A 144179-nucleotide genomic window follows, 5' to 3' on the forward strand; every position below is an offset into this window, starting at 1 on the left:
GTCAAACATAATTGCACTCCCTTTATGTCACGATAACCGGGTTTTGTCAGTTTTTCTCATTGTCGTTAAAAACTGAATGGCGACTCCTATATTACTAGTCAATTGGGTGTATACTCACAGGAAATCCAATTACACTTGATTGAATAAAAAGAATCGTCACACCCACGAGGGACAAGGTCACGCATTAGCCTCGCGCTTTTTCGACCCCCTCACAGTGGCGACTCCACTGGGGATAGTGAAGGAAATACTCGTGCTTGTAGGTAATCAAAATAGCCGAAGGGTTAAACGATCCTACCCCGCGTTTATTTCCCCATCAAGTTGGGACGACCTGAAAATCAGCATATTAATGTGAACGGGCAGAACCGCATAACGAATCTCGGCTCCCTCGGGAGTTGGGACTAAGGATACCTTTTTTCGCCAATAGGGGGGTGCATACGCTGCGCATGTTGCCCACTCGGTACTTGTGCAGGTAGTACACCTATCCCGAACCCAATCGCTCGCTCATTAGGTCCCTCTCGCCTGCATGCCCCCTTGGCTTGCACTTGCGGGTTGGCCTCTTGAGCGAAATTCGTCTGCTGAAGACACTACCTCGACCGGGGCATGTGTTGGATCATTGATAGAAGCGGTACCAAGCCAATCGCAAATACTAACCATAGAAGCCTATCATAAACTACGTGACATATTTAATTTTCAAATCCATGTTTGTAATGTAGTTATGTGTAGCGAACTATGTGACTATGTTATGATTGTGCGTACGAATAATGCTAGACAAATAATGCTAGAAAACCAATGACCTTAAAAATTGCCCAAACATTCATGAACCAATTGGCCAAAGAGTTATACCAACATACGTGTTCCGCAAGCCCGAACGATCGCCACAAAAATAAGCGACGCTCGGGATGGCCTGTAACGAATCCCACAAACGCTGCACAACGCGTAAAGGACGTTATAAGGCAAGCACGCAAAACTAAAGTCGCAAAAACAAAAGTAGACGAAAACTGAAAACGAGTACCAGTCAGGGACGCATTTTCAGCGCCCCTGGCTGGGCGCCAAAATTTCTCACGCCCACTTCTGGGCGCCGAAGTTGCTGCCTGGCCTTTTGGTCAGGCACAGCAGCCTCGGTGCACGCGCATAAAAAAAACATATACGTAGCAAAAAAAAGACTTTTCAAAAAAATTGCTACGAGGGCGTAAGAAAAGCACTCGATTTCAAAAGCGACTCGTAAAAAATTAATAACTCTTTGCGTCGTTGTTAGGCCTCCTACGACGACAATGCTCGGCACTAAAAATCGAACATGCTAATAATTATGAATGTCACATGGGCGAAGTATTCAAAAAAAAAAAAATGTTCAAATAAATCCGAGTCTAGACTAGGCTATGCCAAAATACAATCTAAATCCTAAGTCTTAGTTGTCTTATCCATAGAATCGGTCCTAATGCTTGGTGTCGTTCTGCAAGTTAAAAGGTTAAACCATATTGAGTCTCCCCTCCTAACATTTAAATCAATAAGCACCCATATGTAATTGTCATCCCTTACTAAGAGTCTACGACCTCAATACTCTCTCTCACCAATAAAAAGAATATGTAATAGTATTTGCAAAATGGAAATGGTCACATTCTGAAAATCATTCCCCCATAGTCGCACAACCCCTAAAGTGAACCTAAGGTGTCAATACCATTGGCAAGGAAAATTAATGGCCTCAAGGCTTATAATCACATTGGGTCACGACTATCATAGTCCTCTCGAGTCACTCACTCCTTGAAATACTATTAAGTACGGACTAAAAGATTTTCCATGAATGCAACATGACCAACCATGAAAATACCCAAATCGGCATACCAATAGGGCTACCATTGAGGTAAAGCAATACACACTAAGAGAGAAGCCGCACTAATGATTCTAGTCTTGCAAAAATAAAAATTCGATCTCCCCAATTAACTACCTTGCCAACATTAAGTAAAATGGCGCATGACAAATGAACACCCAAGGGTTAAAATCTAAAGCGTCAACCAACGAAAGTTATGGTCCAATTAGCCTAAGTCTGAGAGTCGCTTGGTCAAGTATTATAGGCTTACGCCACGCCATTATTTTGAGTCTAGGCCACCTGCTTGTATTCATACACGGGTTATAATCAGAAAGATTAATGAAAATTTGAGTCTAAATCACAACTTCCAATTAAATCCCAGAAACTGGAATCTGAAAAGAAGCAAAAATTATCTTCGATGTAATTCTTTCGTTAAATTTCAATAAGGTAAAAATAACATTTTGAATCTACGCTATTTGCACATTTTAAGAAACGACTAAATACGCTTGCAAAGTAATACAATTTAAAGGTCCACCCTAGGCCTACTAAAATTAAAGGTCCACTATAGGCCTACCAAAATTAAAGGTCCACTATAGGCCTACCAGGCTCATTCAGTCTCGCCTCGTGACTCAAAGACCACAACCATCTACCTTTTAGCCTAAATAAAAAGGGGGAAAACCCGAGCGAAAAAGAAAAATAATAGAAAGAGAAAAGGGAGAGCGAAAAGAGCAAACCATGAAATATTAAAAAGAAAGAGAAAAGGGAGAGCGAAAAGAGCAAGCCATGGAATACTTATCCCGTAGTGCAACATTTACCTAAGTAAACGAAGGAAAAGAATTGAGTCAACCAATCCAAGTCATAAAATTCTACGATGTCTACCCTTTCCAATCCTTATTCTCTTAGACGCCTTCGCTCTGGGGTCCCTGTTCAGCTCATTTAACCTATCCATGTTCTCATTGCCATGACCCAAGAAACCATTACCTCGAATCTTGTTCTTGAACTCGTTGTCAACCGCAAACCACGCACGACCATTGACACGTGCGTCATACCCCTTATTTCCAAAACCTGCTCTTATACCACCATTAGCATAATGATCATATAACTTGTATATCCTTGAGCCGTCCCCATGCTGCTTATTGGCCTTGGTTGATGTAAACTCGTGACACTAGCACGAAGATGCAAATTGTGAGCCCTAGCAGATATAATCCTCATGCTTGACCAACACCTATACAAATTCTCCTATCTCATTCAACCCATCTTTCAAGCCGTCTTGAGTCACAAACAAAAAAAAAGGGAAACAAATGAAAGTGCAAAAAAATAATAAAATGTGAATAATAAAAAAGAAACTTTGCAAAAGCGCCTCTAAAGTTAGTCTAAAAAGGAAAAGAAGCATTTAGCGCACCAAAAAAAAAGATCCACCCAGAAATAATTTTCAGCGCCCACAGCTGGGCGCCGAAATCTTTAGCGCCCCAGCCTGGGCGCTGAATCTCTCTGCTTGCTAAAATTTGTCCAGAAGTGCTCGTCATTTTATCCGCACATGCACGGAAAAATAACGAACACTTGGGGGGTACAGCACGTATTCAGATATACGTACCACCAAAAAATACATGTACTCAAAACAAATATAAAACAAATATAAAACAAATTTTTGGCAGTAGATTTAAATAATAATAAACTTCATTTATTCTACTGTTTCAAATAATATGTTTTCACCTCAGAACATACTTATTGAATTCGGCATTCTAAGAAACCATTTTATAGGCTAAGAACTATGCAAGACCTGATTCCAAATTAAATCTATTTAAGGCAGATACGTAGGCAATCCATGATTCGGTCCAACCAATTTGCAAAAATATTAAAGCCTATAGAATAACAAGAATAAAAATAGAAGCCCCTTATTGAAATTTAATTACTTGCAACCCAAGTCGAAAGAAAGATTTAAGTCAAAAAAAGAATCCAAGTCATAAAGATGCCAAAATTATTGAGTACACATCGAAAAATAATAAGGGCACGTACCCTTGCCAGAAGGAGCACTCACACTCCTAGGCACTTAGCCAAGACTCAAAAGATCGCTTTGCCTCAATCGAATGGGGGTTAGCGCAAGCGTCCATGACCTCTAAAGTACTCGACTTGACCCCCCCTAAAGCGAACTAACTCACTTAAAGACTTTCTTTCACCACTAGACATAGTCGTTCGCTTAAAGACCTTCTTTCACCACTAAGACACAGTCATAATCGCCAACAAGTAATAAGGGCAGTAAGCTTGCAATAAAGAGGATTGTTCTACAGCGTCGCCCCATCGTTCCTTCGAGCTCAGGGCACCCGTTCATGGTAACTCAAATGCTCGCGAATCCCCTTTGAAAAAAATCAGATATTGTCAATAGGACTTGGTACTTAACCAAGGCTCACCCTACTCAGACATATGACACGGGCATCTAAAATCGAAATCTGAAAACATTATTGATGGGAAGACATAACAGTAACTGGGGGCTAAAAATTGAAATGAAATAGATAGGGAAGGAACTAAGTATACCTCGACCTTTTATACAGACATACACCAAGTAAATCTAAGTCAATTTGAAAACGGTTTATATTTCCGCAATTTTGGAAAGATGGCCCTAAAAGCCTAAAATATATACGGGCACAAGTATGTCTTGACGCCTGCACCCTGGCTTCCAGCAAATCCTTAGACAGCATTCCAAAAATCGTAACAGTATTTTGATTCACTCATGTAATCTTGTACGAACCCTTCTATAAGTCAAACTTACTTAGGACACCTCGGATTGTACATAGTAGGACTCGGATTTCAAATAATTTTCAAAGACTTCTTCGAACATAATAAAGTGTCATTGGTTTAATCTAAGTATGCATTTATCTCGATGTTGCAAGTGAGTCAAAAGATTTCCAAATATGATTATGGGAAAAGAAAGGCACCTAGTTTTTGGTCAAGGCACACTTCAACATGTGACTACCTTGACCATGGCAATGTCGCACAACACGACATTCACAAGAGAAGTAGCAGATCACTACTCGAGCGTACCTCGCACTAAACGAGTCTGGTTCAAACTATTCATGATCCATGTCACCATGAATGCGCAAAAACGTATGCAAGGCATTATAGCACCAATCCCGTAGCTACAATTGGGGGCTTGAGAAAAACACTCTAAAAATGCTCGAAATGACGATTTTATCGCAAATTCTCGACGCTAATGCTATACATATGTCATAGGGGCTCAATCCTAAACTTTAATCGTGCAAAACGAACCTTAGAATGGCTACAACCCCTCCCGAATTCTAAAGAACTACTTAGAATATATAAAGTCACCCCACTAACAAGGGTAACTGAAAATCGCGAGTCACCAAAACTCCGATCAAACCACTGCACATAACGCTCGCCCTATAAAGCGCCCATTACACAGTCTACATCGTTCCAAAGGAAAAGCGAAAGAAAAAAAAATACTGTCAAAGTTCTGCCCAGAAATCATTTTCAACGCCCAGAGCTGGGCGCCGATATCTTTAACGCCCCAGCCTGGGCGCTGAATCTTTCTGCTAGCCAAGTTTTACCCTGATATAAAAACAAGAAAGAAACACCTATGAATCCTCACATCGAACGAAGTAATAAGCCGTGCAAACCCACGCAGAAGGTGCTATACTTGTTCAAAGACCTGAACAAGGCATGATGAAATACTCCAAATAATGATATCCCAACACTTGGAGGAATGTTCTAAGACACGCCTTTAGGCCACACAAGCCTGCGTTGCACCATAATCCCACAGTACAAGTCTAAAAAAGGGTAAGGCACATTGCACTAATGCAAGCACGACCAAGAGTAAGAGGCAAAGACTACTTATCGCCCAAATGCAAGCCACACGACTTCTACATTAAGGATTAAAGGTAGTAAAACATTACCTACCACGGAAGGGATAGCTCGCACCTACACGAGCGAAACCCCAAGGCATCTTTCTCGAAAGAACCTACAAAATCGTACGCCAAAAGGAAGCATCCCAACATGCATACTTGGGGGCTCCAAGCTACGAAACAACCATAACAAAATAAAAAATCTCGAAGCAAATGTTTGAACAATCGAAAGGGCACGATGTTTGAGCCTATTTCATGAATGGACCTGACCCCTATCGAGCTTCTAAGCAAACTATTCAAAATCAGTCATTGCTCAAAAAAAAATGATTCAAGCAAACTGATTGGTGGACCGCACACAACGGCCATTCTATGAACGCTCGTTCGCACATACATATCATCATTCACGAACGCGTTCAAAAAATATAAGAGCGATCAAAGTCTTACACCTCAAGGTATGTTCCTCGGGCCATATAAACTCGCCCGACTATTGCAATAACTGAACGCCTTAAGAGCAATAGTTTCTTAAAATAATCGCCCCAAAGCGACAAGCACCGTAGTCCACCAATCGGCTACGGCTTCTCAAGAAAATCATCACGTTCTAAAAATAAAGAAAAAAACAAAAGAATACATAGAACTTCCAAGTAAAATAAACGAATGAACAAGAGGCCAACTGTGTCATCAAAAGACCAGCCCAAACAACACTTTCAACGCCCCATCTGGGCGTGAATTGTTTCAACGCCCAGGCCTGGGCGCCAAAAATGAACCCAGGCTCAAAAGGCCCTAACTTCTATTGGGCCCTGCCACATCCATTCGGCTCGAAAATTGCCAATTTCCTTATTGAAAGTTGCACCTCACGACTTTGTCGAGAGTAGCACACCACTACGAAGATCGCTCGCACTTACGAGCGTGACCCCAAACATGATTACAAGATGCAAAAAACAATCGACGAGCCCCAACGCTTGGGGGCTCGCAAAAAAATGGACTCCAACAAGGAGCGCGCAATCAAAATCACATTCCCAGACTGCGCCACACACCATATCATGTTTGGATATCTCAAAAAAAAAATATTGTTAAACAAAAGTATACACAGTGTGGACCCACTCATAGGACACGTCTAATCAAGGAATATTACGACCCACCAACAGGTTGTAATCACAAAAGCCCTCCTACATAGGCAAAATAAGAAATTCAAAATGGGCTCGCCCACCCTCAGCGGGCGGGGTCTGCGTCACTAGCCGCGCAGGTCCTCAGTTTTCGAAAAATAAAGTCTTCAGATTTAAAATAGGCTCGCCATCTTCAGCCGGCGGGGTCTACGGCGCAAACCACGTAGGTCCTTATTTTCAAAAAAAAAACAAAATAAAATTTCAAAATAGATTCGTCCACTTCTATCGGACGGGGCGTCCACCCTCAGCGGACAGGTTCGCCATCTTCAGCCGGCGGGGTCTACGTCACAAACCGCGTAGGTCCTTATTTTCAAAAACATCAAAACAGATTCGTCCACTTCTATCGGACGGGGGGGTCCACCCTCAGCGGACAGGCTCGCCCACCTTCAGCGGGCGGGGTCTGCGTCACTAACAGCGCAGGTCCTTAGTCGTTGCAGCGATAACTTTTATTGGTTTTCCCTTTTTCCAAAAATTAAAGGATTGGTTTTCCCTTTTTCCAAAAATTAAAGGATTGGTTTTTCGTTTTTCCAAAAAAGAACGATGTGTTGGATTTTCCTTCGTTTTACGTCCTATAAAAACAAGGGGGTTTTCTCGTTTAGCTAGCCCTGAAAATGAGAATCTTTAAAAACGTTTTACCTCGTGATTGGGCTTGGCCAGGCCCAATTACACTTTACAGCTTTAATTTTGAAAACATTTGTAACTACTCCCAATGACAAAGTGAGGGAGTTTCTACGCATCTTTAGATCCTTCCAATGACAAAGTGAGGAAGTTTCTATACTATCGGTTGACAAATCCCAATGACACGTGAGGGATATGTCGACACTTCAAGTGATGACCCTTAAGTCAAATGTTATCACTCGGGGGCTCGTGAGACCCTCGCAAAACAGGTCACATACACCATGACTTGTGTGACGCACTCCGTCTAATACTTTGACCATCGTCTTACTCCAAAACTCAGTCAAAGTGGGGTCTAACTATAGACACCTACTTTTGTCCCCGTTCCCGCAAGGGAAAGGTTCGATGATGAAAGCATAAAAACTCCACTTGACAACGCATCTCCTATAAAATAAACGAATCTCGATTCCCCATTTCATTTCACCCGAAACCTGCTATTTATGGAAACCTGCTAAAAATAGTAACTGCCGTAAAAGGTAGCTTTTAAAAGTGGCAAATCATAAAAGATAGAAACCTGTCAGAATTAGGTGTTGCATTCCAACATAAATCCTAAATGAGATAGAAAACTGCAAGAATCCTATTCCTAATATGATTCAGAAATAAGAGTTACGTATTAATTAAAATCCTAACGAGCCTAGAGTTCGTAACGGGCCCAGACGCATTCCGTCACAAAATTGATACGCGCTAAAAAGACTCGAATTAATCTCAAACTCTACGGATTTTAGGAATCCGAATCTGACTAAACAAAACTGCCCAGACCCTATTTTCAATGCCTGGCTCTGGGCGCCGAAATCTTCGGCGCCCAGGCCTGGGCGCTGAAATTACCTGGGTACGTCTCTTTTCCTAATTCTTTGCGGATTAGAACTCTGCAATTCTATCTTTCCACGAACTCTTCCCTATAAATAGGCCCCTAGTTTCGACGTGAAAGAACACACAACAACACATGATATATTCTGAGTATTGACTCTAAACCCCTTAGCCTAAGCCTCTCGCTGCGAAACTGTTCACGCGTTCTGTCGCAATCGATCCATAAATCGAACAGAACGTATCCTGTCCCATAATTGAGATTCGTTAAATAAAAAGGAGAAATAGCAAAGTCAAAGTGGTTAGTTTTCTGAGAACCGTGACGCACCTCTCAAGGGTGCGTCGTAATGTGTCCCTTTTTGATGATTTAACTGCTTTCCTCGCCCTTTTTATGAACTGTTAAACTAACCTAATCTGATTGTTCTATCACGCCTAACAAATATAATATTTTTGGGAAATCGGATTATCATGCTAGGTCCCTTAATGTTATTTAAATCAGATAATCACGATCGAATTAGTATTATATGTTGCATATTGCTAAAATCAATTCAGATTAGTTTAATAGTTAACGCATGTCCCTTCAATTATTTATGCTGAGCTAGTAAGGATATCCTGCCTCTGGAGTTATCGACGAGCGAATTACTCCTCTCGGTAGTTACAGTCCCCCGAACCCTCAATCTCTACCTTGCGGGTGTATATTGAGAGATCCCCACACCAGGGATCACAAGGGAACCTACGGCCGTCGTGGTCAAACATAATTGCACTCCCTTTATGTCACGATAATCGGGTTTTGTCAGTTTTTCTCATTGTCGTTAAAAACTGAATGGCGACTCCTATATTACTAGTCAATTGGGTGTATACTCACAGGAAATCCAATTACACTTGATTGAATAAAAATAATCATCACACCCACGAGGGACAAGGTCACGCATTAGCCTCGTGCTTTTTCGACCCCCTCACAGCACCAAAAAAAAAGATCCGCCCAGAAATAATTTTCAGCGCCCATAGTTGGGCGCCGAAATCTTTAGCGCCCCAGCCTGGGCGCTGAATCTCTCTGCTTGCCAAATTTTGTCCAGAAGTGCTCGTCATTTTATCCGCACATGCACGGAAAAATAACGAACACTTGGAGGGGTACAGCACGTATTCATATATACGTACCACCGAAAAATACATGTCCTCAAAAAAATATATAAAACAAATTTTTGGCTTACGGCAAGGCAGCAGATTAAAATAATAATAAACTTCACTTATTCTACCGTTTCAAATAATATGTTTCCACCTCAGGACGTACCTGTTTAAAATCGGCATTCTAAGAAACCATTTTCTAGGCTAAGAACTACGCAAGACCTGATTCCAAATTAAATATATTTAAGGCGGATACGTAGGCAATCCATGATTCGGTCCAACCAATTTGCAAAATATTAAAGCCTATAGAAAAACAAGAATAAAAAATAGAAGTCCCTTATTGAAATTTAATTACTTGCAATCCAAGTCGAAAGAAAAATTGAAAGCACGAAGAAGAATCCAAGTCATCAAGATGCCAAAATGAGCACACATCGAAAAATAATAAGGGCACGTACCCTTGCCAGAAGGAGCACTCACACTCCTAGGCACTTAGCCAAGACTCAAAAAGATCGCTTTGCCTCAATTGAATGGGGGCTAGCGCAAGCGTCCATGACCTCTAAAGTACTCGACTTAACCCTCCCTAAAGCGAACTAACTCACTTAAAGACTTTCTTTAACCACTAGACATAGTCGTTCGCTTAAAGACCTTCTTTTACCACTAGACACAGTCATAACCGCCAACAAGTAGTAAAGGCAGTAAGCTTGCAATAAAGAGGATTGTTCCACGGCGTCGCCCCATCGTTCCTTCGAGCTCAGGGCACCCATTCATGGTAACTCAAATGCTCGCGAATCCCCTTATAAAAAAAATTAGACATTGTCAATAGGACTTGGCACTTAACCAAGGCTCACCCTACTCAGACATATGACACGGGCATCTAAAATCGAAATCTGAAACATCATTAACGGGAAGACATAACAGCAACTGGGGGCTAAAAAATTTAAATGAAAGAGCTAGGGAAAGAACTAAGTATACCTTGACCTTTTGTGCAGACATACACCAAGTAAATCTAAAGTCAGTTTGAAAACGGTTTATATTCCCGCAATTCTGGAAAAGATGGCCCTAAAAGCCTAAAGCATATGCCAAACGGGCACAAGTATATCTTGACACCTGCACCCTGCCTTCCAGCAAATCCTTAGACGGCATTCCAAAAATCGTAACAGTATTTTGATTCACTCATGTAATCCTGTACGAACCCTTCTATAAGTCAACCTACTTAGGACACCTCGGATTGTACACAGTAGAACTCGGATTTCAAATAATTTTCAAAGGCTTCTTCGGACATAATAAAGTGTCATTGGTTTAATCTAAGTATGCGTTTATCCCGATGTTGCAAGTGAGTCAAAAAGATTTCTAAATATGATTATGGGTAAAGAAAAGCACCTAACTTTTGGTCAAGGCACACTTCCACATGTTACTACCTTGACCATGGCGATGTCGCATAATACGACATTTACAAGAGAAGTAGCAGGTCACTACTCGAATGTATCTCACACTAAACGAGTCTGGTTCAAACTATTCATGATCCATGTCACCATGAATGCATAAAGACGTATGCAAAGCATTATAGCACCAAGCCAATCCCGTAGCTACAATTGGGGGCTTGAGAAAAACACCTAAAAATGCTCGAAATGACGATTTTATCGCAAATTCTCGACGCTAATGCTATACATACATCACAGGGGCACAATCCTAAGCTTTAATCGTGTAAAACGAACCTTAGAATGGCTACAACCCCTCCCAAATTCTAAAGCACTACTTAGAATATATAAAGTCACCCCACTAACAAGGGTAACTGAAAATCGCGAGTCACGAAAACTCCGATCAAACTACTGCACATAAAGCTCGCCCTACAAGCGCCTGTTACACAGTCTACCTCGTTCCAAAGCAAAAGCGAAAGAAAAAAAAATCAAGGATAAGAACTGTCAAAATATACCCAGAAATCATTTTCAACGCCCAGAGCTGGGCGCCTATATCTTTAACGCCCCAGCCTGGGCGCTGAATCTTTCTGCTAGCCAAGTTTTGCCCAAATATAAAAATAAGAAAAAAAAACACATATGAATCCTCGCATCGAACGAAGTGATAAGCCGTGCAAACCCACGCGGAAGGTGCTACACTTGTTCGAGCACCTGAACGAGGCGTGATGAAAGTACTCCAATGCAAAAAATAATGATATCCCAACACCTGGAGAAATGTTCTAATACATGTTGTTAGGCCACACAAGCCTACGTCGCACCATAAGTTCAACCATCCCACGGTACAAGTCTAAAGAGAGACAGTAAGGCATATTGCACTAACACGGGCGACCAAGAGTACGTGTAAAAGAGGCAAAGAATACTTATCGCCCAAATTCAAAATGCAAGCCACACGACTTCTACATTAAGGATTAAAGGTAGCAAAACATTACCTACCACGGAAGGGATAGCTCGCACCTACACGAGCGGAACCCCAAGGCATCTTTCTCGAAAGAACCTACAAAATCGTACGCCAAAAGGAAGCATCCCAACATGCATACTTGGGGGCTCCAAGCTACGAAACAACCATGGCAAAATAAAAAATCTCGAAGCAAATGTTTGAACAATCAAAAGGGCACGATGTTTGAACCCACCTCGTGAAAGGGCATGAGCCCTATCAAGCTTCTAAGCAAACTATTCAAAATCAGTCATTGCTCAAAAAAAATTGATTCAAACAAACTGATTGATGGACCGCACACAACGGCCATTCTATGAACGCTCGTTCGCACATACATATCATCTTTTCTAAGTACCGAACATTTACGAACGCGTTCCAAAGAAAAAAAGAAAATGAACGAACAAGAGGCCAACTGTGTCATCAAAAAAAAACCTCGCCAAAAATTATTGTCAGCGCCCAGCGCTGGGCGCCGAAATCTTTAACGCCCGGGCATGGGCGCCGAAAATGATCCCAGACCCAAAACGGCCCCTGACTTCTATAGGGCCCTGCCGTATCTGTTCGACTCGAAAATTACCGATTTCTAAAAGTCGCACGTCACGGCTTTGTTAAGAGTAGCACACCACTACAAAGGTCGCTCGCACTTACGAGCATAATCCCAAACATAATCAAGGACATCACAAAATGCGTATCCCCAAGGAATCTCCTTGACAATAACTGACCGTCAAGCACGAGTGCTTGGGGGCTCGAAAGAAAAAATATATCTTAAAAGAAAGTATGCAAAGTTAAAACAATATTCCCAGACTACGCTGTACGAAGTCCCGTGTTTGGATAATCTCAAAAAATAAAACCGGATTACGACCTCAAAATAAAGGTCGCCGTTGATACTTGCACATGGTCCCCTAATCAAGGACCCAGGTAGTGGCAAAATTGAGCCGTAAAGACTAGCTCAAAACCATGGAAAGATGATGACCACAAGACAATGGTCCGTCTAAGCACGTTGTCAACCCACATTCAGGTTGCAACTAAATCCGAGCATCCCTCGAAAGAATTCGCTCCTACAAGAATGAATAAAAAGAAATTCTCAAGAGAAATCACGATGAACAAAAGAAATAGGAACTTGCTCATCTTCAGCGGGCAAGATCGCGTCACGAACCACGCGAGTTCCAAATTGAAAAAAAAGAATTCAGGGATGTCCACCCTCAGCGGACAGGGCTCACCCACCTTCAGCGGGCGGGGTCTGCGTCACTAGCCGCGCAGGTCCTCAGTTTTCGAAAATAAAAAGAAAATAAAATCTTCAAAACAAAAACAGGCTCGCCATCTTCAGTCGGCGGGGTCTGCGTCACTAACCGCGCAGGTCCTCAGTTTTCAAAAAATGAGATCTTCAAAACACAAATAGGCTCGCCATCTTCAGCCGGCGGGGTCTGCGTCACAAACCACGTAGGTCCTTATTTTAAAAAAGCACAAAGAAATTTCAAAATAGATTCGTCCACTTCTATCGGACGGGGTGTCCACCCTTAGCGGACAGGTTCGCCATCTTTAGCCGGCGGGGTCTACGTCACAAAACCGCGTAGGTCCTTATTTTCAAATTTCAAAAATAGATTCGTCCACTTCTATCGGACGGGGTGTCCACCCTTAGCGGACAGGCTCGCCATCTTTAGCCGGCGGGGTCTGCGTCACTAACCGCGCAGGTCCTTAGTCGCTGCAGCGATAACTTTTTCTGGTTTTCCCTTTTCCAAAAAATCAAAGGATTGGTTTTCCGTTTTTCCAAAAAAGAACGATGTGTTGGATTTTCCTTCGTTTTACGTCCCATAAAAACAACGGGGTTTTCTCGTTTAGCTAGCCCTGAAAATGAGAATCTTTAAAAACATTTTTACCTCGTGATTGGGCTTGGCCAGGCCCAATTACACTTTATAGCTTTGATTTCGAAAACATCTGTAGCTACTCCCAATGACAAAGTGAGGGAGTTTCTACGCACCTTTAGATCCTTCCAATGACAAAGTGAGGAAGTTTCTATACTATCCGTTGACAAATCCCAATGACACGTGAGGGATATGTCGACACTTCAAGTGATGACCCTTAAGTCAAATGTTATCACTCGGGGGCTCGTGAGACCCTCACAAAAGCATGTCACCATGGCTTGTGTTGCGCACTCCGTCTAATACTTTGACCATCATCTTACTCCAAGACTCAGTCAAAGTGGGGGCTAACTGTAGACACCTACTTTTGTCCCCATTCCCGAAAGGGAAGGTTCGATGATGAAAACGTAAATCTCCACTTGACAACGCATCTCCTATAAAATAACGAATCTCAATTCCCCTTTTCATTTCACTTGAAACCTGCTATTTATAGAAACCTTCTATTTATGGAAACCTGCTAAAAATAGTAACTGCCGTAATGGGTAGTTGTTAAAAGTGGCAAGTCATAAAAGTTAGAAACCTGTCAGAATTAGGTGTTGCACTCCAACATAAATCCTAAATGAGATAGAGATTACGAGAGAATCCTATTCCTAATATGATTCGAAAATAAGAGTCACATATTAATTAAAATCCTAACGAGCCTAGAGTTTGTAACGGGCTCAGACGCATCCCGTCATAAAATTGATACGCACTAAAAGACTCGATTAAGTCTCATACACTCCGGATTCTAAGAGTCCGAATCTGACAAAGAAACGGCCCAAACATCAATTTCAACGCCCAGCCTTGGGCGCTGAACTTGCATGGATCCTATTTTCAACGCCCAGAGCTGGGCGCCGAAATCTTCGGCGCCCAGGCCTGGGCGCTGAATATACCTGGTACGTGTTTTTTCCTAATTCCTCGTGGATTAGAGTTCTACAATTCTATCTTTCCACGAACTCTTTTCTATAAATAGGGCCTTAAGTTCGACGTGAAAAGGACAACAATACACAATTATTATTCTGAGTATTGACTCTAAACCCCTAAGCCTAAGCCTCACGCTGCAAAACTGATCACGCGTTCTGTCGCAATCGATCCATAAATCGAACAGAACGTATCCCGTCCCATAATTTGAGATTCGTTAAATAAAAGGAGAAATAGCAAAGTCAAAGTGGTAAGTTTTCTGAGAACCGTGACGCACCTCTCAAGGGTGCGTCGTAATGTGTCCCTTTTCCATGGTTTAATTGCTTTCCTCGCCCTTTTATGAATTGTTAAACTAACTAAAATCTGATTGTTCGATCACGCTTAATAAATATGATATTTTTGGGAAATTGGATTATCATGCTAGGTCCCTTAAAACAATCTAAATCAGATAATCGCGCTCGATCTAGTACTATATGTTGCATATTATTAAAATCAACTCAGATTAGTTTAACAGTTAACGCATGTCCCTTCAATTATTTATGCTGAGCTAGTAAGGATATCCTGCCTCTGGAGTTATCGAAGAGCGAGTACTCCTCTCGGTAGTTACAGTCCCCGAACCCTCAATCTCTACCCTGCGGGTGTACGTTGAGCGATCCCCACCACCAGGGATCACAAGGGAACCTAAGGTCGTCGTGGTCAAACATAATTGCACTCCCTTTATGTCACGATAACCGGGTTTTGTCAGTTTTTCTCATTGTCGTTAAAAACTGAATGGCGACTCCTATATTACTAGTCAATTGGGTGTAAACTCACAGGAAATCCAATTACACTTGATTTGACAAAAATAAGCGCCACACCCACGAGGGACGAGGTCACGCATTAGCCTCGTGCTTTTTCGACCCCCTCACAATTAGTTGTAGGGTCATCTAGCTTGTTTTAAGTCCTTTCAAGGCTGGAACTTAATGGCTATTTTGTTCCATAATCAACATACCTAAATTTCTGCTTCAGACACAGAAAGACTCACATTCAAGAAAAACAAAAACAATGTTTGTTTATTTATTTGAATGAAATGATCATTTACGGGTTGAGTCAATATGCTTGATTAAAACAAACAACTCTTTAACAATAAGAACTTTACTAGGTTCAAATCAACCTCTTGATTTGAGTTCCACTAATCTTTAGCATTGTTAGTGAGACCATATCAACAAGTTAACGTTCTAAAACTCTACTTTGATGGACTTTTGAAAGTTGATTGATTTCTAGATCAATTCAAGACAAGAAAGTCTTGCTTGTTGAAAGTAACAAAAGATATGAACTATTGTTAGAACACCTAGACAATAGGGTTCAACGCTAAAAAAAAGATTTTATGACTTTATTATTTCACCTAGATCTGAGTGAATATTGGTTTATTTACTCAATGTGATATAAGTTTGAATCTGTTTGGCTTGTTCAAAGATTCAGAAGTATAAAATCCACTTGGCAAGAAATCATAAAGATCTAGGTTAGATCATATTGATGATTACTTATACCAAGAATGATCATCAATGATTGTGTGTTGTAATTTCACAATCTAGCTCCATAAGATATGGATTATCTAAATTGGAATGATCGAAGTCAATTGGTACTTGATTCGATCAATGATTAATCATAAAGAATTTTCCTATAATTTCTAAACAAAATGCTCAACTACCACCAAACTAAACCAAATTCGTCAAAGCTATTGAAAAGTAATTTCAGAATATCTTTTCATAATATATATCTAAAGAGTTCCTAAACTCAGTGGGAGCTTAGTGTTTGTTATTCGACAAACTAAGGCCCAAGTATAGATATATGTTTCATTGTGATTTATTCAAATGAGACACAAGGGTATTGTTTCTACCACGAATTTTTGAGAATATAATGTTTGTTTGCTCGAAATAATGTCCTTTTGGATATTCGTTTCCAAAATGACAAGCGGGAGAAAATAGACCTCGAAAGTCTTCGAGGCGAGCAACAAACATAAACGGACATTCCAGAGGCTTTTAGAAGTTCTTCAGAAAATCGGAAATATTATTCTTTAATGACTTTAGAAGTGGCTTTAAAGAATAGACTTCTCTTAGAAGTCTTTACAAGTGCTTAAAGGAGAACAGAATATTCAAAGGACTTTCAAGTGGCTATTGATATTCTATTGTTTGATGTTCTATACCCATGTAAGCATACAGTTCAGGTCACTGAAACTATGAGATTCTTCTATTAGATAGTGAATAAACCTACAACTTGCAGTCAAACTATTACCATGTAGATTAATGATTTTGTGACTTGTAAGAAATCTACGACGAAACCCTGATTCCCTAAAATGGTTAGAGACCATATATAGACTCAAATGTTTTAAATGGTTAGAGGTCATAAAACATACTCAATGTTTTGATGACAAAATTGAAATTGTGTTGATTTGCAAGAATGGTTTACATCTATTGGTTGCAAATTAGTTTTAAGGATAAAAAACCATCAAACATGGAATTGTGTTCACACACAAAGCTAGATTAGTTGCTAAAGTTACAAGCAAATTCATGGCGTGGATTGTGTTAAAACCTCACGCATAATCGTAATGCTCAAGTCTATAAATCAAGCAATGATTGCATATTGGTACATATGGCAATTGGATGACAAAACGTATTCCTCAAATCAAATGTTGGAAGAAACTATGTACATGGTATGTCATAGGATTTGTGGATCCAAATAATGCTTAAAAAGGAAAGCTAGCTTATGAAATCTAAATACAGATTTAAGCAAGCAATTGGGAATTGGAACTGTATTTTAGTGAAGCTAATAAGTATTTTAGTTTCATAAAATATACATGAATCTTATGAATGTATAAGAAGTTTAGTGGGAGTACATAAAACTTAATTGGTCCTATGTGTATCACACACATATCTCTCTATTGTGAAATAACATTCAAATGCTAATGACTTAGATTTGAAATTATTCATCAATGATGGGCCAAGGAGAAACTTAGTACATACTGGGTATTAATATCTATACTCAAAAGATCTTATAATATTGTTTTAGATTAAGTAATGGCATTTACTAAATCAAACATGAAAGACTCCATTGGAGATATTCGACCCATATGAATAAATCTAAGTAATAGATGTATGAACTATGTATAAGAATTTACTAAGTTAAACATCAAAGAGTCTAAATGAGGTTTAACCTATATTATATGTCAAAGAATTTAGCTGGATTTAGTATCTACTGAAACTAGATGAGCTATAGTTACATGAATAGAATTCAATTGGGAATTATTCTGCAAAAGAATTTATCATGTATGATATAATATAAGGATCGCCAAAAACGTATCGTATGACTTTAGGCATGACGAACATATACCAATCTCTAATTGATCTAAGTGAAGATCAACTAGATTGAGATCAAGAAAAACTTATGGTACTTGAAAAGGTACATAGGAATAGTTCTTGATTCAAGGAAATAAAGATATGCTAAATATTGATGCTACACGCATGAACACTGGCAAAGGATCAAGCAAGATCCCTTTGGAGTTAACCATTGGCAAAGACGAGCTAAAGAGAATTGTGTTTTGAAATGGCAACATGGATTGAACACCATGAGTTGATGCGTGGGAAATTAAATATTAATTTCTATGTTCTAAGATACAGCTGGAAAGTCTTCCACATATCCATGAACTGCTTGGATAAGCAAATCCAAACAAAAGCATCACTAGCAACCTATACATTTAGAGTAAAAGTAATTATTGCCTAAGGAGAAATGAAACAGAGTGGTTTATGTTAAATAGTTCTTCACTAAACTTGGGTAGATCACATGTCTGATGGCTTGATGGTTCTTCATTGCGAAATGCGTAGAACCACTCTTGAAGCAAGAAAGACTAGATCACAAAATAAACATATATACTCAAAAGATCTGATCATCCTATCTCGAAAGGCATTCGATGAAAAGGATATTAAGATTGGCAAAGCATGATAACTAAACCTATGCAACAAGTGAAATACAACACTCACATTGTGGCACCGGAAGTCAAACATAGTTTTGAATTTCATTAGTTATTTTAAAGATGGGTTAGAGGCCCATGGTTGTAAAACATTGGGGTTGAACATTTATCATATATGAAATGTATTTTTCATATTCCATTTAATCTTGGTTTAGTATTAAATGATGAGTCATTTCAATGTGACAATATATTCAAGATAGACTGTCAAGACCAGACCTGTGACTAAGAAATGTCTATCTAGTAAGCTTGAATGTCAAAAGTTAAAAATGGTCCCAGGTCGGAAGTTTTCTATAAAGGTGGACGTATAAAAAATGCTAGACGACTAGAATGCAAGATGACTAGTAGTTCTGTTTCTTGAACTATGTGGACATGGCAATGTCGCAATTATTTGCATAGATACTTACTTTGAGAAGATTAGTATCGGACAGACCTATGAAACTTTACTGTAAGAGATGAAAATCTGTCATAAGTAAATTTCATTACATTATTAGACACTAATCCTCAATACCTGAGTGATTTGAGATTACTTGTTTGAGAACTGGTTACTTTGACGTTGTCAATCGTCCCACCGTAATAGGAGACTATAACGGCAACGCTCAGGTAATCACTTATCAAACGAAGTCTAACCTCAAGATCACAAGATTGGGATTGTCCTCCCATAAATCAGGATGAGATGTTGAAAGTTGTACAAGGCCACTCGGAGAGCTAGAAACTGAAAAATGCATGGTCGTGCTCAGATGAATCATAAGCTATAATTATCTTTTTATTTGATCAGTTGAACTCTGAAACCGAGAAATACCTCTGGACATAATAAGGATGACTACTCTTACCTTATGTTTGAAGGAAATAATACCCTTGGTCCAAGTATGCATTCTATGTTAAGTCTAATAAATGCGGTTCAGTATTAATTAACAAGTTAATAATTCAGTGAGATCAAGTGAGCTGAATGCCTAGCTAGAGGCCGCTTCAGTTCAAGTGGAATTAATGATATTAATCCACAGTTTACTCTTGATTGAACCCGTAGGGTCACACAAATAGTACGTAAACGGATCAAGTATTTAATGGCATTAGATACTCCATCTATGGATATTCGGAATCGACGGATCTTGGTTTCAGTGGGAGCTGAGATCGTCACAGGCAAGAAATGAATACTCCGGAAACGATGATATTGCCGGAAACGGAAATATGGATCGTATCGGAAATATAAATATTATCCAAGTCGTAGATGTTGCCGGAAACGGAAACATGGTACGTATCGGAAAATATTATCGGAAATAGAAATATTACCAGAATCGGAAATATTGCCGGAAACGGAAATATTGTCAGAATCGGAAATATTATCGGAATCGGAAAATAATTCCGGAAACGGAAATATTAAATATTTGTTCGAAACGGAAATTGATTCCGGAATCGGAAATATTAAATATTGTTCGTATCGGAAATGAATTCTGGAACCGGGAATTTAATCGGAAGTGTATCGTACGAATTAGCATCGGACGAGGCCTGCCGGACGAAGGCCCAGCACGAAGTCGGGCCATCGCCCAGCAAGCCAAACGCGCACCACAAGCCCAGCCAAGGCAGCGCCCAGGCCTACCGCAAGGCAGGCCCAGCGCGCGCCAAGGCCACGGCTGCGTGGGCTGCTGCTCGCACGCACGCGCATGGGCGGCCCTTGTGGCTGCCGTGTGTGTGTGAGTTTGTGTTCATGCACGATTCCTAAAACTATTAGAATTAGTACATGATTAAATTTCTATTCCAAAAAGGATAAATTAATTAATTAGAGTTCTTGTAGGATTCTAAGTTTAATTAATTCGTATCCTACTAGGATTCCAATTCCCTTTCCATAACTCTATAAATACGTGCCTAGGGTCACATATTTTGAGAGATTAATTCAAGTATTCAAAGTGAGTTTTGAGAGAAAAATTCAGTCATATTTCTTACCTAAGAGTGCCGGAAATTCTAGTACCTTAAGGGCGATTCTAGTTGGTCAATCTTAAGGCGGATCCGGACGTGCTGTGGACTATCTACGGAGGGACGACACTTGGAGTCCTAAAGACTTGTTCTTGTTCGGTTCGGGTGCAGCTAGGGAAGGCACGCAACAAAGAGTATGCATCTAAATTATGCTATATGATTATGTGTAAATAATATGTATTCCTGGCTAAATGGTTGTTTCCGCATGATTTATGAATTGTCATATGTATCATAACCTAACAGTGGTATCACGAGCCCCTTATTATTTTCATAATCTAAATTGCATGAACATGGTTAAATTTACAAATTTGCATGAATTAAAAGGGGTGATTAATTTTCGTAATTGTTAATTAATTGCAAATTGTGTTTATTTAATTATACGTACGCAGTTTTTCGGCAGTTTCTTCGTTACTCATCCAAATCGAGTGATTTTTGTGTCAATTCCGCATGTAAAAGGCATTCTAAAATTTTGACAAAACTAGTATTTTTCTGCCGAACCCAGAATTCTCAAATTCGAAGCCTAACTATGACTTTTCGAAGGTTTTAGTTTTTCGAATGCAAAATTTCGTAAATTTAAGATGTTAAATTAAATATTTGCGATTCTTGTTGATAAATCTTGAATTTTTTATTGACCTACTGTATATGTTTAACAAGTTTGAATGCCTAGCCTTGTTAATTATGCAATCTAATTTGTAATTATGATTAATTTGTTGAAAATTAGAATAATTTAGAATTAATTTGATTTTCATAATTAATTATAATTTAATTAGAAACTTATGATTAAAAACCACCATAAAAATTGTAAATTTATGATAAATTTTAAATTTTTATGACCTAGAATTGAATCCATAATAATCGAAAATCAATTGGATAATAAATTTTCGATTTTTCGCCCTAAAATTATGAAATTAATATTATTTATTAATTTGTCATTAATTTTAAATATAAATTTTAATTTTTTATGCGATTCGTTCATATAACTTGCACGCACAAAGCAATGGACGCTTCGTGTTACCCTTAAGGGGTGTTGTATAGTGCGGGCATGCGACGACGAGCAAGGGAGCTCGTCGCCCGTGCGGCACGAATGCAATGAGCAAAGCTAGGTGCACGAGCACAAGGCAGCAGCCCTGCCTTGTGTCGTGGGCAACGAGCTATGGACGAATGGGCATGGGCGAAAGGCAAGCCATGGCAGTCGCGTGTGGGCAGCAAGCGAGCTGCGCCACAACGCGCACTGCCTCGCGCAAGAGCGCGCAGCGAGCGCAAGCTCGCGTGCCACGAGCGCTGCGCCCAGCGTTGAACGCGCGCAATTGCTCGCGCACAGCGAGCGATGGCTCGCGCGCACAGCGAGCGATGGCTCGCGCGCTCAGCGAGCAATGGCTCGCGCGCACAGCGAGCGATGGAGCGCGCGCAGCGTGCGCTGGCGAGCGCGCACAGCGAGCGATGGCTCGCGTACGTCGAGCGCTGGCGCGCGCACAGCAAGCACCACAGCGTGCGATGGCTTGCGATGGAGATGCAGCAGCTATGCGACGAGCGCATGGGCTGCGCGCACATGGCCAGCGATGGCTGTGTGCGTGCGGCCCATGGGCGTGCGATGCGTAGGGTGTTTGCGTTACGATTAGATCGTTTTGAATGTTTAATTTGAAATTTTTCAGTTTACGTAATTTTAATTAATTTTAAAATTAATAATTTAAATTATTTTCTAGGATTTTAATTTTGAATATTGTAATTATAATAAATTTTATTTATTCTAATTATTTTACTAAAATTAAAATCATGAATTAATTAAAATACGACTGAAATTAAATTAAACTTTTGGATTCAATTATAAATTTATATGAGCTTTAAATTTTTAATTAAATTTGTATGTTTCCGGTTAGACTTGAAATACATTTTTATGTTTAAAATTAGTAAAGCATATGAATTTATTGGTTTAACTGGGAGCCCTTTTAGTCATAAAACTCTTGATTAGGTCTACGAATCCTTAAGGTTAAAACAACTTGATTAGAATTAATAAGGACTGAATAATTGGTAGATTATTGGTGCCCTTGATTAATTGCTGCAAATGTTTACGTGATGCATAATGTGTTTTACTAACCAGCTATGTGGGCCATTCATGATAATGAATGGGTGAATGGTATATATTGTATATGTACTGTTTTGCAGGTTATGAAGTGACTAGTATGGCCCAAATAGGATAGAAAATATGGTCTGCGTACCATTAATTTGAATGTAATTGGTCTAAAGTACCAAAGTTATTTTTCAATTCAAATATGGTCTGCGTACCATCAAATAGTTGTAATTAGTTATAGCTTATCCTATTTGAAGAAAATGGTGCCTCCCACGGAGATTTTCAAGACGGACTTTGAAGTCAAAGCTTCAAGATGAAGTCGGGCCATACTAGATCACATTTATCTTATGCATGTTTTAAGTTATTTATTGCTTTTAAATATGTCTTAAAATGCATGAGATCAAAAGCTTGATTATGTTGCATGATTAAGGATTTTAGTTCACTTAAAATCTAACCAACATAGTAAGAGCCTTAAGTTCCAAACTTAAAAAATTGAGTTAAAAGGTGCCATGCCAAAATATACACTTGCTTGGATATCCTTTACATCAATCTAGTAATAGTTTTCGCTCAGCGAGGTGTTACTTATTGGTCCTAAAGGGGCAAGGTACACAAATAATTGTGAGTACATGTTAGTTTTGGTGAAACTCAACGATATAAGTAAGGAGTCCTTTTATGTCGTGGCAAAATCGATAGGTTTACCTAATAAGTTCTTAGACGTACCTATCAACCAAGAATAGTTTCTAGACTATTAGCAAAAGGTTTTTGCTTACCTAAGATGTTTTAGGATTAAGTCGACAAACTGTGCTTAGTTCTTCAATGATTTTAGGGTCTTGGAATCATTTTATTCACACCTGCCGGAACAATAAATTCGAATAAAATGCTAATAACTTGTTGAAATTGCATGATTGCTTTAATTTTCAAGTTATTACTCAAGATACATGTTTAGACTTTGCATGCTTCAATGTATGTTTTAATTATTGTTTATAATTAAATATCTTGCACTGCAGTAAATCCTTTTAGAAAGGTAACAGTAAATATCCTCGATTGGTAGTGAATCCAAGAACGATTCACGGAAATGAGAGAAAGTGAGCAATTTAAAATGTACGTTTCTTATAGCGACTTTTATGGTTGTTTTCGAACATCAAAATCGAATGGCAAACCAATTGGTGCTTGTGAATTCAAAATACACTGTAGTTTTGAGATCATAAAGCATTGAGTCTAATACGCTCAGCTTTACCAATGGTTAAACAACCTAATATCTTTGTCCATTTAATTCTCGAATGAGTCTAGTCCCTAGACATTCGAATAGATCGATGCTTAGAGAACTTTAGAAGCTTCTTGTAAGATCATCTAGTTGAAACAGAATATTCAACATAAATTAAAATGGTAAAAACCTTGTTGGTGACATTGGACATGTCTAACAAAGTATAAAAGTCAACACTAAAGAAATCAATTCTTAAGACTATAAGAAAGGGTACAAGAAATAGGAAAACGAGGAACAAATGAAAGGAATTTACGATTCCGTTTCTACCTATAAGTTTATGTTTAAAGAGAAGTGACCTAGCAATCAAACTTCCTTGGTATCATATACCGCTTGAGGTTCTTACTTCGATAATAACTCAAACAATGGAAGCTAGGATACACTAATGACCTACAAGTGGGAAATGAAGCATGGCAATGCTACATTAGTTGTAGGGTCATCTAGTTTGTTTTAAGTCCTTTAAAAGGCTGGAACTTAATGGCTATTTTGTTCCATAATCAACATACCTAAATTTCTGTTTTCAAACACAGAAAGACTCACATTCAAGAAAAACAAAAACAATGTTTGTTTGTTTATTTGAATGAAATGGTCAATTACAGGTTGAGTCAATATGCTTGATTAAAACAAACAACTCTTTAAAGAACTTTACTAGGTTCAAATCAACCCCTTGATTTGAGTTCCACTAATCTTTGGCATTGTTGCTTAGACCATATCAACAAGTTAAACATTCAAAAACTCTATTTTTATGGACTTTTGAAAGTTCATTGATTTCTAGATCAATTTAAGACGACTAGTCTTACTTGTTGAAAGTAACAAAAGATATGAACTATTGTTAGAACGCCTAGACAATAGAGTTCAAAGCTAAAGAAAGATTTTATGACTTTATTATTTCACATAGATTTGAGTGAATGTAGGTTTATTTACTCAAATGCGATATAAGTTGAATCTGTTTGGCTAGTTCAAAGATTCAGAAGTATAAATCCCACTTGGTAAGAAATCACAAAGATCTAGGTTAGATCATGTTGATGATTACTTAAATCAAGAATGATCATCAATGATTGTTAGTACAATTCACAATCTAGCTCCATAAGATATGGCATATCTAAATTGGAATGATCGAAGTCGATTAGTACTTGATTCGATCAATGATGGATCATAAAGACTTTTCCTTTAATTTCTAAAACAAAATGCTCAACTACCACCAAACTAAACTAAATTCGTCAAAGCTATAGAAAAGAAATTTCAAAATATCTTTTCGATAATATATATCTAGAGAGTTGCTAGACTCAGTGGGAGCTTAGTGTTTGTTATTCAACAAACTAAGGCCCAAGTCTAGATATATGTTTCATTGTGATTTATTCAAATGAGACACAAGGGTATTGTTTCTACCACGAATTTTTGAGAACATAATGTTTGTTTGCTCGAAATAATGTCCTTTTGGAGATTCGTTTCCAAAATGACAAGTGGGAGAAAATAGACCTCGAAAGTCTTCGAGGCGAACAACAAACATAAACGGACATTCCGGAGGCTTTTCGAAGTGCTTCAGAAAAAAACCGAACTTATTCTTTAAGGACTTTAGAAGTGGCTTTAAAGAATAGACATCTCTTAGAAGACTTTACAAGTGCTTCAAGGAGAACAGAATATTCAAAGGACTTTCAAGTGGCTATTGATATTCTATTGTTTGATGTTCTATACCCAAGTAGGCATAGAATTCAAGTCACTGAAACTATGCAATTCTTCTATTAGATAGTAAAGAAACCTACAACTTGCAGTCAAACTATTAATGAGTTTGTGACCTGTAAGATAGCTATGACGAAACCCAGATTCCCTAAAATGGTTAGAGGCCATATATAGACTCAAATGTTTTAAATAGTTAGAGGCCATAAAACATACTCAATGTTTTGATGACAAAAATGAAATTTTTGTTGATTTGCAAGAATAGTTTCACACCTATTGGTTGCAAGTTTGTTTTAAGGATAAAAACCATCAAACATGGAATTGTGTTCACACACAAAGCTAGATTAGTTGCTAAAGGTTAAAAGCAAAATCATGGCATGGATTGTGTTGAAACCTCATGCAAAATCGTAATGCTTAAGTCTATAATTCAAGCAATGATTGCATATTGGTACATATGGCAATTGGATGACAAAACGTATTCCTCAATCAAATGTTGGAATATAATATGTACATGGTATGTCATAGAATTTGTGGATCCAAATAAATGCTTGAAAAGGAAAGCTAGCTTATAAAATCTAAGTACAGATTTAAGCAAGCAATTGGGAATTGGAACTGTATTTTAAGTGAAGCTAATAAGCATTTTAGTTTCATAAAATATACATGATTCTTATAGATATATAAGAAGTTTAGTGGGAGTACTTAAAACTTAATTGGTCCTATGTGTATTACACACATATCTCTCTATTGTGAAACAACATTCAAATGCTAATGACTTAGATTTGAAATTATTCATCAATGATGGACCATGGCGAAACTTAGTACATACTGGGTATTAAGATCTATTTACAAAGATCTTATGATATTGTTTTGGATTAAGTAATGGCATTTACTAAATCAAACACGAATGTCTCCATTGGAGATATTCGACCCATGTGAATAAATCTAAGTAAAGGATGTTTGAACTATGTATAAGCATTTACTAAGTTAAACATCAAAGGATCTAAATAAGATTCTTAACCTATATTATATGTGAAAGAATTTAGCTGAATTTAGTATCTACTGAAACTAGATAAGCTAAAGTTACATGAATAGAATTCAATTGGGAATTATTCTGCAAAAGAATTTATCATGTATGATATAATATGAGGATCGCCAAAAACGTATCGTATGACTTTAGCCATGACGAACATATACCAATCTCTATTGATCTAGGTAAAGATCAACTAGATTGAGATCAAGAATACTTATGGTACTTGAAAAGGTACATAGGAATAGTTCTTGATTCAAGGAAATAAAGATATGCTAAATATTGATGCTACACGCATAAACACTGGCAAAGGATCAAGCAAGACCCTTTGGAGTTAACCATTGATAAGGACGAGCTATAGAGCATCGTGTTTTGAAAATGGCAACATGGGTTGGAGACCATGAGTTGTTGCGTGGGAAATTAAAATAATAATTTCTATGTTCTAAGATATAGTTGGAGAATCTTCCACATATCTATGAACTGCCTGGATAGGTAAATCCAAACAAAGCATCACTAGCAACCTAAACAGTTGAAGTAAAAGTAATTATTGCCTAAGAAGCAATAAAACAGAGTCGTTTATATTAATGAGTTCTTCATTGAACTTGGGTAGATCACCTATCTGCTGGCTTGATGGTTTTTCATTGAAAATGCGTAGAACCACTCTTGAAGCAAGAAAAACGTCTGCTAACTTGATGGTTCTTCATTGCAAAATGAGTAAAACCACCATCGAAGTAAGAAAGACTAGATCACATAATAAACAAACTCGAAAAGATCTTATCATCATATCTCGAAGAACATTCGATGAAAAGGATATCAAGATTGGCAAAGCATGATAACTAAACCTATGCAACAAGTGAGAAGCAACACTCACGTTGTAGCACTGGAAATCAAGCATAGCTTTGAATTCCATAAATTGTTTTAGAAGATGGGTTTGAGGCCCATGGTTATAAAACATTGGGGTTGAACATTTATCATATATGAAATGTATTTTCATATTCCATTTAATCTTGGTTTAGTATTAAATGATGAGTTCCTTCAAATTTGACGATATATTCAAGATAGACTGTCAGGACCAGTCCTGTGACTAAGAAATGTCTATCAAGTGAACTTGAATGTCAAAGGTTGAAAATGGTCCCTAGTCGGAGTTTTCTATAAAATTGGACGCATAGAAAACGTTAGACGATTAGAATGCAAGATGACTAGTAGTTCTGTTTCTTGAACTATGTGGACATGGCAATGTCATAATCATTTGCATAGATACTTACTTTGGGAAGACTAGTATCGGACAAGACCTATGAAACTTTACTGTAAGAGATGAAAATCTGTCATAAGTAAATTTCATTAAAATTATTAGACACTAAATCCTCAATACCTGAGTGATTTGAGATTACTTGTTTGAGAACTGGTTGCTTTGACGTTGACCAACCGTCGCACCGTAAAAGGAGGCTATAAAGGCAACGCTCAGGTAATCACCTATCAAACGAAGTCTAATCTCAATATCGCAAGATTGGGATTGTCCTCCCATAAATCGGGATGAGATGCTTAAAAGTTGTACAAGCCCACTCGGAGAGCTAGAAACTGTGAAATGCATGGCCGTGCTCGGATGAATCATAGGCTATGATTATCTGTTTATTTGATCAGTTGAACTCTGAAACCGGGGAACACCTCTGGACATAATAAGGATGACAACTCTTACCTTATGTTCAAGAGCAAGCATCGAGCGACAAAGGAATTAGGAAATGCACACTTGTCCCTAAGGACAAGTGGGAGACTGAAGGAAATAATGCCCTTGGTCCAAGTATGCATTCTATGTTAAGTCTAATAAATGCGGTTCAGTATTAATTAACAAGTTAATAATTCAGTGAGATCAAGTGAGCTGAATGCCTAGCTAGAGGCCGCTTCAGTTCAAGTGGAATTAATGATATTAATCCACAGCTTACTCTTGACTGAACCCGTAGGGTCACACAAATAGTACGTAAACGGATCAAGTATTTAATGGCATTAGATACTCCATCTATGGATATTCGGAATCGACGGATCTTGGTTTCAGTGGGAGCTGAGATCGTCACATGCAAGAAATGAATACTCCGGAAACGATGATATTGCCGGAAACGGAAATATGGATCGTATCGGAAATATAAATATTATCCAAGTCGTAGATGTTGCCGGAAACGGAAACATGGTACGTATCGGAAAATATTATCGGAAATAGAAATATTACCAGAATCGGAAATATTGCCGGAAACGGAAATATTGTCAGAATCGGAAATATTATCGGAATCGGAAAATAATTCCGGAAACGGAAATATTAAATATTTGTTCGAAACGGAAATTGATTCCGGAATCGGAAATATTAAATATTGTTCGTATCGGAAATGAATTCCGGAACCGGGAATTTAATCGGAAGCGTATCGTACGAATTAGCATCGGACGAGGCCTGCCGGACGAAGGCCCAGCACGAAGTCGGGCCATCGCCCAGCAAGCCAAACGCGCACCACAAGCCCAGCCAAGGCAGCGCCCAGGCCTACCGCAAGGCAGGCCCAGCGCGCGCCAAGGCCACGGCTGCGTGGGCCTCGCTGCGTGGGCTGCTGCTCGCACGCACGCGCATGGGAGGCCCTTGTGGCTGCCGTGTGTGTGTAAGTTTGTGTTCATGCACGATTCCTAAAACTATTAGAATTAGTACATGATTAAATTTCTATTCCAAAAAGGATAAATTAATTAATTAGAGTTCTTGTAGGATTCTAAGTTTAATTAATTCGTATCCTACTAGGATTCCAATTCCCTTTCCATAACTCTATAAATACGTGCCTAGGGTCACATATTTTGAGAGATTAATTCAAGTATTCAAAGTGAGTTTTGAGAGAAAAATTCAGTCATATTTCTTACCTAAGAGTGCCGAAAATTCTAGTACCTTAAGGGCGATTCTAGTTGGTCAATCTTAAGGCGGATTCGGACGTGCTGTGGACTATCTACGGAGGGAAGACACTTGGAGTCCTAAAGACTTGTTCTTGTTCGGTTCGGGCCCAGCTAGGGAAGGCACGCAACAAAGAGTATGCATCTAAATTATGCTATATGATTATGTGTAAATAATATGTATTCCTGGCTAAATGGTTGTTTCCGCATGATTTATGAATTGTCATATGTATCATAACCTAACAATGTTCATGAGCAAGCATAAAGCGACAAAGAAATTAGGCAATGCACACTTGTTCCTAAGGACAAGTGGGAGACTGAAGGAAATAATTCCCTTGGTTCAAGTATGCATTCAATGCTAAGTCTAATAAATGCGGTTCAGTATTAATTAATTAAAAAAGTTAATAATTCAGTGAGATCAAGTGAGCTGAATGCCTAGCTAGAGGTCGCTTCAATTCAAGTGGAATTAATAATATTAATCCACAGCTTACTCTTGATTGAACCCGTAGGGTCACACAAATAGTACGTGAACGGATCAAGTATTTAAGTGAATTAAATACTCTATTTATGAACATTCGGAAACGGCGGATCTCCGTTCCAATGGGAGCTGAAATCGTCAAAAGGCAAAATATGAATACTCCGGAAATGATGATATTGTCGGAAACGGAAATATGGATCATAACGGAAATATAAATATTATCCAAGTCATAGATGTTGCCGGAAACGGAAACATGGTACGTATCGGAAAATATTATCGGAAATAGAAATATTGTCAGAATCGGAAATATTTCCGAAAACGGAAATATTACCGGAATCGTAAATATTGTCAGAATCGGAAATAAAATCCGGAATCAGAAATATTAAATATTTGTTCGAATCGGAAATTATTTCTGGAATCGGAAATAATTTCTGGAATCGGAAATATTAAATATTGTTCGAATCGGAAATGAATTCCGGAATCGGAAATTGAATCGGAAGCGCGATGTACGAATCGATCGACGGACGAGCTTGCCAGACGCAAGGCCCAACACGAAGCCAGGCCCAGCGCCTAGCAAAGCCCGCGCACGCAAGCGAGCAGCAAGGCAGGCCCAGCGCAGCGAGCAAAGGCAGGCCCAGCAGCAGCGCCCATCAATGGGCCGCGTGCTGCCAGCGCCCAGCCTTGGGTCGGGCCGAGCACCAGCGCCCCTTGTTGGCTGCATGGTTGCAAGGCTTCGTACGACCAAATCCTTGGTCGTTTAGGATTGCTTGCTTAAATCTCGTTTTCCTAATTCTACTCGAATATAATGTTTTTGTTAAATCTGAAACACTTAGGTGTTTGATTAAACATTAAATTCTAATGATTTAATTTAACTAGAATCCTAATGGATTTAGTTATTGGAATCTTAGTAGAATTCTAATTCCGTTATTTCCACCCTATAAATATGTGGTTCATAATCACAATTTATACAACAATTCAATAAGTATTCACATAGATTAAGTTCAAGTAAGAATTTAATAATTTTCCTAAATTAATAATTAAGCTTTCCGAATAAACATAATACCTTAGAGAATATCCTAGTTGGTTGAATCTAAGGCGGATTCGAACGTGTTGTGGACTATCTACAGAGGGGAAACATTTGGAGTCCTAAACTTGTTCTTGTTTGGTTCGGGAGCAGCTAGGGAAGGCATGCATCACATGTATGTATCCTAAATTATGATAATTGACTATGTGGCAATTAATTTGGATTCCTGGCTTTATGATTTTTCGGCATGAAATATATTATTTATATTTGTCATAACCTAACAGACTCCTCGTCAAGACTCCTCGTCAAGACTCCTCGTCAAGACTCCTCGTCAGGACTTGCAAGCTCCCATCATGACTCAATAAAGATAGTCAATCAATATCGACGCCTTCTCATTGATGGCGTCAGAAAAGACTAATCGGTTGACGGCCCGAGGAGTGGCCTAGATTAATTATCTATAAAAAGACGTAAAAATGCAAATAATTGACTCAATAAAGATAGTCAATCAATATCGACGCCTTCTCATTGATGGCGTCAGAAAAGACTAATCGGTTGACGGCCTGAGGAGTGGCCTAGATTAGCGCCCCAAATTAGACTGATCACCTAAAACACTGGGGTTACCGTCCACATATGGGCAACAAAATTCATTTCAAAAAAACCAGCATACAGCTGAAAAGGGATGAATACATAAAAAGTGCACAGAAGGCACAAAAATTCCTACATGCGCACACAGCGCGAAAACCAAATTAAAGAGTGCCAAAAAGCACTAATGTTAATACAAAGCGTCGGCGCCGCGAAAACTAACAGTCAAAGAAAATGTTAAGGACAAGGAGCGGTCGAACTACCATCCTGGACGTCCAGCCCGGCGGAGGAATTCACTTCTTCTTCCTCCACGTCTTCCCCTGCCCCATCAGAACTTGCAAGCTCCTATCATGACTTGCAAACTCCCATCATGACTCATTTCTAGCCACATGTTAGAGCCCAAGTTCCTCTCTAAACGTGCCCCAAGTTGAGTCGTAACTGACAACTAGACCTGGTTATTGGACAGGGTAATCCAATGGATATTGGGTTAGGGTCAAGTTAATAGGGCTTTTATTGGGCAGGGCTCTTATTGGACAGGGCCTTTATTGGACAGGGTCATTATAGGGTCAAACTTATACTACAATTATTTTGAAAATTAAAATAGTAATGATACAAAAATTACGTGTATAGCTTCGTATTTACTTGTACTTGCACATGGCTCTTTTGTTTTTCATTTTTCATTGCTCGTTTATTGACCCGCCCACTAATGACCCGCTATTGACCCGCGACCCGCTTTTGACCCGCCCATTATCGACCCGCTAAAAATGACCCTTTCAATACCCGATCCTCTTTTGACCCGCACCGATCCTGACCCGCCCCGCCCGATAACCAGGTCTACTGACAACATGTTGCCTCCCGCCATAAGGTACTAATTGAGTCGCTCATTACATTTTCAAGGAGATTTACCTTGTAAAAAGATAAGACCCCTTTGAGGGGCAAATGATGTGGCAAAAAATAACTGGACATCGTACCCCAATGATAGCTTGACACATGTCCTCCATAAATGCCAAAACAGCGTGACTTCGTTGGAATCCACCGTGGACCTCTCACATAATGACACGTGGCATCTCCAAACTTGCCCCAAACAAATATGCAAGATGCTCGAATGTATCTCTACTTGTTGTTTAGAGACAAAGGCCCAACTTGTTTGACAGGCCCAGTCCTAAAAAGGCACCTTAAAGCCCTTTATTTCAAAACGCACCAGCTAAGGACACATGTCTTCATCTTTAAAGGTCAGCCAGTCATATATCTAGGGTTTTTGGACACTTCCCAAAAACCCTAGCCCTATATATAGTCCGATTCCCAAGGTAAAAGGGGCATTCAATTCATTCCCACCAACCTAAAACTATATTATCTCTGCCTTCTCTCTACAAATTACTTCTCTCTCTGGCCAATACTTACTTAGGCATCGGAGGGAATATTCCTACGGGAATATTCTTGTTTTGCAGGTTGCATGAAGATCGTGTCAGCGCATACTTGATACCTCCGAGGAACGCGTGACACGTCATCACCACAAAAGATCCCACAACACATGGTGTAATATGTGGGATCATTTGGTATTTAGTAGTCCATTATGAGACCAAGTACCCACCTCATCCTTGCCATCTTGCATTCTTCTGAAATGCCTGGATGCAAGGGACTTGAATGTGGTTTGATCTGTTTTCTTTTCACCATTCTCCAAACTGTTGTTGGTCCCAAATTCAGCATATTTGCAAGATCCCTAATGCTTGTTCTGTCCCCCATGCCTATTGATGCTATAGATTCATATGTTACTTGAATTCTCTTCCTACCACATTTGTGATATTTTCTATCACGAAGATATGAATTCATGGATGCCTTTTGTGCCTTAGCTTTCTGCCATATCCCTCTAATAGTCTTCAGCCCCGGTCCTGAAAATTTAAGGGCCCTAGGCAAAAGTGAAAAAAAAGGGCCCCTAATAAAATAAAATAAAAAGACCTGAATTTTTTCTGATCAACTAATACTACATAGTAAATAAATTTAGAGTAATTAATCAATTAATCTATTAATAACATAGTACTATATAACAATACCAAGTAATAAATCAGATAATCAAACCTTCAAAGAACAATAACACGGTAAATTGAAAATTTCGATCATCCCAAACATAAAATCTTCCAAATAAAATCGGGCAAATGATTATAAATCTGTTACAAAATATATGAATAGAATAACTAAAAAGTTAGAATAATACTCTGTAATATCTAAATGCAGCTATCTGACAATACAACATCAAAATTCACAAATAATCGGTGCTTCAACTTCTAGATTAGAATTTAAATTAAAAGAATTGTAATTGATTAATTATTTAATTGGAAATTAAAAGAAACACATTTGAAAATTTGAAATTAAAAGAAAAAATAACGAAAAGAATCGGGAAGCCCGGAATTCAGATTAAAATGCCTGATTATTGATTACTTCTGCCTCTGCGTCCCGCCGCCGCCTTCAGTTCAGCATTGCGCCACCGCCTTCGGCCTCAGAGTCAAGCTGTCGCCATCAGTCTCAGAGTTGAGCCGCCGCCTTCAGCCTCCGTGTCACGCCACCGCGAGAGTGGAGTAGACAAATAGTAATTGATATAGAAACAATATTAAAAAAAATAGTGGAGAAGGACTGATGATTGATGATTCGTTGCCATTGTTTTAATTAGAGCTTGAAACTAGAGGATTGGAGAAGAAGGTAAATCAATTAATTGATTTCATTTATTATTTTAGCTGTTGAAAATATTTTACTTTCCAAATTTAGAAAAGGAAGAACATTGAGAAGAGGAATGTAAATTGTTGCCTAGATTAATTGTCTTACGTGATTTTAGCAATGGGAAATCAAAAATGATAATTGATGGTGGCGTGGTCTTTGACTGTTGATCTTTCCGTTTCTTTTTCCTTTCCCATTATCTGTATTGCTGATTTACAGGAACATAGTAACTTAAAAAAAATTTGGGCCCCTTTTTTCCTTGGGCCCTAGGCGGTGGCACTCCCCGCCTACCCCTAGGGCCGGGCCTGATAGTCTTCTTTGTGTAATCAAACTTTCTAACAACCACCTCAATTGTCCCATGAATGAGGTCATCTGAGTGCCTGAGTTTTCTTAAGAGAAGGAACAACAAGATTTCCACCCTTAATTCATTGTTAATCCTTGGGGTTTGAGGCTTATGATGATGTTGTTGTGTTTCTGTATGATGCAATGGAGATGGTGGGGACTCTTGTTGTGCTGGCATGTTCAAATCAAACAAAAATGGAACCAAATGGTTATTTGATATACCTGATGTTTGTTGTGGTCCCACTTCACATTCATGTGGAACTTCTTGTGGCACTTTATTAAGGTCTGACACTTGTTGGTTCTGCTCAAAGTCCCCATATTGATGAGCATTTACTTCACTTTCATCATTTTGTGCCACACCACCAGTTGCCTCATCATCATCAGATTCTGAATCAGAGTTCGTGCCATCACCATCATCGTCGGAATAACCGAGGAAGTCGTCCTCCTCTTGATCTGAAGCCATTTATGTCCCCTTGCTGATGAATTTTAGTGAATTTATTGCTTTTGGATTCTTTTTGTTGTTACTTCTCTAAGAGGATTTTGTATTTATGATGGTTTTTTGTTAGAAAGTCAGCTCTATTTATAAAGGGTGTGTGCTTTTTTAAGGAAAAAGTTGGAGGAAAAAGTTTTAGAAAAAAGTTTGGAGGGAAAAGTTTTGGAAGGAAGAGTTTTGAAGGGAAGTGTAAGGAGGGAAATGGACTTTTCCAAAAAGGAAAGTCCTTCCTCCGTTTTTTATTGTTGATGTAAGTTCATTGGTTGATAAAATCCACCTCATGGGTTAATGTCCCCACATGAATCAGATTTTTTTTTTCTGATTTTTGAATAATTTAATCAAATATCTCCCCTTTCCCTATTTCTTTATTATTTTCTCTCTCTTTATTTTATTCTTTACAAAAGAATATCTTACACACTCTTACACACAATCATTTCTCTTACACCCAATCATTAGTGAAGTTCATTTAAGTATGGTACTTGTCCAAAATGCTCTATGTCCCCATATTGATGAGCATTTAATTCCACATAAACATCTTCAACATCACATTCAGTATCACTTTCATTCTCATAGTCAGAATCAGTGTCGGTGTCATCACCTTCGTCGTCTGAAAATCCGAGAAATTCATCCTCGTCTTGATATGAATCCATGTCCCCTTTTTGTTTTTGGAGGGGAGTCTCCTAAAAAATTTTGGAGGGAAAAAATGATGAAAAGTTTGGAGAGAACTTTTGGTTGTCTGATCCGTGTGTAATTGAGCTTTGAATGTTCATTGGTCCATTTATTGTGTTGAGGATCCTCACCTCAGCGGTTGTGGTCCCAAATGTAACAGATTTTCTTATTTCCCCCTTTACTTTAATAAAATATCTTATTTTTTCTTATTTCTTTATTATTTTCTCTCTCTTTCATTTATTCCTAAAATAGAACCTCTTACACTCAATCATTACTCTTACATCCAATCTTTACAAGATTCAATTTTCTTAATTTTCACCCCAAACCTCAAATAGGAAGAATTTAAAGGAACGGAGGGGGTAATTAATAAGAGAAGGTAATTTCGGGGCCAATAAGAATATATGATAAAATAATAAAAAATAATATAAGTGAAATTCGGGTGAATCGAACAGTAGCTACAATTTATAGTTAAAATAGTTATGATACAAAGTAAGTTATGGCAAGTTCAGATAGGATACATTATGAAAAATAAGTTTAAACGTGTGAATACACACGCCATAAGTATTATTTAAAAAGTGTTGGAATACCAATTAAAACTTTTGCATAAAATCTTGTGATGTTTAAAGGGGTGCGACTAATCCGAGACTTAAAAATACACACCCCTGTCCCTTTTTATTCTTTACGTATTATGTTTCAGTGTCTCATATTAATCTTTATGTTTGAAAATCGTGCCAATGATTATATTACTAAATCAAACTAGTATGTACCCGTGCATTAGCACGGGATATTAATTTATTATTACTGTGTTAGCCACTCTTGATAGTAAACTTAATAATTTTTGTGATATTCTTTATTTACAATAGTGTTTATGCACGCGATGCATGCTTAGTTGAGATTTTACGTGAACACTTATAATCCTAATAGAGTAACGCGATCTTACAAAAATAAAATTATTATAATATTTTATTCATAGTGTTTATGCACGATAAGCTTACTTAAGATTTCATATGAACACCTTTAATCTTAATATAATCACATTCTTAATTATCAAGAGCAAATTTTATTTTATTTTTACAGTTTAAACCATTTAAATATGGATTAATTAGGGCCAAATTAGACTATTTATAAAAGTGAAAACATTATCAATAAACGTAATTTTCAATGTTTAAATAATAATAAAGAAAAAACTATATCCAATCCTTGCAGCGTGCATCAGGGTCGCGCACTTATCTTGGGCATCTTCAGCCTTCCCTTTGACAAAACTAAGTTGCTCATGCAGTCCTTCTCTTTCTTGCATGAGCTGGTCGACCGCATTCTCGAGTCTCTATATTTCTTTGGCTTGGCCAATCACAAGTTCCTTTAGTCGGGTCCAGTTCTCTGACTTGCCCTCTAGCCAGGCTAGTCTTTCTTCGATTGATTCCATCTTAGATTGCTTGCTTGGGTCTCTCGAAGCCTAGGTTTGAACCTTGGCTCTGATACTAACACTACAGGAAAATGATACATATGTAGGCGGAATAATTGTGACGGTGTAACAAAGGGTCGCAAGGGTTTTGGGGCGCGGAAACTACTTTGCAAATTGCGACGGTTTAGAGCGTCGCAATATATTACGACACATTAAAGCGTCGCTATTTACCATAAAAAAACACGTGAAACCCACGTGTTAATATTTCGCCAAATATTTCCCCCAAAAAGATATCCCGCCTAACTCTAATTACCCTGCTCCCACACCCTGCTCCACGAATTACTCCCTCAAACAACCGACTCAACCCTCACTCTCAACAATCAACTGCTCTCTGAAACATTCCTAGAGAATCACTCAAGCTCTCGGAATCCCCTCAATTTCGTCGGAAAATCCTCAAATTATTTCCCAGTTTGTAGCAATAATCTCATTCCTCTCAATATTTAAGGATTGAAATCCCAGCGGGTTAATTCGTCTTCATAATTGCCCAAACAAAACCATCTCAAGCATCTATAAATTAGTGTTTTTTTCCTGGCGAAATTCGTCTGAGAAATTCGTTTGTGTGTTGTAGAATTATAGCTTGTTTGGTTTGTCAGATAGATTCGCCCAATTCACTCAAGAAATTCTTGAAGGTTTGTTTATTTTTTTACTTTTGTAGCCGGAATTTGTGTGTTTGATTTTTTTTATTCATACTGATAATAATTTTCTTGCAATTTAACAGATTTATGCAAGAATTCACCATATTGTTATTATGTTTTAATTTAGGGTTAATATGTAGCTAGTTTCGATCATGGCTGTATTTTAATTACTTTTTAATTTCTATTGGTTTTCTTAGTCATTTATATTGCATATAGATCCTAGTTGTTTTATGTTTCTGCTTATTACAACAAAGATGCTGATGTTGTTGTTTAATTGTTGTTTAAATTTCAATGCTTTTACAAAATCATCAATAATAATTCACTTGCACAGTTGTGATTTGCGTTGGCCGAGTTTTTCATAGAACCGTAGCTTAAATTTCCACCCCTTTAATTTTTATTCTCTTTTTTGGGTGGGATTTTTGTTGATGGGCTTCTGGGATTACCGGTGCTTTGCACGACTACTCTTTCGCAAGCCAACTGAACCATGTGGCTTCCTCTGATAGTCAATTATCACACCGTATCGATTGCGTGTATGCTCATAACCTTCTGATGTATCAACCAAATGTTAGGTATTAGGATTGACTCGGTCTTGCTCTTCATTTTACCTGCCCTATTGGTGGTGAATCTCCATTAGTTTTCTTAAACATCATGAACTTCTTTTTTTAATGGTAGCTTGAGAACTTTGCCATACTGAAACCAGGTACAGAATGTGTTTTTCAAGCTGCCGAAATCGGCACTTCTGTCACATACTTCTTCAGAGGCATGATTTCTAAACTAAAATGAAGTTAGTAACCACAAAAGGGATTTTTTCAAAAGCCAGACCTAAGTTTCATGAAATCATACATCCGAGAATAGATTTACAGTCCACTTATCCAAACAAGTGGTTCTTTAAATTTTATTTTTGTTTGGTAAGTTGAATCTTTAGGTTCAAAAACTTATCTAGCGTCGTGAAATATGTGCTGTTAACTTTCAACAGTAGTGTTGTATGTCTTTGCAAAATTACCATGAATTTGCTCTTATAACACACACTGACACTCTTGCTGTATACTACTTTTCAGTTTTGAATCTGCTGAGCTCGGGACAGAAGAGTTAGCTTAAAAGCCCTTGAAGCATCCTCGGTCGTGTATGCTTCTTTGTGCCATTCATTTCCCTTAAAATAGGAAAACGTAAACAATACAAAAAAACACCATTATATGAATAAACTTATAATACCTTTGCTGTTTGTTTTATTTGTTACCCTGGATTGTTGTTTTATTAGTCCCTATTATGAATTTATGATAGATGACTCAACCAATGTTTGTTGAAATTTGAAAGCTTGAATTTTATGTTGGGTTGGACGTTTTCTTTTCATTAGTTTTGATACTTGGTAGCTTTAGAGTATTGGTCTTGGCTTCGGATTTTTGCGTTTTTATTAGCAAATCTGGGTGCAGGGTCCCCGACAAGTCATTTCAAGAAGCTCCAAATGCAAGCTTCTTTTTTAAGGAGCACTTTGGGCCTCTGTAAAGTCAGAAACACTTCACAAAATATGACTGTTTGGCCAAATTTCTGTTTTTTGCTCATACAAGCTGGTCTAAGAGCTTGGCCAAACGGGGTCTTATAATCATATGGTGAGATTTATTTTTCTCTTAGGCTCCGTTTGGTAAGGAATAAAACGTTTTCATGGAAAACGATTTTCCCCATTTCTATCATTTTACGTTGTTTGGTTTGGCAAAGGATGGAAAATAATTTTTCAGCAGATAGTAACTACAGACTGTTGTGCGGTATGTTGTGTTGTTGGCCGGGTTGCCTCTACATTTATGTTCTTATTGCCAATTGCATACCTGATGTTTAGGCTTTACTATCTTTCTCAATTTCAACGTTGCTAGCTACTAAAGCCAATACTATGGCCCGTGAATTTGTTTTGGGTATTCCCCCCTCCGACCTCTTATTAATCAAACCGATTAGTTTGTTGGTGGTTTCATTGGATGAGATTTTTTATATTTTACTCCTGTTTATAACATCTGATATGGTTGAATTTCCCAAGATTTTTCTTGTATTTAGTGATTTCTGACTGAATATAAATGCATATTGTTGTTTTGATAGGTTATCCTTACCCACAATAGGTAAGCTGTATATAACTAGACTTTGCAATATTTGTGAATACTGGGAAAATAAATTTACCTTAACTAGTAATACAAAACCAAAGTAATCAGTTAACAAGAGATTAGACCCTAGATATTAGGTAATTTCATTAGACTTAGATGCTACTGCTTGATGGCATTCACAGTAACAACAATTTGACTGCTATCCCTGAAATCGCCTTGCAGTGGGCTCTTGTTTTTCAATTAAGGAGCTCAAGGTACTTACCTTAGATAATGTAGAAGTTTTTGATAGATTATCAGGCTTTCTTAGCATTAGCTTTTCTCGTGTTGACATGTTTTATTCTATGTTTCAGGTTGCTTACATTCTTGAAAGTGTTGGTCTTGAAGGACTATGCTATACTTGCATTCCGAAGTAATATTTTAAGGTAATATGCCACGATGGATATTATTTATTTTTATTAATGTATGCAAGTAATTATAGTTGAAATTAGCAAGTTGTCTAAACAATTGAGTGTTCTCTTTTGGAGATTAATTTTTATCAACATCTCATTGCAGAACATCATATTGAGGGACTAGGGCTTAGGGTTCTAGAAGTAGTGCTGGTATTTTAATTACTTTGTATTAGTTGGTCATTGACTCATTGGTATGTTGGGTTGGAGATTGTTGAAGTTTGTGATAACTTAAAAGAGGATTTTGTGATTCAGCTAGCTGTTATGTTGCCTTGCGAAGTTTATCAGGATTGATCTGTGCTAAGATGATCGGTGTTAATGAAGTGCTGGCTTGTGTTATATTTGATATTAGACTTGTTTATAGTATGTGTCACCAGTGCTGCAGAAGGCAAACAGATCCTTTGGCAGTGAATTAACCTTAATTTCAGATGACTTTGCTAATTTTTATGGTTGCAGCGGCTGCTGGGTCGAACAAAGCTGCATCCAGTGGCACATCTCTAAACACCCGGAAGCTGGATGATGAAACTGAGAATCTTGCTCGTGAGTGCCTTCTTTTTTACCTTGAATTGACAATTGCAGACATAGTGAAATTTGAACTTGAGGCTTTTGCCGGTGTTGTGTTTTTGCAATAATGGATTGAAAATATGTGGATTGACAGTTTCGACACAGTTGTGCTTCACATTTATTCATCTACAAAACAATACTCCCTCTTCCTCTTAATCATAGGCCTCGTTTGATTGGGAAAAACAAATTTTCTCTATTTATTATGTTTTATTTATTTTATATAGAGGTGCTTATTTTACTTATGTCTATTTTAAAGTTTATTTAATTTTATTATCGCTTATAATATTTTTTTTCCCTATAGAGAAGGCAAACAAGATCAATATGTTTAGCTACACTTTAGGTTCTATTGTTAGAAAGAACGACATTGTATTCTTCTGTTGAATTATTTTGAACTTGCGAGTAAGGGTTTATGGTACAGAGTCGTTACCTAGCTTTTTTTAGTGCTTCTCTATGGAGTTGTTTAGAGTATTTTTGAACACACGTGAACTTTTTATCTCTCTGTTGATTTTAGAAAGTAGATAATGCTAATAACATGACAATAGATCAGTCCTAGGCTATTTATGACGTAGAAAATAGATCAGTCCTGCTCTGATCAGTCCTGATCAGCTCAGTCCTGATACAATCAGTCCTGATCAGCTCAGTCCTGATACAATCAGTCCTGATCAGCTCAGTCCTGATATGATCAGTCCTGATCAGATCAGTCCTGCTCTGCTCAGTCCTGATCAGATCAGTCCTGCTCTGCTCAGTCCTGATCAGTTTAGCTGTGCAGAAAACAAAATAAAAATCTGATGAAAAACAAAGAAATATAGATTTCTCCATTGTTTTCATTAAATTTCTCATCAAAATGCTGTTTACACTTTTTATGCATGTTACTTTTCAATAGTTCTGAAAATCCTTGCTAGAAACGCAGGATCTGAGACTTCGTTGCTATAAGCTGAGGAACTTCCCATCACCAGAATATGTATAGTCGTAATTTGTGTTTGCTGAGTAATTCATAGAATTGAGCTTAAATTTGCACGTTTTTTTACATTTTTTTTATTAATTTATGTAATTAATTGATGTGAAAATTAGCAACTTGTCTAAATCATTGAGTGCTTATATTATTCAATACCTAGGCTTAATTTTGTGTGATTCAATAGGCTTTTTTTCCGTATCATGCTGTTTAACTTCGCTTGGGTACGTGTTAGATCGATTGAGAAGGGTGCTGGTCCTGATTTGCTGGTATATATTCGAGAAATCAGCTTCTGCGAACAAATTGCTTCTAACTGTTTCAGCTGTACAGGCCGTCATCCTGCAGCCACTGGGTAACAAGGGAATTGCAGTTATATGAGGTGATACAATAAGGGGGTTTTCCACTGCTGACCAGGTGTGCTTTTCTCTGCTTCATAAGTTCTCATTTGTTGTGTATACTGAGGTTCTTGTAAGTATTTTACTATTAATTAGATACGAGTAAGCGACAGAGTACCATTTGCTTTGGTTTCTTTTGGCACAATGTAGTGGGATTTAGCATAACCCTCCTCATATTCAACAACTTTATTGTTTAAAAATATGATTGCTGTAGAATGCAACCAGAAAATACTGCCAAGAAAGGCCCTAGGTGTGAATTTCATTGGCTAGACAGACCATTTTTGTTGTTAGAGTGTATGGTTGATTTTCAAATACTGGTTTTTGTTAATATTTGTTCAGTTCCTCGACTTTTGGGTATTGGTAAACGGGTTCAAACTTGCTAAATAATATCATTGGGAGAAAGGGGAATCAAATAATTTTGAGCTTGTAACTTTAAGCATGTTCCTTAATTTCTTGAACTATTAGGGGATGCTGTTATTAATATAGTTTGTACTATGTTGTACCGGCTTACTTAACCTCTATCTAATTGTGACATTATGTTGTCTAATTTTGCATTATTTCGTTACGTAGTGGACGGAGTACAAGTTAAAACAGAAGGAGAGGGTAATTTGGTAATTTTAGTTGGCGTATTTATGCCACTGTATGCTAATATTGAACTTTGAACATTTCCACCACCATATTAAGTTATTCACATCCCTTTAAACAACTACAATTGTTATGTAACTTTGCATTTCATACCAGAAAATCCATTTTCCTCCAAACTGGGAAAGTAACAACTTTCAAGTCAAGTAAAGTGGCTCTTTTATAACCTTTTATCTATCTGTTTTATAACCTCTAACCTTTATTCAGTTATAACCTTCAATCTATTTGTTTTACCTTAAATTATACTGAAATTTTAATGTTAGAATGGTTTCTGTGATTCTGTGTTAAAGAGATAATGTGTGCTTCAATTGAAACATTGGTGCAGCTATTCAAAAGGTTACAAGAAATGGTTCTTTTAGCTAGCCCTTTTTCAGTAACTATTTGAACCTGTATTAATGACTCTAAGTCAGTTAGACAATAGAGAATACATGCTTTTTAGCTCCAACTGAATGGCAGTGAATTATGAACAGTCACGTAAAAGGCTGTAGAGCCAAAATGTTCTTTCCAAGAGCTTAATGGAACATTTGTCGCCAGGTTCAACGAAAATATGTTCAAATTTTCAGCAATTTAAGGGATACATCTAAAATCTAAAATTTTACAAGATATTCAATGTAGAATTTGTGTGTCCTTGAAAACTGTTTGTAGTTGGACCGGTTAGGATTTAGCAGTACTTTTCCCCCTCTCTATTAGACTATTTAAAATACTTTTAATACAAGATACCAACCCCGGTAAAGAGATCCTTGCCTAAGTTTCACAATGTATCATGTTTCACACCACCCACTGGCGAAGGAGGATCACTAAATTGACGTATTTTTCTGCATAATCCTCTTCTTAGTACGGTCCTCATTAGACAGATGGATAGAAAAACTATACTTCGTAAAATTTAACACCGAACTTTTATTTTGAAAAAGTGAAGCCAATCCAAAATACCCATTTCTTCAGAAAAAGTCAATCTAAGTTATAAGACTGTTCATTAGATTCTTCTATTACTGCACTCTGTAAAACCATTAAGGGGAAAAGAAACAAGAGATATTTTTCTAGGTAACTGCATATTTGATTCTGTTTTTTCTGGGTTTTTCACTGAGTTGCTGTTGCTGCTTGTTAGTAAGGGTTGTGATTGAATTAGAATGGAGGGTAGCATAGAATTTGGTGAGCAGATTTAACTGATGATGCTGTATTATCTATAGTTGTTGCTGGAGTAGCAGCTGATATGAATAAGGGAGGTGGGAGTTCTAGCTACTTAAGTACTAACCAAGAAGGGCTTGGGATTAAATCTCCTGAAATTTCAAAGACAAGTCCCATGTCAACCCCCAGTAGACCTCCCAAGATCCCTGCTGAAATTACCAAATTATTGAAAATTTTGTCTCTCTAAATTCTATCCAATGTCTTCTGCACATTCCCGTCCAATAAATTTGATATGCAAACAGGATCGCATAACGCTCCTTCTCCGTGATTACCGGCAACTGCAAGGTGCCCAATAATATGATCGAATTTTGACCTAGTATGACCTCAAAATCTACAAAATGCAGTAGCCAATAAATATATATTTCTTCCTCCTTTTTCCCCACTGTTATTTTTCTTCTGTTTTATGGTACAGTGAGATGCTAGAAATAGCTGAAAGACATGAATTAGTTATGGCCAGGGGGAGGGAAGCTGTATGCCTGTATGAAAATAATCATTTTAGTCTTATCTTATTGCTTCCATGTATGCCCTAAAGAAAGCTTTGTCATTTTCAGGGTAGTTAAGGACGACCAGCCTGTATCATACCGGACAGCCACAACAAAGGTGCTCAGATATTTTTAATTTCCAGATGTTGGTGCTATTTGATTGTAGTATGTCAAATAGCTTCGAGTTTGTGACTTTCTTAAATGATTACTAATTTTCTTAAATTTCTTTCAGCCTGTATACCAATGGATAATCAAGCCTCAGAGTGTCGCCAAAACTAATGAGATGTTTCTTCCTGGGCGAATGTCATTTATTTTTGACATGGTAAGTTGCTGGATAAGTGTTATTGTACTTTTATAAGTTTGTGTGGAATACCTCATTTAGACACCAAGCTGATGTTATATAAACTTGGATAGGACTATAAGGGGTGCTCTCTTTACCATCATCATTCTTTGACAATAGTATATGGTAAATGAAACAAGCTTTATGCTGCTGTCATAGGCTTGTTCTTTTTTAGATCTGGTGTTTATCTATGATTCTTTTGTATTAAGAAAGTTTCTAGTCTGTCAAGAAGTTTCAGTTCTTATTTATGATTCTATATCATAATATAATTAGCAGACTGATTTTTACTTAACACTTGGAAGACTATCCTCCAAGGATCTTTATTTAATCATTTCCGTATTCTTTCGGATCTTTGTTTTGTATGATCTCACTGGAAATCATATAAAACATTTTCTATTTAATATAGCTATATTTCTTTTGACTCTTATACATATTATGTATAAATTTACTATAATTTATAGTATACTAATACTCCCTTTTTTTTGCGGACTATTTGATTTTTACCTAAGAATCCACAAATGACAGATACCTCTATTTTTCATTTCTTTATCCTGTCAGGTTGGATGCAAAGCTCTTTGTGTTGACTGATAGATTGATTAATTCTTGAATGAGTCCTATGAAAGCGTGATCCAATGTAACAACTTTGACGGATCCGAAACATGATATTGTTTCATGGAGCACAATTATCACAGGATATGGAAGTCATGGAAAAGGGGAGATAGATGGCTTTAAAGCTGTATTCGGATTTTCTAATTTCATGGAATCAACCAAATCGTGTCATTTTCCTTTCTGTTCTCTTCTCTTGTAGCCACAATGGGATGGTTTCTGAAGGTCTGAGCTTATTCAATTCTATGACTCGGGATTTTGGAATTAAACCAGAACTTGAGCATCGAGCTTGCATCGTTGATCTGCTCTGTCGAGCTGGAAAGATTGGGGAGGCATATGAATTCATTTGGAAAATGTTCTCTAACCCTACAACTGATGTTTTGGGCATACTTCTCGATGCATGTCGGATGAAGGGTGATGCTAAACTTGGAGAAATTGTTGCAAGAGATATGATGATGCTGAAACCTGCATGTGCTGGAAATTATGTACAACTAGCTCATAGTTTTGCTGCTATGAATAGATGGGAGGGGGTGAATGATGCATGGACTCAAATTAAGGCTCTTGGACTTAAAAAACTCCCAGGTTGGAGTCTGAGTTAATTTGGTGACAGCAGTCTGAGTCATTCAGTCATCCTGAAGATTCATCTTCCAGCTGCTGTCTGGTACTGCAGACCTGTGTGCCAATTACCAAGGTCTGGGGTAAATTTCCCAATCAAAGTAACAATAATTGAACATATAGTTGGTTAACTTGTGCAAATATATAGGGAAGATTTTATTGTAGAAGTGATTCTTTGACAGTAAATCGGTTCACATTAGAGATGGGAAGTATGTATCTTATCTATGTTCTACCATTCCATTCACGTTTATGTGTTGACATATTGATGGTTAACTTGTGCACAGATCGATGCAGGTGTGATTGTATAGCTTCTACGGGTGATTCTTTCATCCGTAATTTCTTCTACAGGTGATTCTATGCTCCATAAAAAAAACTAGTCTAACTGATAAATTTAGTATACTTCTTGGTATAAGTTATGAAATTTGTGTTTTCTATTGCGATGCAGATCAACCATTTCTGCAGGTGTATGTTCGAGTGTCACAAGTACGTAACTGGGAGGAAAGTCATGCAGGAGACAATTGTGAAATGATCTTCATGTGATGTAAGTATCCATCATTCCATCATGATCCTGTAAGTTAGTGATTAATAGAGTATATATTCAAGTAATTATCCTTGTTTCTTGCGAGTAGTTATATAGCATCAGAATTCTGTCATCTTGAAAGTAATTTCTGGTAGTGAAAATATTTGCACAGCTACAAGTATAATAAGTTTGCAAACATATTTAGGCTAAACTTTCGACTGCCAGATTAATTATAGATATATTTAGGCTAAACTTTCGACTGCCAGATTAATTATAGATTTATTTCAAGTGAAATCATGGCAGTTATCAGATTAGCTTAAGTTATTGTTCTTGGTTATTTTTACCTCAATAAAATACCTCAAAGCATCAACTAAGTCGCTATACAACCTGACAATCTTTGCAAAGCTTAACAGTTTTGGTAATAATTAGGCTTTGACCATGACAGTGGGAGGAATGCTGAATGAAGCTATTAATAATTTTAAATGACACTAAATATGGCTTAATAGAGCTTTCAAATGACACTAAATATGGCTTAACCATGGTCATTAAAATTCCACCTAAAAAGGATTAGGCTCCAAATTCGATCGTGAGCTCAGACGACAACAAAGTACCAAATTACCATCATAATGTGTAAGCCAATTCTAGCGTAGAATTTTAAAATAGAGAGCTAGGCCACTGGTAAACTCTTGAGCACCTGTCTTTTGGTTGTGTCTACGGCAAGGCTGCTTTAGACCAGATTAAGCAGTGGCTGGGGATAAGAACTTCAAAAATTGATCTGTTATACCTACTGAAATGGCTACAGAAGGACTACAAAGGCTCTAGATTCAAGAAAAGGGTGCAGTAAACTGCTGATCCTGCCTTAGTAATACCAATATGGAGAGTTAGAAGTGATGCAATTTGGAATTTTAAAGTTATACATACTGATTCTTTTGTAAAAGTTGTAAAGGATACCATAAAGAGCAGGATAGGAAGAATCATAGGGAACTAAGTGTAAATATCACAGATCTCTAGCTGCGATATCTAGACTTTTTTTTTTCTTTGTTTCATTTTCCGCGGAGATACCTGGACCTTTTTTTAATAATGTTCATGTATGATTGAATTCGCTGAACTATAATTTATCTCATTATTCAAAGATCGTAGATTGAATAAGTGTTTGCTTGATCTACCTTGAAAAATATAATTTGAGTGATTCAAATGATATTGTTAATTTTCCTTTGATTTTAAAATGTGTTCATCATGCTTTGTATATATATATATATATATATATATATATATATATATATATATATATATATATATATATATATATATATATATATATATATATTAAATTTTCTTTGCAGATTATTGATGATTCAAGTGGTCATGGTATATGTAGATCAAGATCAAGATCAACAAGTTATCTTGAAGCTAAGCTAGCATAGCAATAGGTTTACTTGGTAATTAGTTTGTACGTAGTCAGGAGGTAGTTTTTATTTAGTTTTGGACTATCTTGTAGAAGAAATGATGATAGGAAGTTGTTTTTCTTTTAACATATTCCTTTTATTTTAGTTAACTAGACTCTGGAAACTAATTTAATGTATGGATGATTTATATGGTTATATGTCACTTTTTCTAAATTAATCAAAGCACGACGTTACGGTGTTTTATGATAATGTAGTATGTAGAGTATTTGATTACTATCCTCTATGGTCAATATATATTTTATAAATAATTTGTGATTTTAGATTAATTGATATATATATATATATATATATATATATATATATATATATATATATATATATATATATATATATATATATATATATATATATGTCTGTGTGTGTGTGATGCAAATTGTGACGCTCCAAAGGGTCTAAATTATTTTGGAGGGAATGAGGAGAACTCGCACGAAAGTAAACATATAGGGACTCTAATAAGAGTCTAAATATTTCGGGTGTCTAAAGTGTCTCTATATGGTTTATAGTGGCGGAGAAATGTGTCTATAAGCGTGCAAATAGTGACGCTTTTTGCAGTCTAAATATTGCGACTCTCTATAGAGTCCCTATATCCCAAATAGCGGCGGCGAAATTCATCGATATTTTGCAAATTGTGACGCTTTAAAGCGTCGGTAAATAGCGGCAATGAAAATAGCGACCCTCTCCCAAAGCGTCGCTATGTGAAATAGCGACACTCTTTACCGTCGCAATTTGTCCCAAAAAGCGTCACAATGTGTCGCGTTTTTTTGTAGTGTAACTATCACGGCCCGAGTGTTTTGACACTGGATCGTGCGGCGCGCTCTTGCCTATGGGGAAGCAAGGGCGCAAGCCTTGTGCGGAAAGTGAATCTCAAGGCACGGGGCACGAGCGGGTGTTTGCTTTAGAATGGGTCGAGGGTCGATCGGGGCGCTTGTGTGCGCACAACAGGCACAAGCGGGACCGACGACGAGAATGTGTATGTTTTGAGGTAGACTTTGTTGGGACTTAGAAAGCTTAAAAATATGCGACAACACAATATCTATAAAGGCTAGCAACAACGCAAGTGATTAAGCAAATACAACCTCTGATGAGAGGTATTGGTTCATACCCCTCATAGAGGTTTATTTTGAATTAGCTAAAACTTGCCAGTGAACACTGGAGTTACAGTAACATAATAATTCTCTCTAAAGCCTAGAAAACTATTATAAAGATCCTAGAAAGCAATAGAAAAGAGAAATACAAGTAAAGGAAGGTTGGATTCTAACAACTAGGAAATAACCCAACTACCAAACACACTAGCCGTCTTTACCGATTTTCATAAGACAACACTCCGTTGAATTTAAGGTGTGTTCTCTTCAACTTATAATGCATGAACTTATCTTATCTAAACTTACCTGAACTTATAGGAACTTATCTGAACTTATAGGACCTTATTTAACTTATATGACCTTATTGGAACTTACATAACCTTATTGGAACTTATATGGCCTTATTGAAACTTATACGACCTTATTGGACCTTATAGGAACTTATAGGAACTTATAAGACCTTGTAAGACCTTATAAAACCTTATTGAACCTTATTAAACTTTACTTAAAGTTTATTAGATTATTACTAAACTTTTAACCATTAGAATATTGAAAATAATTATCCAAAACGAATACTCTGATGATTGAAGCAATCAATTGATAAGATATACAAGTATCATTATTATTAAGAAACAAAACATGTTACCTCTAAATATTTACAGGCGGTGTTGCAAAATTTTGTGATTACTACTACGTACATGCTATTTGTTGTGTGCCTCGCCAAAAAGACCATCAATTGATTTGTAATGCACACGTAATGTTTAAAAGTAATATTGTCCCTTAAAGTTATATTGATAATAAATTAATAATAACATATTAAAACTTACAAATAATTGATAATTAATAACTTCAATTGGTGATGACAAATACTTTTAATATAATAACATAAATATGATGTATTTAATATAAAACCGCACGTAATTATAATATTACATATTTTATTTAAGAACTTATAGAAACTTATACGACCTTATTGGAACTTACATGACCTTATCAGAGCTTATTGAAACTTATATGACCTTGTTGGAACTTATAAGACTTATTACAACTTATCTGAATTTATAGGACTTGAAATAAGGTCTTATAAGTTGAAGAGAACAAGACCTTAATGGAATGGTGTTTGTCTTAAATCTTTGGTTGTACAAGTAAAGATGGTTGTGAGTGGTGTCGGACCGCACCTTGTGCCGAATATGTATTCTTTATCCCCGGATAGGCCAAGTCAAGCCTGACCTATTAGTTATGCCCCATGCTTTTCCGACAAAAATGATACTCAAGCACCACTCACAACTTTGACCCGTATTATGTTATTTCTTCCAAATTGCCAATACTACTACCACCAATATATTTAAAAGATCATATAAACCACTTTTTTAAGATCTATGTCCGATTGTTTTAAGTAACATCTACACTTTATTTGACATAAATTATTTTCCTAAATTGCTCCAAATCATTATCGATAGTTAGTAACTTGGTACTACATATCATGAGAAAAACAGGTAATTACAAGTTGACAAGTACCATGAAAGAGTGAATGGAAAGGTCTAACGGTCGAAAAATTGAACTTAGAAACTCAACGCAGAATCAATTCCGTTAGACAGAAGCACAAAAGAAAACACAACAAAAAAATAAAAAGAAAATTAAAAAAAAATAAAGAAGATGAGAAACAATGACAAAAAAAATCTTCTTCCCCGGAAACCAATCGAGAAGAGAGCGCACGGATCAGTGACGTGGCAAATGAACAAATAAAAATCCCGCCTAAAAATCCCCTCTTTAATGTAGCTCCTCTCTTCTCTCTCCCACTAAAGAGAGAGATATTTGGAATTCACTCGCCTTAGAATTTCAATTCAAATTCCCACTAAACCCCTCCTCTTCTCCCCTTTTATCCCCCCCTTCCCCCCCGCTCCTTTCTCTACCTTCCTATCTCTCTTCTCTTTCTCAATATCGCATTTTCTCTTCAAACCGCATATCTCTCTCTCCCCTTACTTTCTCTCTCTTCCTTCAAACCCTAACCCTAACCTCCAGGTACCTTTCTCTCTTCAGATTTCCTCGCTTTTTCGCTCGTTTCCGTTGATTTTCTGCTCATTTTTCGCTGATCCTTTTGTATTTTTGTGTTATGTTGCTGATTTTTGTTGTTGTTGTTGTAGATATGAAGGGAGGAAAAGGTAAGGCTGAAACCACCACCACCAGGAGAGGCGGCGATGCTAAGTACGTTTTCCCTCTGAGTTCGTTTTTCGCGTTTTTTCATTGTTGTTGAATTTGATGGTTGAAGCTATGTTTGATTGTTTTTGTTTATGATTCGTTCTTAATTGTTGATTTGAGATGCGAGGCATATTTTGAGGTTTTTTTTAGATTTAGGAGCATATTTGTTGTCATTGATCTTATATTTCCGAATCATATGGGTAAATTGTTGAATTTGAGAAAGAGTTGCTTTTTTTGGATTTTTTAATTCCGAATTTGCGCATATTCGTAGTAAATGATCCTTCATTATTGAATATGAGAAGTGTAGCGTTGATTTTGTAAAATTTCTTTTCATTTTTTATTTTGTTAGTTTTGTAGATTAGATGTGCGGCGTAATTGTTTTAATTTTTCAAAAATTTAGGTTTAGTTTTGTAATTTAAGTATGTGGTTATTGAACTTGAGATTCGAAGTTCTGTGAAATTTTAAATATTTTTTGCTTTCTAGATCTGAGATCTTCGTGTTATTTTGTCTTCTGTTTTGTTTGTCTGCTCAATTACAACAATTAACTTGAACATTTCCATTTCATTTAGGCTTTCTGTGAAGAAAGGAGCCCCTGCTAAGAAGGGGAAGCCAGCAAAGGACCCTAACAAGCCTAAGAGGCCCCCAAGTGCCTTCTTCGTCTTCATGTAACTCCATTTCTCATCCGTTTTCGTTTTATTGGTCAATTGATTTGCGTCTGCTTGATTTGATCCGCTGTTTGTGAATTATAGGGAGGAGTTTAGAGTGACATACAAGCAGAAGCACCCTAACAACAAATCTGTTGCTGTTGTGAGTATTGCTTTTACGATCTGCCTTTACTTTACTCGTCGATTCTTGTCATTTTTTTGATTGTTGGTCTTTTTTGCTTTTGTGATTTTAATTATTAGGTTGGGAAAGCTGGTGGTGAGAAGTGGAAGTCTTTGACTGATGCTGTAAGTTTGATATTGATTATCTTTGGTCAACTTGATTGTAGTTACTAGAAATGAGTATAAACTAATTGTTGTTTCTGAATTGATTTCAGGAGAAGGCTCCTTACATCCAGAAAGCCGAGAAAAGGAAAGCTGATTATGAAAAGAACATGACCACCTACAACAACAAATTGGTATAACCTTAGTTTTCTTTATTTAATTTTCTGTTTCAAATGTAATGTGTACTGTTTGTTTGTTGGACAATTTGAAGTGTTAGTAACTGTTATTCAAATGGAATGTAGGCTGAAGGTAAAGATGCAGAGGAGGAAGAAGAGTCAGACAAGTCTAGGTCTGAGGTGAACGATGAGGATGATGAAGATGGCAGTGGCGAGGTATATATTATTTTAGTCTTATCGTTGATATAATCTGAATTTGAAATAGTTGTGTATAGCATAAGGACTTTGCTAATTGTGTGCTGTACTTTGTGATTAAACAGGAGGATGAAGATGATGATTAGGAGGGGTTTGCAAAAGATGAAGCGGTTTGTGGTTTTGGATCACCTCATCTCGATTGGAAGTATAAACTGTTGGTAGTTCAATATAAGGAAACAATGGGGAAACAAAAATCATCAGTCTGTATCTTTAAGTCTTAACTTTGACTTGATTAGCTTTGGCCTCTCTGCCCTGTAGAGCAAGTAGTGTTTTACTTTTGTTTTAGTTAAAAATGATTAAGATCTCTTTTGGGTTAGCTGAATGGTAATCTTAAATACAGTAGTTGTTTTTCTGTGCCAATGCTCGAGTAAATTAAATATCTTCTATCCTTTTCAATTATCTGTTGCTGGGTTTGGCTTCTTGCAATTTATCAACTGCTCTCTTTGGCCTTTTGCTCTTTGCTCATGATAATTGTGTGAATGCTGAACACATGAATTTTTCGTTGGTTAAAATAGCTGTTTAGATTTTTGAACACATTAGTTCAAATTACATGATCAATTACAATAATTTCTCGGATGAAACCAGTACACACTAAAGTACTCTGTAGCCAGTACATACAACGGGGTTAGCCAGTACATTCTTTCTCGGATGAAGCCTGGGTAGTGGGCGTTTTACAAACGTTTGTTTACAAGTGCAAGAAAGCCGTTTTGTTAAGAAATTTGTCCAAATTGTTTATTTATTAATTTATTTTATGAATCACTTCAAAGAGTTCAAACACATGGACATTAGTAAATATATTCAATCCAAATCAAAGAATTAGTACTTTGTATTATTTGATCACTCTGGGTTGTAAGATAGCGATAATTTAATAGCATTAGGTGTGCTGTTAGTTGATTGAAAGTTGATTAAAATTAGAGGAAAATCTTGTTTGAACAAGTGAGTATCCGTAGTATGCGTGCTTGAATCATTACCAAAACCTTGGACAATGAGTTGTTCGGCAATTTGGTATTGCATTGATATTTACTAAATCGTTTTTCTATTGCGAGAACGGTTCCTAACTCTAACAGCTTGATGGGAGTAGTCTAGCGCAATTTAGAAGGTGGACTATGGTGCACATAGAGCATGGTGCACCTTAAGAACATTAGTATATAATTAAAAGAACATATGGTTACGTAAAAAGAACATGGACACATATTTTTTTATATTTTTAATAAATTGTGATTTTTTATAATAAAAAAGTAAAATATTATATCGCATGTTTTTTGCCGTAGTGTCATGTTCTTTTGTTTATGCACATGTGTTCTTTTGGTGCACATGGTGCACCATGCTCACTGTGCAGTCCGACGGGCGCCCAAATAACCGTTGCATCCGTTTGAAATAAACTCTAAACATTATACTACCTCCTCAACTCCTAGTATAGTACACATTCACATTTAACTCATAAATCCATTTACTCTATAAATATTCCAACAGTTCTTACTTCCACTTTTACGCACACCAAAAAAAAAAGAAAAAAAAGGAAATAGCACGACAAATTATTGCTCAATGGCGTTCTGTTTTTTTTTTTTTTTTTTTTTTTTTTAAACTTTAACATGACAAATTATTTAGGGATGGAGGTCCTTTTCTTCCTTCCCTCCGTTTTGGTTAGTTAGTTGGTTTTCCCTCCATTTTCTTGGTATTACTTTTTGTTATACGGACTTACGGAGAGCATATGTATCTTTCTCCTTAAACCCTTCGCTTATTTTCCCCACTTCTGCATTTTATTCTTGATTAACTTATTGGAATTCTTGATTTAATTCGACAAATTTTCAATCGATTGCCTCGTAATTACTCTTTGCGTATCGCAATATGATCCATGATTTCCATTCAAAACAACAGCCTGATTATTATTCTAATCAAGATTCCACTAGATTACGTGAGATGATTTTCCAATCAAAACACCGGACTGATTATTATTCTAATCAAAATTCCACGAGATTATGTGAGAACATTTTCCAATCAAAACAACAGCTTGATGATTTCATGGAATTTTTTTTATACGATATGAATTTTGAGAAAACGCATTCCAATTTGATTGTTGCAATTATTATTTTCGGAATTGTGGATGTTGAGGATGAAATAAAGTTTAGGACGGACCAATTCAAATAGCAAGAAAGGTGTTCGAAGAAATGTTTAACTTAGTGCACACAAGGTGTTCGACGGAATGTACCAGTTGCAATGAAGTGGGCTTGTTTCTGAAGCACACAGGAGGGTTTTGGTAAATTTTCTAGAACTTAAATCCCGCCTTTCGATTCTTTGTTGCTTGAAACTGATGAATTATGTGAAATTATAGTTTGTTGAATACGAAGTACTTCGTATAAAACAAAGATTGAATAGTAGAAGTATAATTGATGATTAATTTAAAATAATTAAAAATTTCCGAAATGATGTGATTTTTTATGGAAGTAAGGATTTATAAAACAAAGAACTAGTACATGATAAACACTAGTAGATACAAGAGAATCAAAATTTGGAGTAAAAGTTCTTTGCTACATTACTCCGACACTTCATCGGACGGCCCGTGTCCGTGTCGACACGACCCGACCCGCGACACGACACACGACACGTGTCTGGAGAGGTGTCGACACCGGCGTCGGAAAAGAGTCCGAAATGCAGTGTCGAAATCGGAAGGAGAAAAAAAATTGAGTAACATAATTCAAATTCGAAACCCTAGATCTAGAAATTGAAGGCCGGGGAAGACGAGAGAAGAAAAAACATATTGGGGCTTTTATTGTATATGAAAAAACGTGCGTAATGCACTTTTCAATCTTTGTTTTCACTCATGCTTCAGAATCATCCATGGTTTCCGGCAGTCTTCATCCTCTCTTTATAACTAGTACTTGAAATATTAATTTGAAGCGACTTTCGTCATCCTGTGATATGATTTACTCTTTTCATTTTTACCCTTCTTAAAAGGTTTACCTTTCCTTTCTACGTTAATATAGTTATGGCTTTGTCCGCTTTGATTCTTTTTGGGTGGGAAAATTTCTGATATTTTTTAATTACTTAATTTCTTTCATGTCTGTTACTGTGTTTATTCACTTGGTTGAGGAAGTATAGTTATTGTACAGGAAGCCCTACCGGCAAGCCGGTAGGACATCCCATATCACTAACAAAGGTGCAAAACAAGTAATACAGGCCAAGTCCCCAGTCGGCATTTGGACCTGGCTATCTACGGTCGGCATTATTCAGCCGACATTCAAGTCACGGGTCCCAAAAGGAAGATCCAGGGACCAAAGGGTGAAAACCCGTATCCTCCGTACAAACCACCCGTCTATAAATATGGACCCCCATTCAATGCCAAAGGTACGTAATCTCACCCAATCATTCTTACAAGCATTTATTACAGAGCAATCAACGTGATCTGACTTAGGCATCGGAGGGGTAATTCTCGGATCACCCCCCAGGATAATTAACCATTTCATTGCGCAGGATACAATCAGCAGTGAACACAAGAGACAAGTTGTTAGGTTATGATACATATGACATTTACATAGATCATGCGGAAACAACCATTAACCCAGGAAACATATTATTTACACATAATCATATAGCATAATTTAGATGCATACTCTTTGTTGCGTGCCCTCCCTAGCTGCGCCCGAACCGAACAAGAACAAGTCTTTTAGGACTCCAAGTGTCGTCCCTCCGTAGATAGTCCACAGCACGTCCGGATCCGCCTTAAGATTGACCAACTAGAATCGCCCTTAAGGTACTAGAAAATTTCGGCACTTTTGAGCAAGATGTGTGTTTTAATTTTCTCTCAAAAAACTCACTTTTGAATACTTTGAAACTTGTGTATAAATTATGACCCCTAGGCCTTTATTTATAGAGTTATGGAAAAGGAATCGTAATCCTAGTAGGATGCGAATTAATTGGAATTAGAATCCTACATGAATTCTATTTAATTAATTTATCCAATTAGGAATAGAAATTTAATCATACACTGACTCTTGTAGATTCAGGAATCACGCATGAGCACAAACTCACACACACACGGCAGCCACAAGGGCTGCCCATGCGCGTGCGAGCAGCAGCCCGCGCAGCACGGCCCACGCAGCCGTGGCCCTTGGCGCGCGCTGGGCCTGCCTTGCGGTAGGCCTGGGCGCTGCCTTGGCTGGGCTTGTGGCGCGCATGCTTGCTGGGCGATGGCCCCGGCTTCGTGCTGGGCCTTCGTCCGGCAAGCCTCGTCCGATGCTTATTCGTACGATACGCTTCCGATTAAATTTCCATTTCCGGAATCTATTTCCGATACGAACAATATTTAACATTTCCGATTCCGGAATTAATTTCCGTTTCGAACAAATATTTAATATTTCCGTTTCCGGAATTATTTTCCGATTCCGGCAATATTTCCGATTCTGACAATATTTCCGTTTCCGGTAATATTTCCGATTCTGGTAATATTTCCATTTCCAATAATATTTTCCGATACGTACCATGTTTCCGTTTCCGGCAACATCTACGACTTGGATAATATTCATATTTCCGATACGATCCATATTTCCATTTCTGGCAATATCATCGTTTCCGGAGTATTCATTTCTTGCCTGTGACGATCTTAGCTCCCACTGAAACCAAGATCCGTCGGTTCCGAATATTCATAGATGGAGTATTTAATGCCATTAAATACTTGATCCGTTTACGTACTATTTGTGTGACCCTACGGGTTCAGTCAAGAGTAAGCTGTGGATTAATATCATTAATTCCACTTGAACTGAAGCGGCCTCTAGCTAGGCATTCAGCTCACTTGATCTCACTGAATTATTAACTTGTTAATTAATACTGAACCGCATTTATTAGACTTAACATAGAATGCATACTTGGACCAAGGGCATTATTTCCTTCAGTCTCCCACTTGTCCTTAGGGACAAGTGTGCATTTCCTAATTCCTTTGTCGCTCGATGCTTGCTCTTGAACATAAGGTAAGAGTTGTCATCCTTATTATGTCCAGAGGTGTTCCTCGGTTTCAGAGTTCAACTGATCAAATAAACAGATAATCATAGCCTATGATTCATCCGAGCACGGCCATGCATTTCACAGTTTCTAGCTCTCCGAGTGGCCTTGTACAACTTTTAAGCATCTCTTCCCGATTTATGGGAGGACAATCCCAATCTTGCGATCTTGAGATTAGACTTCGTTTGATAGGTGATTACCTGAGCGTTGCCTTTATAGCCTCCTTTTACGGTGCGACGGTTGGTCAACGTCAAAGCAACCAGTTCTCAAACAAGTAATCTCAAATCACTCAGGTATTGAGGATTTAGTGTCTAATAATTTAATGAAATTTACTTATGACAGACTTTCATCTCTTACAGTAAAGTTTCATAGGTCTTGTCCGATACTAGTCTTCCCAAAGTAAGTATCTATGCAAATGATTATGACATTGCCATGTCCACATAGTTCAAGAAACAGAACTACTAGTCATCTTGCATTCTAATCGTCTAACGTTTTCTATGCGTCCAATTTTATAGAAAACTCCGATTAGGGACCATTTTCAACCTTTGACATTCAAGTTCACTTGATAGACATTTCTTAGTCACAGGACTGGTCCTGACAGTCTATCTTGAATATATTGTCAAGTTGAAGGGACTCATCATTTAATAAACCACAAATTAAATGGAAAAATGAATTTCTTTCATTTATTGTGAATGATTAACCAATAATGTTTTACAAAGATTTAAACTCTAAAACTTTAAAACATTAAACAGAGACATCAAAGCCATTCTCCAATATGCTTGATTCCCATAGCTGCAGTGTGCGAGTTGTGCTTCGCTTGCGGCAGAGGTTTAGTTAATGGATCTGATATGTTGTCATCAGTTCCAATTTTGCTTATCTCGACTTCTTTTCTTTCAACGAACTCTCGTAGAAGGTGAAATCTACGAAGTACATGCTTGACTCTCTGGTGGTGTCTAGGCTCTTTTGCCTGTGCAATAGCTCCGTTATTATCACAATACAGGGCTATTGGTCCTTTAATGGAGGGGACTACACCAAGTTCTCCTATGAACTTCCTTAGCCATATAGCTTCCTTTGCTGCTTCATGTGCAGCAATGTACTCCGCTTCAGTTGTAGAATCCGCAATGGTGCTTTGCTTAGCACTTTTCCAGCTTACTGCTCCTCCGTTGAGGCAGAAGACAAACCCAGACTGTGATCTGAAATCATCTTTGTCGGTTTGGAAACTTGCGTCCGTATAGCCTTTAACAATTAATTCATCATCTCCACCATAGACCAGGAAGTCATCTTTGTGCCTTTTCAGGTACTTCAGAATGTTCTTGGCAGTAGTCCAATGCGCCTCTCCTGGGTCTGACTGGTATCTGCTTGTAGTACTGAGTGCGTACGCAACATCCGGGCGTGTACATATCATAGCATACATTATTGAACCAATCAATGATGCATATGGAATCCCATTCATTCGTCTACGCTCATCAAGTGTTTTTGGGCACTGAGTCTTGCTTAGAGTCATTCCATGAGACATGGGTAGGTAGCCTCGCTTGGAGTCCGCCATCTTGAACCTATCAAGCACCTTATTGATATAAGTGCTTTGACTAAGTCCAATCATCTTTTTAGATCTATCCCTGTAAATCTTGATGCCCAATATGTACTGTGCTTCTCCTAGATTCTTCATCGAAAAACATTTCCCAAGCCAAATCTTGACAGAGTTCAACATAGGAATGTCATTTCCGATAAGCAATATGTCGTCAACATATAATACTAGGAAAGCAATTTTGCTCCCACTGACCTTCTTGTATACACAAGATTCGTCCGCGTTCTTGATGAAACCAAAGTCACTGACTGCTTCATCAAAACGTATATTCCAGCTCCTGGATGCCTGCTTCAATCCGTAGATTGACTTCTTTAGCTTGCATACCTTTTTAGCATTCTTTGGATCCTCAAAACCTTCAGGCTGTGTCATAAACACAGTTTCTGTTAAAACGCCGTTTAAGAAAGCAGTTTTGACATCCATCGTAATAGACTTTAGCATTGCAACTGGTGAAAAGGTTTCATCGTAATCCACACCGTGGACTTGCCTGTAACCTTTTGCAACCAATCTAGCTTTGAAAACTTCAAGTTTCCCATCCTTGTCCTTTTTCAGTTTGAAAACCCATTTGCTTCCAATGGCTTGGTAGCCATCTGGCAAATCGACCAAATCCCATACTTGGTTTTCAGACATGGAGTCTAATTCAGATTGCATGGCTTCTTGCCATTGCTTGGAGCTAGGGCTCGTCATAGCTTGCTTGTAAGTCGCAGGTTCATCACTTTCAAGTAATAGAACGTCATAGCTCTCGTTCGTCAAAATACCTAAGTACCTTTCCGGTTGAGATCTATATCTTTGCGATCTACGCGGGGTAACATTTCTAGATTGACCATGATTCTCACCAGATTCTTCTAAAGATCTCTGAGTTTCATCCTGAATGTCATCTTGAGCATTCTCTAGAGTTTGTTGTTCGACTCGAATTTCTTCGAGGTCTACTTTTCTCCCACTTGTCATTTTGGAAATGTGATCCTTCTCCAAAAAGACACCATCTCGAGCAACAAACACTTTGTTCTCAGATGTATTGTAGAAGTAATACCCCTTTGTTTCCTTTGGATAGCCCACAAGGATACATTTGTCAGATTTTGGATGAAGTTTGTCTGAAATTAATCGTTTGACGTATACTTCACATCCCCAAATCTTAAGAAAAGACACATTTGGAGGTTTTCCAAACCATAATTCGTATGGAGTCTTTTCGACAGCTTTAGACGGAGCTCTATTTATAGTGAGTGCAGCTGTATTTAGTGCATGTCCCCAAAATTCTAATGGAAGTTCGGCCTGACCCATCATTGACCTGACCATGTCTAGCAAGGTTCTGTTCCTCCGTTCTGACACACCGTTCCATTGTGGTGTTCCAGGAGGAGTCAATTCTGATAGAATTCCACATTCTTTCAGATGGTCATCAAATTCATAGCTCAGATATTCACCGCCTCTATCAGACCGCAGTGCCTTAATCTTCTTGCCTAATTGATTCTCTACTTCACTCTGAAATTCCTTGAATTTGACAAAGGATTCAGACTTATGCTTCATTAGGTAGACATAACCATACCTACTGAAGTCATCAGTGAAAGTGATAAAGTAGCTGAAACCACCTCTAGCATTTGTACTCATTGGTCCACATACATCTGTATGGATTAAACCCAATAGTTCATTTGCTCTTTCTCCGACTTTAGAGAAAGGTTGCTTTGTCATTTTGCCAAGTAAACATGATTCGCATTTACCATAATCCTCTAAGTCAAATGGTTCTAGAATTCCTTCCCTTTGAAGTCTTTCTAAGCGTTTCAAGTTTATATGGCCTAATCGACAATGCCACAGATAGGTGAGATCTGAATCATCCTTTTTGGCCTTTTTGGTATTTATGTTATATACTTGTTTGTCGTGATCTAATAAATAAAGTCCATTGACTAATCTAGCAGATCCATAAAACATCTCTTTAAAATAAAACGAACAACTATTGTCTTTTATTATAAAGGAAAATCCCTTAGCATCTAAGCAAGAAACTGAAATGATGTTTTTAGTAAGACTTGGAACATGGAAACATTCTTCCAGTTCCAAAACTAGCCCGGAGGGCAACGACAAATAGTAAGTTCCTACGGCTAATGCAGCAATCCGTGCTCCATTTCCCACTCGTAGGTCGACTTCACCCTTGCTTAACTTTCTACTTCTTCTTAGTCCCTGTGGATTGGAACATAAGTGTGAGCCACAACCTGTATCTAATACCCAAGAAGTTGAATTAGCAAGTATACAGTCTATAACGAAAATACCTGAAGATGGAACGACTGTTCCGTTCTTCTGATCTTCCTTTAGCTTCAAGCAATCTCTCTTCCAATGCCCCTTCTTCTTGCAGTAGAAGCATTCGGATTCAGAAGTGGGTTGACTGACCTTCCTCTTTGCAGATTTGGCGCCAGTTTGCTTAGTTGGGCTGGCCTTGTTGCCACCTTTCTTAGCATTCCTCTTCTTTCCAGATTTCTTGAACTTGCCCCCACGCACCATAAGCACATCCTGCTTATCACTTTTGAGCGTCTTTTCAGCGGTCTTCAGCATACCGTGAAGCTCAGTGAGCGTTTTGTCCAGACTATTCATACTGTAGTTCAGTTTGAACTGATCATACCCGCTATGAAGAGAATGGAGGATGGTGTCTATAGCCATTTCCTGAGAAAATTGCTGATCCAGCCGACTCATATTCTCAATGAGTCCAATCATTTTGAGAACATGTGGACTTACGGGCTCGCCTTTCTTAAGCTTGGTCTCAAGAATTTGCCTATGAGTCTCGAATCTTTCGACTCGAGCCAGATCTTGGAACATGTTCTTCAACTCACTGATGATTGTGAAAGCATCTGAGTTGATGAACGTTTTCTGCAGATCCGCACTCATGGTGGCGAGCATTAGACATTTCACATCCTTGTTGGCATCAATCCAACGATTGAGGGCAGCCTGAGTGACCCCGTCGCCAGGAGCTTCGGGCATCGCCTCATCTAGGACATACTCCTTTTCTTCCTGCATAAGAACTATTTGCAAGTTCCTTTGCCAGTCAAGGAAGTTTTTCCCGTTCAACTTCTCCTTTTCGAGAATTGATCGAATGTTGAATGAATTGTTGTTTGCCATATTAAAAACTACAATTGAAAAGAATAAACAAATAAATAACCATTCACAGTTTCTCTTAATAAACTTAAATTCTAGCATACATGCATAATTCAATGTTTATTAAGCATTTTATTCAAGTTATGTGTTCCGGCAGGTGTGAATAAAATGATTCCAAGATCCTAAAATCATTGAAGAACTAAGCACAGTTTGTCGACTTAATCCTAGAACATCTTAGGTAAGCAAAAGCCTTTTGCTAATAGTCTAGAAACTATTCTTGGTTGATAGGTACGTCTAAGAACTTATTAGGTAAACCTATCGAATTTGCCACGACATAAAAGGACTCCTTACTTATATCGTTGAGTTTCACCAAAACTAACATGTACTCACAATTATTTGTGTACCTTGCCCCTTTAGGACCAATAAGTAACACCTCGCTGAGCGAAAACTATTACTAGATTGATGTAAAGGATATCCAAGCAAGTGTATATTTTGGCATGGCACCTTTTAACTCAATTTTTTAAGTTTGGAACTTAAGGCTCTTACTATGTTGGTTAGATTTTAAGTGAACTAAAATCCTTAATCATGCAACATAATCAAGCTTTTGATCTCATGCATTTTAAGACATATTTAAAGCAATAAATAACTTAAAACATGCATAAGATATTTGTGATCTAGTATGGCCCGATTTCATCTTGAAGCTTTGACTTCAAAGTCCGTCTTGAAAATCTCCGTGGGAGGCACCATTTTCTTCAAATAGGATAAGCTATAACTAATTACAACTATTTGATGGTTCGCAGACCATATTTGAATTGAAAAATAACTTTGGTACTTTAGACCAATTACATTCAAATTAATGGTACGCAGACCATATTTTCTATCCTATTTGGGCCATACTAGTCACTTCATAACCTGCAAAACAGTACATATACAATATATACCATTCACCCATTCATTATCATGAATGGCCCACATAGCTGGTTAGTAAAACACATTATGCATCACGTAAACATTTGCAGCAATTAATCAAGGGCACCAATAATCTACCAATTATTCAGTCCTTATTAATTCTAATCGAGTTGTTTTAACCTTAAGGATTTGTAGACCTAATCAAGAGTTTATGACTAAAAAGCGCTCCCACTCAAACCAATAAATTCATATGCTTTACTAATTTTAAACATAAAATTGTATTTCTAGTCTAACCGGAAACATACAAATTTAATTAAAATTTAAAGCTCATATAAATTTATAATTGAATCCAAAAATTTAATTTAATTTCAGTCGCATTAAAATTAATTCATGATTTTAATTTTAGTAAAATAATTAGAATAAATTCCATTTATTATAATTATAATATTCAAAATTAAAATCCAAGAAATTAATTCAAATTATTAATTTTAAAATTAATTAAAATTACGTGAACTGAAATTTTCAAATTAAACATTCAAAACGATCTAATCGTAACGCAAACACCCTACGCGTTGCACGCCCATGGGCCGTACGCACACAGCCATTGCTGGCCATGTGCGCGCAGCCCATGCGCTCGTCACATAGCTGCTGCTGTCCTATCGCAAGCCTCCGCACAGCGCCCCATCGCACGCGAGCTATTGCTCGCAGTGCGCGCGCGCGAGATCGCTCGCTGGGCGCGCTGGCTCGCTCGCTGTGCGCGCGAGCCATCGCTCGCTGGGGCGCGACATCGCTCGCTGGGCGGGCGACATCGCGCGCTGCGCGCGCGAGCCATCGCTCGCTGGGGCGCGACATCGCTCGCTGGGCGAGCGACATCGCGCGCTGCGCGCGCGAGCAGTGCTGGGCGCAGCGCTCGTGGCACGCGAGCTTGCGCTCGCTGCGCGCGAGGCTGCGCGCACTTGTGCGAGGCAGCGCACGTTGTGGCGCAGCTCGCTTGCTGCCCACACGCGACTGCCTTGGCTCGCCCTTCGCCCATGCCCATTCGTTCATTGCTCGTGGCACACGACACAAGGCAGGGCTGCTGCCTTGTGCTCGTGCACTACGCCCTTGCTCATTGCATTCGTGCCGCACGGGCGACGAGCTCCCTTGCTCGTCGTCGCATGCCCGCATTATACAACACCCCTTAAGGGTAACACGAAGCGTCCATTGCTTCGTGCGTGCAAGTTATTTGAACGAATCGCATAATAAATTTAAAATTTATATTTAAAATTAATGACAAATTAATAAATATTATTAATTTCATAATTTTAGGGCGAAAAATCGAAAATTTATTATCCAATTGATTTCCGATTGTTATGGATTCAAGTCTAGGTCATAAAAATTTAAAATTTATCGTAAATTTACAATTTTTATGGTGGTTTTTAATCATAGGTTTCTAATTAAATTACAATTAATTATGAAAATCAAATTAATTCTAAATTATTCTAATTTTCAACAAATTAATCATAATTACAAATTAGATTGCATAATTAACAAGACTAGGCATTCAAACTTGTTAAACATATGCAGTAGGTCAATCAAAAATTCAAGATTTATCAACAAGAATCGCAAATATTTAATTTAACATCTTAAATTTACGAAATTTTGCATTCGAAAAACTAAAACCTTCGAAAAGTCATAGTTAGGCTTCGAATTTGAGAATTCTGGGTTCGGCAGAAAAATACTATTTTTGTCAAAATTTTAGAATGCCTTTTACATGCGGAATTGACACAAAAATCACTCAATTCGGATGAGTAATGAAGAAACTGCCGAAAAACTGCGTACGTATAATTAAATAAACGCAATTTGCAATTAATTAACAATTACGAAAATTAATCACCCCTTTTAATTCTTGCAAATTTCTAATATTTAACCATGTTCATGCAATTTAGATTATGAAAATAATAAGGGGCTCGTGATACCACTGTTAGGTTATGATACATATGACATTTACATAGATCATGCGGAAACAACCATTAACCCAGGAAACATATTATTTACACATAATCATATAGCATAATTTAGATGCATACTCTTTGTTGCGTGCCCTCCCTAGCTGCGCCCGAACCGAACAAGAACAAGTCTTTTAGGACTCCAAGTGTCGTCCCTCCGTAGATAGTCCACAACACGTCCGGATCCGCCTTAAGATTGACCAACTAGAATCGCCCTTAAGGTACTAGAAAATTTCGGCACTTTTGAGCAAGATGTGTGTTTTAATTTTCTCTCAAAAAACTCACTTTTGAATACTTTGAAACTTGTGTATAAATTATGACCCCTAGGCCTTTATTTATAGAGTTATGGAAAAGGAATCGTAATCCTAGTAGGATGCGAATTAATTGGAATTAGAATCCTACATGAATTCTATTTAATTAATTTATCCAATTAGGAATAGAAATTTAATCATACACTGACTCTTGTAGATTCAGGAATCACGCATGAGCACAAACTCACACACACACGGCAGCCACAAGGGCTGCCCATGCGCGTGCGAGCAGCAGCCCGCGCAGCACGGCCCACGCAGCCGTGGCCCTTGGCGCGCGCTGGGCCTGCCTTGCGGTAGGCCTGGGCGCTGCCTTGGCTGGGCTTGTGGCGCGCATGCTTGCTGGGCGATGGCCCCGGCTTCGTGCTGGGCCTTCGTCCGGCAAGCCTCGTCCGATGCTTATTCGTACGATACGCTTCCGATTAAATTTCCATTTCCGGAATCTATTTCCGATACGAACAATATTTAACATTTCCGATTCCGGAATTAATTTCCGTTTCGAACAAATATTTAATATTTCCGTTTCCGGAATTATTTTCCGATTCCGGCAATATTTCCGATTCTGACAATATTTCCGTTTCCGGTAATATTTCCGATTCTGGTAATATTTCCATTTCCAATAATATTTTCCGATACGTACCATGTTTCTGTTTCCGGCAACATCTACGACTTGGATAATATTCATATTTCCGATACGATCCATATTTCCATTTCTGGCAATATCATCGTTTCCGGAGTATTCATTTCTTGCCTGTGACGATCTTAGCTCCCACTGAAACCAAGATCCGTCGGTTCCGAATATTCATAGATGGAGTATTTAATGCCATTAAATACTTGATCCGTTTACGTACTATTTGTGTGACCCTACGGGTTCAGTCAAGAGTAAGCTGTGGATTAATATCATTAATTCCACTTGAACTGAAGCGGCCTCTAGCTAGGCATTCAGCTCACTTGATCTCACTGAATTATTAACTTGTTAATTAATACTGAACCGCATTTATTAGACTTAACATAGAATGCATACTTGGACCAAGGGCATTATTTCCTTCACAAGTCAACCTTACCCTGTTCTAAATCCGCAACCGGAACAATTGGCGCTAGAAGGAGGGGCAACCCCCACCTCAAAACAAACCTACAGTCGTTAAAAAAAAACCCCTCATAAACACAAACGAAACAAAAATGGAGAGTACTCAGTCGGATTCAAACAAGAAGAGCAAAAAACACGCCCCAAAAATCAACCCACAAAACATACAAGATCGCAGGAGACCCACTCATAACACCCATTGAATCACAGCCCAACCCCCATCTGAGAAGCCATTCTGACGTCAATAAAACTCCAACGACAACCGGTAACAAAAACAATGTCACACCCCTTCGGTTCCTGGGATACACAGTCGAGGACGACGACTCCGAGGTGGAACCCGAAAGCCCAATAAGAAACTCCATCCAAATACCATCACAACTCACCAGTCAGTTCTCAGAAGAACAATTGGCCACGACGCAAGCAGTGATGACAACCTTGTCGACCCTAAAATCAAGGAGGAGAACCAATACAGAACCTGCGCCCATGGAGGTGCCAACCGGTAAATAAGTAGCCGAAATCCCTGTCGGCCAAAAGAGGAAGAGATTGCCGGTAAGAAATTTGTTCGGAGGTCATGACATGGAACAACCCGAACCCCAGCACAGTAGGCACGATGTAGTCGCCTTGCGCAACCAACCTGAAAATGTAGTGATAGAAGAAACAAGGGAGGCACCCCAAAGATATGCACCGCGCTGCTACACCATTCAACCAGCGAACTCACCCTTATGTATGGAAATCCTAGAAGAGCCAATGAAAAAAGTGAAATTCCCGCTGTGCAAATACGCAAATACGACGGATCAACTGATCCCGAAGTCCATTGCACCATGTTCGAACATCATATGATGTTATACACCGATTCTGACGCCATGTGGTGCAAAGTATTCCTTTCCACGCTCCTGGGGGTAGCGTCCGGTTGGTACAAATGGCTGCCGAAGGGATCTGTGTACAACTACCGACAGTTAGAGGCAGAGTTCATGCTCCGATTCATCAGTCGGCAACAAAGAAAGAAAACATCCGGGGAGCTAATGGCGATCACACAGAAAAATGGAGAATCACTAAGGGACTACCTCACCCGATTCAATAACGAGTCAACAAGCATACCCAATTTACAACAAGAGATAGCTGTCGTGGCCCTAATGAGGGGAATGAACAACTGCAAATTCAAGAAATACCTGGGAAGGAAATCGTTCACAGACTTAGGCAGTGCGTTGGTAAATTTAAAGGCCCATGAATACATCAAAAGCGACGGTGCCATCAAAAAACAATGCTCAAAGACCTGCCCAACCAAACCAACAACCACAACATGGAGGGTACAGGAGAGACAGTCAGAGGAAAGAATACCAGGGAAAAGGGTATCAAAAGCAGACAAGCCAAGCTATCCGGTGTTCCATGAATACACCCCCCTGAATGCCCCAAGAGCTACCATCTATAACGTCAACAAGAATGAAAACTGGAAGAGGCCACCCCCAATGAGTAACAAACCCAGGCCATAGTCGAAATATTACGCCTTTCACGAGGACCGTGGACACTACACTGAAGAGTATAGAGAGTTGAAAGACAACATCGAGGATATGATCAGAAGAGGCTACCTGACAGTTTGACACAATATAGAGCCCGACAAGACAACAATAGTCAACACAGTCACAACCAGCAGAATAACAACCCCAATAACATGCTACCGGCGACCCAGTCACCGCTCAAGATTGAGCAAAAGGCACCAAATTAAAACCAGCCGTAATGCAGAAACCAGCCGTAACCGCAGAGGTTTTAAGCTTAGAAGGCCTTTTCTGAAATCAGAGCTACATCTCCACGGGGGGATTTTCTTGGGTTCAGTTATATCCCCCTTAGTTATATAGCTTGAAGCCTTGAATTCCCCCCCTTTGTCTCCCCTTGGGAATAATGGGAAGAATAAATCATCACATTTAAGTATCCCATAGTCAAAGATTAGCCCAATCAAAAAATAAGAATAAAGGTTGTGCAAAGTTGATAGTATGATAATCAAACCCATTTTAGTCTATACCTTAGTGCGAAGAAGATCTTCTGAAAATTCTTTTTGATTATGTCTGTACAGATTTCCAATTCCGAGGAATGATTAAATTAAATTACATGTACTGATTAATGAATACTGCTTGCTACATGTTAGTGTTTGTTGAATCTGTGGCTTCTGTTATTCAAGTTAGTGAGTTTTTTTACTGATTTATAATTTCATATAGAATTAGGATCATGAGATTGTTGTCTAGCTGCACTTAAAATCCACATGTCAGTTCCTTCAAAGATCAGGATTTATGATTAATAAGTCATCTGCCTATATTTCTGATTTCTTTAAACTTCTATTTATCCTTTGGCTGTTTGGGTTCCCCGCTCCCCATCAATAATAGACATCTCAAACACATAACTCGTTCATCAGCTGGCCAGAAATTATTCAGACGGTATATGTTTCCTATCAACGGTCTAGTGACCTGTGACCATCAATAACAATTTTTTGCTATATGTGGGTGGCTGGGTTCTTTAGTTTGAGAGGGAATTATAGGACCTTTCAGGATTCGATATCTTGTAATGCTTAGGGATCAAGCGGTTAATCTGACTTCTCTTCTGGCTTAAACTTATGGGGCTTTCTATGGTGTAGCGCCTTTTGATGTGATGCATGATTGCAGCCCCCCTTTTCCTTTTTGCTCTACTTCTGTAGATTTCTGGCCTCCCTTATAATTATCTTCTTTAAAATAGTATCAACTACTCTGTATTGGCTGATTATCAGTTAAAAGTATTTGTACTAACCATTCTAATGCTATGTGTTATACTTCCAAAGTAAAAGACTCACTGTTGTACGCCTTACTATAAAGTGGTTTTGAGGAACACCTCATAACGTGTAGTGCTTGCTAATTTTTGTTTTGATGTCATAAGACTGAACTCATTTAGGGCATTGACCACTTAGACACTTGAAAAACAGATAGAATGTAATGCAATAAAAAAGGAAAAATGTATAACAACATTATTGTCTGAGAAATCACTATTTTGCTCTTTAATGCAAATAACTACCTTCAAGAGCACCCAGTAATATCACTAAAATCTGATCAAATTGCATAAATTCGGAGTCTTTCTGACGAAAATAACTGCACTGATGATCTGACTTCTGAGTTGCTGATCCACCTTTCTCAAGAAAAAAGGATGAAGAAAAAAGAAAAAAGGAAAAGGAAAATGACTAAGAACTGCGCTAATGAGTACGAAGCTTCAGTACATAACTGCTTGTGTCAGTTCGGCTTATAGCGCAGCATGGAGCAATAGGTACTTACCCCAACCTGGAGATATGAGTTACTCTTCTAGTATGAATTATGAAATTCCTGAATTGATGTAGTGCTCTTGGGCAGTCTGCTTCTGTAGATTATTGCCATAATCCGGTTATATTTGCCACAATTCAGGTTCTTTTTCCCACTGGCAACAGGAGAGCATGAAAATCAGGATAATGGATTAGATAAGAGAAAGCAATCCATGGAAAAATGTAATGTCAACCAACTTAGGTAACGAGTAGCTTGTCTGTAAAAAAACTGATGATTCAATTGTTTTGGAGAGATTTATTTGTATAGGTAACTGTAATGCATCTGGTATATGGCTATAAGTCGCATTATTACTCAGTTAGAGGGTAGCTTGAGCAATAAGAAGAGGGAAATCAGTTTGAGGAGGGAATCAGTGTATAAATAGGGGAGATTAGTGGGAGAGAACTCGGAGAAACTGAGTGGAAATTTGTTTAGGGTTTATTTGCTTCAGTTAGCTTTGAAGTGTGCACTCGAATACATCATACTTGATAACTATATTTAATTTTCTGTGATTCTCATATCATTAATCAAATTTCATATTCTTATTTAATTTTCTGCTCATAGTCCATATCCCAGTTTAGTAACAGAGAATACTTACCGGTAAAGGAGTAAACACATATTTGTTGGTTTGGATGTTAGTATGCTCGGATATTTTCTCGCGCACATTTTTCTCAAATTCCTCTGGCATGTTAGTCAGAATCAGTTCCTTGAAGGTGGTTCGTTTCTGCAATTCACCGGGAAGCTCTTTCAACTTCTGGCAACATCTGATGTTTAACTCTTTGATTTTAGGCATTCCTCCTTGGTCCACTACCCATTCCTCCAGTTTATTCAGCATCCACAGCTTTAATACACGAAGATTACTAAAGCCATTTTCGGGGCAGTGCATTTTCTGTCCAGTATAGGATTGAGCCAGGAGCCTGAGGACTGATAAGCATTGAAGCTGTGATAAAATCTCCATTGGGTCTTCCTGTAGGTTTGAGATGGACAATGTGAGGACTCTTATATATGGTGAAACTCGTCCTTTTTGAGTAGACGGCTCAGCTGTCCGAACAATTTTAAGTGAGTAAGGTTGCTCAATTCTGGCAAGGGGTTCAAACCAAGGCTGGAAGGGCGACCCATTTTGTCCTTTGATGTCAAGCTTAATGATTGAAGATGAGTTAAGCTTGTAATCCATTCCAGCAGCTTATCAAAGTTGTTTAATTGGCAAGTAATGCCTAACTCTCGTAGATCAACTAATTGCTCCAGTTCATTCTCCATATTGTACCCATCATCAATAAGCAATCCCCAAAGTGTCAGAAGTTGTGAATTAGGGTGCTGCATACGAACCTGAGGAAGATTAAGATGTCGGAGATGCTTCAGTTTCCAAACAGAAGTTGGCAAAGTGTTGATATACGTGCGCTTCAGGTCTAGTGTTTCAAGGTAGGGAAGATCACCCACAGATTCAGGAAGACTATCTAGAAATGTCCATCGAAGACCTAAGTATCTCAATTGAAATAGATGCTTCAGTGTTGTAGGCAATATTGGCTTATATACCCCCTCCAGATCAAGCACCCTTAGCAGTCCAAAACCTTTACTGCCAGTTCCAATGATTCGGCGTAAGAAGTTCTCTACTCCTCTAGCTGGGGTGTCATATCTTTGAAAGTTGAATGACAAGTAAGATCGCAAGTTCTGAAAACCAGATTCAGAATTGTAATCCTTGATGTCAGTATACTCTACAAATCTACGAACCCAAGGAATTGTGGGATTGTTATTGGACATGTCATGGATATGAAAAAGGCTGATTTCCTGAGCTTTGGGAGACAACAGGTCACGTAGATACCCAGGCAAACGACATTTCTTGGGTCCTCCATCCGATCTAAACTTGGATATCTTTACGAAGTTCCTCCTTACCAAATCATCAAAACACTTCTCAGTTCTCACCCAAGTCTTCCCCCAATCTTGGTGGGCGTCGTAGAAATCCCTCTGCTAGCCATAGCCGAAGTATTCTTCTTACTGACAATTAAGTCAAATTCTTTTGGAAAAAGTGTCAGGTAGAGCAAGCAGAGCTTATCGTGTGCGGGTAGATCAGCGTAGCCCAATAACGAGATATCCGTGCTACCCCAGTTTCTGAATAGTCGGGTCCACTCTGCAATTACCATCTTCTTGGTAGATAAGAAACCCCCAAGGAGCACAATATTGAGGGGTAAACCTTGACATTTCTCCAGAATTTGATTCCTTAGAGAAGTGTTGCGAGAGATGACACTGCTGCCCTCCTCCTTGCGTAAGCTCTTCAAGAACAACTCCCAACTGTCATTGTCACTCAGTTGTTGCAGTTCTAGAAGCTGAGCATCTCCCTCCCATGACTCCTTTTCAGTTTTCACGAGTAATGACCACCACTCTACACCCTTGGATTTTTTTTACAACATCATGTATCGATTTTTTCCAAGTATCCAGCTGTTTCCTCGCATCATCCAACACTATCAAGCACTTCTTCCCTTAGCTTGCAACAAAACACATAACCTTTCTTTTAGCTTTCCTTCTTCAACAACTGCAAGCTCATTATCCCTCTTTTTGTTGACCTGATTGCATACTTTAAGCAGTACATCTTTAAAATCTCTTTCCTCAGAGACATTGAGCCAAGCGTGACATGCAAACTGCTCTTTGATTGACTTGTGATTGTAAATCCTTTTTACCAGGGTAGTCTTCCCCGAGCCCAAAGGACCAACAACCACAATTATTTTACAATCCATATCAGTTAACCACTTCAGCAGTGATTTCTCGTCATCCTTGAAGCCAACAAAATTCGAATCATCTTCATATAAACCACTGAGCATCCTCTTTAACTTGTTATCACTGAGGTTATCCAAATTTTGCTCAGAGGTGATGTCTAGTACAAGCTGCTTCTGCTCTTCCCCAAAAGATATGCCTCTCAAGCTTGCATCTTCAACGCAACCCGGCCTTTCCTCCTTTAGCTTTTTTACATTCTCCTTTTCTTGCTTCATTCTCTTGCGAAGCTTCTGGCAGGCTGTCAAGTCATGGAAATAGAATCCATAATTCTGGAACAAGCTACTCTTCTTCTTCTTCTTCTTCTTGTGTACTATTCTGACATAAGATTCAACTATGTCCTCCACATTATATACTGTTTCTAGATATTTTCCAGCCCACTTCTTGGCTTCATTTTCTTGACGCTCCTCCGCATCATTTTCTTGACGCTCCTCCGCATCTGTTAGGAATCCTCTCATCTTCCTAAGCTCTATTCTAATGTCTTCAACTTGGTCAACGACTTTATCAAAATTAATGGATTCCTGACGCAGGAGGTCTATGACTTTCTGGATAATCACAGACACCACTGCTTCAACAGCCATAGTTAGAATATGAGGTCTAACTGCGGCTGTTATTGTGATTAAAGTGCTGTTTGTGACCAATTTCTCCAGGGAAAATAACTATTCCAGTACAGAAATTGGTAGTGTTGATAAGTCTTGATAAGGTGGGGATGGAAGACTGTAACATTTAACTTTGTAATTAGTAGCCATGCACTCATGCACTTAACTGAACCACTCACTGTGTCCACAAAGAAGAGGACAAAACACTATCACCGTAGAAAAGTTTAAAACTGGTGGGACTGCGATATTTACCATTCTACTCTACATTGATCCACACATTGTGTCCACAAAGAACAAATCTCAAATTTTTAGATTTCCATAAACAAGAAGGAAAAAACTTATAAGAGTAGCGACTAGCGCGAGGATGAATTTACTGCGATTATTAGGATCTTTAACCCCTTTTGTTTGTTATTTATGCAATGTCGTTTGTTCTCAAACCGTTGTTCTTGTTAATTTTACTACTAGCACAGTAACATTAGTACTATTGCTGTGACCATTTATTATTCTTCATTCTTGTTAAGCGAGAAAACTGTTGTTCTCAAACTTATGTTCTTATGTGAGTCTTTTAAGTCTCTCCACCAATTTACATTGGTCATTTTGCCTTCAAGATTCAAGATTGTTGTTTGCCCTTCAAATTTTCAGACTGAGAAACTACCCATTTCACAGCCAGGGGTTTGCTTGTTGGAATCTAGTTGTAGAAAACAATTATGAAATGTTCCAGATAAAATGCACAAAAAATACAGACTTTTTTACATAACAATTCCAATATCAGGTGGCAGTGAGGGAGAAAGATTACAAAGAACAATAGAACATTTGAAGAGACATAAGGTGTAGTAAACATTGCCATGATCTTTGGGCCATCAGTTAAAGATGTGTGCAGAACCTCATCCTTCCATGCAAATTGCTGCAGCCTCAGCTTATGGAATTCTGTCATTGGGTTCTATTCCCTTCATTCGAAATTCGCCACCCGTCTCAGATAATCTGGAGCTGTCTTCAAAATATCATCTTTACACTTTTTGATGAAGACACACTTGATACATTGCATTGCCCCTTCTTTCAGATCCCACTTCTTCACAACCATTTCTTCTATGTACAAAACTTCAAGTTGCAAGAATCCTCCTTCACTGCACACAATTTTATCTTCGCAAATAATCACTTTAAGTAATTTAAGGATCCTTAGATATGGGAGTTTCTCTAGTGTCTTAATACTTTCTGGTTCAAGTTTAGTCCCGAAGAGGGCTAGCTTGGTAAGGCTTAATGGGAATGCATGTAGGTCTGGAAGTTTGGTGGTGACTGCATTTTCATTGGGATTTTCTACCCTTAGAGATTGAAGATGACATAAATGGTCTAGGCTATTTAGAAAATTATATGTGAGTTCTGAGTCAAAACTAATTCTCAATTTTCTAACATTAGGAAACTTGGCCCTGACCATCAGCCACTTCAAAATCTTGTCTGGACGTACACCAGAAAGAGTCTGTAGATTTGGAAGGGATCTATAGTAATCAATACCACTAGTTTGTGGTAGGGAAGTATCGCCCCCAAGGTAAAGATGCCTGAGAAACTGCATCTTCCATATACCATGTGGTAAGCTAACGAGATAAAGAGATTCTCTCATGTCTAAAGTCTCCAATTTGTGAAGGTTGACAATAGAAGATGGTAGGTGTTTGGCACTGGAAGCCTTCAACCTTAAATACCTTAAATTCGTCAGCTTACCTAGCTCTTTAGGCACCTTATTTAACTCTAGAAAACCCAAGTTTAGTACCTGGAGCTGGTGAAAATTATTGAGTAGAGTTTCCCAGAAATCTGCTGGATTAATATTCTTGCCAAAGCAATGAAGAGAGTGAACAGAGCATCCCTCGCTGCTTTTCAAAACATCTATGACTGTGTCACTATGAATCGCCATCCTTTTCATGCTTGGAGTCGCTGTTCATGTGAACCTCAAAAAACTTCTCAGTTGCACCTTGAGATGTGCAAAAGTGCAAAAACTTCTCAGCATGGCACGTTTTCGCACTTCCATCAGCCTTTTTTGTGTGTATTTTGATGAAAGATTGGTCAGTGAGTTTCTTCAAGTAATCCTCTCCAATTTCTTCTGCTTCTTTGCTGCTCTTTTGCTTCAAAAGTCCCTCAGCTATCCACATCTGGATCATTTGCTTGGCAGATATACGAGCACCTTCAGGGAATAAACCAAAGTATAACAAGCATAACTTTAGATCTTTATTAGGCAGGTCTTTATATTTAGAAAGGTCATCATATTCAAAAGCTTCTAGAATTTTTGACCACATTTGTTCCGTATTTTCTGAACAATTTAAGTTTGCTGCCATAGCCACAATTTCCCCCGGTGAGCCTTTGCATTTCTCTACCATTCTTTTACCGAGTTTCTCTAGGTGTGGATGAATTTTCACTTCACCTACTTTTCTTGATAAGAGCTCCCAGCTCTGGTTTTCATCTAGTGGCTTAACTTGATATGAAAATGAAACAGGTAAATCTGTTTGTGACACTCGACTTGCTAGCAATATTCGACTCCCGTTTGACTCGTCAGGAAATAAGGACATAAGCTCATCCAATTTATCACAGTTATGTACACAATCAATGGCTACGAGATACCTCTTGCCTTTAAAACTTTCACAAAATCTGGCTTTCAACTCATTCTTAGAAACGCAATCAGTTTGGTTACTTAAGTTTCTGAATAAGAAGTCTTCAAGTGGGAGTTGTTGAGGAAACGACATCCACTCTGTGTTGCCAAAATGCTCCTTGATTCGGCCATGATTACTAACCATCTTGGCCAAAGTTGTTTTGCCAGACCCTGCCTTTCCATGGATCAAAAGTACCTCACACTTTGATTTGGCATCTCCAATAAGTTTCCTCACCAATGTCTCCTGGGCATCATTAAATCCTACTACCTCATCGATTTTGAAGCTGATTGACCTGTGGCTATGGTGAGACTCTTTGTTTGAATCCTTGAAGCACTTTTCTATACCCTCTATCTCCTCCTCTATACCCCCTATCTTCTTCACATGATGTTTGGTTACCTTTTTTCCAGAGAGCAACCTTCCTAGCTTACTCTTCTGATTTTGATGATTAGTCTCTCCAACAATAGAACCAACCACTTCCTGTGTCTTGTAAGCAACTTCTCTGACTTGGTTTAACCATTCGTCTACATCTTGGTCGAACTCTGGGCCGTCTAACTCCTCGAGTTTCAAACCCATAGCTCTAAGCCTTGTTCTGAGAGATTTCAGTTTATGCATCTCTTTAACTACAGCTGGTGCTTGCTCTAGCTGTTCTACAGCATTTTCTATGGCCAAATGAGTATCATTCTCGGCCATCTCTAGTTATGGTTGTTTGTTAATATGTTAAAGCACTGTGGAAAAATCAAAGAACACGAAAACTTCTTAAGATTTTCCCATTACAGAAGCTAATGCTACTGCAAAATTATGGATAGGATATTGATGACTGATGGGTTCCAATTGAAGGGAAAGATGCTGCTTCTGTCAAAATCAAAGCAGAGCACATCAAGGAGGCCAGGAGGGGATAGAGCCATAGAGGGTGAAAGGGAAAGGAGAGTTGGCCGGTACCTGCTCAGCTGCTCTGCTATTACTTGTCAGTTGTCAAATATCGACCTTGTCATTTGCCAAAGGTTCTGCATTTTACCAGCTGTTTTTTTTTTACAGTGGATCAAACTTTTTGGTTTTAGTAAATTACGAGTCATATGTATCTTTGGCCTAGTGGAAAGGATTCCACCTCCCAACCTATCCCCACTAGGGGCACTTTAAAGGTGGGTTCCTCTTATCATCCCCCCACTCTCAAAGTGTCTAGCCTGCTAACCCGGACGGGTTGACCTGTGTGGAGTTCCGACCCGATAGGACATTTCATCTTACCTTCAAAAAAAAAAACATAAAAAAATACACTACAGTTCATATTGCTTTCCCAAGATATCAGTCTCGAGTGTGGTTGGCCAAACTAAGCTGACCAAGCAAACGGGTGGTATCAAACGAAGTACTAGTAGTCCTAAAATTGTATTCATAATATCTAGAGTATTATTTTTTTCCAATATCCTGTATCTCATAGACCCGTTCTCCAACTTATGTAATGTTGGGTTTTTGGTTCAAATTCTTTGTTCGGAACTGAATTTGGATGGGTTAAGACAGGGCCCACTTCTTTTTCGTTGGGTTGATTTTTCTACAAGTGAGTTTTGTGCACTAAAATCTTATCCACAAACAGGTTGATATAGTTCTTGACATGAATGTGTGGTGGCCTTAACAAAGTTGACTTGAAGTCTTCGAACTAACAAGGATTCCTAGTCTTTATAGTTGGGGGGCCTCCTTTAGTCCTTTCCCCATGTTAGCTTATATTGCACATAGACCATGTACGACTGGACTGGCTAGCGTTGTTTCAACAAGGTCCCACCATGCATGCAGCCTGTGGTTGAACTTTATTTTAGGATACTAGTGAAGGATAGGATAAAACTTTCGACGATGCATCAATGGAAAAACGAAGGAAGTATATTAGTAAAAACATGTGTTTAAAGTTAAGATGTGAATAGTGCGTACAAAAGTCAAAATGTTGCAATTTTAAGGAAATAGAGGAAAAATAAAGTATAATGTACTTAAGACTTGTACAGTATCCTTGCGTTCCAGTTTAGTGGTGTTACTTAAACTGTTTTCCAAAAATTATGTGTTGAACTTATAATTATGATAATCATATTGTGATTTCCTCAAACTTTGACTTCTAAATTTTGGCAGAGGGTAAACGCACAGACTACGAAGTTTCATCATGTCCAAGTAAGTGGAGTACCTTGCAATTCTAGTATACTACTGTATTTATAGGCTAGCAGTGCCACCCTAGTATAGATGCCCATATTTTATCTAACTGTTATTAATGCTTAACAAATATCTGGACTACCTGTGCAGATTTCTGAGGTTTTTTGGCGTCTAACAACTTATGCTAGAACCCATGCTCCGTTCAGGTATGATTTCCCTGCTGTATTTCTATCTGTTCATCAAATGCAACCAATTTATGCCTTTTGTTACGTTTACTTGGAGATCGTTTTCCAGTTCTAACAATTTGGAATTGCTTCTTTTGTGATGCAACATTTTCAGTTATGACTGGGATGTTGGTCACCATGGAAAGGAGGGGCTTGGCGGAGATTTTTCCAGAAAGAATAAGCAAATTTTGGAAGAATTGGCAGCTGAGGGTTCTGGTTGTTGTTAGCCTTTTAATGCAAGTTGCATTGATTCTATTTAGTAAGCTCAGAAAACACAATGGAAAGCCTTTGCTGAGGTTTATAGTTTGGTCTGCATATTTATTGGCAGACTGGGTGGCGGCACTTGCAATTGGGGTTATCCTTAACAATGTTCAAGCACATCCAAACAAGCATGAACCTTTAGATGACGATCTTATATCATTTTGGGCACCTTTCTTGCTACTCCATCTGGGTGGTCCAGATACAATATCCGCCTATTCATTAGAGGACAACCAGCTTTGGCAGAGGCGAGTGCTTCAGCTAGTTTTTCAATCTCTTTGGGCTGTTTACATATTAATTATAGCTTGGCCTGATATTTCCAGTCTCTCTCTCTTAACTATCCCAATGCTGCTAGCTGGAATACTTAAGATTGGAGAGAGAATAATTTCTCTAAGATCTGCTTGCACTGAGCATTTCCGTCTTTCACAGATGACGGAACCTGATCCGGGACCAAATTATTCCAAGTTTATGGAGGAATTCACCCTGAAGAAGGCAGAGGGGTTCTATGTTAAAGCAGTTGAGGTTATTGAGACCCCTCTTTCTACTCATGTCCCGGTTCCTGAGGTTATTGAGACCCCTCCTCCTACTCATGAAGACTTGGTTCTTAAAGCCTATGACCTATTCCAAATCTTCAAGCGCCTTTTCGTAGACCTCATTCTTAGCTTCCAAGATCGAGATGAGAGTCAATGTTACTTCCACAGTCTTGAGTACAAGGAGGCTTTTGAGGTGATTGAGATTGAGCTCGGATTTGCATATGATGTGTTCTACACCAAGGCACCTGCTGTTTATAATCGAATGGGGCAATTTTTCCGTCAAATCTCCTTATCTGCAACCTTAGTGGTGGCCTTTGTTTTTATCTGCAGGAGCAAGAAAGATCATTTTCATAAAGTTGACCTCTACATAACCTATTCACTGCTTATGGTAGCTGTAATATTGGAGTGTAGTTCTTTCCTCATTCTTCTATTCTCAGACTGGTCAATTTACTGGCTGAAGAAGCACTGCGAGACAGATTACTGGCTGGAGAAGCACTGCAAAAAGAGCATTATCTGGCTGAAGAAACACTGCAAGACGAGCATTATCTGGCTGAAGAAACACTGCAAGAAGAACATTATCTGTTGCTTCAGGCATCTTTTTTGTGCACCAAGGAAAAGATGGTCTAACTTGATTGCTCAGTATAGCATACAAAACTTTTGTCGAGAGAAAAATTCATCCCGCTTTCCTTGGTTTTTGAAGCTCTTGATGGTTGAAAACAAGGTGGATGAACTTGTCCTCCTTACCTATAGCAATGTGTCTTCAAATTTAAAGAAACTGATCTTCAAATATTTCTTAGAGATCTCAAAAAGTGGTAATAAGAGCCATTTTACTGCTTTATGCACTTCTAGAGGCAAGCGTGTCCTGGATGATTATGATTGTAGTGACTTGGGTTGGTCTATCACAGAAGTGGATTTCGACCAAAGTATTCTTCTGTGGCACATTGCAACTGAACTGTGTTATTACACAGATGATAGTAGTGAAAATCTAAAGGCCGTAACAGAGTCAGAGCGTACAGAAAGCAAACAAATGTCAGAGTACATGATGTATCTTTTGGCATTGCGTCCTTTCATGTTGCCTATGGGTATTGGGATGATAAGGTTCAGAGATACATGTGCAGAGGCTCGGGAATTCTTCAAAGAGAAGAGAGAGCAACCCGATAAAGTCCAAGCCTGCAAGATGCTGCTTCGGGTAAATACTGAAGTCCAACCAGGTAACTTTCTTTTTCATAGCGAAGAACCAATTTACTGCTAGTAGTTGATATTGAATCATCTTCTGTCGCGTACCAGGTAAAGTTAAAGGGGATAGAAGCAAATCTGTGCTGTTTGATGCTTGTAGGCTAGCCACTGAATTGCGATCTAAAGGTAAAGTATGGGAGATCATAAGCAAAGTTTGGATTGAGATTTTGGCTTATGCTGCATGCCATTGTCGTGGAACTCAACATGCTCAACAACTTAGGAAAGGGGGAGAGTTCCTTACTCATGTATGGCTTCTAATGGCACATTTAGGCATCACTGAACAGTTTCAGATATCTCAGGGTCATGCTAGAGCTAAGTTAAGTGCAAAGTAGTTCCCTTGAACTATCAGCCTAAACAACTTCCACTTCTTAGTCTTCGCATTTCAATGTTTCTTTAAGTTTTTGCTTTACAGTATCTTGTATCTCAGGAAACAACGACAAATCTGCAATCCGCGAGAGTAACTTCTTTTGTTCTAGTATATTTTTGTAGCACTCGAGGGTCCAGTTTCATTTGCTATAATCTTTTTGTTCATTTTTTACTACTACACTGTCAAAAAAAAAAAGAAGAAGTATAAACCCCTAATGGCTGAAATAATGATCCATCCAGAATGGTTTGAGAAGCAGTACGCTGACCGAACATATTTCCCGGGTACAGGCACAAGGAAGAGTACCAGAACATTCCCAATGTCCATGACGGGCTTTGATTTACTTTGATCTACTACGTAGTAAACCACTTATCTCTATTGATGTGGGAGTTTTCCGGCAGTTAATGACGAGGAGGTATGCGGTTCCACGTAGAGTCTTGTGCAACGAGCCGCCATTCACTTCACCTGCAAAACAAGAATATTCATTTCGGAATAGTCTCTCCAATACTTAAATACGATTAAGGGCTTTTAGAGAGAGAAAGTAATATAAAGTTTAAAGAAAAGGGAGAGCAATCAATATCATGAATTGTGGTGTATTTTATGTATCGAAAATCCCAATCCCTTTTCCTTGGAAAGAGGGGTATTCATACTGTCCACCCTTTAGGGGAAACCCTAAAGAGGAAAGAATATGATGAGTTGATTGCCTAGGGAGTGACAAGTTTCCTTTGATGTGACGTTTAATTCTTAGGCCTTGGGCCAGACAAAAAGAAAGACCTTATATAGGTTTAATTATTGTGAAATTGCTTTAGTGAAATGACATGGATGCCACGTACACAAGAGTTACTTGGCAAGTCATAAATTGATCGAGACACGTGTCGCGTTGACCTACATCATTTACCCCTCAAGGAGGGTAGTAGTGTAAAAACATTTCACTATTATTTTTCTTGATGGTTCTTTTTCAAATGAGATTTCCTGCTCCGCAGATGAGGAGCCACCTGTCGGACTTTTCAACTTTTACCCCTATACATATAGGGAGTGAGGTAAATTTCATTTTACCTCATTTGCAAAATTTTTCCTCAAAGTTAATAGAGAGACAAAGTTAGAGAGAAGCAATAGGTTCTTCAAGTTTGCAGTCGGAAAAAGGCCGAGAGCTCTTTTTCGCCGCTGTTCGGTTCATTTTTCTGCCGCCCGGTTCACCGTGATTTTCCCATTCGTCAAAACCATCATTTTTAAGGTAATATTTTCTTATCTTGTATGTTTTCTTAGTTCTCTTGTTTTTCTTCATTTGTTGTCGGCTCTTGAGCAACGTCTATCGTAATTGATTATGTGCCGTCACTTGTCACGACGACACATTGGTTATGCGGCCAAGAGTCGGGATGTCTTGATGTGGTGGTCAAACATGAGAGGCTCCAATTTCCTCTTTCCCCCCTGTTCTTAAGTCCGGCCTCCCATTGTGCTTCTTATGCAGGGTATGATGGCAAGGACATTGTTGATTTAAAGTTTAAGGGACAGATGGACACCTCATTTGACGGCGGGGGGGGGGGGGGGGGATCCATTAGAGTGGCGGCTGGAGAATTGAGCTACACTCCACCAGAAGAGGGTTAAAGCTCACGGCCCGAAGCCATATCCTTTGACGAGTTTTGAATGGAGGAAGTGGAAGGTGAGGGACCTTCTAGTGAACTGTCTGATTCGTTCAAGGAGTCAGCAAAAGATGAGGACAAAGCCGAGTTGGGAGAGCTAATAGGAGAAAACGAAAACATCCCAGCTTCCAAAATTCAAGCCGACCCTAGGTGGTTAAAATTGTTGGAGAGCAAAGGGTGTGATTATGCTCAGTCACTAAACGTGGGCCATAGGTACGAGTTTAGAATGCCGTCCAGCGAGGAATCTACCATTTGTGACGTGAGTCTAGGGGAGTTCCCTGTATATAATGGGGCTTTGAAGAGCGGCATGCGCTTCCCAACACACCCATTCGCTGAAGAGGTCCGGCCTGGGTTTGTCGCAATTGACGCCCAACTCTTGCTCGAGTGTGTTTGACTATATAGCCAAGTGTGAGTTGAAAGGTCTCACACCGTCTTTCAATGCCTTTCTTCGGTTGGTTAGGGTTCAAAAGGCTCTAGGAGCTTCCGAGCGGTGGTTTTAGCTAAGTAACAGAGGCGAGTACCTTACTTCCTTTGACAAGTCGTCTAAGCATCATTTATGGAGAATGAGGTGGGTCGTTTCTGGATGATCGATGAGCAGGTAAAGATGAATTTTGGCCGATGGCAGGCGATGCCTAGATTTCTGAACAAGGACGAGGAGTTGCCACCCTTGTCCATGCAAGAGTGGAATCAGATTGCCAAAATTTTTTAGACCGATCCTCTTGCTGTTGGGGATAAAACCCTGCATATTCCCAAGTCCTGGCTACCGTCTTGTTCTCAATTCAAGAACCCCGTCTTCTTGGCGGCCGTTGGTCTAGATCATGGATAAGACCAAGGTATATTGGATAGGCGTCAAAACGACTTTTAGTCGTATCTGTCAATAGTTTCTAACTGTTGTGATTCATTTTTTTGCAGAGTTTGCTATCTCAAAGATGTCGGCCCAAGAGAAGGGAGAGGTGAGCACTAAGGAGTGGCTCACCGAGGTCTTGTAACAGAAGATGAAGGGGCTCGTCGGAAAGGAGTCAATGATAGGCTAAAGTCGTATCACCTAATCAATGATAAACTTAATTCCACTAACCATGTAGCAATGAAACAACGTTCTTTCCACTATTAAAATAAAGGTCTAGACTATCGAAATCAAGAATATGGTTTGGTTTGAGTATTAAACTACGAACTAATTAAACAAGGGGAAATCAAATAATAAAAGACCTAGGGTATAAGTTCACCAATGAACAATAATACGGGATGATAAACAATCACTAACAGTCAATAAAGCAGTTAATCAGACTAGCATGCTCTCTCGAATCGATACTAATCATAGAATTGGAATTAACAGGGTCTCGCAATTTATTAAACCCAATTCTACCTATTGAAACTAGCCTAAACATCAAGTTACATCTCTCGAATTTTAACTTGACATTGCTTGACTAAAACAATTAAACCTGCGCAAATCTAATCGCGTAGTATATGAAATCAATCAATAGGAAATTAACCAACAATACCAACAATTAACAATAACCAATCATCCCTTCATATTAGTTAATGGATTCCCAAAACCCTAGATTAAAACTACTCACGCATATTTGGAGTAAACATAACAAATATAATTAATGAAAACATGAATGAAATTGAATAATAAAACAATAAACGAATTGAAATTGATAAGTAAAATAGGAACGAAGCAATACCTAATTAAGGAACGAAGGATGAAAAGTGAAAGCTTGAGTTTTTAATTGAAATAATAAAAAGTGTTTAACCAAAAGTTGAGAGAATACAAATAAGTGTAAAATAAACTAAGTGCTAGAAAATTGGATCCATACAAATAACTAAGGGCCTAATATTTATAGTCTTGCCCAAAGAAAGAAAATAAAACGGAAATTATTAAGTGAAAAGCACGCCTGGGGTTGTCGTCACTCGATCGGGCAATGGGCTGCCAGATCGGGCGAACAGCTCGACAAAAAACTCTTGACCTCAGGCTTCAGCGCAAGCGCCCGATCGGCGCGTGCCAATCAGCTAATTCTTCTCCCGACGAGCATCCAACTGCCCTTGGAGAACATGACGAGCCCAGCGCCCGATCGGCACCGGGTGAATTGCGCCCGATCGGGCGCTTGGAGATTCAGCTTATGCTCCTTCTTTGTTGCCCGATTAGTCTCCCCTCGCCCGTAACTCGCTGGGAGACCTTCAGTAAAGGCCGTGGGACGCCATTCTTCCTCCGAATAACCGAGTCTAACTCTTGGGGCTCAAATATGAACATCCTAAGCTCCCAAGAGTTGACAATGATCATCCCGAACCTAATCGGGATCGTGTAGTGGCGCATAATACTATGAAACGAGCCTAAAAAGGCCAATTTCTCTTCAAACAACCTGAAAGCTCAAGACACACTACATAACGCATATTAGTATTAAAAATGTCTCCTAAAAGCTCATTTAAGGCAGAAAAGTACTAAGGGACGGGGGTGAAATCACTACAGAATATACATATATCAAACTCCCCCAAGCTAAACCTTTGCTTATCCCTAAGCAAAGAGCATGAATGAGAGATAGACAATTAATTCACCCCAAGTTAAATAAGATGGACGATGAAACAAAGGTCAAATCAAGGTAAGTATATATCATGATCGAATTCTTTAATCCTCACGGTCACACATCAACCTGTATAAAGTTCACACAAGGCTCACAAGGCATACGCATAAAATCAAGATTAGGTCTCACCAAGTGAATCACTCCTCTCGTTTTGTGGCGGGCTAATCGAACCAAATGTGTCATGTTCACTCACCTTCCCATTTTGAATATGCATACTATCAAATGAGTAGTAGCCCTCCCAACTTACAACACTCTTGTGTTTGAAGGTTCTCCTAAACACTCAACCTACGCCAAAGTCGACTCGAAATGCACATATACTCTTTGGTCCTTGATAAACGACTATTTTCAGCCTATTGTTATACACACATTGCACAATGATAAAAAAGGACTTTTATTCAAACTTGTAATGTTGGCCGGGTATAAATAAGGGGTAAGGAAGAATTTTGATATGTGAGGGTAAAGTCTAACCTGGAGAGCAAACTATAATCAAAGCGACCAATGCCAATCATCCCCATAAAACTATGTACTCAACAATTTCCAACTTTCAACCACGGGAGAAGTACCAAAAATATGAAATGATAATCCACTTCTACCCTTTTCTTGCTTTTCTAACTACGAAAGTAAATAGCATATATTTTTTGACTATTTCTGTTTTTTTTTGAATGAAATAACGACGAAAAAAAAACTAAATATGTACGAGCTATAATACCCGTAACCACAAACTTTAGGTGCCACTTAATGATTACATCCCTTCCGAATTCACTTCCCATAAAACACATGTGCAAAACCTTGAATACCATAGGCCTAGAAAGCCAACCACCCCAACAAAGAGAACCAATACTAACATATGATAGCTCCCCCAAGCTAGACTTGGGAAAAGTAACCAACGGGGCTAATAAGGATTATGAAAACTTTACTAGGTTCAAATCAATCTCTTGATTTGAGTTCCACTAATCTTTGGCGTTGTTGCTTAGACCATATCAACAAGATAATATTCTAAAGCTCTATTTTGACAGACTTTTGAAAGTTGATTGATTTCTAGATCATTCAAGACAAGCTAGTCTTACTTGTTGAAAGTAACAAAAGAAATGAACAATTGTTAGAACTCCTAGACAATAGAGTTCAAAGATAAAGATATATTTTATTATTACTTTATTATTTCACCTGGGTTTGAGTTAATATGGATTTATTTACTCAAAAGTCATATAAGCTTGAATATGTTGACTAGTTCAAAGATTTATAGAAAAGTATAAAATCCACTTGGCAAGAAATCATAAAGATCTAGGTTAGATCATGTTGATGATTAATGATCATCAATGATTGTGTGTTGTAATTTCACGATCGAGCTCCATAAGATATAATATATCTAAATTGGAATGATCGAAATCAATTGATAGTTGATTAGATCAATGATGAATCATAAAGATTTTTCCTATAATTTCTAAACAAAATTCTCAACTACCACCAAACCAAACCAAATTCGTGAAAGCTATTGAAAATCATTTCAGAATATCTTTTCAATAATATATATCTAAGAGTTCCTAAACTCAGTGGGAGCTTAGTGTTTGTTATCCAACAAACTAAGGCCCAAGTATAGATATATGTTTCATTGTGATTTATTCAAATGAGACAAAGGGGTATTATTTCTACCACGAACTTTGAGAACAAAATATTTGTTTGCTCGAAATAGTGTCCTTTTGGAGATTCGTTTCCAAAATGACAAGTGGGAGAAAAATAGATCTCGAAAGTCTCCGAGGCGGACAACAAATATAAAAGGACATTCCGGAGGCTTTTAGAAGTTCTTCAGAAAATCCGAACACTTATTCTCTAAAGGATTTTTGAAATGGCTTTAATGAATGTATCTCTTAGAAAAATTTACAAGTTCTTCAAGGATAATAGAATATTCAGAGGACTTTCAAAGTGGCTATTGATATTCTATTGTTTGATGTTCTATACCCATGTATGCATAGTGTTCATGTCACTAAAACTATGAGATTCTTCTATTAGATAGTGAAGAAACCTACAACTTGCATGTAGTCAAACGATTACCATGAAGAGTAATGAGTTTGTGACTTGTAAGAAAGCTATGACGAAACCTAAATTCCCTAAAATGGTTAGAGGCCATAAATAACTCAATGTTTTAAATGGTTAAAGGCCATAAAACAAACACAATGTTTTTATGACAAAATTGAAATTTTGTTGATTTACAAGAATGGTTTACACCTATTGGTTGCAAATCAGTTTTAATGATAAAAATCATCAAACATGGAATTGTGTCTTCACAGAAAGCTATATTAGTCACCAAAGGTTAAGAAAATTCACATCGTGGATTGTGTTGAAACCTCATAGATAATCGTAAGGCTCAAGTCTATAAATCAAGCAATAAAAGCATATTGGTAGATATGTCAATTGGATGACAAAACGTATTCCTCAATCAAATGTTGGAAGAAACTATGTACATGACATGTCATAGGATTCATGGATCCAAATAATGCTTGAAAAGGAATGCTAGCTTAAGTATGGATTTAAGCAAGCAATTAGGAATTGGAACTGTATTTGAGTGAAGCTAATAAGTATTTTAGTTTAATAAAATATGCATGAATCTTATAGATGTATAAGAAGTTTAATGAGAGTACGTAAAACTCAATTGGTCTTATGTATCACACATATCTCTCTATTGAAAAATAACATTCAAATGCTAATGACTTAGGTTTGAAATTACTTATCAATGATGGACCAAGGCGAAACTTAGTTCATACTGGGTATTAAGATCTATTTACAAAGATCTTAGAATATTGTTTTGCATTAAGTAATGATATTTACTAAATCAAACATGAAAGACTCCATTGGAGATATTCGACCCATGTGAATAAATCTAAGTAATGAATGTTTGAACTATGTATAAGCATTTACTAAGTTAAACATCAAAGGATCTAAATGAGATTCTTCACCTATATTATATGTCAAAGAATTTGGCTGGGTTCAATATCTACTAAAATTAGATGAGCTAAAGTTACATGAATAGAATTCTATTGGGAATTATTCTGCAAAAGAATTTATCATGTACGATATAATACGAGGATCGCCAAAAATGTATTGTATGGCTTTAGGCATAACGAACATATACCAATCTCTATTGATCTAAGTAAAGATCAACTAGATTGAGATCAAGAAAATCCTATGGTACTTGAAAAGATAAATAGGAATAGTTTTTGATTCAAGGTAATAAACATATGCTAAAAATTGATGCTACACGCATAAACACTAACAAAGGATAAAGCAAGATTCCTTTGGAGTTAACCATTTGCAAGGACGAGCTACAATGCATCGTGTTTTAAAATGGCAACATGGATTGAAGACCATGAGTTGTTGCCTGGCAAATTCAATATTAATATCAATGTTCTAAGATACAACTGGAAAGTCTTCCACATATATGTGAACTACTTGGATAAGCAAAATCCAAACAAAGCATCACCTATACAATTGAAGTAAAGTACTTATTGCCTAAGAAGTAATAAACAGAGTTGTTTATGAGTTATTCGCTGAACTTATGTGAATCACATGTCTTATGAGTTGATGGTTCTTCATTGAAAAATATGTAGAACCACTATTGAAGCAAGAAAGACTAGATCACAAAATAAACATACTCAAAAGATCTTATCATCCTATCTCGAAAGGCATTCGATGAAAAGGATATTAAGATTGGCAAAGCATGATAACTAAACCTATGCAACAAGTGAGAAGCAACACTCACATTGTGGCAGTGGAAATCAAACATAGTTTTGAATTCCATTAATCGTTTTAAAGATGTGTTAGAGGCCCATGGTTGTAAAACATCCGGGTTGATCATTTATCATATATGAAATGTATTTTCATATACCATTTTATCTTGGTTTAGTATTAAATGATGAGTCTTTTCAATTTGACAATATATTCAAGATAGACTGTTAGGACCAGTCATGTGACTAAGAAATATCTATCAAGTAAACTTGAATGTCTAAAGTTGAAAATGGTCCCTAGTTGGAATATTTCTATAAAAGTGGACGCATAGAAAACACTAGACGGCTGGAATGCAAGATGACTAGTAGTTCTGTTTCTTGAACTACGTGGACATGGCAATGTCGCAATCATTTGCATAGATACTTACTTAATAAGATTAGTATCGGACAGACCTATGAAAATTTACTGTAAGATATGAAAATATGTTATAAGTAAATTTCATTATCTTATTAGACACTAATCCTCAATACGTGAGTGGTTTGAGATTACTTGTTTGAGAACTGGTTACTTTGACGTTGTCAAACGTCGCACCGTAAAAGGAGACTATAACGAAAACTCTCGGATAATCACCTATCAAACGAAGTCTAACCTCAAAATCGCAAGACTGGGATTTTCCTCCCATAAATCGAGATGAGATGCCAAAAGTTGTACAATTGCACTCGGAGAGCTAGAAACTGTAAAATGCATGGTCGTGCTTAGATGAATCATAGGCTATGATTATCTGTTTATTTGATCAGTTTAACTCTGACACCTAGAAATACCTCTGGACATAATAAGGATGACTACTCTAACCTTATGTTCATGAGCATGCATCAAGCAACAAAGGAATTAGGAAATACACACTTGTCCCTAAGGGCAAGTGGGAGACTAAAGGAAACAATGCTCTTGGTCCAAGTTTGCATTTAATGCTAAGTCTAATAAATGCGGTTTAGTATTAATTAAACAAGTTAATTATTTAGTGAGATCAAGTGATCTGAATGCTTAGCTAGAGGCCGCTTCAGTTCAAGTGGAATTAATAATATTAATGCCACATCTTACTCTTGACTGAACCCGTAGGGTCACACAAATAGTACGTGAACGGATCAAGTATTTAGGTTAATATAATATTCAGTAAATACTCTAATTATGGACATTTGGAAATGATGGATGTTGGTTCCAGAGGGAGCTAAAACCATCCAAAGACCAAGAAATAACATTTGTCGGAAATGAAGATATTGCCGGAAACGGAAATATGGTTCATGACGGAAATATAAATATTATCGAAGTCGAAGATATTACCGGAAAAGGAAATATGGTTCGTTTCGGAAATATGACTGGAATAGGAAATATTGTTGAAATAAAAAATATTGTCGAATTCGGAAATATTGTCGGAATCGAAAATATTGTTCGAATTGGAAATAAATTCGGGAACCGGAAAACTAATCGGAAGTACGACGAGCGACAGGCCAACAAGCAAGCCAACCCATCGCTCGACGAGCCAGCCCACGAGCACAACACCAACGCCAAGCACAAGGCCCAGCGCTAGCGTCGAGCACGAGGCCCATCACCAGCGCCAGGCCCAGCGCCCAGCGGCTGGCCTGCGAGCTTGGCGTGGGCGACAGGCATGGGCAACACCATCAACAAGTGTGTGCGGCAACTAATGCTTGGGCGCCAAGGTTACTTGCGCGACATGTAACTTAGGCCACAATGTAATACCTCGTGTTTTTATAATATTTATAAATATATTTTATTACATTTATGAAGCATTTTACAATTTTTAGAATTTATTTCGCATTTAAATATCATTTTAATGTATTTTAATTAATTAGAATATTTATTATTTTAATTAATTACGAAACGAATTTAAATTTTGATTCGGGAAATTTAATGGGTCGCAAGTAATTTTAAAAAGAATTGGGTTTTAAATGAAAAGTCCAACTCGATTTATTAAACGAGCTCAATCAAAAGAATTTAATTCAAAGCTCTAGGCTAGCCCAATCATTTAATTCCCTAAGCCCAATACTAATTTCCTAAGCCTAGCCCATTAGAAACTTGGGAGCCTATAAATAGGACTCCCCTCATTAAATGATCCCTCTTATTTTTCATAAACCCCTTTTCCTCTCTTGCTTGCCCCTCACTCTTCCTCTCTCCTCTTTTGCTCGGCTCACCCGCACGCCCAGCACCACACTCGTGCCTTCGAGTGCTGCGTGCCTTCGTGCCCTCCCCTTGCGCCCTCGGGTGTTGTCGCGCCCAGCACTCCCTCACTCCCTCTCTCGCGCGCCAGCGCCCAGCACTTCCTCTCGCCCTCACTCTCTCGCCCCCAGCGCGCTGTGCCTGCCCCTCGTCCCGCGCGCTCAGCGCTGCTGTGCCTGTCCCTCGCCCGCGCGCCAGCGCTGCTGTGCCTTCGTCCCCTGCCGCACGCACACACGTCGAGTGTGTGTGTGTGTTTTGTTCGTTGTTGCTCAATCTTTTTTCGCCCAATCACATTAATTCGTGGTTGTTCCGTGCTATAGGCCGGATTGGTATAATTCTCTTCTTCCTTACCTATTCTATTTCAATTCCGTATTTTAAATTATATTATTATTATTGTTTTGATTAATTAAAATGCCGGGAATCGGTTATGAACACCGTACTTTGAGGATTTATGTGTTTTGATTCATGAGGCTTGTTTTAATTATTAAAGCATGAATTTTCAGATTCGTTTATTTAATAAAGAATTGATTTTTATGATGTTAAATTGGTTTTGTTGGGAATTTCAAGTTAGGGTTTTAACCTAGACCTAATGAGTCAATTGATTTGCATAATTAGGTGATGATTTTAATTATGATAATCAATTATATTTTCATATTTATAAAAAGGTTTAAAGTGTTGATTTTTATTGATTTTAAGGGTGGAAATAGTATGTTTTCATACTAGGGATTAGTTTTGCAAATTGAGACGATTATTTTATTAAAGAACGATTGAATTCTAAAGTTTAAACAAGGTTTAAGATTTTATAAAGTTGCTGGAAATTTAATGAACATGGAAATAATTTAAGTTTCATTATTTTGATGATAGAAGGTGATTTCTAAGTGAGTGCTCGTTATTGCAAAGTGGCCCCTACGCTTAGGTATTCAAGGTACGTACAAGTCTAGGGCGACCACACCATTTGTGAAGAGAATTACATGATTGTTGTTGATGTGAATTATATTATGTGGATTCATGTTTATTTTGGTGAACGATCATGTGAATTATTATGTTGGATTTATTGAATTATTGGTTGAACAAGCATGTTGGATTAGTATGAGTATGTTCAATATTTATGCATGTATGGTTTGTTTTCACATGCAAGGGATGGATTATTTATTATTATGCTATTGTACGGGATGTCTAGCATACTCTTGAGCCAATTATTCGTACCACGTTGTACTACTTATTCTTACCACATGTGAAGGGTTCGCTCACGTAAGCCACCGCACATGTAGGGTTCAGTTGGGAATATTATATGAAATGAATTAGGATTTTTCGTGCAAGGGCACAACCCTCATGTTAATAGGCATGATGTGGAATCTCACTTTTGTGAGAAGGAACATGTTAGTAATCTCACAGTGTCTTGCTTTGTTGATCACAAGTCCTAAAGCATTAAAAGAAGATGGTTTTGGTTGTTGTTTATTAATTGTATGTGTGTATGTTTGTTGAGTCTTGAGTTCGCCTTTAATAAAATATTAATAAACGTTAAGTGCAACCAGAACAAGCTTCAAAACTCTTGGAACGTATATACCTTGAGTATGAACAATGGGGGGGAGACTTGCCGGAAAGCTTGATCTCCTACTAATGATACAAGACTTGTTTCATTCATATTATGCGCAGGAATTCCGTCGGTATGGCCCGACACTCGGTATGGTCCGATATTATTATTTATTGTTTGGTGTATGGTTGGCTCCCATCAGTCTTCCTTTATGGAATATTCTTTTAGTTCGTTCGAAGCTTATTCTAATCAAATTGTGAGTCAAGAGACGAGTCAAGTGTCGAGTCTTGCGTTCATGATTTACTTGTTAATTTATTAAATGGCTTTTGCATGTTGATTAGTACTTAGTGAGTGATGCATGTTTATAGTTTTGTTTCACTCTATTCTTGTAAGTACTTAGCGTTCGCTGACTACGTGCTTTGTGTCTTTTGGTCATGGCCTTTGCCTTAATGACCCTATGATGATCCATCATTTGTACTTGCATTGTTGGGGAGTAGAATAATATAGCAGGTTGGTAGATCGAAGTACGATCGAAATCATGTGGCTTGGGATGATTGAGAGAGTTGCATGTTTTTCGTACTTTAAAACTATTCTATCCATACTTTAATTATGTTTTGAATTCGTTGAACTTTTAATACTTTGGTTTTTGGGCGGTTATGGTTCCAATTTGTAGGAGGCCTCGATAATTTAATTATTTGTGTTTTGAAAAGTTAGTTGACATTAAATTCCGCTGCGTAATTCTGGTAATAGCCTTAACCGTTATCACAGTGGCGATAATACTTTAGTAATTCCTTTATTTTAAGTTGGAAAATGGTTTTATAAAAGCAAGGAATTATTAGGGTGTTACAAAGTGGTATACTAGAGCTTAGTTTCATTCCTTCTTTGTAGTAAGCAATATTACAAAGTGGTAATCGGAGACTAATGCGGAACTTTAGGATTTTTAAATATTATTTTCCTAAAGTCAAAACGTATTATTTTGAGTACTCAATATTTTAAAGGTCAAATATCAATTATTTTGGGTCGTTTGAAATAAGTTGAAAAGTTTGGATTATTGGTTAATCTAATTGAATTTTTCCGAATTTTTTTTAATTTGTTCGAAATTTTCGAAATATATTCGAAATAATTTTTTTTATATTTTTTTCGGATCTTCCTTAAATATCCGAATTTATTGATTTATTTATTTAATTAATTATTCGAATTTTTGGATTTTTAATTTTTTTTTTCGGATTTTCTTAATTATTATCCGAAATTAATTTGTTTAATTAATTAATAATTTTTTATTAATTTTCGATTTTAATTTTAATAATTTCAACTAAGTTAGGAGTTATTTCTTAATTAATTTCGAAAATTAATATTACTTCCAAGTGAGGATTGGGTAGATTAAGAAGGGCATATTAGTTTAAGAATGCATTTTATGTGATTATGTGAGCTAATAATTGCCATGTATGTGTTTTAACCATGTCTTATCTTGCCTTGAATGATTATTTGCATCATAATTCAGGTTGAGCATATACTTGTGCATTGAAATTGTATGTCTCCACGAACTATTTATTGTATCCTTTTTGGGTTGGAATTTCTTTGGGAACGCGTTAGTAAGACTTTCTAGTTGTGAATTTTCAGGAATTAATGATGCTACCTTCTAAGTTCACCAGTCTAGGATACCTAGAGAAGATGGATAACGAGACTCCTCATATGTATGTCCAGAAGATCGTGTCAAGGATATGCCCCATCTTAGGCACAAGGATATGATGACTAGTATGGTTATTCATTGTTTGCCCCATAAGTACCCTTACATAGACCTTAAGAACAAGTTCAGTGATATGCACTATAATGATGGTACCCCTAATTGGTACAAATATGGGACTGGAGATGGTAGGTGGAAGTATGATACTGAGGTTCTCACTACTATCTTAGAGGTTGCGGAGAATAGTTATGAGGATGGGAAGTACTCTACGGGTCTAGGGTATGGGCTATGGAGGAGTAGAAAGTGATGGTGAAGATGGCATGATCCATGATGAGCAAGCTAATGATGTTGAGGAGGACGATGATGATGATGATGATGTAGTGGAGATTGAAAATCCTAATCCTGTAGTTCCCGAACCAACAATTGAGATATCTAGTGGATTTGAGGATGATCTTGAAGAGAATAATGTGGTTGATAGTGAGCCACAACAGGATGATGTGGCTATGGATGAAGACTTTGATCCGGAAGAAGACTTGGATGATCCTAATGACCAAGACTTTACTCCAGAGCAATATAAGGAAAGAAATGATCGTCGTGATGACATTAGTCTTTAGAGAAATGTAATCCTTAGTTATTTATTTTTTCGTCGAATAATAAAGTGGCAAAGCTACTACTTATGGTTATTAGTTATATTATATTTTGGAGAAATAAAAGTTATATCATTGACGGATGTAAGACTTTATCGTTGAAGCATTAATAAAAGAATAGAATTTCCTTTTCGTTATCTCTTAAGTTCAATTTTCAATTCTAAGTTTCGTGGGTATCGCAAAGGGATTAATTGTTATTTCTTCAATGAAATTTTATGTGCAAGGTGGTCAAAGTATCAACCATCTAAAATTACAGGCATCGAATAGTTGGGAGAGAAAGCCCAAAAGTGGCTCCAACTCCCCTAGGGCATGTGTTGTGTGTGTTCTTGTTGTGAGTGGGTTCGTTGTCGAACTAGTGCCTTAGTAATGTCATGTCCAACCAATATTAAAGTTAGTCTTCTATTTTATTCAGGAGAAGGGATATGGCTAACCAAGAGATTTCTGAAGTGGTTAGACAACTAGCTGAGGTAGTTCAAGACCTAGATCAAACTAGAGCCAACCCAGTGCATGATCCGGCTGGGGAAATGTTTAAGAAAATAGCTCAAAGCAAGCCTCCACTGTATAGCGGAGAGATTGAACCAAGTATGCTTGAAAACTGGTTGAGAGAATTTGATAAGCTAATTGTGTTAGGTTATGATACATATGACAATACATAAATCATGCGGAAACAACCATTAAGCCAGGAATACATATTATTTACACATAATCATATAGCATAATTTAGATGCATACTCTTTGTTGCGTGCCTTCCCTAGCTGCGCCCGAACCGAACAAGAACAAGTCTTTAGGACTCCAAGTGTCGTCCCTCCGTAGATAGTCCACAGCACGTCCGGATCCGCCTTAAGATTGACCAACTAGAATCGCCCTTAAGGTACTAGAATTTTCGGCACTATTGAGCAAGGAATATGGCTGAATTTTTCTCTTAAAACTCACTTTGAATACATGAATTAATCTCTGAAAATATGTGACCCTAGGCACGTATTTATAGAGTTATGGAAAGGGAATTGGAATCCTAGTAGGATACGAATTAATTAAACTTAGAATCCTATAAGAACTCTAATTAATTAATTTATCCTTTTAGGAATAGGAATTTAATCATATACTAATTCTAATAGTTTTAGGAATCGTGCATGAACACAAACTCACACACACACACGGCAACCACGAGGGCCGCCCATGCGTGCGTGCGAGCAGCAGCCCACGCAGCGAGGCCCATGGCCTTAGGCGCGCGCTGGGCCTGCCTTGCGGTGGGCCTGGGCGCTGCCTTGGCTGGGCGCGCGTTTGGCTTGCTGGGCGATGGCCCGACTTCGTGCTGGGCCTTCGTCCGGCAGGCCTCGTCCGATGCTAATTCGTACGATACGCTTCCGATTAAATTCCCGGTTCCGGGATTCATTTCCGATACGAACAATATTTAATATTTCCGATTCCGGAATCAATTTCCGTTTCGAACAAATATTTAATATTTCCGTTTCCAGAATTATTTTCCGATTCCGATAATATTTCCGATTCTGACAATATTTCCGTTTCCGGCAATATTTCCGATTCTGGTAATATTTCCATTTCCGATAATATTTTCCGATACGTACCATGTTTCCGTTTCCGGCAACATCTACGACTTGGATAATATTTATATTTCCGATACGATCCATATTTCCGTTTCCGGCAACATCATCGTTTCCGGAGTATTCATTTCTTGCCTGTGACGATCTCAGCTCCCACTGAAACCAAGATCCGTCGATTCCGAATATCCATAGATGGAGTATCTAATGCCATTAAATACTTGATCCGTTTACGTACTATTTGTGTGACCCTACGGGTTCAGTCAAGAGTAAGCTGTGGATTAATATCATTAATTCCACTTGAACTGAAGCGGCCTCTAGCTAGGCATTCAGTTCACTTGATCTCACTGAATTATTAACTTGTTAATTAATACTGAACCGCATTTATTAGACTTAACATAGAATGCATACTTGGACCAAGGGCATTATTTCCTTCAGTCTCCCACTTGTCCTTAGGGACAAGTGTGCATTTCCTAATTCCTTTGTCGCTCGATGCTTGCTCTTGAACATAAGGTAAGAGTTGTCATCCTTATTATGTCCAGAGGTGTTCCTCGGTTTCAGAGTTCAACTGATCAAATAAACAGATAATCATAGCCTATGATTCATCCGAGCACGGCCATGCATTTCACAGTTTCTAGCTCTCCGAGTGGCCTTGTACAACTTTTAAGCCTCTCATCCCGATTTATGGGAGGACAATCCCAATCTTGCGATCTTGAGATTAGACTTCGTTTGATAGGTGATTACCTGAGCGTTGCCTTTATAGCATCCTTTTACGGTGCGACGGTTGGTCAACGTCAAAGCAACCAGTTCTCAAACAAGTAATCTCAAATCACTCAGGTATTGAGGATTTAGTGTCTAATAATTTAATGAAATTTACTTATGACAGACTTTCATCTCTTACAGTAAAGTTTCATAGGTCTTGTCCGATACTAGTCTTCCCAAAGTAAGTATCTATGCAAATGATTATGACATTGCCATGTCCACATAGTTCAAGAAACAGAACTACTAGTCATCTTGCATTCTAGTCGTCTAACGTTTTCTATGCGTCCAATTTTATAGATAACTCCGACTAGGGACCATTTTCAACCTTTGACATTCAAGTTCACTTGATAGACATTTCTTAGTCACAGGACTGGTCCTGACAGTCTATCTTGAATATATCGTCAAATTGAAGGGACTCATCATTTAATAAACCACAAATTAAATGGAAAAATGAATTCTTTTCATTTATTGTGAATGATTAACCAATAATGTTTTACAAAGATTTAAACTCTAAAACTTCAAAACATTAAACTGAGACATCAAAGCCATTCTCCAATATGCTTGATCCCCATAGCTGCAGTGTGCGAGTTATGCTTCGCCTGCGGCAGAGGTTTAGTTAATGGATCTGATATGTTGTCATCAGTTCCAATTTTGCTTATCTCGACTTCTTTTCTTTCAACGAACTCTCGTAGAAGGTGAAATCTACGAAGTACATGCTTGACTCTTTGGTGGTGTCTAGGCTCTTTTGCCTGTGCAATAGCTCCGTTATTGTCACAATACAGGGCTATTGGTCCTTTAATGGAGGGGACTACACCAAGTTCACCTATGAACTTCCTTAGCCATATAGCTTCCTTTGCTGCTTCATGTGCAGCAATGTACTCTGCTTCAGTTGTAGAATCCGCAATGGTGCTTTGCTTAGCACTTTTCCAGCTTACTGCTCCTCCGTTGAGGCAGAAGACAAACCCAGACTGTGATCTGAAATCATCTTTGTCGGTTTGGAAACTTGCGTCCGTATAGCCTTTAACAATTAATTCATCATCTCCACCATAGACCAGGAAGTCATCTTTGTGCCTTTTCAGGTACTTCAGAATGTTCTTGGCAGCAGTCCAATGCACCTCTCCTGGGTCTGACTGGTATCTGCTCGTAGCACTGAGTGCGTACGCAACATCCGGGCGTGTACATATCATAGCATACATTATTGAACCAATCAATGATGCATATGGAATCCCATTCATTCGTCTACGCTCATCAAGTGTTTTTGGGCACTGAGTCTTGCTTAGAGTCATTCCATGAGACATGGGTAGGTAGCCTCGCTTGGAGTCCGCCATCTTGAACCTATCAAGCACCTTATTGATATAAGTGCTTTGACTAAGTCCAATCATCCTTTTAGATCTATCTCTGTAAATCTTGATGCCCAATATGTACTGTGCTTCTCCTAGATCCTTCATCGAAAAACATTTCCCAAGCCAAATCTTGACAGAATTCAACATAGGAATGTCATTTCCGATAAGCAATATGTCGTCGACATATAATACTAGGAAAGCAATTTTGCTCCCACTGACCTTCTTGTATACACAATATTCGTCCGCGTTCTTGATGAAACCAAAGTCTTTGACTGCTTCATCAAAACGTATATTCCAGCTCCTGGATGCCTGCTTCAATCCGTAGATTGATTTCTTTAGCTTGCATACCTTTTTAGCATTCTTTGGATCCTCAAAACCTTCTGGCTGTGTCATAAACACAGTTTCTGTTAAAACGCCGTTTAAGAAAGCAGTTTTGACATCCATCTGCCATATTTCGTAATCGTAATATGCAGCGATTGCTAACATTATCCGAATAGACTTTAGCATTGCAACTGGTGAAAAGGTTTCATCGTAGTCCACACCATGGACTTGCCTGTAACCTTTTGCAACTAATCTAGCTTTGAAAATTTCAAGTTTCCCATCCTTGTCCTTTTTCAGTTTGAAAACCCATTTGCTTCCAATGGCTTGGTAGCCATCTGGAAAATCGACCAAATCCCATACTTGGTTTTCAGACATGGAGTCTAATTCAGATTGCATGGCTTCTTGCCATTGCTTGGAGCTAGGGCTTGTCATAGCTTGTTTGTAAGTCGCAGGTTCATCACTTTCAAGTAATAGAACGTCATAGCTCTCGTTCGTCAAAATACCTAAGTACCTTTCCGGTTGAGATCTATATCTTTGCGATCTACGCGGGGTAACATTTCTAGATTGACCATGATTCTCACCAGATTCTTCTAAAGATCTCTGAGTTTCATCCTGAATGTCATCTTGAGCATTCTCTAGAGTTTGTTGTTCGACTCGAATTTCTTCGAGGTCTACTTTTCTCCCACTTGTCATTTTGGAAATGTGATCTTTCTCCAAAAAGACACCATTTCGAGCAACAAACACCTTGTTCTCAGATGTATTGTAGAAGTAATACCCCTTTGTTTCCTTTGGATAGCCCACAAGGATACATTTGTCAGATTTTGGATGAAGTTTGTCTGAAATTAATCGTTTGACGTATACTTCACATCCCCAAATCTTAAGAAAAGACACATTTGGAGGCTTTCCAAACCATAATTCGTATGGAGTCTTTTCGACAGCTTTAGACGGAGCTCTATTTATAGTGAGTGCAGCTGTATTTAGTGCATGTCCCCAAAATTCTAATGGAAGTTCGGTCTGACCCATCATTGACCTGACCATGTCTAGCAAGGTTCTGTTCCTCCGTTCCGACACACCGTTCCATTGTGGTGTTCCAGGAGGAGTCAATTCTGATAGAATTCCACATTCTTTCAGATGGTCATCAAATTCATAGCTCAGATATTCACCGCCTCTATCAGACCGCAGTGCCTTAATCTTCTTGCCTAATTGATTCTCTACTTCACTCTGAAATTCCTTGAATTTGTCAAAGGATTCAGACTTATGCTTCATTAGGTAGACATAACCATACCTACTGAAGTCATCAATGAAAGTGATAAAGTAGCTGAAACCACCTCTAGCATTTGTACTCATTGGTCCACATACATCTGTATGGATTAAACCCAATAGTTCATTTTCTCTTTCTCCAACTTTAGAGAAAGGCTGCTTTGTCATTTTGCCAAGTAAACATGATTCGCATTTACCATAATCCTCTAAGTCAAATGGTTCTAGAATTCCTTCCTTTTGAAGTCTTTCTAAGCGTTTCAAGTTTATATGGCCTAATCGACAATGCCACAGATAGGTGAGATCTGAATCATCCTTTTTGGCCTTTTTGGTATTTATGTTATATACTTGTTTGTCGTGATCTAAAAGTCCATTGACTAATCTAGCAGATCCATAAAACATCTCTTTAAAATAAAACGAACAACTATTGTCCTTTATTAAAAAGGAAAATCCCTTAGCATCTAAGCAAGAAACTGAAATGATGTTTTTAGTAAGACTTGGAACATGGAAACATTCTTCCAGTTCCAAAACTAGCCCGGAGGGCAACGACAAATAGTAAGTTCCTACAGCTAATGCAGCAATCCGTGCTCCATTTCCCACTCGTAGGTCGACTTCACCCTTGCTTAACTTTCTACTTCTTCTTAGTCCCTGTGGATTGGAACATAAGTGTGAGCCACAACCTGTATCTAATACCCAAGAAGTTGAATTAGCAAGTATACAGTCTATAACGAAAATACCTGAAGATGGAACGACTGTTCCGTTCTTCTGATCTTCCTTTAGCTTCAAGCAATCTCTCTTCCAATGCCCCTTCTTCTTGCAGTAGAAGCATTCGGATTCAGAAGTGGGTTGACTGACCTTCCTCTTTACAGATTTGGCGCCAGTTTGCTTAGTTGGGCTGGCCTTGTTGCCACCTTTCTTAGCATTCCTCTTCTTTCCAGATTTCTTGAACTTGCCCCCACGCACCATAAGCACATCCTGCTTATCACTTTTGAGCGTCTTTTCAGCGGTCTTCAGCATACCGTGAAGCTCAGTGAGCGTTTTGTCCAGACTATTCATACTGTAGTTCAGTTTGAACTGATCATACCCGCTATGAAGAGAATGGAGGATGGTGTCTATAGCCATTTCCTGAGAAAACTGCTGATCCAGCCGACTCATATTCTCAATGAGTCCAATCATTTTGAGAACATGTGGACTTACGGGCTCGCCTTTCTTAAGCTTGGTCTCAAGAATTTGCCTATGAGTCTCGAATCTTTCGACTCGAGCCAGATCTTGGAACATGTTCTTCAACTCACTGATGATTGTGAAAGCATCTGAGTTGATGAACGTTTTCTACAGATCCGCACTCATGGTGGCGAGCATTAGACATTTCACATCCTTGTTGGCATCAATCCAACGATTGAGGGCTGCCTGAGTGACCCCGTCGCCTGCAGCTTCGGGCATCGCCTCATCTAGGACATACTCCTTTTCTTCCTGCATAAGAACTATTTGCAAGTTCCTTTGCCAGTCAAGGAAGTTTTTCCCGTTCAACTTCTCCTTTTCGAGAATTGATCGAATGTTGAATGAATTGTTGTTTGCCATATTAAAAACTACAATTGAAAAGAATAAACAAATAAATAATCATTCACAGTTTCTCTTAATAAACTTAAATTCTAGCATACATGCATAATTCAATGTTTATTAAGCATTTTATTCAAGTTATGTGTTCCGGCAGGTGTGAATAAAATGATTCCAAGATCCTAAAATCATTGAAGAACTAAGCACAGTTTGTCGACTTAATCCTAAAACATCTTAGGTAAGCAAAAGCCTTTTGCTAATAGTCTAGAAACAATTCTTGGTTGATAGGTACGTCTAAGAACTTATTAGGTAAACCTATCGATTTTGCCACGACATAAAAGGACTCCTTACTTATATCGTTGAGTTTCACCAAAACTAACATGTACTCACAATTATTTGTGTACCTTGCCCCTTTAGGACCAATAAGTAACACCTCGCTGAGCGAAAACTATTACTAGATTGATGTAAAGGATATCCAAGCAAGTGTATATTTTGGCATGGCACCTTTTAACTCAATTTTTAAGTTTGGAACTTGCGGCTCTTACTATGTTGGTTAGATTTTAAGTGAACTAAAATCCTTAATCATGCAACATAATCAAGCTTTTGATCTCATGCATTTTAAGACATATTTAAAAGCAATAAATAACTTAAAACATGCATAAGATAAATGTGATCTAGTATGGCCCGACTTCATCTTGAAGCTTTGACTTCAAAGTCCGTCTTGAAAATCTCCGTGGGAGGCACCATTTTCTTCAAATAGGATAAGCTATAACTAATTACAACTATTTGATGGTACGCAGACCATATTTGAATTGAAAAATAACTTTGGTACTTTAGACCAATTACATTCAAATTAATGGTACGCAGACCATATTTTCTATCCTATTTGGGCCATACTAGTCACTTCATAACCTGCAAAACAGTACATATACAATATATACCATTCACCCATTCATTATCATGAATGGCCCACATAGCTGGTTAGTAAAACACATTATGCATCACGTAAACATTTGCAGCAATTAATCAGGGGCACCAATAATCTACCAATTATTCAGTCCTTATTAATTCTAATCAAGTTGTTTTAACCTTAAGGATTTGTAGACCTAATCAAGAGTTTTATGACTAAAAGGGCTCCCACTCAAACCAATAAATTCATATGCTTTACTAATTTTAAACATAAAAATGTATTTCAAGTCTAACCGGAAACATACAAATTTAATTAAAATTTAAAGCTCATATAAATTTATAATTGAATCCAAAAGTTTAATTTAATTTCAGTCGTATTTAAATTAATTCATGATTTTAATTTTAGTAAAATAATTAGAATAAATAAAATTTATTATAATTACAATATTCAAAATTAAAATCCTAGAAAATAATTTAAATTATTAATTTTAAAATTAATTAAAATTACGTAAACTCAAAAATTTCAAATTAAACATTCAAAACGATCTAATCGTAACGCAAACACCGTACGCATCGCACGCCCATGGGCCGCACGCACACAGCCATCGCTGGCCATGTGCGCGCAGCCCATGCGCTCGTCGCATAGCTGCTGCATCTACCATCGCAAGCCATCGCACGCTTTGGTGCTCGCTTCGCGCGCTCCATCGCTCGCTGTGCGCGCGAGCCATTGCTCGCTGTGCGCGCGACATCGCTCGCTGTGCGCGCGAGCCATTGCTCGCTGTGCGCGCGATATCGCTCGCTGTGCGCGCGAGCCATCGCGCGCGATCAACGCTGGGCGCAGCGCTCGTGGCACGCGAGCTTGCGCTCGCTGCGCGCTCTTGCGCGCTCTTGCGCGAGGCAGTGCGCGTCGTGGCGCAGCTCGCTTGCTGCCCACACGCGACTGCCATGGCTCGCCTTTCGCCCATGCCCATTCGTCCATAGCTCGTGGCCCACGACACAAGGCAGGGCTGCTGCCTTGTGCTCGTGCACCATGCCTTGCTCATTGCATTCGTGCCGCACGGGCGACGAGCTCCCTTGCTTGTCGTCGCATGCCCGCACTATACAACACCCCTTAAGGGTAACACGAAGCGTCCATTGCTTTGTGCGTGCAAGTTATATGAACGAATCGCATAAAATTTAAAATTTATATTTAAAATTAATGACAAATTAATAAATAATATTAATTTCATAATTTTAGGGCGAAAAATCGAAAATTTATTATTCAATTGATTTCCGATTGTTTTGGATTCAAGTCTAGGTCATAAAAATTTAAAATTTATCATAAATTTACAATTTTTATGGTGGTTTTTAATCATAGGTTTCTAATTAAATTATAATTAATTATGAAAATCAAATTAATTCTAAATTATTCTAATCTTCAACAAATTAATCATAATTACAAATTAGATTGCATAATTAACAAGGCTAGGCATTCAAACTTGTTAAACATATACAGTAGGTCAATCAAAAATTCAAGATTTATCAACAAGAATCGCAAATATTTAATTTAACATCTTAAATTTACGAAATTTTGCATTCGAAAAACTAAAACCTTCGAAAAGTCATAGTTAGGCGTCGAATTTGAGAATTCTGGGTTCGGCAGAAAAAGACTATTTTTGTCAAAATTTTAGAATGCCTTTTACATGCGGAATTGACACAAAAATCACTCGATTTGGATGAGTAACGAAGAAACTGCCGAAAAACTGCGTACGTATAATTAAATAAACGCAATTTGCAATTAATTAACAATTACGAAAATTAATCACCCCTTTTAATTCATGCAAATTTGTAATATTTAACCATGTTCATGCAATTTAGATTATGAAAATAATAAGGGGCTCTGATACCACTGTTAGGTTATGATACATATGACAATACATAAATCATGCGGAAACAACCATTAAGCCAGGAATACATATTATTTACACATAATCATATAGCATAATTTAGATGCATACTCTTTGTTGCGTGCCTTCCCTAGCTGCGCCCGAACCGAACAAGAACAAGTCTTTAGGACTCCAAGTGTCGTCCCTCCGTAGATAATCCACAGCACGTCCGGATCCGCCTTAAGATTGACCAACTAGAATCGCCCTTAAGGTACTAGAATTTTCGGCACTATTGAGCAAGGAATATGGCTGAATTTTTCTCTTAAAACTCACTTTGAATACTTGAATTAATCTCTGAAAATATGTGACCCTAGGCACGTATTTATAGAGTTATGGAAAGGGAATTGGAATCTTAGTAGGATACGAATTAATTAAAACATAGAATCCTATAAGAACTCTAATTAATTAATTTATCCTTTTAGGAATAGGAATTTAATCATATACTAATTCTAATAGTTTTAGGAATCGTGCATGAACACAAACTCACACACACACACGGCAGCCACGAGGGCCGCCCATGCGTGCGTGCGAGCAGCAGCCCACGCAGCGAGGCCCATGGCCTTAGGCGTGCGCTGGGCCTGCCTTGCGGTGGGCCTGGGCGCTGCCTTGGCTGGGCGCGCGTTTGGCTTGCTGGGCGATGGCCCGACTTCGTGCTGGGCCTTCGTCCGGCAGGCCTCGTCCGATGCTAATTCGTACGATACGCTTTCGATTAAATTCCCGGTTCCGGGATTCATTTCCGATACGAACAATATTTAATATTTCCGATTCCGGAATCAATTTCCGTTTCGAACAAATATTTAATATTTCCGTTTCCGGAATTATTTTCCGATTCCGATAATATTTCCGATTCTGACAATATTTCCGTTTCCGGCAATATTTCCGATTCTGGTAATATTTCCATTTCCGATAATATTTTCCGATACGTACCATGTTTCCGTTTCCGGCAACATCTACGACTTGGATAATATTTATATTTCCGATACGATCCATATTTCCGTTTCCGGCAATATCATCGTTTCCGGAGTATTCATTTCTTGCCTGTGACGATCTCAGCTCCCACTGAAACCAAGATCCGTCGATTCCGAATATCCATAGATGGAGTATCTAATGCCATTAAATACTTGATCCGTTTACGTACTATTTGTGTGACCCTACGGGTTCAGTCAAGAGTAAGCTGTGGATTAATATTATTAATTCCACTTGAACTGAAGCGGCCTCTAGCTAGGCATTCAGCTCACTTGATCTCACTGAATTATTAACTTGTTAATTAATACTGAACCGCATTTATTAGACTTAACATTGAATGCATACTTGGACCAAGGGCATTATTTCCTTCAAATTGTAGCTGTGAATTGCCCCCAAAATCTTAGGGTAAACAGTGCTGTGTATTACCTTAGAGGTGAAGCCGATTTATGGTGGCAACGATGTGAGAATACCCTTAGAGCCACACCTAACTTTGGGTGGGAAGCATTCAAAGCCGCATTAAGGAACAAGTTTTACCCACCTTATCTGAAGAAGCAAAAGGCGCAGGAGTTCATCGAACTCAAAATGGAGGGTCTGTCTGTAACGGAGTACTATTCTATGTTTATAGAGCTGTCTAGGTTTGCACCTGAAGTGGTGGCAACGGAAGAGCTCAGGGCTTAAAGATTTGAGAATGGATTGACCATGGATTTATAATTGTTGTTGTCTGGAGAGACCTTTACCTCATTAGACACCTTGTACGGAAAAGCTGCTCACCTGTATGGGTTACAACAAAGGAAGAATGGGAGTACTGAGAAGAGAAAGGATGGTGGAAACTCGAATCAAGGGAATTTTAAGAAGCACAAAGGGAATGGGAATGTCCAGTTTAGAGCTAACAATGGTGGAAATCGCAACAACCAAGGTGGTGGAAATCAGTCTGGAAGGAATGGAGTAAGGACCTTCGACTGTAGGCGCTGTAACATGAATCACCCTGGAAAGGTGATAAGCGTGTTTTCCGTCGTTGATAGAAAACCACCTATGCAAACAATATTTATAAAACCACTTCAACTACCGGCAAGCGGCAAGCAAAGGGATCGTCCCAAAGAAACGGTGAATTATTGAGTTGGAAGTCAATCTAGTTCGAACAAAGGTTTGTTTTGAATTGTCACTTTTTAAGAGTCTAAAAACAAATAAAGAACTATGTAAAATTGAATCAAGAAAGGGAAATGCTAGGGAGTCGGGGATAGCCTAGGGAAACCGGGGGAAATCAATTCAACTATTTAGCAATGGTGATCATGCAACGAAATGGTGATTAGGCAAACGACATCTAAAGACGAACCCGCCACCTCTCGGATAGGGAACGCTAAGCGTCTAATCCACGAAAGAGCTTTCACCTAATCCTAGACTAAACTAACTAGCATATAATAGGTACCGCCATTTGATCAACACAAGATAGGTCCACAATGTTAGGTTATGATACATATGACAATACATAAATCATGCGGAAACAACCATTAAGCCAGGAATACATATTATTTACACATAATCATATAGCATAATTTAGATGCATACTCTTTGTTGCGTGCCTTCCCTAGCTGCGCCCGAACCAAACAAGAACAAGTCTTTAGGACTCCAAGTGTCGTCCCTCCGTAGATAGTCCACAGCACGTCCGGATCCGCCTTAAGATTGACCAACTAGAATCGCCCTTAAGGTACTAGAATTTTCGGCACTATTGAGCAAGGAATGTGGCTGAATTTTTCTCTTAAAACTCACTTTGAATACTTGAATTAATCTCTGAAAATATGTGACCCTAGGCACGTATTTATAGAGTTATGGAAAGGGAATTGGAATCCTAGTAGGACACGAATTAATTAAACTTAGAATCCTACAAGAACTCTAATTAATTAATTTATCCTTTTAGGAATAGGAATTTAATCATATACTAACTCTAATAGTTTTAGGAATCATGCATGAACACAAACTCACACACACACGGCAGCCACGAGGGCCGCCCATGCGTGTGCGTGCGAGCAGCAGCCCACGCAGCGAGGCCATGGCCTTGGCGCGCGCTGGGCCTGCCTTGCGGTGGGCCTGGGCGCTGCCTTGGCTGTGCGCGCGTTTGGCTTGCTGGGCGATGGCCCGACTTCGTGCTGGGCCTTCGTCCGGCAGGCCTCGTCCGATGCTAATTCGTACAATACGCTTCCGATTTAAATTCCCGGTTCCGGAATTCATTTCCGATACGAACAATATTTAATATTTCCGATTCCGGAATCAATTTCCGTTTCGAACAAATATTTAATATTTCCGTTTCCGGAATTATTTTCCGATTCCGATAATATTTCCGAATCTGACAATATTTCCGTTTCCGGCAATATTTCCGATTCTGGCAATATTTCCATTTCCGATAATATTTTCCGATACGTACCATGTTTCCGTTTCCGGCAACATCTACGACTTGGATAATATTTATATTTTCGATACGATCCATATTTCCGTTTCCGGCAACATCATCGTTTCCGGAGTATTCATTTCTTGCCTGTGACGATCTCAGCTCCCACTGAAACCAAGATCCGTCGATTCCGAATATCCATAGATGGAGTATCTAATGCCATTAAATACTTGATCCGTTTACGTACTATTTGTGTGACCCTACGGGTTCAGTCAAGAGTAAGCTGTGGATTAATATCATTAATTCCACTTGAACTGAAGCGGCCTCTAGCTAGGCATTCAGTTCACTTGATCTCACTGAATTATTAACTTGTTAATTAATACTGAACCGCATTTATTAGACTTAACATAGAATGCATACTTGGACCAAGGGCATTATTTCCTTCAGTCTCCCACTTGTCCTTAGGGACAAGTGTGCATTTCCTAATTCCTTTGTCGCTCGATGCTTGCTCTTGAACATAAGGTAAGAGTTGTCATCCTTATTATGTCCAGAGGTGTTCCTCGGTTTCAGAGTTCAACTGATCAAATAAACAGATAATCATAGCCTATGATTCATCCGAGCACGGCCATGCATTTCACAGTTTCTAGCTCTCCGAGTGGCCTTGTACAACTTTTAAGCATCTCATCCCGATTTATGGGAGGACAATCCCAATCTTGCGATCTTGAGATTAGACTTCATTTGATAGGTGATTACCTGAGCGTTGCCTTTATAGCCTCCTTTTACGGTGCGACGGTTGGTCAACGTCAAAGCAACCAGTTCTCAAACAAGTAATCTCAAATCACTCAGGTATTGAGGATTTAGTGTCTAATAACTTAATGAAATTTACTTATGACAGACTTTCATCTCTTACAGTAAAGTTTCATAGGTCTTGTCCGATACTAGTCTTCCCAAAGTAAGTATCTATGCAAATGATTATGACATTGCCATGTCCACATAGTTCAAGAAACAGAACTACTAGTCATCTTGCATTCTAGTCGTCTAACGTTTTCTATGCGTCCAATTTTATAGAAAACTCCGACTAGGGACCATTTTCAACCTTTGACATTCAAGTTCACTTGATAGACATTTCTTAGTCACAGGACTGGTCCTGACAGTCTATCTTGAATATATCGTCAAATTGAAGGGACTCATCATTTAATAAACCACAAATTAAATGGAAAAATGAATTCTTTTCATTTATTGGGAATGATTAACCAATAATGTTTTACAAAGATTTAAACTCTAAAACTTCAAAACATTAAATAGAGACATCAAAGCCATTCTCCAATATGCTTGATCCCCATAGCTGCAGTGTGCGAGTTGTGCTTCGCCTGCGGCAGAGGTTTAGTTAATGGATCTGATATGTTGTCATCAGTTCCAATTTTGCTTATCTCGACTTCTTTTCTTTCAACGAACTCTCGTAGAAGGTGAAATCTACGAAGTACATGCTTGACTCTTTGGTGGTGTCTAGGCTCTTTTGCCTGTGCAATAGCTCCGTTATTGTCACAATACAGGGCTATTGGTCCTTTAATGGAGGGGACTACACCAAGTTCACCTATGAACTTCCTTAGCCATATAGCTTCCTTTGCTGCTTCATGTGCAGCAATGTACTCCGCTTCAGTTGTAGAATCCGCAATGGTGCTTTGCTTAGCACTTTTCCAGCTTACTGCTCCTCCGTTGAGGCAGAAGACAAACCCAGACTGTGATCTGAAATCATCTTTGTTGGTTTGGAAACTTGCGTCCGTATAGCCTTTAACAATTAATTCATCATCTCCACCATAGACCAGGAAGTCATCTTTGTGCCTTTTCAGGTACTTCAGAATGTTCTTGGCAGCAGTCCAATGCGCCTCTCCTGGGTCTGACTGGTATCTGCTCGTAGCACTGAGTGCGTACGCAACATCCGGGCGTGTACATATCATAGCATACATTATTGAACCAATCAATGATGCATATGGAATCCCATTCATTCGTCTACGCTCATCAAGTGTTTTTGGGCACTGAGTCTTGCTTAGAGTCATTCCATGAGACATGGGTAGGTAGCCTCGCTTGGAGTCCGCCATCTTGAACCTATCAAGCACCTTATTGATATAAGTGCTTTGACTAAGTCCAATCATCCTTTTAGATCTATCTCTGTAAATCTTGATGCCCAATATGTACTGTGCTTCTCCTAGATCCTTCATCGAAAAACATTTCCCAAGCCAAATCTTGACAGAATTCAACATAGGAATGTCATTTCCGATAAGCAATATGTCGTCGACATATAATACTAGGAAAGCAATTTTGCTCCCACTGACCTTCTTGTATACACAAGATTCGTCCGCGTTCTTGATGAAACCAAAGTCACTGACTGCTTCATCAAAACGTATATTCCAGCTCCTGGATGCCTGCTTCAATCCGTAGATTGACTTCTTTAGCTTGCATACCTTTTTAGCATTCTTTGGATCCTCAAAACCTTCAGGCTGTGTCATAAACACAGTTTCTGTTAAAACGCCGTTTAAGAAAGCAGTTTTGACATCCATCTGCCATATTTCGTAATCGTAATATGCAGCGATTGCTAACATTATCCGAATAGACTTTAGCATTGCAACTGGTGAAAAGGTTTCATCGTAATCCACACCGTGGACTTGCTTGTAACCTTTTGCAACCAATCTAGCTTTGAAAACTTCAAGTTTCCCATCCTTGTCCTTTTTCAGTTTGAAAACCCATTTGCTTCCAATGGCTTGGTAGCCATCTGGCAAATCGACCAAATCCCATACTTGGTTTTCAGACATGGAGTCTAATTCAGATTGCATGGCTTCTTGCCATTGCTTGGAGCTAGGGCTCGTCATAGCTTGTTTGTAAGTCGCAGGTTCATCACTTTCAAGTAATAGAACGTCATAGCTCTCGTTCGTCAAAATACCTAAGTACCTTTCCGGTTGAGATCTATATCTTTGCGATCTACGCGGGGTAACATTTCTAGATTGATCATGATTCTCACCAGATTCTTCTAAAGATCTCTGAGTTTCATCCTGAATGTCATCTTGAGCATTCTCTAGAGTTTGTTGTTCGACTCGAATTTCTTCGAGGTCAACTTTTCTCCCACTTGTCATTTTGGAAATGTGATCTTTCTCCAAAAAGACACCATCTCGAGCAACAAATACCTTGTTCTCAGATGTATTGTAGAAGTAATACCCCTTTGTTTCCTTTGGATAGCCCACAAGGATACATTTGTCAGATTTTGGATGAAGTTTGTCTGAAATTAATCGTTTGACGTATACTTCACATCCCCAAATCTTAAGAAAAAACACATTTGGAGGCTTTCCAAACCATAATTCGTATGGAGTCTTTTCGACAGCTTTAGACGGAGCTCTATTTATAGTGAGTGCAGCTGTATTTAGTGCATGTCCCCAAAATTCTAATGGAAGTTCGGCCTGACCCATCATTGACTTGACCATGTCTAGCAAGGTTCTGTTCCTCCGTTCCGACACACCGTTCCATTGTGGTGTTCCAGGAGGAGTCAATTCTGATAGAATTCCACATTCTTTCAGATGGTCATCAAATTCATAGCTCAGATATTCACCGCCTCTATCAGACCGCAGTGCCTTAATCTTCTTGCCTAATTGATTCTCTACTTCACTCTGAAATTCCTTGAATTTGTCAAAGGATTCAGACTTATGCTTCATTAGGTAGACATAACCATACCTACTGAAGTCATCAGTGAAAGTGATAAAGTAGCTGAAACCACCTCTAGCATTTGTACTCATTGGTCCACATACATCTGTATGGATTAAACCCAATAGTTCATTTGCTCTTTCTCCAACTTTAGAGAAAGGTTGCTTTGTCATTTTGCCAAGTAAACATGATTCGCATTTACCATAATCCTCTAAGTCAAATGGTTCTAGAATTCCTTCCTTTTGAAGTCTTTCTAAGCGTTTCAAGTTTATATGGCCTAATCGACAATGCCACAGATAGGTGAGATATGAATCATCCTTTTTGGCCTTTTTGGTATTTATGTTATATACTTGTTTGTCGTGATCTAATAAATAAAGTCCATTGACTAATCTAGCAGATCCATAAAACATCTCTTTAAAATAAAACGAACAACTATTGTCTTTTATTAAAAAGGAAATCCCTTAGCATCTAAGCAAGAAACTGAAATGATGTTTTTAGTAAGACTTGGAACATGGAAACATTCTTCCAGTTCCAAAACTAGCCCGGAGGGCAACGACAAATAGTAAGTTCCTACAGCTAATGCAGCAATCCGTGCTCCATTTCCCACTCGTAGGTCGACTTCACCCTTGCTTAACTTTCTACTTCTTCTTAGTCCCTGTGGATTGGAACATAAGTGTGAGCCACAACCTGTATCTAATACCCAAGAAGTTGAATTAGCAAGTATACAGTCTATAACGAAAATACCTGAAGATGGAACGACTGTTCCGTTCTTCTGATCTTCCTTTAGCTTCAAGCAATCTCTCTTCCAATGCCCCTTCTTCTTGCAGTAGAAGCATTCGGATTCAGAAGTGGGTTGACTGACCTTCCTTTTACAGATTTGGCGCCAGTTTGCTTAGTTGGGCTGGCCTTGTTGCCACCTTTCTTAGCATTCCTCTTCTTTCCAGATTTCTTGAACTTGCCCCCACGCACCATAAGCACATCCTGCTTATCACTTTTGAGCGTCTTTTCAGCGGTCTTCAGCATACCGTGAAGCTCAGTGAGCGTTTTGTCCAGACTATTCATACTGTAGTTCAGTTTGAACTGATCATACCCGCTATGAAGAGAATGGAGGATGGTGTCTATAGCCATTTCCTGAGAAAACTGCTGATCCAGCCGACTCATATTCTCAATGAGTCCAATCATTTTGAGAACATGTGGACTTACGGGCTCGCCTTTCTTAAGCTTGGTCTCAAGAATTTGCCTATGAGTCTCGAATCTTTCGACTCGAGCCAGATCTTGGAACATGTTCTTCAACTCACTGATGATTGTGAAAGCATCTGAGTTGATGAACGTTTTCTGCAGATCCGCACTCATGGTGGCGAGCATTAGACATTTCACATCCTTGTTGGCATCAATCCAACGATTGAGGGCTGCCTGAGTGACCCCGTCGCCTGCAGCTTCGGGCATCACCTCATCTAGGACATACTCCTTTTCTTCCTGCATAAGAACTATTTGCAAGTTCCTTTGCCAGTCAAGGAAGTTTTTCCCGTTCAACTTCTCCTTTTCGAGAATTGATCGAATGTTGAATGAATTGTTGTTTGCCATATTAAAAACTACAATTGAAAAGAATAAACAAATAAATAACCATTCACAGTTTCTCTTAATAAACTTAAATTCTAGCATACATGCGTAATTCAATGTTTATTAAGCATTTTATTCAAGTTATGTGTTCCGGCAGGTGTGAATAAAATGATTCCAAGATCCTAAAATCATTGAAGAACTAAGCACAGTTTGTCGACTTAATCCTAGAACATCTTAGGTAAGCAAAAGCCTTTTGCTAATAGTCTAGAAACTATTCTTGGTTGATAGGTACGTCTAAGAACTTATTAGGTAAACCTATCGATTTTGCCACGACATAAAAGGACTCCTTACTTATATCGTTGAGTTTCACCAAAACTAACATGTACTCACAATTATTTGTGTACCTTGCCCCTTTAGGACCAATAAGTAACACCTCGCTGAGCGAAAACTATTACTAGATTGATGTAAAGGATATCCAAGCAAGTGTATATTTTGGCATGGCACCTTTTAACTCAATTTTTAAGTTTGGAACTTAAGGCTCTTACTATGTTGGTTAGATTTTAAGTGAACTAAAATCCTTAATCATGCAACATAATCAAGCTTTTGATCTCATGCATTTTAAGACATATTTAAAAGCAATAAATAACTTAAAACATGCATAAGATAAATGTGATCTAGTATGGCCCGACTTCATCTTGAAGCTTTAACTTCAAAGTCCGTCTTGAAAATCTCCGTGGGAGGCACCATTTTCTTCAAATAGGATAAGCTATAACTAATTACAACTATTTGATGGTACGCAGACCATATTTGAATTGAAAAATAACTTTGGTACTTTAGACCAATTACATTCAAATTAATGGTACGCAGACCATATTTTCTATCCTATTTGGGCCATACTAGTCACTTCATAACCTGCAAAACAGTACATATGCAATATATACCATTCACCCATTCATTATCATGAATGACCCACATAGCTGGTTAGTAAAACACATTATGCATCACGTAAACATTTGCAGCAATTAATCAAGGGCACTAATAATCTACCAATTATTCAGTCCTTATTAATTCTAATCAAGTTGTTTTAACCTTAAGGATTTGTAGACCTAATCAAGAGTTTTATGACTAAAAGGGCTCCCACTTAAACCAATAAATTCATATGCTTTACTAATTTTAAACATAAAAATGTATTTCAAGTCTAACCGGAAACATACAAATTTAATTAAAATTTAAAGCTCATATAAATTTATAATTGAATCCAAAAAGTTTAATTTAATTTCTGTAGTATTTAAATTAATTCATGATTTTAATTTTAGTAAAATAATTAGAATAAATAAAATTTATTATAATTACAATATTCAAAATTAAAATCCAAGAAAATAATTTAAATTATTAATTTTAAAATTAATTAAAATTACGTAAACTGAAAAATTTCAAATTAAACATTCAAAACGATTTAATCGCAACGCAAACACCCTACGCATTGCACGCCCATGGGCCGCACGCATACAACCATTGCTTGCCATGTGCGCGCAGCCCATGCGCTCGTCGCATAGCTGCTGCATCTTCCATCGCAAGCCATCGCACGCTGTGGTGCTCGCTGCGCGCGCGCCAGCGCTCGTCGCACGCGAGCCATCGCTCGCTGTGCGCGCTCGCCAGCGCTCGCTGCGCGCGCTCCATCGCTCGCTGTGCACGCTCGCCAGCGCTCGCTGCGCGCGCTCCATCGCTCGCTGTGCGCGCGAGCCATCGCTCGCTGTGCGCGCGAGCCATCGCTCGCTGTGCGCGAGCAATTCCGCGCGATCAACGCTGGGCGCAGCGCTCGTGGCACGCGAGCTTGCGCTCGCTGCGCGGGAGGCTGCGCGCGCTTGCGCGAGGCAGTGCGCGTTGTGGCGCAGCTCGCTTGCTGCCCACACGCGACTGCCTTGGCTTGCCTTTCGCCCATGCCCATTTGTTCATAGCTCGTGGCCCACGACACAAGGCAGGGCTGCTGCCTTGTGCTCGTGCACCATGCCCTTGCTCATTGCATTCGTGCCGCACGGGCGACGAGCTCCCTTGATCGTCGTCGCATGCCCGCACTATACAACACCCCTTAAGGGTAACACGAAGCGTCCATTGCTTTGTGCGTTCAAGTTATATGAACGAATCGCATAAAATTTAAAATTTATATTTAAAATTAATGACAAATTAATAAATAATATTAATTTCATAATTTTAGGGCGAAAAATCGAAAATTTATTATTCAATTGATTTCCGATTGTCATGGATTCAAGTCTAGGTCATAAAAATTTAAAATTTATCATAAATTTACAATTTTTATGGTGGTTTTTAATCATAGGTTTCTAATTAAATTATAATTAATTATGAAAATCAAATTAATTCTAAATTATTCTAATTTTCAACAAATTAATCATAATTACAAATTAGATTGCATAATTAACAAGGCTAGGCATTCAAACTTGTTAAACATATACAGTAGGTCAATCAAAAATTCAAGATTTATCAACAAGAATCGCAAATATTTAATTTAACATCTTAAATTTACGAAATTTTGCATTCGAAAAACTAAAACCTTCGAAAAGTCATAGTTAGGCTTCGAATTTGAGAATTCTGGGTTCGGCAGAAAAAATTATTTTTGTCAAAATTTTAGAATGCCTTTTACATGCGGAATTGACACAAAAATCACTCGATTTGGATGAGTAACGAAGAAACTACCGAAAAACTGCGTACGTATAATTAAATAAACGCAATTTGCAATTAATTAACAATTACGAAAATTAATCACCCCTTTTAATTCTTGCAAATTTGTAATATTTAACCATGTTCATGCAATTTAGATTATGAAAATAATAAGGGGCTCGTGATACCACTGTTAGGTTATGATACATATGACAATACATAAATCATGCGGAAACAACCATTAAGCCAGGAATACATATTATTTACACATAATCATATAGCATAATTTAGATGCATACTCTTTGTTGCGTGCCTTCCCTAGCTGCGCCCGAACCGAACAAGAACAAGCCTTTAGGACTCCAAGTGTCGTCCCTCCGTAGATAGTCCACAACACGTCCGGATCCGCCTTAAGATTGACCAACTAGAATCGCCCTTAAGGTACTAGAATTTTCGGCACTATTGAGCAAGGAATGTGGCTGAATTTTTCTCTTAAAACTCACTTTGAATACTTGAATTAATCTCTGAAAATATGTGACCCTAGGCACGTATTTATAGAGTTATGGAAAGGGAATTGGAATCCTAGTAGGACACGAATTAATTAAACTTAGAATCCTACAAGAACTCTAATTAATTAATTTATCCTTTTAGGAATAGGAATTTAATCATATACTAACTCTAATAGTTTTAGGAATCATGCATGAACACAAACTCACACACACACGGCAGCCACGAGGGCCGCCCATGCGTGTGCGTGCGAGCAGCAGCCTACGCAGCGAGGCCATGGCCTTGGCGCGCGCTGGGCCTGCCTTGCGGTGAGCCTGGGCGCTGCCTTGGCTGTGCGCGCGTTTGGCTTGCTGGGCGATGGCCCGACTTCGTGCTGGGCCTTCGTCCGGCAGGCCTCGTCCGATGCTAATTCGTACGATACGCTTCCGATTTAAATTCCCGGTTCCGGAATTCATTTCCGATACGAACAATATTTAATATTTCCGATTCCGGAATCAATTTCCGTTTCGAACAAATATTTAATATTTCCGTTTCCGGAATTATTTTCCGATTCCGATAATATTTCCGATTCTGACAATATTTCCGTTTCCGGCAATATTTCCGATTCTGGCAATATTTCCATTTCCGATAATATTTTCCGATACGTACCATGTTTCCGTTTCCGGCAACATCTACGACTTGGATAATATTTATATTTTCGATACGATCCATATTTCCGTTTCCGGCAACATCATCGTTTCCGGAGTATTCATTTCTTGCCTGTGACGATCTCAGCTCCCACTGAAACCAAGATCCGTCGATTCCGAATATCCATAGATGGAGTATCTAATGCCATTAAATACTTGATCCGTTTACGTACTATTTGTGTGACCCTACGGGTTCAGTCAAGAGTAAGCTGTGGATTAATATCATTAATTCCACTTGAACTGAAGCGGCCTCTAGCTAGGCATTCAGTTCACTTGATCTCACTGAATTATTAACTTGTTAATTAATACTGAACCGCATTTATTAGACTTAACATAGAATGCATACTTGGACCAAGGGCATTATTTCCTTCACACAATGTCTTGCCAAACCTATCCTATGGTTCCACGGAAATCTAATTGAATAGCATTTGCAACTACCACTCAACTAGCATGGATTTCCTATCATCAAATCTTATTTAATCACATGAATCAACCAACAATCAATAATCTATTTCCCCTAATTCATCCCCTAGTTTCTCCCCTTTCCCTAACCTAAAACTACTCACTAATCATCCTAACAATCAAGCTATCCATTAGTTCAAAACTAGCTATCATGAAATTAAAGGAGGAGAAGTAGAGAATAGGAAACTCAATTGCACAATCAAATCAAAAACTGAAAATCAAAGTAACAAGCAAAATTGAAATCAAGAACTCAAGGTATTGAGGAATTGCAAATCAATTATCAACTAAGCAAGTGAAAGAATTAAAGAACTAAGAATTCAATTGCATAAAGAAGAGAAGAGTTGAAGAAAATTACTGAATTGATGCTTGGAATTAAAGAGTTTCTCTCTCTAGATTGAAGAACAAAATCACAAAACCTCTAGAATTAAAAGTGTAAAAATATGAAATGTAAAATATGAAAGCGTCCAATGAAAATAATCAAAAATCCTATTTATACTAAACCCCAAAAATAAGAGTTTTAAACTCGAAAAATGAATCCCGCGCAGCCGTGCGAACGTGCAGACCCAGGTGCGATCGCATCGGTGCGATCGTGCTGTGCATCAATGCGAACGGGCCCTGCGACGATTCTTCTCCTTCGTGCCGTGCGATCGTGCCCAACAACCGTGCGATCGCACGAATGTGACTTGGCTAAATCTTAGAAAATCCTTGTGTGCTCGCACAGGAATTTAGTGCGAGCCCACCGAAATTCCGTGCGAGCGGGCTCCTCTGCGGTGCGATCGCACAAAATCACTCATAGTTCCTGCATCGATTTTCCGGATTTGTGCGAGCACACGAATTTGAGGCACGAGCGCACACACTGCCTTGACTTTTGGAGCCAACTCTGTAGACTCGTGCGAGCGCACAAAATGTCAGTGCGATCGCACGGCACCTGCTCGAGAAAATCTCAGCTGTTTTTCCATCATTTTCAACATCATCACCTGAAAACCACAAAGATGGAAAAGGGGAATAAAAGAACAGCAAAACTATATAAAACTAACAAAAAAGCATAATAAAACTCTATAAAATCCTAGCTTAGAGCGACATAAATGCCGCTCATCAAACTCCCCCAAGCTAAGCGTTTGCTAGTCTCTAGCAAACAAAACTCAACTAGGGAAGAATGAGCAACCTATCAAGTTCTAAAATTTACCAAAATTGAAATCTAGAAAATCTAATCAAGGCAAGACTAAAAATGGAAAACGCAAATCAAGAAAAGAGAGAAAGAAAATAAGAAAAGAAAAGAAAAGAAAAGAAATTAAACTACAAAATCCAAGATGGGGGCTTTATTATGGAACAAGCATAGAAGAACACTAATATTACTAATCAAATAAATGAGTACACGCTAACTAATGTCCCAAATCGAGTGAAAGATTCGAGCATCAAGCAAAGGGAACTATAGCTTGACTAGCTCGTAATCCCTTATTTCCTAAGAGAACGGGCTAAGCAAGCAGTATAGAACACGCCTGCTGCCGTGCATATTCTTCCGGAATATTATTTTTTGGGTACGACCGGACAACTACCGATATCCATTAATTGGATTCTCATTTTTTCATAAATTATCGGAGCGGGTATTATTTTAGATGTGAAGGCAAACACTAGTCAATCCCCCTACATCCGGGCATACCACGTCAAAACTCTAGATCTTATTCACCTTTGAGAATAGCGTCTCGAGACACCGTGAAGGCGCCAGAAAATCAAGATTAGGCTACCCGACATCTTAGCATGACAATCCCATTTCATAAACTTGACCAAATCCTCCCTCCACCGACAATGACTCAACTCAAAAGGGTCAAGAGGACTTTTTAGGGTGTAACGTAGGCTAGGGGTAAGGTGCGGAATAAATTTGGGATGTGGTGCTCATACCTAAAGTGAAGCGCAATAAGAACTCAACTCAAGCATAATCAACCGAAAACAAACTTTTCCACTTATTTGGGATACCCCCAAGCTTATTCAACAACAACTCTAAACTACAACTCTTTTTGTTCTTTTTTTTCCTTGATTTGATTTTCCTCTTTTTTTGTGTGTTTCAATTGAAACTTTTCTCATGCCTTGTTTTTCTCTATTTTTGGCTTTTTCAAAACTTTTATTTCTCATTTTTGCTTTTGCATAATTTATTCACTATATACAATATACTTCTTAAACTTTTCCATTCACACCAAACAACATTCATTTCTCAACTTTGCAAATTCAATCCAAAACATCAAGCATCATAACTCAAAGCTTCACTATCACTTCTAAGGGTGAAAACAAAACAAAGGCTATTAGGCTTGTATTGTGCTCATAAGAAATGAAGGGTCAAGGCTCAAATGGCTAGCAATGGGGCAAGTGCAAACAAAAACATATGAGAAAAATAGAAAATAAAGTTCTAAACTAAAAAGAAAAATAGAAATGCCTCTATCGTCCCCTAAAGTAGTTCGGTCACGGTCGCGGTCTCGGGAAGGAAATGGTCAAACTCGGGAGACAAGAAAGTCAATGCTAAGGATCCATGCCACTCAAATGAATATATGAATATGTGTTTGGGCTAATTTGAACATGAACCTCACAAGGGAGCAAATACCATTCTCTCCGGCTTCAAATCACTAGAGAATTCAACACCATCTTACCACAGGCCAAGAGTTCATGACACATGCTACCCAAAGTTCAACCAACTTTCTTGACACTAAATCCTAGACTCGACCCAAGACATTAAGAACCGTGTAAAAATCTACCAACTAGGAATAAAAGCATTCTAATCTACAAGTTCCAATTTTATATGCCCCAATCAAGAATATTGCCTAGAAAACCTAGAAAACTTGCCTTGACGAAAAAGAAATCAAAACAAAAAGAAAAGGAAGAAAATAAGAAAACACACCAAAAAGGAAACAAAAAGAAACAAACACAAAGAAAAAGAAGAGAAACTAAAAATCAAGCTAAATCAAACTAAGAAAACAAAGAAACAAGCATGTGTTGGTATGATTTCAAAGCAAAGAGCACCAACAAGTAGGCATCCACAAACAAAACTCCCCCCAAGCTAGAATTAGGCCATGTCCTCAAGGCCTAAAACTAAGCAAGGAGGGGCACAGCTACCCATCCACCCAAATGCCCCAACATGATATATGCTCGTCCCCTAAAGAATGCATAAGAGTCGGAAGGATGTTACCGGAAGTATCGTGGGAGCAAGTCCCGCAAAGACCCGTTAAAACCCGAACAAACTCACCAAAAATGGACGGACAAAGCACAAGGTGGAAAGTGAGAACCCACCGCAAAGAATCATACCAAAACAATGCTCAAGAACCGCGGGGTGCCTCCCGGTAGCGCTCGTTTAACGTCATTAGCTTGACGAATCCCCCCAAAACTCATGGGGGGGTCAAATGCAACTATCTTGGGGTCATCATTAGTCAAAAAGTTTCTTTTTGCCCCCATGGGCACAAACAATGTACCGACATCACCATTCATAAAGTTCCAACCAAACAAACCGCCACCAAGCTTCTCCTTGGCTTTCTTGGGCTTCTTAGCTTTCTTGGGTCTCTTGGCCTTGTTTGCCGATTCATTAAACACCTTGGAGGTTGTAGCCCTAACATCACCATCAACATGCATCCCAAATATAGCGGGGATGGTTATGACATCATCAAACGTATCATCAAACACCCTTGGGATCACATGGACTTCCTTGTCACCGGGAGAGGACCTAGAAGGCTCATTATCACACTTAGAAACACGAAAGTTGTTAGAAGGGTTAGCATGTGAGCAATATCTCTCAATACAAGCAATAGTCTCTACCTTCATACAAGTTTTCATCTTTGCAAAACACCCTTCACCAAGGGGAAGCTTGAAGCTAGCTTTTGAATCTCCCGCTTTAGAGGTGATTAGTCCCCCTTGCACATCAATAAGAGCACCCGCGGTGGCCAAAAATGGCCTCCCCAAGATAATGGGAGTATGGGCATCCTCATCGATGTCCAAGACAACGAAGTCAACAAGGAAAGTAAGCTTGCCAACCACGAGGGGAACATCCTCAATCCTACCCAATGGTAACATAACCGATCGATCGACTAGTTGCAATGACATAGCGGTAGGAGAGAGATCACCTAGATTGAGCTTCTCATAGATCTTAAATGGCAAGATGCTCACACTTGCCCCCAAATCACAAAGAGCATTCTCACATTTAAGCTTTTGAATGCTACAAGGGATAGAAAAACTCCCGGGATCATTGAGTTTTGGGGGAAAGGAGTGCTGAAGTAGAGCGCTACAACTCTCCGTGAGTTGCACGGTCTCTTTCGGTTCACAACCTCTCTTGCCACGAAGAACATCTCTCATGAATCTAGAATAGTGGGGCATTTTTTTGAGTGCCTCGGTGAGAGATAATGTGACATGCAACTTGCTAATCACATCAAGAAACTTAGAAAACTGATCATCCAATTTTTTGCCTAAAAATCTTTGAGGATAGGGGAGTTTAGGAGTGGGGAGAGGTAGAAGAGTTGCCCCTTTTGGTATAGGGGTATCACCCACATTATCGATGGGAGGCTCCTCTTCTACCACATCATTGTCGCTAGACTCAACGACTCCCTCTTGATCCTTCCCATTGGACTTAGAAACCTCATTAGCTCTAGGAACATCATCTAAAGTCTTCCCACTCCTTGCCGTGATTGCATATATTTGCTTAGGACGTTGACCTTGGGGTGGGAGACTAGTATGCACTTGTTGTTCCTTTAAGGTATTAGCGAGTTGAGCTAATTGGGTCTCAATCATTCTCATATGAGTATTGGATTGCTTGAATCCATCCTCAAACTCAACATTCTTTTTGACTTGCGCCCCCACAAACGACTCCATGAGAGCCTCAAGATTTGACTTGAGAGGCGGGAGTGGTGGAGGTGCAACACTATAACCACTAAGGTTTGCTTGATATTGGTTGCCAAAGGTCCTCGGTCCATTGAATCCGGGAGGTGGCAAATGAGATGCACCATAAGGAACTCCCGAGTTCAAAGGATAACCCCCACTTGAGGCACCCCTAAATTGCCCATAAGAGTAGTTATAACCCCCTCCAGCTTGATGGTTGGGATTATAACCCGCTTGGTTGTATTGGCCTTGATTGCCAAAACCTTTAGATTGACCGTAGGGCGCTTGGCTTTGATAGCCTTGTGCTCTATAGCCACCTCGGCCTTGGTTATCATACCCACTTCCTTGGCCATAGCCTTGGTGGGGGCCATACATGGAGGGCCCTCTAGGTTGCCTAGCAAAATTAGGATTGTTAGGGTTATCATTCCTAGACCTCTCATTGATGGCATTAGCATACTCTACATCAAAATCTCCTTCATACGAAGGGCCATAATCCACAAATGACAAGTTATGAACTAAAGGGCATGCATCGGGGGAATGATTATAGTCTTGGCAATTTTCACAAAAGAATGTGCCCGGAGGCATTGAGCCATAAGAACTAACCTTGCCCTTCCCCTTATTGAGAAGAGTGGCCGAAGGAGATGGAATTGTGGACGGAGATGGTGGCTTGCTTGCTGCACTTCCCGCAAATGGTGTATTCTCAAGCTTCTCTAATCTCGAGCTAAGCTTCTCTATCATCCGTGCTTGCTCTATGGTGTACACCGAACCCTTTCCATCCCCAATCCTACTTTTCCCATCATAACTTCTTGCACCTACATGCCAAGATTGGTAGTTTTGAACTACATCTTCAATTATCTCCTCAATTTGATCTTCCGTTTTGTTCATGATGGGGCCTCCCGCGCCCGCATCCAAACTTGTTTTCGAGCTTGGACTCAATCCTAGGTAAAATGTTTGTAGCAACAACCACTTGGGAATCCCATGATGAGGGCATTCCCTTTGGTACTCCTTGAATCGGTCCCAAGCCTCGAAAAGCGATTCATCACGGCCTTGCTCAAATGATTGAATCTTGTGGCGAAACTCCGCCGTCTTCCCATGAGAATAGAACTTGTTCAAGAAGGCACTAGTTACTTCGTTCCATGTGCGAAGTGAGTTGGGCTTGACCTCCTTGTCATGCCAATCACTAGCACGCCCAAGCAAAGAGAAGCGGAACAAAGTCAACCTCACATAATTCGAGGTCACACCGTTGTGTTTTATTGTGTCACAATAGTGTTCAAACTGCTTGAGATGCTCGTGAGGCGACTCATTGCTTTTCCCACAAAAGGGATGACTTTGCACCAAATTGATCAAGGCGGGCTTGATCTCAAAATTATTAGCACATGTTGTTGGTGCTTGAATCCCACACGTAGCCTCAAATGCTCCCGGTATTCCCAAGTTCTTAACCGGAAGAGCCATGTTCTCACTAGCTTGCTCACTCACCTCTTGTTCCGTGTCAACACTCAAAGCCTCAAACCGATTATGATTTGACGAGCTAGAACGAGCACGCCTAAGTCTCCTTAAAGTCCTTTCCAATTCAAGGTCAAGAGGATGGAGGATCCTTTGACGAGCACGTCCCCTATCAAGCATAAACACTCAAGAAAACCGTGAGCAATGCAAAGGAAAAACTAAAGCAAGAATGGAATATTTTTGTATTTTCAATTAATGAACTAGTCTCAACTAAACTCAATAACAATGACCGTTCCCCGGCAACGGCGCCATTTTGACAAGCGTGTTTTCCGTCGTTGATAGAAAACCACCTATGCAAACAATATTTATAAAACCACTTCAACTTCCGGCAAGCGGCAAGCAAAGGGATCGTCCCAAAGAAACGGTGAATTATTGAGTTGGAAGTCAATCTAGTTCGAACAAAGGTTTGTTTTGAATTGTCACTTTTTAAGAGTCTAAAAACAAATAAAGAACTATGTAAAATTGAATCAAGAAAGGGAAATGCTAGGGAGTCGGGGATAGCCTAGGGAAACCGGGGGAAATCAATTCAACTATTTAGCAATGGTGATCATGCAACGAAATGGTGATTAGGAAAACGACATCTAAAGACGAACCCGCCACCTCTCGGATAGGGAACGCTAAGCGTCTAATCCACGGAAGAGCTTTCGCCTAATCCTAGACTAAACTAACTAGCATATAATAGGTACCGCCATTTGATCAACACAAGATAGGTCCACAATGTCTTGCCAAACCTATCCTATGGTTCCACGGAAATCTAATCGAATAGCATTTGCAACTACCACTCAACTAGCATGGATTTCCTATCATCAAATCTTATTTAATCACATGAATCAACCAAAAATCAATAATCTATTTCCCCTAATTCATCCCCTAGTTTCTCCCCTTTCCATAACCTAAAACTACTCACTAATCATCCTAACAATCAAGCTATCCATTAGTTCAAAACTAGCTATCATGAAATTAAAGGAGGAGAAGTAGAGAATAGGAAACTCAATTGCACAATCAAATCAAAAACTGAAAATCAAAGTAACAAGCAAAATTGAAATCAAGAACTCAAGGTATTGAGGAATTGCAAAATAATTATCAACTAAGCAAGTGAAAGAATTAAAGAACTAAGAATTCAATTGCATAAAGAAGAGAAGAGTTGAAGAAAATTACTGAATTGATGCTTGGAATTAAAGAGTTTCTCTCTCTAGATTGAAGAACAAAATCACAAAACCTCTAGAATTAAAAGTGTAAAAATATGAAATGTAAAATATGAAAGCGTCCAATGAAAATAATCAAAAATTCTATTTATACTAAACCCCAAAAATAAGAGTTTTAAACTCGAAAAATGAATCCCGCACAGCCGTGCGAACGTGCAGACCCAGGTGCGATCGTGCTGTGCATCAATGCGAACGGGCCCTGCGACGATTCTTCTCCTTTGTGCCGTGCGATCGTGCCCAACAACCGTGCGATCGCACGGCTGTGACTTGGCTAAATCTTAGAAAATCCTTGTGTGCTCGCACAAGAATTTAGTGCGAGCCCACCGAAATTCCGTGCGAGCAGGCTCCTCTGCGGTGCGATCGCACAAAATCACTCATAGTTCCTGCATCAATTTTCCGGATTTGTGCGAGCACACGAATTTGAGGCAAGAGCGCACACACTGCCTTGACTTTTGGAGCCAACTCTGTAGACTCGTGCGAGCGCACAAAATGTCAGCGCAATCGCACGGCACCTGCTCGAGCAAATCTCAGCTGTTTTTCCATCATTTTCAATATTATCACCTGAAAACCACAAAGATGGAAAGGGGGAATAAAAGAACAACAAAACTATATAAAACTAACAAAAAAGCATAATAAAACTCTATAAAATCCTAGCCTAGAGCGACATAAATGCCGCTCATCAAACTCCCCCAAGCTAAGCGTTTGCTAGTCTCTAGCAAACAAAACTCAACTAGGGAAGAATGAGCAACCTATCAAGTTCTAAAATTTACCAAAATCGAAATCTAGCAAATCTAATCAAGGCAAGACTAAAAATGGAAAACGCAAATCAAGAAAAGAGAGAAAGAAAAGAAGAAAAGAAAAGAAAAGAAATTAAACTACAAAATCCAAGATGGGGGCTTTATTATGGAACAAGCATAGAAGAACACTAATATTACTAATCAAATAAATGAGTACACGCTAACTAATGTCCCAAATCGAGTGAAAGATTCGAGCATCAAGCAAAGCGAACTATAGCTTGACTAGCTCGTAATCCCTTATTTCCTAAGAGAACGGGCTAAGCAAGCAGTATAGAACACGCTTGCTGCCGTGCATTCTCTTCTGGAATATTATTGTTTGGGTACGACCGGACAACTACCGATATCCATTAATTGGATTCTCATTTTTCCGTAAACTATCGGAGCGGGTATTATTTTAGATGTGAAGGCAATCACTAGTCAATCCCCCTACATCCGGGTATACCACGTCAAAACTCTAGATCTTATTCACCTTTGAGAATAGCGTCTCGAGACACCGCGAAGGCGCCAGAAAATCAAGATTAGGCTACCCGACATCTTAGCATGACAATCCCATTCCATAAACTTGACCAAATCCTCCCTCCACCGACAATGACTCAACTCAAAAGGGTCAAGAGGACTTTTTAGGGTGTAACGTAGGCTAGGGGTAAGGTGCGGAATAAATTTGGGATGTGGTGCTCATACCTAAAGTGAAGCGCAATAAGAACTCAACTCAAGCATAATCAACCGAAAACAAACTTTTCCACTTATTTGGGATACCCCCAAGCTTATTCAACAACAACTCTAAACTACAACTCTTTTTGTTCTTTTTTTTTCCTTGATTTGATTTTCCTCTTTTTTTTTGTGTGTTTTAATTGAAACTATTCTCATGCCTTGTTTTTCTCTATTTTTGGCTTTTTCAAAACTTTTATTTCTCATTTTTGCTTTTGCATCATTTATTCACTATATACAACATACTTCCCAAACTTTGCCATTCACACCAAACAACATTCATTTCTCAACTTTGCATATTCAATCCAAAACATCAAGCATCATAACTCAAAGCTTCACTATCACTTCTAAGGGTGAAAACAAAACAAAGGCTATTAGGCTTGTATTGTGCTCATAAGAAATGAAGGGTCAAGGCTCAAATGGCTAGCAATGGGGCAAGTGCAAACAAAAACATATGAGAAAAATAGAAAATAAAGTTCTAAACTAAAAAGAAAAATAGTCACCGAAAGAAATGCCTCTATCGTCCCCTAAAGTAGTTCGGTTGCGGTCGCGGTCTCGGGAAGGAAATGGTCAAACTCGGGAGACAAGAAAGTCAATGCTAAGGATCCATGTCACTCAAATGAATATATGAATATGTGTTTGGGCTAATTTGAACATGAACCTCACAAGGGAGCAAATACCATTCTCTCCGGCTTCAAATCACTAGAGAATTCAACACCATCTTACCACAAGCCAAGAGTTCATGACGCATGCTACCCAAAGTTCAACCAACTTTCTTGACACCAAATCCTAGACTCGACCCAAGACATTAAGAACCGTGTAAAAATCTACCAACTAGGAATAAAAGCATTCTAATCTACAAGTTCCAATTTTATATGCCCCAATCAAGAATATTGCCTAGAAAACCTAGAAAACTTGCCTTGACGAAAAAGAAATCAAAACAAAAAGGAAAGGAAGAAAATAAGAAAACACACCAAAAAGGAAACAAAAAGAAACAAACACAAAGAAAAAGAAGAGAAACTAAAAATCAAGCTAAATCAAACTAAGAAAACAAAGAAACAAGCATGTGTTGGTATGATTTCAAAGCAAAGAGCACCAACAAGTAGGCATCCACAAACAAAACTCCCCCCAAGCTAGAATTAGGCCATGTCCTCAAGGCCTAAAACTAAGCAAGGAGGGGCACAGCTACCCATCAACCCAAATACCCCAACATGATATATGCTCGTCCCCTAAAGAATGCATAAGAGTCGGAAGGATGTTACCGGAAGTATCGTGGGAGCAAGTCCCGCAAAGACCCGTTAAAACCCGAACAAACTCACCAAAAATGGACGGACAAGGCACAAGGTGGAAAGTGAGAACCCACCGCAAAGAATCATACCAAAACAATGCTCAAGAACCGCGGGGTGCCTCCCGGTAGCGCTCGTTTAACGTCATTAGCTTGACGAATCCCCCCAAAACTCATGGGGGGGTCAAATGCAACTATCTTGGGGTCATCATTAGTCAAAAAGTTTCTTTTTGCCCCCATGGGCACAAACAATGTACCGACATCACCATTCATAAAGTTCCAACCAAACAAACCGCCACCAAGCTTCTCCTTGGCTTTCTTGGGCTTCTTAGCTTTCTTGGGTCTCTTGGCCTTGTTTGCCGATTCATTAAACACCTTGGAGGTTGTAGCCCCAACATCACCATCAACATGCATCCCAAATATAGCGGGGATGGTTATGACATCATCAAACGTATCATCAAACACCCTTGGGATCACATGGACTTCCTTGTCACCGGGAGAGGACCTAGAAGGCTCATTATCACACTTAGAAACACGAAATTTGTTAGAAGGGTTAGCATGTGAGCAATAGCTCTCAATACAAGCAATAGTCTCTACCTTCATACAAGTTTTCATCTTTGCAAAACACCCTTCACCAAGGGGAAGCTTGAAGCTAGCTTTTGAATCTCCCGCTTTCAAGGTGATTAGTCCCCCTTGCACATAAATAAGAGCACCCGCGGTGGCCAAAAATGGCCTCCCCAAGATAATGGGAGTATGGGCATCCTCATCGATGTCCAAGACAACGAAGTCAACAAGGAAAGTAAGCTTGCCAACCACGAGGGGAACATCCTCAATCCTACCCAATGGTAACATAACCGATCGATCGGCTAGTTGCAATGACATAGCGGTAGTAGAGAGATCACCTAGATTGAGCTTCTCATAGATCTTAAATGGCAAGATGCTCACACTTGCCCCCAAATCACAAAGAGAATTCTTAAATTTAAGCTTTTGAATGCTACAAGGGATAGAAAAACTCCCGGGATCATTGAGTTTTGGGGGAAAGGAGTGCTGAAGTAGAGCGCTATAACTCTCCGTGAATTGCACGGTCTCTTTCGGTTCACAACCTCTCTTGCCACGAAGAACATCTCTCATGAATCTAGAATAGTGGGGCATTTGTTTGAGTGCCTCGGTGAGAGATAATGTGACATGCAACTTGCTAATCACATCAAGAAACTTAGAAAACTGATCATCCAATTTTTTGCCTAAAAATCTTTGAGGATAGGGGAGTTTAGGAGTGGGGAGAGGTAGAAGAGTTGCCCCTTTTGGTATAGGGGTATCACCCACATTATCGATGGGAGGCTCCTCTTCTACCACATCATTGTCGCTAGACTCAACGACTCCCTCTTGATCCTTCCCATTGGACTTAGAAACCTCATTAGCTCTAGGAACAACATCTAGAGTCTTCCCACTCCTTGTGGTGATTGCATATATTTGCTTAGGACGTTGACCTTGGGGTGGGAGACTAGTATGCACTTGTTGTTCCTTTAAGGTATTAGCGAGTTGAGCTAATTGGGTCTCAATCATTCTCATATGAGTATTGGATTGCTTGAATCCATCCTCAAACTCAACATTCTTTTTGACTTGCGCCCCCACAAACGACTCCATGAGAGCCTCAAGATTTGACTTGAGAGGCGGGAGTGGTGGAGGTGCAACACCATAACCACTAAGGTTTGCTTGATATTGGTTGCCAAAGGTCCTCGGTCCATTGAATCCGGGAGATGGAAAATGAGATGCACCATAAGGAACTCCCGAGTTCAAAGGATAACCCCCACTTGAGGCACCCCTAAATTGCCCATAAGAGTAGTTATAACCCCCTCCACCTTGATGGTTGGGATTATAACCCGCTTGGTTGTATTGGTCTTGATTGCCAAAACCTTTAGATTGACCGTAGGGCGCTTGGATTTGATAGCCTTGTGCTCTATAGCCACCTCGGCCTTGGTTATCATACCCACTTCCTTGGCCATAGCCTTGGTGGGGGCCATACATGGAGGGCCCTCTAGGTTGCCTAGCAAAATTAGGATTGTTAGGGTTATCATTCCTAGACCTATCATTGATGGCATTAGCATACTCTACATCAAAATCTCCTTCATACGAAGGGCCATAATCCACAAATGACAAGTAATGAACTAAAGGGCATGCATCGGGGGAATGATTATAGTCTTGGCAATTTTCAAAAAAGAATGTGCCCGGAGGCATTGAGCCATAAGAACTAACCTTGCCCTTCCCCTTATTGAGAAGAGTGGCCGAAGGAGATGGAATTGTGGACGGAGATGGTGGCTTGCTTGCTGCACTTCCCGCAAATGGTGTATTCTCAAGCTTCTCTAATCTCGAGCTAAGCTTCTCTATAATCCGTGCTTGTTCTATGGCGTACACCGAACCCTTTCCATCCTCAATCTTACTTTTCCCATCATAACTTCTTGCACCTACATGCCAAGATTGGTAGTTTTGAACTACATCTTCAATTATCTCCTCAATTTGATCTTCCGTTTTGTTTATAATGGGGCCTCCCGCGCCCGCATCCAAACTTGTTTTCGAGCTTGGACTCAATCCTAGGTAAAACGTTTGTAGAAACAACCACTTGGGAATCCCATGATGAGGGCATTCCCTTTGGTACTCCTTGAATCGGTCCCAAGCCTCGAAAAGAGATTCATCACGGCCTTGCTCAAATGATTGAATCTTGTGGCGAAACTCCGCCGTCTTCCCATGAGAATAGAACTTGTTCAAGAAGGCACTAGTTACTTCGTTCCATGTGCAAAGTGAGTTGGGCTTGACCTCCTTGTCAAGCCAATCACTAGCACGCCCAAGCAAAGAGAAGCGGAACAAATTCAACCTCACATAATCCGAGGTCACACCGTTGTGTTTTATTGTGTCACAATAGTGTTCAAACTGCTTGAGATGCTCGTGAGGCGACTCATTGCTTTTCCCACAAAAGGGATGACTTTGCACCAAATTGATCAAGGCGGGATTGATCTCAAAATTATTAGCACATGTTGTTGGTGCTTGAATCCCACACGTAGCCTCAAATTCTCCCGGTATTCCCAAGTTCTTAACCGGAAGAGCCATGTTCTCACTAGCTTGCTCACTCACCTCTTGTTCCGTGTCAACACTCAAAGCCTCAAACCGATTATGATTTGACGAGCTAGAACGAGCACACCTAAGTCTCCTTAAAGTCCTTTCCAATTCAAGGTCAAGAGGATGGAGGATCCTTTGACGAGCACGTCCCCTATCAAGCATAAACACTCAAGAAAACCGTGAGCAATGCAAAGGAAAAACTAAAGCAAGAATGGAATATTTTTGTATTTTCAATTAATGAACTAGTCTCAACTAAACTCAATAACAATGACCGTTCCCCGGCAACGGCGCCATTTTGATAAGCGTGTTTTCCGTCGTTGATAGAAAACCACCTATGCAAACAATATTTATAAAACCACTTCAACTTCCGGCAAGCGGCAAGCAAAGGGATCGTCCCAAAGAAACGGTGAATTATTGAGTTGGAAGTCAATCTAGTTCGAACAAAGGTTTGTTTTGAATTGTCACTTTTTAAGAGTCTAAAAACAAATAAAGAACTATGTAAAATTGAATCAAGAAAGGGAAATGCTAGGGAGTCGGGGATAGCCTAGGGAAACCGGGGGAAATCAATTCAACTATTTAGCAATGGTGATCATGCAACGAAATGGTGATTAGGCAAACGGCATCTAAAGACGAACCCGCCACCTCTCGGATAGGGAACGCTAAGCGTCTAATCCACGGAAGAGCTTTCGCCTAATCCTAGACTAAACTAACTAGCATATAATAGGTACCGCCATTTGATCAACACAAGATAGGTCCACAATGTCTTGCCAAACCTATCCTATGGTTCCACGGAAATCTAATCGAATAGCATTTGCAACTACCACTCAACTAGCATGGATTTCCTATCATCAAATCTTATTTAATGACATGAATCAACCAACAATCAATAATCTATTTCCCCTAATTCATCCCCTAGTTTCTCCCCTTTCCCTAACCTAAAACTACTCACTAATCATCCTAACAATCAAGCTATCCATTAGTTCAAAACTAGCTATCATGAAATTAAAGGAGGAGAAGTAGAGAATAGGAAACTCAATTGCACAATCAAATCAAAAACTGAAAATCAAAGTAACAAGCAAAATTGAAATCAAGAACTCAAGGTATTGAGGAATTGCAAAACAATTATCAACTAAGCAAGTGAAAGAATTAAAGAACTAAGAATTCAATTGCATAAAGAAGAGAAGAGTTGAAGAAAATTACTGAATTGATGCTTGGAATTAAAGAGTTTCTCTCTCTAGATTGAAGAACAAAATCACAAAACCTCTAGAATTAAAAGTGTAAAAATATGAAAAGTAAAATATGAAAGCGTCCAATGAAAATAATAAAAAATCCTATTTATACTAAACCCCAAAAATAAGAGTTTTAAACTCGAAAAATGAATCCCGCGCAGCCGTGCGAACGTGCAGACCCAGGTGCGATCGCATCGGTGCGATCGTGTTGTGCATCAATGCGAACGGGCCCTGCGACGATTCTTCTCCTTCGTGCCGTGCGATCATGCCCAACAACCGTGTGATCGCACGGCTGTGACTTGGCTAAATCTTAGAAAATCCTTGTGTGCTCGCACAGGAATTTAGTGCGAGTCCACCGAAATTCTGTGCGAGCGGGCTCCTCTGCGGTGCGATCGCACAAAATCACTCATAGTTCCTGCATCGATTTTCCGGATTTGTGCGAGCACACGAATTTGAGGCACGAGTGCACACACTGCCTTGACTTTTGGAGCCAACTCTGTAGACTCGTGCGAGCACACAAAATGTCCGTGCGATCGAACGGCACCTGCTCGAGCAAATCTCAGCTGTTTTTCCATCATTTTCAACATTATCACCTGAAAACCACAAAGATGGAAAAGGGGAATAAAAGAAGAGCAAAACTATATAAAACTAACAAAAAAGCATAATAAAACTCTATAAAATCCTAGCCTAGAGCGACATAAATGCCGCTCATCAAAAGGATTGTGATGGGAACTTAGTGACTTGTAGATTCTGTCAGAAGTTAGGCCATAGGGAGTACAAATGCTATTCTAAGAATAGAAAGCCTAACCAAGGTAACCACCAGAACAATAATCGGAATAATCAGAACCGAAATGGGGTAAATGGAGGTGGAAACCAAGGGAATTACCAAGGTGGTAACAATGGCAATAGCAATGGCAATCACCACACCCATGGAAAGCCTGGAGGAAACCAACAGCAGAATGGGAACCGAAACAACAATGGAAACACCAATGGAGGTGGCTATAACAAAGGAGTTGCTCAAGGGAAGCTGAATGTGATATCTAGGCAAGAAGCGGAGACTTCCTCTGACGTCATAGCGGGTACTTTCTCTATTAATTCCGTTTTAGTTAAAGTTCTATTTGATTCTGGTGCGATATTTTCTTTTATCTCAGTAGACGCTTTGGGGACATTAGGTTTGAAAGAGCCTGAAACAATTGAAGTACCTATAGTCATACCTACTGGTAGCATAGTGAAGTGTACCAAAATCCATAGAGATGTGCCGTTGGCCATAGCCAAAACCGTATTCTTATCTAACCTAATCGAGTTTGAGTTAGGAGAGCTAGATGTAATTCTAGGTATGGACTGGTTGGCCATGTTCAAAGCCAAAATAGATTGTGAGAAGCAGAAGGTTCACTTGAGGTCTAGCTTAGGCAAAGTAGTGTCGTATCGTCGTTTTGGTAAGCCTAAGAACATAGGGATTATCACGGCAATGGAACTCGTGAAGCTAGTCAGTAAAGGGAACCCAGTTCTTATGCAATGTGAGAAACCTAGAGCATGTGATCAAAGATCTGTAGGGGAATACAGTTAAACATAGTAACATGTGCGGAAACAATCCCCAAAGCCAGGAAACATGTATAAAGCACAGATTAAGCAAACTTACATTCGAAGCGTGTTTTACATAATAATCTGTCAACGAACACGAACAAAGAACTCCACTTGTCGTTCCTCTACTTGGTTCACCGACACGTTCAGATCCGTCTTGATTATCGTAGCTTAGACAATCGATCAAGATACTTTGCTTTTGGGATGAACACACTGTGGAGGCACAGAGAGAATTAGGGTTCTCTGTTTTCTCCTAGGGTTGTGTGTATTGTGGTGTGATTAGTTGGAAAGAGGTTAGAAGGTTATTTACATAACCTTACTAACCGACCAAGCCTTGAGGCAAGGCCGGCTAGCAAGCCTCGCGCTCCATCACACGGACACGCACAACAAGCTGGGCCGTGGGCCGCGCTGCTGCTGCTGTGTCGTGGTCTCGGCCCGCACGTGCACAGCTCCTCGGCCATGGGCCTCGCTGCTGCGTTGTGTTGCTTGCTTGCCTAGCGCGCGCGCGCCCATGGGCCTTGAGTGCTTCGTGCACTCGGCTCGTGTGCCGCTCCTTGTATTCGCGTTTTAATATATTTCCGATATATTATTTATCGTTTCGTATACGAATCACCGTCGTACGATACGATTTATTCGTCTTGCCTAGCTTACGAATATTCGCGATACAATATACGATTCCGATGCAAGGTCGTATCGTATAATACGTTTCCAACTTAATTCCCAAAAAGCTATTAAATGAATTTCTGATTCATTTAATCCGGTGATCTGTTACGTGTCATTGGTGTGACCTTGTAGGTTCAGTCAAGAGTAAGTTGTGAGTTCAATATCCATTAGAACTCACTGATCGGAAGCATTGCTCCAGCTAGCTATTCCGATCACTTGATCTCACTGAATTAATTGTTCGCAATTAATCTGAACCTTCGTATTAGACTTAATGCACCTTGGGTGAAGGACATATTTCCTTCAATCTCCCACTTGCCATTCAGACAAGTGTGCATCCACATTCCTTTGTCACTTAGTGTTACTTACTGAACATAAGGTAAGATCCAAGCCATTCCTTTGTCACTTAGTAATCTACTTGCAATCTAATCTTCATTTGTCATTGGTCGTCCACCTTTCAATGACCTGGATTAGGGATCCTTGTGACTTCAATATTCAAGTTCACTTATGGGTGTTTCTTTGTCGAAGAATCCATCTTGACATCCCATTTGAATGATTTGAATCACATGGACTTATCATTTAATTCTAAACCACAATTAAATGAATATGAAATAATAAATTTCATAAATATGAAATGGTTAAACCAATTGTTTTAAACATAGATCTAACAGATGTTCTAAAACAATACTTAGAAAATCAAAGCCATTCTCCAACATGCTTGATTCCCATGGTTGCTACATGTGCGTTGTGTTTCACTTGTGGCAACGGTTTAGTCAATGGATTCGCGACGTTGTCGTCAATTCCAACCTTGCAAATCTCGATTTCTTTTCTTTCAACGATCTCTCGAAGTATATGAAATCGCCACAGTACGTGCTTGGACTTCTGGTGGCTCCTAGGCTCCTTTGCTTGGGCAATGGCTCCGCTATTGTCGCAATATAAAGCCACTTGTCCTTTAATGGAGGGGACAACACCAAGTTCTTCGATGAACTTCCGAATCCAAACAGCTTCCTTTGCTGCTTCTGAGGCAGCAATGTACTCGGCTTCAGTTGTAGAATCCGCAATAGTGCTTTGCTTAGCACTTCTCCAGCTTACTGCTCCGCCGTTGAGGCAGAACACAAACCCAGACTGTGATCTGAAATCATCTCTGTCGGTTTGAAAGCTCGCGTCCGTATAGCGCTTAACAATCAACTCATCTGTACCACCATAAACCAGAAACTGATCCTTGGTCCTTTTCAGGTACTTTAGGATGTTCTTGGCAGCAGTCCAATGCGCCTCACCTGGTTCTGACTGGTACCTGCTCGTTGCACTGAGTGCGAACGAAACATTCGGCCTTGTACAAATCATAGCATACATGATGGATCCAATAGCCGAAGCGTATGGAATTCCACTCATCTTTCTACGCTCATCAGATGTTTTGGGACACTGATTCTTGCTCAGATATATGCCATGTGACATGGGTAGATGGCCTCTCTTGGCTTCCATCATATTGAACCTAGCTAGCACTTTGTCAATGTAAGTGCTTTGGCTTAGTCCAATCATCCTCTTAGATCTATCCCTATAGATCTTGATGCCCAATATGTACTGTGCCTCTCCTAAGTCCTTCATTGAGAAACACTTCCCAAGCCAAGTCTTCACAGACTCCAACATAGGAATGTCGTTTCCAATAAGCAGTATGTCGTCAACATACAAGACTAGGAATAAAACTTTACTCCCACTGACCTTCTTGTATACACAAGATTCGTTCTGATTCTTGATGAAGCCAAACTTATTGACTGCTTCATCAAATCGTTTATTCCAACTCCTTGATGCCTGCTTTAGTTCGTAGATGGACTTCTTAAGCTTGCATACCTTTCCTTGGTTCTTTTGATCGACAAAACCCTCCGTCTGTGTCATAAACACAGTCTCTTCAAGAACACTGTTCAAGAAGGCAGTTTTGACATCCATTTGCCATATTTCATAGTCATGAAAAGCGGCAATCGCAAGGATTATCCGAATAGACTTAAGCATCGCGACTGGAGAAAAGGTTTCATCGTAGTCAACGCCGTGAAATTGCCTGTAGCCTTTTGCTACCAATCTAGCCTTATATATGTATACAATTCCATCTTTGTCTTTCTTCAACTTGAAGACCCATTTGCATCCGATAGGTGTGAACCCATCCGGCAAATCAACCAAATCCCAGACTTGATTTTCAGACATGGAGTCTATTTCAGATTGCATGGCCTCTAACCATTTAGTGGAGCTTGGGCTCGTCATAGCTTGCTTGTAAGTCATAGGTTAATCACTATCCAATATGAGAACGTCCAAGTTTTTAGTCAAGAGGACGCCTGTCCATTTATCCGGCTGAAAAATAGTTCTATTTGACCTACGAGGGGAAACAACGTTTTGAGGAACTACTCCCACTGGCTCTTCTAAAGACCTTGGAGGTTCATCAACCTGAACTTCTTCTAAAGAGTTCTGAGTTCATTGTTCATCTCGAATCTCTTCGAGGTCTATTATTCTCCCACTTGTCAATTTGGAAATATGATTTCTTTCCAAAAATACACCGTCACGAGCAAAGAAAACCTTGTTGTCTGACTTGTTGTAGAAATAATACCCTATAGTTTCTTTTGGATACCCAACGAAGAAACATTTGTCAGATTTAGGTTGTAGCTTGTCCAAAATTAATCGCTTGACATATGCTTCGCAACCCCTTATCTTCAGAAAAGACAACTTTGGAAGTTTCCCAGTCCATAATTCGTATGGAGTCTTTTCAACAGCTTTTGACGGAGCACGATTCAGTGTGAGTGCTGCAGTTTGCAACGCATGTCCCCAGAACTGTAAAGGAAGTTCGGCCTGACCCATCATTGACCTGACCATATCGAGTAAGGTCCTGTTTCTCCGTTCCGACACTCCATTCCATTGAGGTGTCCCCGGAGCAGTCAATTCAGAAAGAATACCGCATTCTTTTAGATGGTCATCAAACTCGTGGCTAAGATATTCACCTCCTCGATCCGATCTTAGAGCTTTGATTTTCTTGCCATGTTGATTCTCTACTTCATTTTGAAATTCTCTGAATTTCTCAAACGATTCAAACTTGTGCTTCATTAAGTAAATATAGCCATATCTACTGAAGTCGTCCGTAAACGTTATGAAATAGCTGAACTCACCTCTAGATTTCGTACTCATAGGCCCACATACGTCTGTATGTATTAGCCCTAGTAGTTCGCTTGCTCTTTCTCCCACCTTTGAGAAAGGTTGCTTTGTCATTTTGCCAAGTAAACAAGATTCGCATTGATCAATCCTCTCTAAGTCGAATGATTCTAGAATTCCTTTCCGTTGATGTAATTCCATGCGCTTTATGTTTATATGGCCTAATCGACAATGCCACAGAAGTGTGAGATCCGAATCACCAGTTTTAGCCTTTTTGGTATTTATGTTATAAATGTGTTTTCTCGTATCTAGCACATAAAGACCGTTTTCTTGTTGTGCTGAACCTTAAAACATTCCATTCAAAGCAAAAGAACAACTATTGTCTTTAAATTGAAAACTAAAACCATTAGAATCCAAACTTGAAACGGAAATAATGTTTCTGGTGATACTAGGAACATAGTAACAGTTTTCTAGTTCCAAAACTAACCCACTAGGCAAAGAAATAAAATAAGATCCTACGGCTAATGCAGCAATCCGTGCTCCATTTCCCACGCGTAGATCCATCTCGCCTTTATCAAGCTTTCTACTTCTCCTTAGTCCCTGCGAATTGGAACATAAGTGTGAGCCACAACCAGTATCTAATACCAAAGAAGTAGAATTAGCAAGATTACAATGTATAACATACATACTTGAAGGAGAAGCAACGTTTCCGTCCTTCTTCTCTTCCTTTAGTTTGGGGCAATCTCACTTGTAATGACCAATCTTAGTACAATTGAAGCATTGCGATGTAGATGGAGAACGATCCTTCTTCATCTTCTTCTTGGATGGCGCCACTTGCCCTCCTGAAGTAGATGGAGATGCACCCTTGCTTTGGATCTTCCCCGGAACCTTTTTCTTGATTTTCTTACTCTTTACTTTTAGTGATGCTTGCTTATCACTTACAAAGTCCAATTCATACTGATGAAGCATGTATATTAGTTCACTAAGAGTGTTTTCCCTTTTCTTGGAAAAATAGAGTAGTTTGAATTTCTTATATCCAGGGTGAAGAGAATTCAAAAGTATTCCCGCAGCTGCAGAATCTGGGAATGGATCACCAAGTAACTCAAGCCGGTTGAGAAGCCCAACCATTTTCTTTGTATGAGTTCTTATTGGCGCCCGCTCTGTCATTTCAAGATCAATGACCCTTTCCCTTGCTTTTTGTCTTTCGACGTCAAAGCAACAACCCAGTGGAGCATTAAGCTTTAGATCCTCAAATGAATTTACCAATTCAAAAACATTTTGGTCGACATGTTGGAGTCTACCACGACATATATCCCTGAGATGCCTTAGGAGTACCCATGGCTCGTATGCAACGAACCTTGCACTCTAATCATTGGGGATAGAGCCAAGAATAAGATCCATCACTAGCGACATGTGGTTCGCCCACGCACAGTGCTTTTCTGGAGTCATATCCTTTGAGTATTAGCTGGGGATGGGATGGTCAACTACATATTCAATGTTGTTCCACCTGAGGACTTGCCGAAGCTTCCTCTCCCAATCAAGAAAGTTTGATAGGTTTAATTTTACATCCAGAATTTCAGTTACTTTGAGTTTTGTTTTGATCGCGGCCATTTTGATTACTACAATCGAAAAGAATTTGCAATAAATAACCATTCATACAAGTTAATAACTTTGAAATAAAAGCAAAAACATGCAATCATTAAAGCTATTAAAACATTTCATTCATGCAAAAAGCAAAAACATGGTCCAAAATGAATGAAACGATTCCAAGACCCCAAAAGTCCTAAATCCTTAAGCAGCTTTAGCATGTCTTAAGTAGTTTAAGATTTTAGGTAAGCAAAACCTATTGCTAGTAATCTCGAAATTACTCTTGGTTAATAAATTAATGCCATAATTTATCCCATTGCCATAACTTAATGCCATTGTTGTTTGAGTTGTAACCACAATCAACGTCCTCCTTTAGGATGCCTTACCACCTAAGTCAACTAAAATAGCACCTCGCTTTAGCGTAAACCGACTATCTTAGATCCCTAGATTTTTGTAAGTGCTTGATTTGGAAGGCAATTTTTTTAAACTCAATATTACTTTGGACCTAGTTGTTTCTATGTTGGTTCGATTATTTAGTGAACTTAATCTAATCGATTCATATGAAACAACCTGTTCATGCAAAGCATACATACATTCATACATTCATGCATAATATATATATAGAAGTGCATAAATAAATGGTGATCTAGTATGGCCCAAAACTTCTTGTCTTGAAGCATCCAATCTTCATCACCTCCTTGTTAGCTTGGCATCGTCTTGAATCTTCGTTCAAATGCTAACTTAAAGTTCTAAACTTAGAAATGCTTGAAGATTATAAAATTACATCAAAATTTCCATGGTACGCATACCATATTTAAAACTTTACATTCAAAGATAGAACGGTACGCATACCGTATTTAACTATCCTAAATTGGCCATACTAGTCACTCGGAGTACCTGCATTACATAAAATATATATTCTATGCATTCACCCATTCGTGTGCTAAAACGAATGGCCCATATTAATATGCAAGTATTTACGTGAATTAATTAAAATTCACGTTCACATAAACGCGTCCTAAAAGATTAATCAATTTCCAAATTATTAGTCCTTAGACTTTATTCTAATTAAAATTGAATTTAATTAAAATAATGCGACCTACGAAAATAATTAAAAATAATTATTTCATTTTAATTTCATTTAGTGGCTCCCACTCAAACCAATAATTATTCCGGATAATTAATTATGAAATATTAAATTAAAACTCGCGGCCCGGCCCAACCAAATAAAATATTAAATTAAATATCCCGTTAGCCCAAATTAATGCAAATATACGAAGCCCAACGAAATAAACAATTTTCAACGAAAAAAGTCCGATTACGTACTTGGACTTGGCTTGCGCCTAGCCCAATCCCTTGCGTGTGGCCCATGAGGCGCACGAGCAAGCTCGCACACCCCAGGCCTTCGCGTGCGTGCGTGCCCGCAGCTATCACTGCCCCTGCGCTGCGCCGTTGTGCCTTCGTGCGCTGGACTGCCTTGCTTCGTCGCAGCCCCCGCAAGCAACGCCTGCCCCTTCCTTGCCCAGCGCGCACGAGGCACGCAGCACGCTTGCTGCTGCCCGTGTCGCTGCGGCTCGGCCAATGCATAGCAGCCCGGATGGCTCGACGAGCTATACGTCCACCGTTCGTGCCTTTGGTTCGTGATACGGACCAACTTAATTAAAATAAATTTAATTTCACGAACTTGCATTAATATTATTTTTCAAAAAGTTACGATTTTTATTTTCGAAAAACAACGATTTTTAACGATTTAATAAACTCCAACGACAATCCAATTTCGTAAAATTATTAAATCAAGGGCTAACAATATTCTAACTTTAAAGAACGAACGAATCAACATTAAAGTTTGAACTTTTAATTAATAAAATCCGAAGCTTTAAATCGTTCATTAACATTTAAATTTCAGATTTTTAATAATTTGGTTTAAGTGCGATTAAAATTAACGAAACCATTCAAAATTTTAATCCAATAATTTTTAAAATTAGCCACTGACCCATGAAATTATATCCCTTTCCCAATTAACCGAATTATTAAACCAAAATTAATTAAAATTCAATTAGGGTTTCAAATTTTACAAATTGGGGAAAGGCAAAATTAGGATTTATACTTATCGGAAAAATCTGAAAATTTTATCATAGATCAAGAATATACCCAGCAACATTGTGATAAAATTTCAAGCAATTACAAGTAGTTTAGGTCGACCTTTTAATTGAATTACTGTCCGACACTTTTAATTTTTAATGAAAAATTAACAAGAACGCCCAAAAAACGATACTTCGAGGCCTGTTTTTGCAATTCTGTTCTCATGAGTTGATCTTAGAAAATCCTTTTCAATCAGATTAGGGTTTTAAAACTCGAAAAAACGAATATTTTTGATTTCGGACCTGATTATTACGCAATTCATCCAATAATTCGTAAAAAATTCCGAAAATCCAACAAAAATTCAAAATTTTCGACAGATGCAAAAACAATAAAATCATGTTAATTCATGCTTTGAATACATAAGGCTCATGATACCACTGTAGGGGAATACAGTTAAACATAATAACATGTGGGGAACAATCCCCAAAGCCAGGAAACATGTATAAAGCACAGATTAAGCAAACTTACATTCGAAGCGTGTTTTCCACAATAATATGTCAACGAACAAGAACAAAGAACTCCACTTGTCGTTCCTCTACTTGGTTCACCGACACGTTCAGATCCGTCTTGATTATCGTAGCTTAGACAATCGATCAAGATTCTTTGCTTTTGGGATGAACACACTGTGGAGGCACAGAGAGAATTAGGGTTCTCTGTTTTCTCCTAGGGTTGTGTGTATTGTGTTGTGATTAGTTGGAAAGAGGTTAGAAGGTTATTTACATAACCTTACTAACCGACCAAGCCTTGAGGCAAGGCCGGCTAGCAAGCCTCGCGCACCATCACACGGACACGCACAGCAAGCTGGGCCGTGGGCCGCGCTGCTGCTGCCGTGTCGTGGTCTCGGCCCACACGCGCACAGCTCCTCGGCCATGGGCCTCGCTGCTGCGTTGTGTTGCTTTCTTGCCTAGCGCGCGCGCGCCCATGGGCCTTGAGTGCTTCGTGCACTCGGCTCGTGGGCCGCTCCTCGTATTCGCGTTTTAATATATTTCCGATATATTATTTATCGTTTCGTATACGACGAATCACCGTCGTACGATACAATTTATTCGTCTCGCCTAGCTTACGAATATTCGCAATACGATATACGATTCCGATGCAAGGTCGTATCGTATAATACGTTTCCAACTTAATTCCCGAAAAGCTATTAAATGAATTTCCGATTCATTTAATCCGGTGATCTGTTACGTGTCATTGGTGTGACCTTGTAGGTTTAGTCAAGAGTAAGTTGTGAGTTCAATATCCATTAGAACTCACTGATCGGAAGCATTGCTCCAGCTAGCTGTTCCGATCACTTGATCTCACTGAATTAATTGTTCGCAATTAATCTGAACCTTGGTATTAGACTTAATGCACCTTGGGTGAAGGACATATTTCCTTCAAGATCAACCTGAAGATATTGCAGTAGTGAATGAATTCCTAGATGTGTTTCCGAAAGAGATCCCGAGGATGCCTCCCAATCGACCTATTGACTTTACCATAGACTTATTGCCTGGAACCGGGCCTATTTCAAAAGCACCATATCGAATGGCTCCAGCAGAAATGAATGAGTTAAAAGGCCAGTTAGAGGATCTATTGGAGAAAGGTTACATTAGACCAAGTGCATCGCCTTGGGGAGCACCAGCTTTTTTTGTGAAGAAAAAGGATGGAAGTATGAGGCTCTGTATAGACTACAGGGAGCTCAATAAGCTCACGATCAAGAATAAGTATCCTTTACCTAGGATAGAAGACCTATTTGACCAGCTGAAAGGAGCAAAAATCTTTTCAAAGATCGATTTGCGCTTAGGTTATCATCAATTGAGAATCGCTGATCACGATATACCAAAGACCGCATTCAGGACTGGATACAGACATTATGAGTTCACTATTATGCCTTTTGGGTTAACCAATGCACCTGCAATATTTATGGACTTAATGAACCGTGTGTTCCATGCCTATTTGGACAAGTTTGTAGTGATTTTCATAGATGACATCCTAGTGTATTCAAAGAGTGAAGAGGATCACGCTGAACACTTGAGATCTGTGTTGAGTACCCTGAGAGATAACCAGTTGTATGCCAAGTTCTCGAAGTGTGAGTTTTGGTTGGAAAGAGTTGCATTTTTGGGACATTTTGTGTCTAAAGAAGGAGTGGCAGTAGACCCTGCTAAGAAGTGAATGGCCTACACCCAAGAGTGTGACTGACATTCGAAGTTTTCTGGGATTAGCTGGCTACTATAGACGCTTTGTGCAAGACTTTTCTAGGATAGCCAAGCCAATGACAACATTGATGAAGAAGGAAGCAAAGTTTGAATGGAATAACCAGTGTGAAGAGGCGTTCCAAGCCTTGAAGACGCGATTGACAACCGCGCCGGTGTTAACCCTGCCAGATGAGAGTGGTACCTATGATGTGTATAGTGATGCCTCTAAGAATGGTTTAGGGTGTGTATTGATGCAGAACATGAAGGTTATTGCGTATGCGTCGAGGCAGTTGAAGCCATATGAATCCAATTACCCTACCCATGATTTAGAGCTAGCCGCTATAGTGTTTGCATTGAAGATATGGAGACACTATCTGTATGGTGTGAAGTGTAGAATATTCACGGATCATAAGAGTTTAAAGTACATTTTCACACAGAAGGATCTGAATATGAGCCAACGGAGGTGGCTGGAGTTAATCAAGGACTATGATTTGGATATTTAGTACCATGAAGGAAAAGCCAACGTAGTTGCGGATGCCTTGAGTAGGAAATCAAGTCATAGTGTTAATGCGTTAGTAATTGCTAACGAGCTGTGTAAGGACATGCAACGTTTGAACCTTGAAATAGTGAGTGGTGAAAGTCTTGAGGGAATGATGAATGCCTTAACCATCCAGCCGTCAATATTTGATGAGATTAGGGAAAATCAGGCTGGTGATGTAAAGTTGGGGCGAATCAAGGAAAAGAT

The 144179-nt window shown here is 38.9% G+C and overlaps 4 protein-coding genes, 2 long non-coding RNA genes and 2 pseudogenes across 7 annotated transcripts; 6 read left to right on the forward strand and 2 right to left on the reverse strand.

Moving 5' to 3' along the window:
* The first annotated feature begins 41864 nt into the window (after positions 1-41864).
* Positions 41865-44829, forward strand: LOC130461052 (uncharacterized). Its single transcript, XR_008921357.1, has 3 exons — positions 41865-42022; positions 42344-42427; positions 44787-44829. It is a non-coding gene; the product is annotated as an uncharacterized lncRNA (long non-coding RNA).
* Positions 44830-45677: 848 nt separating this feature from the next.
* On the forward strand, positions 45678-48213 carry LOC130460840 (uncharacterized). 2 transcript variants are annotated; one of them, XR_008920989.1, is made up of 3 exons: positions 45678-46626; positions 46724-46819; positions 48142-48213. It is a non-coding gene; the product is annotated as an uncharacterized lncRNA (long non-coding RNA). The 2 variants fall into 2 exon arrangements; XR_008920990.1 differs by lacking the exon at positions 48142-48213 and adding an exon at positions 47601-47620.
* A 2860-nt stretch (positions 48214-51073) lies between these two features.
* LOC110805524 (high mobility group B protein 3) lies at positions 51074-53262 on the forward strand. The gene is made up of 8 exons (XM_022011142.2): positions 51074-51368; positions 51491-51551; positions 52115-52210; positions 52295-52352; positions 52451-52495; positions 52585-52665; positions 52774-52863; positions 52968-53262. Exons 2-8 carry the CDS (start codon positions 51493-51495, stop codon positions 52986-52988), a joined length of 450 nt encoding a protein of 149 aa, XP_021866834.1. The 5' UTR covers positions 51074-51368; positions 51491-51492; the 3' UTR covers positions 52989-53262.
* A 14300-nt stretch (positions 53263-67562) lies between these two features.
* On the forward strand, positions 67563-68330 carry LOC130461805 (uncharacterized). The gene has a single exon (XM_056830025.1). It carries the CDS (start codon positions 67563-67565, stop codon positions 68328-68330), a length of 768 nt encoding a protein of 255 aa, XP_056686003.1.
* Positions 68331-69773: 1443 nt separating this feature from the next.
* Positions 69774-73812, reverse strand: LOC110805529 (putative disease resistance protein At1g58400). Its single transcript, XM_056830026.1, has 5 exons — positions 72614-73812; positions 72068-72541; positions 71363-71933; positions 70747-71330; positions 69774-70266 (listed from the first exon to the last, which is right to left on the reverse strand). The coding sequence occupies exons 1-5, from the start codon at positions 73490-73492 to the stop codon at positions 70234-70236; spliced, it is 2541 nt and encodes an 846-aa protein (XP_056686004.1). The 5' UTR covers positions 73493-73812; the 3' UTR covers positions 69774-70233.
* A 425-nt stretch (positions 73813-74237) lies between these two features.
* On the reverse strand, positions 74238-77091 carry LOC110805530 (disease resistance protein RPP8-like; annotated as a pseudogene).
* Positions 77092-77738: 647 nt separating this feature from the next.
* LOC110805531 (uncharacterized) lies at positions 77739-81009 on the forward strand. The gene is made up of 4 exons (XM_022011149.2): positions 77739-78288; positions 78418-78473; positions 78607-80493; positions 80570-81009. Exons 2-4 carry the CDS (start codon positions 78449-78451, stop codon positions 80848-80850), a joined length of 2193 nt encoding a protein of 730 aa, XP_021866841.2. The 5' UTR covers positions 77739-78288; positions 78418-78448; the 3' UTR covers positions 80851-81009.
* A 42287-nt stretch (positions 81010-123296) lies between these two features.
* Positions 123297-123397, forward strand: LOC130462242 (uncharacterized; annotated as a pseudogene).
* Positions 123398-144179: the final 20782 nt, after the last annotated feature.

This window comes from Spinacia oleracea, chromosome 5, assembly GCF_020520425.1.
Source record: "Spinacia oleracea cultivar Varoflay chromosome 5, BTI_SOV_V1, whole genome shotgun sequence".
NCBI lineage: Eukaryota > Viridiplantae > Streptophyta > Magnoliopsida > Caryophyllales > Amaranthaceae > Spinacia > Spinacia oleracea.

Excerpts from the sequence above, each read along its gene's own strand:
- LOC110805524 (XM_022011142.2), top strand. The coding sequence starts at position 51,493 with ATGAAGGGAGGAAAAGGTAAGGCTGAAACCACCACCACCAGGAGAGGC. Across the intron at positions 51,552-52,114 it reads AGGAGAGGCGGCGATGCTAA|GCTTTCTGTGAAGAAAGGAG; the intron begins GTACGTTTTCCC and ends CATTTCATTTAG. Across the intron at positions 52,864-52,967 it reads ATGAAGATGGCAGTGGCGAG|GAGGATGAAGATGATGATTA; the intron begins GTATATATTATT and ends GTGATTAAACAG.
- LOC130461805 (XM_056830025.1), top strand. The coding sequence starts at position 67,563 with ATGTATGGAAATCCTAGAAGAGCCAATGAAAAAAGTGAAATTCCCGCT.
- LOC110805529 (XM_056830026.1), bottom strand. The coding sequence starts at position 73,492 with ATGGCTGTTGAAGCAGTGGTGTCTGTGATTATCCAGAAAGTCATAGAC. Across the intron at positions 72,542-72,613 it reads TGCAAGCTAAGGGAAGAAGT|AAATCCAAGGGTGTAGAGTG; the intron begins GCTTGATAGTGT and ends ATGTTGTAAAAA. Across the intron at positions 71,934-72,067 it reads AGATTGGGGGAAGACTTGGG|GAAATCAGCCTTTTTCATAT; the intron begins TGAGAACTGAGA and ends CCCAAAGCTCAG.
- LOC110805531 (XM_022011149.2), top strand. The coding sequence starts at position 78,449 with ATGCTAGAACCCATGCTCCGTTCAG. Across the intron at positions 78,474-78,606 it reads AGAACCCATGCTCCGTTCAG|TTATGACTGGGATGTTGGTC; the intron begins GTATGATTTCCC and ends CAACATTTTCAG. Across the intron at positions 80,494-80,569 it reads AAATACTGAAGTCCAACCAG|GTAAAGTTAAAGGGGATAGA; the intron begins GTAACTTTCTTT and ends GTCGCGTACCAG.